At 37.1% G+C, this 144,179-nt stretch overlaps 1 protein-coding gene across 10 annotated transcripts; it reads left to right on the top strand.

The window, feature by feature from the left end:
* Nucleotides 1–36,204: 36,204 nt before the first annotated feature.
* N4BP2 (NEDD4 binding protein 2) lies at nucleotides 36,205–123,027 on the top strand. Of its 10 annotated transcripts, none has more exons than XR_011538796.1 (21): nucleotides 36,223–36,602; nucleotides 43,557–43,616; nucleotides 45,300–45,405; nucleotides 61,140–61,482; nucleotides 65,653–66,799; nucleotides 69,320–69,444; nucleotides 72,865–72,953; nucleotides 77,665–77,741; nucleotides 82,054–82,209; nucleotides 84,008–86,391; nucleotides 87,275–87,360; nucleotides 87,923–87,968; nucleotides 89,221–89,417; nucleotides 91,531–91,667; nucleotides 92,261–92,379; nucleotides 104,579–104,717; nucleotides 110,277–110,465; nucleotides 111,689–111,857; nucleotides 118,196–118,319; nucleotides 119,580–119,655; nucleotides 120,172–122,923. XR_011538796.1 is itself a non-coding variant. In XM_070615105.1 (21 exons), exons 6-20 carry the CDS (start codon nucleotides 65,664–65,666, stop codon nucleotides 119,623–119,625), a joined length of 5,082 nt encoding a protein of 1,693 aa, XP_070471206.1. In that variant the 5' UTR covers nucleotides 36,225–36,602; nucleotides 43,557–43,616; nucleotides 45,300–45,405; nucleotides 61,140–61,482; nucleotides 63,721–63,813; nucleotides 65,653–65,663; the 3' UTR covers nucleotides 119,626–119,655; nucleotides 120,172–123,027. The 10 variants fall into 10 exon arrangements, 7 of the variants coding, with proteins under 7 accessions (XP_070471203.1, XP_070471202.1, XP_070471201.1 ...); XM_070615105.1 differs by lacking the exon at nucleotides 91,531–91,667 and adding an exon at nucleotides 63,721–63,813 and having other exon boundaries at nucleotides 36,225–36,602; nucleotides 120,172–123,027; XM_070615100.1 differs by lacking the exon at nucleotides 91,531–91,667 and having other exon boundaries at nucleotides 36,211–36,602; nucleotides 120,172–123,027.
* The last annotated feature ends 21,152 nt before the right edge of the window (nucleotides 123,028–144,179 follow it).

The following is a 144,179-nucleotide window of genomic DNA, read 5'->3' as shown; positions in this document are numbered from 1 at the left end:
GCGGACATGGCACTGCTCGTCAGACCACGCTGAGGCGGGGTCCCACATGCCACAGCTAGAGGAACCCACAACGAAGAATACACAACTATATGTACCGGGGGGCTTTGGGGAGAAAAAGGAAAAAATAAAAAATCTTTAAAAAAAAAAAAAAAAAGTGGTTGATAAATCACAGAGTTTTATTCAGGAGGAGTTTTATTGGGGAGGGATTGTGGGAGGTATGTTTCTCTTAAGTAAAAGCAGTCTGAGCAGGAGACAAAATACTTCCCAAGGTTTGCCAGTGGGTGGGAGAGGGAAAAAAATGAGGCAGACCCAAGAAAGAATAGAGGGAAAGTCCATGAGGGGAGTGCGGAAAGGGAGACGGGGAGAGGGAGAGTTGGAGGAAGGTAGGAAGAAGGAAGGGAGGGAGAGGGAGAGAGACACTAGAGACTAAGGGAGCATTTATTCTGGTTTGTGACAGCTTTCTCTTCCTGGTTCCCTGGCTGTGTTTCTAACCCATAGGTTAGAGAGATTCCCCTGTATCTATATGATGTGGATTATTTTAGGTTAGTTACTTTTAAAACTGCAGATAAGAAGGTGGCTGGTTACTTTTAATAAAAGCAACTCTGAGGAGCTTGCCCTCAGTGCTTGCTTGCCCTTTGCTGGGAAACATTTACGTTTGTAAGGGAAATCTCCATCTGTAAAGATGCCACCCTCTCTGCACCAGGAGGAAGGCGGGATGGCCTTATCTCTGGAAACTCTTAATGGGGAAGGCAAGGACTTAAGTTGGTTACTGTCTGGCAACCTCATGTAACTAACCCCCCCCCCCACACAACATCCTCCTTTGTCTTTAGCTGAAGATAGTGTTTAGGGTGGTGGCTTCTGGCATTTACTTAATCCTATTTGATTCTTATCTAAAAGTTATAGGACCACCCAATAGCCAGACTCCACCTGCACTGATGTCATTTTAACAACTTTTTTACATGTTCTTTCCTTTGTCTTGTAAAGAGATAACTCACATACCTATGCCTTAAATTTAGTCTTACTCTCCACCCATGTTTTGCAGCAGCAGCAGCAGCAGCTCCCCATGCCAGCAGCAGCTCTGACTGCCCATGGGTCCTGTCCCCATGATATTCCACACTATTCTCTAAATAAAAGAGCACTACTGCCAGACCTTGAGAGTCCAAGAAATCTTTCTTTCGACTCCTCGGCTCACCGACCCCACATCATATAGTGAATTTTCTTTTTTGGCTGAAGAAAGTTGGAGCAGTTTCTGGTTCAAAATAGTCTTAACTAAAACAAGAAATGTGAGGCCGGCCCAGTGGTGCAGCGGTTAAGGTCACACGTTCTCTTTGGTGGCCCAGGGTTTGCCAGTTTGGATCCCGGGTGTGGACGTGGCACTGTGTGGCAAGCCATGCTGTGGTAGACGTCCCACATATAAAGTAGAAGAAGATGGGCACGGATGTTAGCTCAGGGACAGTCTTTCTCAGCAAAAAAGAGGAAGATTGGCAGCAGTTAGCTCAGGGCTAATCTTCCTCAAAAAAAAAAATAAATAAATAAAACAAGAAATGTAATGTAGATTTTTGTACTTCTTGTATTGTGTTTTTATTTGTCTTGTTTTGGGGGTTGGGGATGTTACAGAGCCACAGTTGATCAGTTTTTCAAGCATTTCAGGTATTTCTGTTGAAACCATCTAACAGCCCTATTGCATAAGGCGCAGAGATCTGGCAGATGACTTTGGAGCCTCTGGGGCTTGGAGTCACCAGCAGGTTTTCGAAGGATCCCTGCCTCCTTGCTTCACTGGCTCTGTTCAGAAGTAGCCAGGACTTTGTGGCTGGAGATGTTGGGGTAGAAGGTGTTGACGCAAATAACCCATAACCAACCTATAAATCAAAATTGGGGTGAGTTTATTATGAGCCAAAGTGAAGATTACAACTCAGGAAGGCCTTCCAGAGAAGCATGAGTTTCAATACAGTCTTATATCTTTTTAGAACAAAGAAGATACATTAAACACACCCAGGGTACATTTTCAAAGAGGCATTCAGTTGCAGATTAGCAGGTCAACAGGACCAGGATGCCAGGAAAGGGACTAATCCGGGTGTTACCAATAGGGTGTTGTTACCAATAGGGCATAGGAGGGCAAGCATGCATTCTTTATCTCAAGAGAGATTCCTTACTTTAATGGATAAGCAGATGTATAATGTATGTTTGACAGGTTTTCTAGTTCAAGCCAAATCAGTTTTGAACTGGAATAGTTACCCCATTTGCCTCAATATGTGAAAATGTCTTGCCATTTTCCCCTTTTGATTAATAATCTTTCAACAGAAAGCACTGATTATCAAAATATTGTCCCTCAGTGCCAAGGTGGTTGCTGCCTGCCCTGGGTCCATCATGTCCCTCAGTGCTAGGCTTTTATTTCATTGATTTGTCCAGTTATCCACATTGGGGGGAAATAGTCAGATACAGTGGACAAGCACAGAGGTATCTATTAACAGGGGAGGTGTTTCATAGGCTTTGTAACTTGTCAATTATTTTTAGATTATCGCACAAACACTGCACATGTGCTTTTACATGACTTATAGTTACATTGTTTATAACAATCATAGAACAGGTAATCTAATACTTGAAATGATTAGCTTAAATGTGAATTCCTAGGCATAGCCTTAATAAAAGGGGATTCATTCAGGATTGTAGGATCCATTAACCATCTCAAGTTGCTGAACAATCATTACTCTAGCTTGCATGCCAGTCATACAACACTGAGAAAACAGTAATTAGTTTGAATATTATGACCAATACAAGACTTCCAAGGAGTAATAGAAATAGGAATTGCAATCCAGGTCACAAATGGAAGCCAATACAGGAAGGGAGCCAACTAAACAAATCAAGACCAGGTATAAGATTGCTTAAGGCATTCACCTGCTTTTGTGTGTGTTTGTATGTGCTTTAGCAGAGATGACACATTGGATGATTCCTCAGGCATAAAAACACAGCATTCAGTTTGAATGATTTATATGTACCACCTTGGGATGCTGTAAGAATAGCTAAGGCCATTCTAATTTGAAGGACAGCCTTTCTCACTAAAGACATTTCAGTATCTAATAAGGCTATTCCTGCTTGACTGCTGTTAATGACTTCTGTATGTGATATGACATCCTCTAGCCCCAAAGGAGGAACGACTAAACCTACCTTCTCAGTGGTCATACCAGTGGAACACTGAATGGACTCATCTGGCCTTAAAGAAAGGGAGATTTGCACCAGATGCTAGCTCAGTCTGAATCCTTCCCTGCATCCAAGAGAAACTCAGGGTGCAGTGTTTTGCCATCTAGGCAGAAGCCAAGGACAGAAATTTGTTCCACATAACAATTGAGTTCCATTACGAGCCACCCGATAAATGCCTGGCCTTCAGGACTGGTCTGTTCCAAATCAGTTACTTTCTTTAAGTATGATAGCATTTTAAAACCTTAAATCGAACAATTATAAAATAGGTATACAGTTTAGGCATAACAAAGGTTTATGTGGAGTCACAAGGTTGGAAATACAGGCCTGGTCCGGAATCTTGGGAGAGCTGTCTACAACAAATGCCATCTTCTTCTCATCCTGCTATGGTCCTTTCCAACAGGCTGCAGTCTTTCATTTGATGCCTCTTTTGAGAAATAAATTCTCCAGGTTATAGGACATGATCCTTCAGGTCTGGGAGCTCTGTGAAAAGAATCAGCTACCAACCTTTCATTTAAGCATCTCAATGGGACCCTGATAACAATGTAATATCTTCCTTAAGCAAAGTTGGTTCCTGTATTTCCTCATCTAATTGCACAGGCCGTCCAGTTATCATCTCGAAAGGAGACAGTCAATGCTTACCAAAGGGTGTAGATCTAAGATTGAAGGGCTTTTGGCCATGAGAGATTAAATGCTTCTGAAAGCTTTGCCAATGAAGTTTTGATTATGCTGTTAGTCCTTTCCACCAATCCTGAGGATCAGGGATAGTAAGTGCAGTGGAAATACTGCATTATTGACCAAATGTTACAAATAGATTTAATTATTTGTCTGATCAAATGAGGTCCTGGTCACCATGTAACTCAGTAGGAATTCCTCAAGCAAGAATTATCCTTTTCAATAATAATTTACCTAAAGCCATTGCTCTTCTGAAGGAAAGGGCTCAACCCGACATGAGGACACACAGATCATTACAAGATATTTATTCTTGAGATGGTGGTGTTGGGGGTGGAGGGGGAGTGGATCATGGGAGATTACCATAGTAGTACAGTAAACAAATGCAGATTTAAGTCCTTGCCTTTGGCATTAAGAGTTTCTAGAGATAAGGTCATCCTCCCTTCTTCCTGGTACAGAGAGGGAGACATCTTTACAGATGGAGATTTCCTTTACAATGTAAATGTCTCCTAACAAAGGGCAAGCAAGTTCTATTCCTCAGAGCCTCCTTTTATTAAGAGTAACCAGCCCCAAACAATCCTCATGCCAAAGAGACATATCTTGGGGTGGCCAATTCCAGGCCCCCACGGTGGCATTTGGACAAAGTCCAATTGTCATACCTCAAAGGTCCCTTAGGAAGGGAAAGCGGCCTTGTGTCTCATGAAATAGTTTCCCTAGATTATATTTTGGGCATGTAGCACAATGAGTATAGGCTTTATGAGCTGCTGTGGGAGAAAGTTTCCAAAAGTATTGTTTTCTCCCCTTTGTTGCCACCTTTATTTCTTTCATGGTGATTTATTTATTTATTTATTTATTTCATGGTGATTTCTTGAGCCTGTAGAAGGAAACCTTTTAGTGGGTTAGTAAAGGTAATAGAAAATAGCAGGCATTCTTGAGGCTGGGTAGCATATCCAGCTTGATAACATCCTTGCTTATAGTTTAAGTAAGACCTATCTGTAAACCAATTAAATAATAGAATGCAGTCATGGTCTCCCAGTGTGATGTTGGAAGCAAGGTATCAAGGTTAAAAATAGCGAATGATCTTTACCTACACAATATAACCCAAGGAGGTTTATCATTGTTTACTTGACAATGCTTCCCATGCACTTTAGCATACCAAACAAGCCTAATTAGTATCCCCCCTTTATAGGAAAGGAGAAGAAATTTCTCTGAGAGGTCTCGGGGGCCCTCTGAAAATCCTTAGAGAAATTCTCTTCCTTCTTCCAGGTCAAAAGAAAGCCTTTATTCAGGATTTGAGTATTTTGGTCAGGGGGAGCTTGTCAAAAATATCAAAAGGTTTTAAAACATTAGGTCAAATAGGAAACAACACACACTATTCAATCAAAGTGACAATAAAACAGTCAAGGGCAAACAGTTAAAACAGTCAAAAAATCTTAATAGAGAGACTTCAGTCTTTCTGAATATAGGAAATTATTTTAAAAAGCAGATTTTCTGTCTTTTACGTAGACTTAAAGCTAAAGAAAAATCTTTTATAGCCTATCAAGAGCAGACCAAAAGTTCAAGAAAATTATCCTTTTGAGAGAGAAAAGTAAATTTTAATTTTTTGCACCAGCTCATTTTTTAACATTAAAACTCATTTACTTAATTGGATTTACTTTAATCTTAGCCAACTTGACCAGGCATAAAACTCCCTTCAGAATTTCTCCTTCACAATCTTCCATAACTTTTTTACATTCAGAATTTGTCCCATGCTTTCTTTCTTCCCTTCTAGTACTTTAGGACAAATTTATCTTTCTTAACCCAACAAACAAAAATACTTCCATTCTTTATATCTTCTTTACTGAAAACAGACATTTAAATTTCCTTATATACAGAGCTGTTTTCCTTATTAATTTCTAGTAGCTTTAATTACATATATTAATTAGAATTTTTAACCCTTACAGTCTCTAGTAAAAACTGAAAACTAAGTAATTATGAGCTGTCTTTTACATTAGCATACTATGGCTTGGCAAATTTATAAATACTTTTTGTAATTTCTAGAAACATGCTACTTCATGGTACAATCTTAATAAAATACAAGGCACGTTTACTAATAGACCCCAAATCCTTTTAGTTTCTTTGTAATAAGGAGCCAAAAGTAGACAAATCTAGATATGTCTAATGATAATGTTTCAGTATTTCATCTTATTTGAAAAATGACCCAGATGTTCAGTGAGGTTTTTCATTACTCAATTTTACCTAGCAACACTTCAAAGTTTCAAGTTACCAGAAAGGTTTTGGCAGTTATTTTAAATATACATGTCATAAGACAATTATTTTACAAAGTTTACCCAACACTTTTATCTCTTTCACATTTATTTAGTTTACTCATTACCAATAATTATTTAGATTACCTATAAAACTTCATGACACATTAGACAAAATTAGCCATCATTTTAAGTTATGATTTTTGCTAACCAGTTTTGTAATAGAGATAACATCAGCTTATTTGACCAATAAACCCAGACATGTTTGCATCATATCCAAATACTGACAATTTTAAGGACATGCTTACTTCAATCAAAACAACGATCTTAAATAAGCTTTCAATTACCAAAGATTAATTTTATATCACGTTAACTTAAAGACATTTGTGTTAACTTCTTTTCCATTTAGAAATAATTTAGGTGGGGCTGGCCTGGTGGCGCAGCGGTTGAGTGTGCACGTTCTGCTTTGGTGGCCCAGGGTTCGCTGGTTGGGATCCCGGGTATGGACGTGGCACTGCTTGGCAAAAGCCATGCTGTGGTAGGTGTCCCACATATAAAATAGAGGAAGATGGGCACGGATGTTAGCTCAGGGCCAATCTTCCTCAGAAAAAAAAAAAAGAATTTAGGTAAGGGCTTACTTTAAGCCAAGTAAACAGAACTCTTAATTTTTGGCCATACCATTCGGAGGTAAAAATATCACACATATATAACATACATACAGACATACAGAGACTGCACAGCTATTGTTTTAAAATTACTGCCATGAATCAGGTACAAGCCTCCCTAATTATGAGTCCAAAATTTGTTTTAAGGCTTTTTACTAATATTTGTAGAGAAGACACTAAAGATGCTAGATTTTGGGCAAGGCTGCTCTTATGGCTGTTTTTCTGGCCTTTTTCCTTTTTTTTCTTCAGTTTTAGGAATTGGTGATAAGCTAGATAACAGTTCCCAGAGGCGAGGCCATAATCCTTTCTAAGATAAAGGATCTGGGTGGAATCTGAACTGCCTCTAGAACTGCCTTTCGAGTCTTACAGGGATTTGTAAGTTGAGGACACCTGTCCAACCCCATCACCCTAATTTGCTTTTTTTTTTCCCCTCTGGGTGCTTAGTTTTAATTTAATTCAGGGAAGAAGGCCTGGAAAGAAAATTCCTTTCAGACTCTGAATATCAGCTTCTAGTTTGGCCAAGCTTCTGAGCCTAAGTTGCTCAAATCCTTTCAAATACCTTGTTGGTTTCAGCCGGGACAAACTGTAACTACCTGGTGGTATTGACAGTTCCAGTAAACGTTAGTGTAGCAGTTTCCCAGAAAATCTCTCACAGTCTTATTAACTTGTAGATTGTGGGGGTGTCTATAAAGTCATGGCCTAATATATTCCTTTAATTACTATTTATAACTTAATTTTCTATTAGCTTTTTGCAACGAAACTTTCAATAAGATTATTTCAGAATGTTGAAGTTTGTGCTTTTTAAGTGCACTTTTTAAATGATCTTATCTAATCAGAAAGTTCCTTCTAATGGCCAATGTGATTCCCCTGAGGCTGGCAGCAGCCCGGTAGGACCCTTAGCCATGAATGGAGTGCAACCTACATTTCTCTCTGACTATCTCTGACTGCAAAATGGGGTGCAGCGCATTTTGTCTGACCATATTTCGGGACCTCTAACCTGATGATTATTAAGCCAAGCCCTCAGGTCATGAAACAAGCTTGGGAAAATATTTTTTTGCTGTTCTTTGTAAATATTTACAGCTCCCAGAACCTTTAGTTTTTGAGCAATTGTGCTGGAAGTTGGCGAGCTCGTCTTTGCAGCCTGAAACCACTGTGGGGGCTCAGAGTTCGGGTGAACAACCCTCAAGAGCTTCCCTGGACAAGACTTTAATTAACTAACGTGAATGATAGCAGAGTTCCCTATGGGACCACTGCATGTCGTGAGGATTTGACCCTCCAACACTCCTGCTAAGGTCCTCAGTCACCTGAGAATGCCTTTCAGCCAGGAGGAGCAAGGTCCCTTTTCTTCAGAGCTGAACACATCAGTTTCTCATTTCTCTATCAAGCAGTTTGTTCAGACTTCATGTAAAGGCAATTCTTTACAATTTAAAGCCAAATTAAAAAAAAAGGTCAGCCCTCCCCACTCACTCTAAAGTTCCCTCTAGGCTCCCCTGGCCTAGGAAATTCCCCCTAGGTTCCTCAGTCCTAGGAATTGCCCCTAGTTTCCTCTTACCTACCGTATGTACTGGTACCCCCTAAAACACCTAGGCTTTTTTTTTCTTTTTAAAGATTGGCACCTAGGCTAACAACTGTTGCCAATCTTCCTTTTTTTTTTTAAGGATTGGCACCTGGGCTAACAACTGTTGCCAATCTTTTTTCATTTTTTTTTTCTGCTTTATTTCCCAAACACCTCCCCCCACCCCCCCTCCCCAGTACATAGTTACATATCTCAGTTGTAGGTCCTTCGAGCTGTGGGATGTGGGATGCCGCCTCAACGTGGCCTGACGAGCGGTGTCATGTCTGCGCCCAGGATCCGAAACCTGGGCCGCCGCAGCGGAGTGCGCGAACTTAACCACTCGGCCACGGAGTAGGCCCCCGACACCTAGTTTTAAGGTTTGAAACAGCTCATATAAACTCTGGACTGTCGACTTAAAAATAGAGGTCCGGGGGCTGGCCCCGTGGCCGAGTGGTTAAGTTCGCGCGCTCCGCTGCAGGCGGCCCAGTGTTTCGTCAGTTCGAATCCTGGGCGCGGACATGGCACTGCTCATCAGACCACGCTGAGGCAGCGTCCCACATGCCACAACTAGAAGGACCCACAACGAAGAATACACAACTATGTACCGGGGGGCTTTGGGGAGAAAAAGGAAATAATAAAATCTTTAAAAAAAAAAAAAAAAAAAAAATAGAGGTCCGGATTTCGGAAGAACTCACCAAGGTCACCTGAAGAATGCAGTGACCCAGGGAGGCTCAGTGGGCCCCTATTGGTACTGAATGCTGGTTCAGTGTAGATTCCAGGTAGTCTCTAGTGGGTTTCTCTGAAATCCTGCCGCAACTACACCAAGAAATGCCCATGCAAATTATCCACCACCAACCTATAAATCAAAATTGGGGTGAGTTTATTATCAGCCGAAGTGAGGATTACAACCCAGGAAGGCCTTAGAAGGCCTTCCAGAGAAGCAGTTGCAGTACAGTCTTATATCTTTTTAGAACAAAGAAGACACATTAAACACACCCAGGGTTCATTTTCAAAGAGGTAGTCAGTTGCAAATTAGCAGGTCAACATGACCAAGATGCCAGGAAAGGGACTAATCCGGGTGTTACCAATAGGGTGTTGTTACCAATAGGGCATAGGAGGGCAAGCATGCATTCTTTATCTCAAGAGAGATTCCTTACTTTAATGGATAAGCAGATGTACAATGTACGTTTGACAGGTTTTCTAGTTCAAGCCGAATCAGTTTTGAACTCGAATAGTTACCCCAAATACCTCAATATGCGAAAATCTCTTTTCAAAGTGTAGCTTCTGTGGCTGAGGATCTTATCCTAGGAAGAGGGGAATGTGAGCTCTCTGTTCTTGGCTATCTCCAAGATCTTTCCCCACTTGTCTCCTACTGCACAGTGAATCAGCTCACTCTTTAGGTAGGTCAGCATTACCCCAATATTCCATCTCTTTCCAGTCTGTACCACTTTGAGGTCATGGTACTACTGATCCGTGTGTCTTTTTTCCAAAGCCATCAGATGCAGGTTTACCAAAACATTTACCTTCTGTTTCCTACTTCATACTGACGATACTAAATACTAACAACACGGGGCTCTGAGGTGCCTGTTTTTGGATTTACTTGATTGACTGATATTTCTCCAAGGCATTTAGTTATAGTTTCCCACAATAGTAACACACAAGCAACTTTCATCCTCCTCTTCTCAATCCCTCCTTTCAATTTAACAAGCTGCTCTCAAGGCAGGTTCTGTAATGAGTCCTTGGTGTGCAGAAAAGAATGTCATGTTATTAAATTGAATTCCATCAAGTGATACATCATAATTTATTTAACAATTCTCCCTCTTGTTGGACTTTTAGATTGTTTTCAATACTTGATTTTATAATTAATTATTTTAATATCTTTAAGCATAAAAGTTTTCCTATATTTAGCAAAATTTGGGACTCCTCCTCAAATTTCCAGTTTTCAACACCACTAGCATGTAAACTGTTTACTGCTGGGCCTAAACGTGTAGAATAATGATATTAACCCTCCTCCCCCACCCTTTTTTATTTCCTCTGCTTAGTTTTCTTCGAACCTCTGACCAGGTTCAAAGAACCTCCTCCCACATCCTCCTCCTGTAAAATGCCTGTGAATTCCATTTTTCACACTATCATTGCCATTTCCTCCCCATGGAGACTTCCCTCCTGGAGGTGTCTGTCCTCCTACTCGGATCTCTACAGATTTCTTTCAGGACCTACTGAACAGCTGTTATTCTTGGACTACTCAGTTTCCTGGATCTAATGACAACTCTTTCTTGGTTTACTCTTTTATTTTGCTGGAGTGCATCCTCCAATAGCATCCTGACAAAGGGTGTGAAGAAGATAAACATTTTGATACTTTGTGTGTCTAAATATATCTAAGTTAAAATCATTTTTTAAATTCTGAATTTTAAGGGCAATAATCCATTGTCTTCTAGCATCCAGTGTTACTGAGAAATTCAGTACTATTCTAACTCCCAGTCTCCTGTATTTTTTTTTCTTTGAAAGCTTCTAGAATCATCTCTTTTCTGGCATTCTGAAATTTCAAGTTGATATGTCTTGATGTTGCTCTTTTTTAAATGTATTATATTGGGCACTCAATATGTTCTTTCTTTCTTTTAGTTTTTTTGTTCTTCTCCCCAAAGCCCCCCAGTACGTATGTATATTCTAGTTATAGATCCTTCTGGTTCTACTAGAATTAGAGGTGGGATGCCACCTCAGCATGGCTTCATGAGTGGTGCTAGGTCCGTGCCCAGGATCTGAACTGGTGAAACCCTGGGCCATGGAAGTGGAGTACGTGAACTTAACCACTCGGCCACAAGAACGGCCCCAATTTTTCACTTTTTGAGGAAGATTAGCCCTGAGCTAACATCTGTGCCCATCTTCTTCTATTTTGTATGTGGGATACCTGCCACAGCATGGCTTGATAAGCAGTGCATAGGTCCTTGCCTGGGATCCCACCCGATGAATCCAAGGGCTCCCAAGCAGTGCCTGAACTTAACCACTATGCCACTGGGCTAGTCCCTATTTTTTGTTGTTGTTGAGGTATAACTGACATTTAACGTTATGTTAGTTTCGGGGCTGGGGCCCAGTGGTGCAGAGGTTAAGTTCGCACGTTCTGCTTTGGCGGCCCAGGGTTCACCGGTTTGGATCCCCAGTGTGGACATGGCACCGCTTGGCAAGTCATGCTGTGGCAGGTGTCCCACATATAAAGTAGAGGAAGATGGGTACGGATGTTAGCTCAGGGCCAGTCTTCCTCAGCAAAAACGAGGAGGATTGGTGGCAGATGTTAGCTCAGGGCTAATCTTCCTCAAAAAAAAAAAAAAAACCCACAAAAACATTATATTAGTTTCATGTGTACAACATAATGATTTTATATTTCTATATTCAATATGCTCTTTTAAACTGGAGATTGGCCTTTATTTCTGAGAAATATTCTTCTGTTATTTCCTTGCTAATTTTGTTTCCACTGTTCTCTCTTCGGGGAACTCTTTCAGTTAGATGTTGAACCTCCTGGATGGATCCTTTAATTTTCCTATCTTTTTTCACTTCATTCTCATTTTTAATTTCCAAAAGCAACTTTTGTCCTCTAATTTTTCTCCCTTATCCCTTTCATTTCTCTCTCTCTCTTTCCTTCTTCCTGAGAGAATTTCAGTCTTATTTTATGCATGTAAAATCTTATCTCCCTGAGAATATTAATTTACTTTTCGAAATTTTTCTCTACCATCTGGATTATCTGTTTCCTCTGAGTTTGTTTTGGTCTCTTTCTTTACTGTTGGAAGCTTTCCTCAAAGATTTGGTGATCCTTGGCTGTTTGTTGAGATTTTTAAATGAATCGCTGCAAGGCTGACTGGAAGCTCTGTGTGAGCATGCAGGTCTTGTCAGCTTGTGGGCTTATGTATAGTTTGAGGAGGGAGTCAGCCAGCTTGTGGGTGTGGGTGTGGGTGTGGTCCCCCAAATGTCAGTAGGGTAGGTATTTTCTCTGTAGCAATTTAGTTTATCTAGAGAAAGAGCCTCTGATCTACTGCCTGTGAAGGATAAGCCTGGCTGTTGGCGCTGCAGCCCAGGGTGAGGTAAGAGACTGATGAATCTCCCAGTTCAGCATGCAGACTTTCATTAAATCCTCACTCCTGCCCTCTTCCTTCCGGGTGCTCCCCAGAAGCCTCTCAGGTTGTTTCTCCCCAGATTAAGTACTTGTGGGAGTGGGGGAGGGGTGGTTGCCTGACTGATGAGGGTGGGGGAGGGGCTCATAGGACTAACTGCTTCCTTTTCAGACACCCCTCATTGCTTTCAGTGCTCATTCCTACCACTGCCTTCCAGGGTACAGGCTTCAATACCTAACTCTTCCTGGGTGAGTTGTCTTGCTTCTTGAGGGTTTTCTCCAACAAAGTTTGGCCTTCCTCTGCTCTGCTAATTTAGTTACCATTCCTCCGCCTGCTTTTTGTCTTCATGTGTTGTGGGTTTGGGAATACAGATATTTCCTAGTTTTGTTGAAGATAGGGTGTGTTGCTTCTGTTTCTCATTCTGATTGTGTTTGGAGGAGATTTCAAAAGAAGAGGTTAGAAAGGTCAATGCTCAGCCATCTTAATTCTGGAAGTTGTGGAGGTAACATCCTAGCATTTGCTTTGATCATCACTATCCAAACTTACTTGAAAAAAAATACAAGAGTATTCTGAAAGCAGTTCTCTTCGCCTGTAATCTTCGCCCAGTGGCAGTGCCAAGCAGTGCTGTGCCTAGCAATATTGGAGCCTGAGACAAAAGAGAAAATTGGTAATACTGATCCTATCTTTATTTAAAGTTTTGATATTTTGCTCATTATGGGGGTTTTTGCATCAATTTTGGTTTTTTAAAATGTTGCATCAAAATATTATTTATCTTGATTACTGAGTTTTTTGGCACCCCTTCATTTTACACCCTAGTTGAGTGACTGACTTGCTTCACCCTAATCCCGGCCCTGGGGAGTATCTCATTCTTCATCAGCTACCCGCCCCCATAAACCACTACATATAAACATACAATCTTAGTAAAGGCAGCCTGCTTACTATGCAAACTTTCAGCTTCAAGACAAATCCCACAGTCACGCTTCCAATCACTTTGCCTTCCTCAGAGCTTCTGAGTCTTCTCTGTTGACAGCAAGAGCTGGTCTCTTCTAGGAAATATAACACTGGGTCAAAGTGAGTTCCTCCCAGTATAATTGAGATGCCAGAGCTTTATTGATACACGTTGCAAAAGGTAAAAGGACAGGTGTGGCACTGCCATAATAATCAGGTCCACGGCTTTTCTTGCTAAGATGATGTGACATTAACAGAATCAGAATCATTTCCTCTAAATTATTCTGGTGTTGGTTTTTCTGCTAAAAACCTGAAAAGAAGTAAAAAGTAAAAATTCTTTGAGTATTTCTGCACTCTCTATTATACATGGGCAGTGTCAGAAAAAGATCCTTTCTTGATAACTACAAAATTTTTGTTGGCTAAGTGGGAAATGAGAGAGGAAGGTAGGTTTTTGCTGCCACAGGGCACTATGATGCAATGAAAGTGATTTTTTAAATTCTTTTGAGTTCTTATTTTAACTAAGTGTACACTGTGCACTGCCACAGTGAAGAGCAGTCACGTTGAAGGCATTCTCAGTTCTTGTATGTTTACAGGAAATCTTAACTATTTTGAGATGCTCTGTCTGTCAGCCATACTCATGGCTGAATAAAGACACAGTGGTTACCTCATCTTTCTTGCCATATCACACCCTTGAGAAAGATGTAGAAGGTGGCTACTGAGAGTCTCAGAGTGAGCACTGCGGACTGGAGTTAGTTCTTGAACTAGTATTACCTGTCTGTGTCCAGATAATCATGAAAATTGAGAACAAGCATTTAGAAACTTTTATAGCAATTTGACAGAATAGCTAATGTCTGTTAAATTTAATAATAAAAATGTCAGCTTGTATTTTGATTTGGTTTTTAAATTCACTTTCTTTTTTTTTTTAAGATTTTATTTATTTATTTATTTTAAAATTTTTCCTTCTTCTCCCCAAAGCCCCCTAGTACATAGTTGTGTATTTTAGTTGTGGGTCCTTCTAGTTGTGGCATGTGGGATGCCGCCTCAGCTCGGCTTGATGAGTGGTGCTAGGTCTGCACCCAGGAGCTGAACTGGCAAAACCCTGGGCTGCTGAAACAGAGCACGTGAACTCAACCACTTGTCCACGGGACCGACCCCTAATTCATTTTCTAGTGATTAATTTTTATTGCATTTTGCAAAATATTAGTTGGCAATGGATTGGAAAGAAAAAAGCTGGGCTTTCATTATAGATAATTTGGAAAATCTGGATCTGGAGAGCATTCTTGGGATTTGAAAAAGAGTCAAAGGCTTCAAGACATTGGACTTGGCAGTGGTCTCTTGGATATGACATCATAAAGCACTGGCAACAAAGGCAAAGATAGACAATTGGGACTACTTCAAACTAAAATTTTGTGTATCAAAGGACACAGTCAACAGAGTGAAAAGGCAGCCTACCAAATGGGAGATATATTTGAAAATCATATGTCTGATATATCTGATGAGTTAACATCCAGAATATATAAAGAACTCCTACAACTCAACAATAAAAAAAATCAAATAACCTGATTAAAAAATGGGCAAAAGATTTGAATAGACATTTCTCCAAAGGTGATATACAAATGGCCAACACACATATGAAAACATTCTCAACACCACTAATCACTAGGGAAATAGAAATAAAAACCACAATGAGATAACACCTCACACTCGTTAGAATGGCCACTATCAAAACCCCCAGAAAATAATAAGTGTTGACAAAAATGTGGAGAAATTGGAACCCTTGTGTACTGTTGGTGGGAATGTAAAATGGTGTAACCACTGTGGAAAACAGTATGGCAGTTTCTCACAAAATTAAAAATAGAACTACCATATAATACAGCAATCCTCCTTCTCAGTATATATCCCAAAGAATTGAAAATGGGATGTCAAAGAGATATTTGCATGCCCATGTTCATTGCAGCATTATTCACAATAGCCAGGAGGTGGAAGCAACCTAAACGTACATCAACAGATGAATGGATAAACTAAATGTTTATCCAATATCAAACAATGAAATATTCAGTCTTTAAAAGGAAGCAAATCTTGTCATATGTTACAACATAGATGAAACTTGACGACATTATGCTAAATGAAATAAGCTAGTCACAAAAAGACTAATATTATATGATTCCATTTATATGAGGCATCTAAAGTAGTCAAATTTATAGAAACAGAAGGTAGAATGATGGTTACTAGGGGCTGAGGGAAGGGGAAAAAGGGAGTTGTTGTTTAATGGGTATAGAGTTTCAGATTTGCAAGATGAAAAAGTTCTGGAGATCTGTTTCACAGCAATGTAAATAAACAACACTACTGAACAGCAATCTTCAAAATGGGTAAGATGGTGAGTTTTATGTTATGTGTTTTTTTTTACCACAGTAAAAAAAGAGAGAATCTAAGGGAAGCTGGCTTGTCCCATCTCTTCTGTATTAGTTATTTTTGCTGTGTAAAAAATTATCACAAACTTAGAGTTTAAAACAACACACATTTATTATCTCGGTTTCTGTGAGTCAGAGGTCTAGCCTGGGTTACCTGGGTCCTCTGCTCACGGTCTCACTAAGCTGAAATCAGGCTGTTCTAGGGGAGAAATAAAAGGAAGTAGGTTGGTTTGACCCACTTAAAAATTAAGTAAATGTCATATTACTTATTTGGTATCATTTCAAGAGTTACATATATTTTTCAGTGTTTTCTATGAGCAGGGAAACACCACTTTTAAACACTTTTTACAAGTCTTTTTCCTTGGGTTAGGTTGAGATTTCAGATATAAATGAATTAATCCTTCTTCATATTTATTTAATGATATTTCTGAAACATAACACATATTGATAAAAGCGATACACTTTTTGGTATTTAAATCATCTTTGTCTAAAATCAAATGAAATTATATTGTAACACTTTGAGAGCAAGAAAACAATTTTTTTGTAGCAATGGGCATCTTGCACACAAACATTATCTTATGTTTTTTCTCTACTCAAAACAATATCATATATTTATATTCTTTTCAGATCATATTTCTTTTGTTTCTGGAAATCAAAAATTTATATATTTTAAGTTTGGTTTATAGTACCAACTGTATGACAAAAATCTGTCTCCATTGTTCCTTATATTATAGTTGCAGTGTGCCCTGAGAAATGTCACTATTTCAGCATAATGGAAATAATACTAAAATAAGGATGTAACTAGATCGGGAACTTTTAAAACTATTTTCTGTTTCAGAAATTTTATGTTAAAATGAGTAAAGAAGTAGAAATTTAATATTACAAAAGGGAGTATTGTAAATCAAAATGTATAACCCTTTTATGGCATGTATGTTATGTCACATGTATTTAAGAGAAACCTATAAAATAATAATAATAATAATAATAATAACAGTAATAACCATGCAACACGGTAGTCTATTTGAAAGAGTATTGACTTTTTAAGAAAAAACAAACATATTTTTGAGATGTCATTCACATACCAAAAAATTCACCCATTTCAGGTGTACAGTGGTTTTAGTATATTCACAGAGTTGTGCAACCATCACCATAATGTATGTTTGGAACATTTTCATGTTCTAAAAAAGAAGCTCCTTGGGGCCAGCCCTTGGCCTAGTAGTTAAGTTCAGCTTGCTCCGCTTTGGCAGCCTGGGTTCAGTTCCTGGGTGCAGACCTACACCACTTGTCAGCGGCCATGCTGTGGTGGCAACCCGCATACAAAATAGAGGAGGACTGTCACAGATGTCAGCGCAGGGCAAATCTTCCTCAAGCAAAAAGAGGAAGTTTGGCAACAGATGTTAGCTCAGGGTGAATCTTCCTCAGCAAAAAAACAAAAAAACCACGAAAAAGAAACTCCTTGCCCATTAACAGTCACTCCCTATTCTACCCTGCCCTAGTCCTAGGCAACCACTAATGTACATTCTATTTCTACAGATTTGCCTATTCTAGACTTTACATATAAATGGAATTAAACAATATGTGGCCTTTTGTGTCTGGGTTCTTTCACTTAGCAGAATGTTTTCTTTCTTTTTTTACACCTAACACTTTTTTTTTTTTTTAAGATTGGCACCTGACCTAACAACTGTTGCCGATCTTTTTTTTTTTTCTGCTTTTTCTCCCCAAATCCTCCCAGTACATAGATGTATATTTTAGTTGTAGGTCCTTCTAGTTGTGGCATGTGGGACACCACCTCAGCATGGCCTGATGAGTGGTGCCATGTTTGCGCCTAGGATCCGAACCAGCAAAACCCTGGGCTGCCGAAGTGGAGTGAGTGAACTTAACCACTCAGTCATGGGGCCGGCTCCCAGCAGACTGTTTTCAAGGTTCATTTATGTTGTAGCATGAATCAATATTTCATTCATTTTTATGGCCAAATTTTGTGGTTCCATTCTATGGCTATACCACATTTTACCTATCTATTCATCAATTGATGGACATTGGGTTGTTTCCACTTTTTGTCTGTTATGAATAAGGCTGCTATGAATGTTCATGCACATGTTTTTGCGAAGACAAATTGTGTTTTCATTTCTCTTGGATGTATACCTGGGAGTGGAATTACTGGATCATATGGTAACTCTATGTTTAACTTTTTGAGGAACTACCAGACTATTTTCCAAAGCAGCTGCATTATTTTACATTCCCAACAGCAATGTATGAGGGTTCCAATTTTTCTACATCCTTGCTAACACTCGTTATTGTCCATCTTTTTAATTATAGCCATCTTAGTGGGTGTGACAATTACTGGCTTTTAAGTCAATCAGAATAATATGTCCAAAATGCAAATATGACCAACTTACTCCCCCTTTCAATGGTACCAATTTTGTTTCAGAATAAATTCCAAAGGTGTAATATAACATAGGATGCCTTTCATGTTACTATCCCTACCTCTCTCTCTAGTCTCATGTTCTGCCACTTTTCTTTCTTATACTTTATGATCTGGTGATACTGAAGTGCATGAAGTTTTCTGCATGCACTTTTGCTAGCTCTAACCTCTAAACTTGTTTTTGATTTTCTCTCTGCCTAGATTTTTTCCCCACCTTTCCTTGCCTAATTTTTACTCATGCTTTGAGACTCTACCCAGGCATTCATTTCTCATGGAGCTCTTCTCTAAATCCTCAGATGTTATTTTTTTCTACTAGGTATTAGCTAGTTAATTCAACAACCCTATGGGTTAGGAACTATTATTCTAATTTTATGCATAAGGAAGCTGTCCCTTAGAGAAAGTGAGAGACAGAGATATTAAGTAACTTGCCAAAAGTCACACAGTAAGGGAGTGACACAGATGGAATCAAATACTATTCCTCTGTGTTCTCATGGCAGCCTCTGCACTCATGGGTTCTTCATCTCATTACATTTAGATTCTCTCCTTATAACTCCCAAGTTCAATCATTCATTCATTTAACTCTTCATTCCCCAAATATTTATTTATAGGTTAACATATGTCAGGCACTGTGGCAGGTGCTAAGGACACAGTGTTGGCAAGAGAGATCCTATATGGGACCTCAGTGAACTTAGAGTCTATTGGGATATACAAATAATTCAATTACATGGGTATGTGCTATGTGCTATGGTAGCAAGCTGCAAGGGGATCTAATCAGTAGTTAAGGAAGCCTGGAAAAAATGATTTTGAAACTGATAAGGATAAGGATAACTGGAGGTTAGTGAGGTAAACATCTTATGATCTTTAGCTTAGAGATGATGGGTCACATGTCATATTGTGTCAGTTATCTCTTTTTTTTTTTTTTAAGATTGGCACCTGAGGTAACATCTGTTGCCAATCTATTTTATTTTTTCATTCTTCTCTCCAAAGCTCCCCAGTACATAGTTGTATATTCTAGTTGTGAGTGCCTCTGGTTGTGCTATGTGGGATGCCGCCTCAGCATGGCTTGATGAGCGGTGCCATGTCTGTGCCTAGGATCCAAACTTGTGAAACCCTGGGCTAACGAACTGGAGCACACGAACTTAACCACTCGGCCACAGGGCTGGCCCCAGTTATCTCTTTTTTAAGTCCCAAAATTTAGTGGCTTAAGAAACAAGTTTTTATTATCTCACAGTTTCTGTGGTCAGGAATTTGGAAATGACTTAATGGGGAGCTTGTGGCTCAGGGTCTCTGATGAGGTTGCCATCAAGATATCAGTCATCTGGACACTTGACAAAGCTTAACTGAAGGATCTGCTCCCAAGATGGCTCCCTCACATGGCTGTTGGCAGGAGGCCTCAGTTCCTTATCACATGAGTGCCTCCATAGGACTGCTTGAGTATCTTTGAAATATGGCAGCTTCCCCAAGAGCACGTGAACCAAGAGAGAACAAGGAGGCCACAATGCCTTTTATAACCTAGTCTTAGAAGTCAAGCAACATCACTTCTACCACATTCTATTCATTAGAAATAAGTCATTAAATCTACTCCGTACTTAAGAGCAGGAAACTTAAGCTTCAAATTTTTGGAAGTAGGTGTAAAAAGATTTTGTAAACATTTTAAAACCACCACATTTGTTCAAGGAAATGACAAGGAGAATTCACCGTGGCTAGAATTAGAGTGAAAGGAGGAGGGTGATGACTGATGAAGAGAAGACTGGTGAGGGGGCCGGCCCAGTGGCACAGCGGTTAAATGCACACGTTCCACTTCGGCAGCTGGGGGTTCGCTGGTTCGGATCCCGGGTGTGGACATGGCACTGCTTGGCATGCCATGCTGTGGTAGGCGTCCCACGTATAAAGTAGAGGAAGATGGGCATGGATGTTAGCTCAGGGCCAGTCTTCCTCAGCAAAAAAGAGGAGGATTGGCAGCAGTTAGCTCAGGGCTGATCTTCCTCGAAAAAAAAAAACCAAAACAAAGAGAAGACTGGTGAGTGATGATGCTGGAAAAATTAGCTGGAGCCAGATTTCTTGTTGCCCTATTAATCTTAGATTTAGTTTTATTTTAAGGGCAGTGGGAATCCATTGAAGAGTTGTGTTTTTTTTAAGCAGCCTTATTGAGATACAATTCATAAACCATACAATTCACCTATTTAAAGTATTGAGTTCAATGGCTTTTAGTATATATTCACAGAATTGTGCATTTACCACCACAATCAGTTTTAGAACATTTTCATTATCCTAAAAAGGAACTTGTACCCTGAGTTGTTACCCATCTTGTCCCTGGGCAACCACTAATCTACTTTTTGTGTTTATAGACTTCCCTTTTTCTTTCACATACATGGACTCATAATATGTGGTCCTTTGTGACTGGCTTCTTTCACTTACCATGTTTTCAAGTTTCATTCATATTATAGCATGTATCAGTACTTCATTCCTTTTGATGGCTGAATAATATTCCATGGCATGGACATACCAAATTTTATCTGTATATCAGTTGATAGACATTTGGGTTGCTTCCACTTTTTGGCTATTATGAATAATGTTGCGTAAACACTCATGTTCAAGTTTTTTTGTGGACATGTTTTCATTTCTCTTGGGCGTATATATCGAGGAGTGGAATTGCTGGGTCATATGAACCATATGTTTTACTTTTTGAGGAACTGCGGACTGTTTTCCAGTCAGCTGCACCATTTTACATTCCTGCTTGCAATGTATGAGGGTTCCAATTTCTTCACAGCCCTAGCAACACTTGTTATTGTTGGTCTTTTTGATAAAGCTGTCCTAGTGGGTGTGATGTGGCAGCTCATATGTTTTTAATTTGTATTTCTGTTTTAAATGTAGATCTTGTTATTATTCAGGTATGACAAGCTGAAAAGATCAGATTGCCCTTGAAAAGAGAGCCATAGATCCCAAGAGGAGGGGGTATGCCATGTCATGGCAGAGGGAGCCACAAGGGGGAAGAACCAAGTTCAGTCAAGAGGGGTGGGGAGCGTGGGCAAGAGCTTTTACTGTATGGGCTGGCCCAGTGGCGCAACAGTTAAGTTTGCACATTCTTCTTCTCAGCGGCCTGGGGCTCGCTGGTTCAGATCCCAGGTGCGGACATGGCACTGCTTGGCAAAAGCCATGCTGTGGCAGGTGTCCCACATATAAAGTAGAGGAAGATGGGCATGGATGTTAGCTCAGGGCCAGTCGTCCTCAGCAAAAAGAGGCGGCTTGGCAGTAGTTAGCTCAGGGCTAATCTTCCTCAAAAAAAAAAAAAAGAGCTTTTACTGTGGTTTCTGTGGGAAGGAACAGGCAAGGCGGGGTAAGCAGGTTTAGGATTGGCTAGGTGGGATAATTTCCACAGGCTCTGGGGCATAGGGACTGCTCCTAGTTGTCTGGTACCTGGCCTTGGAGCAATTAGGGTAGGGAAATAGCAGGCTGGAACATAACAGCCTGATAAAGGAGGTGATTGAGGGTCCGGGCTCTAGATTGGTTGGTTTGCATATGAAAGGTATGCTTGCAGGCATGTCCTTTACTATCCTTAAGAATTGGCTAGCCCTGGGAGTGGCAGGTGCTTCAAGGTCAGCAAGGCCCCAAAATGTCAAGGCATCAGAAACATGTGGTTAATACAATTCTCCTGATGGATAATGATGTTGAGTATCTTTTCATGTGCTTATTGGCCATTTATATACCTTCTTTGGAGAAGTGAATGCTCACTTCCTTTGCCTATTTTAAAATTGGGTTATTTATCTTTTTACTATTGAGTTACAATAGTTATTCATATATTCTAACTACAAGTCTCTTATCAGATATATGATTTGCAAAAAATTTCTCCTATTCTGTGGATTGTTGTTTCACTTTCTCAGTTGTGTCTTTTGAAGCACAAAAGGGAGAGTTTTTTTGTATGTGAGGAAGATAGGCATATCTGTGCCAGTCTTCCTCTATTTTATATGTGGGACACCACCACAGCATGGCTTGATGGCATGCAGGTCTACACCCTCGAATCCAGGGCCACCAAAGCAGAGCACGTGAACTTAACTACTGCACCACTGGGCTGGCCCCAAAAGGGAGAGTTTTAATAGGAAAGTGACCTAACCAGATTTGCACTTTAGAAAGGATACTCTGCAGTATAGTTAATAGCATGTGGGTGAGTGAGACTGGAGAAGTGAAACCAGTTTGGAGTCATTTGCAGTGACCTAAGGAAGAGAAAGGTAGCCTGGAATTGAGCAGTAGTACAAGAACACAGAGAAATTGGGTTTGGTAGGAGTTGGAATGTCTGGGACTTGGAAATTGATTGCCTGTTAATGAGGTGTACAAAGGCTGTAATAAAGAGAGAAAAATCCTGAGTGAAGCCCAGGTATCTTTGGCTTTGGAAACTTCAGGACACATTAATTACAGTGAAGTGTAATTAAAGGAACATCAGAATGGATTTTCCTCCTTTGCTGGTACTTTAAACGTATAAACTTCATTATTTTATTTTTATTTTTTTATTTTTTTATTTTTTATATTTTGAGGAAGATTAGCCCTGAGCTAACTGCTGCCAAACCTTCTCTTTTTGATGAGGAAGGCTGGCCCTGAGCTAACATCCGTGCCCATCTTCCTCTATACGTGGGACGCCTACCACAGCATGGCTTTTGCCAAGCAGTGCCGTGTCGGCACCCGGGATCCAAACTGGCGAACCCCGGGCCGCCGAGAAGCAGAATGTGCGAACTTAACTGCTGCGCCACTGTGCAGGCCCCAGTATAATGTTAATTTCTATTTGATTTTAGACAAATATGATTCGAATACTAGAAGGAGAGTTGTTTTTAGCAATATGTGTCACATTTCAGAATTATCACTGGAGTATGAAACAAAGCATGAAAAATGATTAATTCATTTATATTTGAAGTCTTAGACTAAGTGAAGGGAAAAAGATTTTTATTTTTGAGGAAGATCAGCCCTGAGCTAACATCTGCCAATCCTGCTCTTTTTGCTGAGGAAGACTGGCCCTGAGCTAATATCCGTGCCCATCTTCCTCTACTTTATATGTGGGACGCCTACCACAGCATGGCTTGATGAGCGGTGCCATGTCCGCACCCAGAATCTGAACCGGCCGGCCCCAGGCCACCAAAGTGGAACGTGTGCACTTAACTGCCGAGCCACCGGGCTGGCCCTGAAAAAGTCTGAAAAAGTGTTTGAGGGTCGGTCTGGTGGTGCAGTGGTTAAGTTTGCACATTCCACTTCTCAGCGGCCTGGGGTTCGCTGGTTCAGATTCTGGGTGCGGACATGGCACTGCTTGGTAAAAGTCATGCTGTGGTAGGCGTCCCACATATAAAATAGAGGAAAATGGGCATGGATGTTAGCTCAGGGCCAGTCTTCCTCAGCAAAAAGAGGAAGATTGGCAGCAGTTAGCTCAGGGCTGATCTTCCTCAAAAAAAAAAAAAATCAGTTAATTAAAAGAAAAACATAAAAAGTGTTTGAAAATAGGCTTATTGAGGAGAACCAGGTCTGATGACAGGTTGATAATGGAACATGTTGAGTCTGAACTTCCTTTGAGAATCCAAATGAAGATTGACTAAAAGGCATTTGGATATATGATTCTGGAGCCCATTGGAAATATCTAAATTGTAGTTCTAGATTTTGGAGTCATTTTCATGCAGTTGGTAATTAAAAATCATTAGACAAATTGAGATTATTCAGGGAGCTAGACAGTAAGCATGGAAAATGGTGCTGAAAGAATGAGGGAGGCGTCAATGTTTAAGAGATAAGAAGAGGAACTTGGAAGGAACAAAAAGGATCAGCCAGAGAGGCAGCCGGAAAACTGGGAGGGTCCAAACCATAAATGTCAAGGGAAGAGAGAGCTCAACAGTGTGAACTACATTTTTGAGAGGTCAAGCAAAAACATATTTGCTGATTACAGGAACGTAGAGATTAGAAGTGATCTTAGTAAGAGGAGTTTCTGGGGAGTAGTGAAAATGGAAGTCAGAATGAAATGAATTCAATAGTCAATATAAGAGGAGGAATTGGGGGTAGTGAATATAGAAATATTCAAGTGCTTTCAGAACTAGGGTTGTAGTGGAAGGAGAATGTGGGATGAGAGGACAGTGTTTTTCATATGGGAGAGGACTGAGGTCTTTCAGTGCTGATAAGAAAAGACACTAGGGCTGGGCGCTTGGCCGAGTGGTTAAGTTCACGCGCTCTGCTTCGGTGGCCCGGGGTTTTGCTGGTTTGAATCCTGGGTGCAGATCTGGCACTGCTCATCAGGCCACTTGAGGAGGCGTCCCACATGCCACAACTAGAAGGACCCACAACTAAAAATACACAACTATGTCCTGGGGGGTTTTGGGAGAAAAAGGAAAAATAAAATCTTTAAAAAAAAGAAAAGGCAATAAAAATATATAAAAAATATAAGTGAACAGTATATGGACTAGATACTGTAAGACTAAAGACAAAAAGAATACTGTACTCTATTTAGGAAATCTGTTTCTCACATTGGTATAGCTTAGCATTCTCAAATTACCTTATGTGTATACTAGTATTGAACAAATGAGTGAATATATTGTAGATAATGAGAGCCAGGTTTTTCACTGTTGGAGAAAGAAATTACAAATAAGGGAAGGGAAAATGCTAGAATAAACCTTGTGGTGTTGGATTGGGAAGAGTGGTGTCAGAATAAGCTCCTGGCTTTTGATATATATACAGACAGACAGAAATAAATATAAACGTGTGTGCATGCATGCATTAACATACACATGTAATTCCTTAGCTCTGTTCACTAAGAGGGCCTAGGAGCAATGAGCGCGTCTAGCATCCAGATTGGTTCCTAAATGCCATTCTTCAATAAAAGGAACCAGGGCCTCCTTGGAGAAGTGGCTGATTCCAGGGCTGGGGCAGAATGAGCCTGGAACATCTCGTGGTACCAGAGAATAAGGAAGTGCTTAAAAACAGAAGTGGACACGTCAAAAGGACACAGAAACTAGCCTGGAGGAGCTCCCAATGATCAAAGTTGAACCATTTGAGAAACAAAATAAATAACAATAATATTGAATTATAACCCACCGAATAAAATAAATATCCATGAGTCCACACTGACATAAATATAATTAAACAAGTAAATTAGAGAGAAGGAACATCTATTCCTTACAGAAAAATTCCAATTAATAGGTGTAGAATAAACGAGGGAAATAGACAATCTCTATTAGGCAAATACAAGAGTAATGATTGTTCCACGTAAGATCTACTGATGGGTGGTAAAATCAGTAGGTGAAAGTTTGAGGAGAAACAGGATTTTTGCTTAGTCTCAAAGTAACTGTGTCAAGATATTTATCAATACAAAGGAAAAAAAATAGTAACTTTACTACCTGGTAGATATCAGCTTAACTAAGTGATCAAGATTAATACCACCAGCACAACCAGAGGCACTCAGAACTAGAATATACAGCTATGTACTGGGATGCTTTCGGGGGAAGAAGAAAAAGAAGAAGAAAAAGGTGATTGGCAACAGTTGTTAGCTCAGGTGCCAATCTTTAGGGAAGAAAGAAAGATTAATACCACCAGTACTAAGATGTAATGACATCATGTACCCTCTAATACAATGCATTGAGAACACAGTATCACTTCTGTGGCATTTTTGCCAAAAATGCATAACTTCAATCTAATTCATAGAAAATATCAGAGAAACCAAATTGAGAGACATTCTACAAAATGACTACCAATATTCATAAAAAGTGTCATGATCTTGAAAGACAAAGAAAGACTGAGGAACTGTCGTAGTTTGGAGGAGACTAAGGAAACACAACAACTAAATGTGGTATAGGATCCTGGGACAGAAAAAGGACATTAGGGAAAAAAATCAGTAAAATCTGAATAAGGTCTAGAGCTTGGTTAACAGTATTGTAGCAATGTTACCTTCTTGGTTTTGATCACTGTGCTATGGTTATACAAATTGTTAATATTAGAGGAAGCTGGGGTGAAGGATATACATGAATTCTGTACTATTTTTGTAACTTTTCTGTAAGTCTGAAACCATTTCAAAACAAAAAGTTGAAAAATAAAAGTGAGGGGTGAGATCTAGAGCACAGGGGAAAAAGCAGCCTTGTTAGGGAAAGCTTTGCCTCTCCCGTGGAACCAAGGGAGGGGTAGGAAGCATGAGTGGTCATGCAAGTAGGTTGCTGGCTTGTTGGCAGGAAGATGATGGAGTTCTTCAAGGGAAGACTGTGGCTGCACCTTTTTGTTTTTTGAGGAAGATTAGCCCTGAGCTAACATCTGCTGCCAATTCTCCTCTTTTTGCTGAGGAAGACTGGCCCTGAGCTAATATCCGTGCCCATCTTTCTCTACTTTATATGTGGGATGCCTACTACAGCATAGCTTGCCGAGCGGCGCCATGTCCGCACCCCAGATCTGAACCTGCGAACCCCGGGCTGCCGAAGCAGAACGTGCGAACTTAACCGCTGTGCCACTGGGCTGGTTCCTGTGGCTGCACCTTTAATGCCCACCTCAGGGCCTGCCATAGAGTAGGGACTCGATAGACGTTTATTAAACCAAACAGGCTTGGGTTTGAGTCGTGACTACATCATGATTATGTCATGATTTCTAGATATGACAGGCAAGTTACTTACTCCTTCCTCTGTTTCCTCTGAAACTGGGATAATAATCCCAGTTGTTGAGTCAGAAATTAATATATATTCACCAAAATCTGTTTCCTTTTCTTCCTGGACATACAGTTAGATAATACTTCCCAGTCTCCAATTATGTTAGGCACATACTGACCGGCACATCATTGGCTCTCAATATATGTTTAAAGAAAGAATATAACTGTGGACATGTTCCACTAACTTTGTTGTCTCACCAGTTCTTTATCATTTTTTTTCTGCTTTTTCTCCCCAAATCCCCCCAGCACATAGTTGTATATTTTAGTTGTGGGTCCTTCTAGTTGTGGCATGTGGGATGCCACTTCAGTGTGGCCTGATGAGCACTGCCTTGTCCGTGCCCAGGATCCCAACCCGTGAAACCCTGGGCCACTGAAGCAGAGCGCACGAATTTACCCACTGGCCCCGGGCCGGCCCCAAGTTCTTTCCTATCTTGATCCAAGATGACATCTTGTCTGGCCATGGAAGTACTTAAGACCAAGTGAAAATTTCCAATAGATAATTTGTTGTAAAGGATATGATTTGTTTTACACAGAACTAACTGATAATGATTAATTCTTCCCTAATTATGAGCCATGGAAAAAAGTCATGTATTCTTAATCCCCTGACGTTGGATACAACTGGAAGAAAATAATAGTTGTGAAAAGATTTTGCCAGAGTGTTTCTTCCTGCCCCCCACCATCTAATTTAAGGACACACTATTATTAGAAGCAGTGTGAGAGTCTGTGGTTGATGCGGTCTAGGATTAGTTTTGGGGGCGGGCCAGGTGGCACAGTGGTTAAGTTCGCACGTTCCGCTTCAGTGGCCCAGGGTTCGCCGGCTCGGATCCTGGGTGTGGACATGGTACCGCTTGGCAAAAGCCATGCTGTGGTAGGCGTCCCACATCTAATGTAGAGGAAGATGGGAATGGATGTTAGCTCAGGGCCAGTCTTCCTCAGGAAAAGAAGAGGACTGGCAGTAGTTAGCTCAGGGCTAATCTTCCTCAAAAAAAAAAAAAAAAAAAAGAAGCTGTGTGAGGGCAGAGGGGTATATTGTGGTTAGAGAATGGGAAAATTGAACTGCAGCTAGTAAAAACCTCCTGACCACTGAAGTGGAGTCCTCTGGGGTTGTAGTCCCTTAGATTAAGCCATCAATGGTTGAGATTTTGAACCTCAGCTTTTCTGGTTCACTAACATGGTCAAGTCAGTTAAATGAGTTGAACGAATCCATGGATTCTCATACCAACCGATTTCTGGTAAGAATAATATGTAAACTAGAATACTAATTTATTAATTTACAATGATAAAGTAACCAGAGAGCAGATTGTATGTCTTATTGGCTGCTCGATGCACTCTCTCTTGGTGGGAAAATCTCTATGGGAAGCCATATAGTTATAATCCGAACATTTTCTGGTAAACAGGAATCTGGCGCAAGAAGCGTTAGATAGGTAATCTTAAAGGCCAGGATTATCAAATTATTATAACGGAACGCAACCATGTCAGTAGTAAGAACAGTCTTGCTGAGAGAGGGTTGTTTATCTCAACGGACATTTTCTTTTATGTGGATTAAGCTAGAAGGATGTAACTCCTAGTTTCTCACTATCCCTTTACCCATCCCAGAGAAGAGTCACATCTGATTGGTAAATTCAAGAAGAATGACGTAGGCATCTTGCCTCATTTCTTTTCTTTTCTCTTTCTTGAGTAAGGCTGCTCTCAGAGAGTATACACATCTTCCAGGATCTAGGACTGACTTGGTCCATTGTGTTGCCCAGAGCCAACTTCACCATTAGGCACAGCGGGCAGAGTGCCTAGGGCCCAGGATACTTTCAGGGCCCTGAAAATGTTTTGTTTTAATTTAGAATCAGAAAAAAAAATGAACTTATAGGTCAAAGAAAATGTTTTAATATACAATATTAATATGTTGTAATTTATATCAGTGCAGTCATAAAATATAATTTTAAATATATATTTTTTTTATGGAGGAAGGGAAGGCAGAAGTGCCTATGGCCCCAAGCAAAACACACTGGGGTCCTGTGCTGCCTGTGGGACAGGGACGGGAACTCTATCTAATTCTGGGGTTCAGGTGACAGGCCAGTTGGTTCTCATGAGTTACATCCTCCACTTAGCCCTTATCAGTTCAAGGTGATATTGGATCTGTCATTTACCTTACCCTTGCCCTTTATTCTCAATTTGGGCAGAGAAGAGCAATGCTATTTACTGGGCTCCCTCAAGACCCCAACACAAATCACAGGAATATATATTTACTGAATTGAACTGAAGGAGATTGGGGAATTTGTGTGCTGAGCAGTGCTACCCTGATCAATGCTGGTCAATCTCTGCAAAAATACTTTTAACTTCTCTTCTCTTTTTTTTAAAGACTTTATTTTTTTATTTTTTTCCTTTTTCTCCCCAAAGCCCCCCGGTACATAGTTGTATATTCTTTGTTGTGGGTCCCTCTAGTTGTGGCATGTGGGACGCTGCCTCAGCGTGGTTTGATGAGCTGTGCCATGTCCGTGCCCAGGATTCGAACCAACGAAACACTCTGCCGCTTGCATTGGAGTGCGTGAACTTAACCATTCAGCCACGGGGCTGGCCCCTAACTTCTCTTTTCCATTCTCCATGCAGATCAAATCCTTCTATATTTTGGAATTAGACAAAAGAAAAATGAGGAAACTCATTGACATCATCCTACAAATCATGATTAACTTCTGATTTGGAACAGGTTTTTTGCAGCAATCCATTAAAGCAAACAATGAGAAATTCTGATGTCCCATCATGTATACATGAAAAAATACATCTGTCTGTCTATCCAGATATTCTGCTTTCCCCATTCTTTTTATACTAATGGCAGTATACCAGACACACATTTTCACTGAGCAATTTATCCTGGAGATTGTACAGTATCAGTGCTTAGAGAGTGCTATCTTTCTTTTATATTATAGAATTCCACGTTTTGATGTAACATGCTATATTTAACCAGTTCCCTATCGATAAACATTTAGATTTTTTCAATTTTTTTCCATTACAAATACGGCTGCTGCAATTTAAAAAATAGGGAAAAAGATATATATATATATATATAAAGTTTTTGAGTAATTTATATTTCTTTTTCTGTGAGCAGTCTTTTTTATACTTTGTCAATTTGTTTCTACTGAGTTGTTGGTCTTTTTCTTATTGATTTCTAGGAGTTTGTATATTAGAGAAATCAGGCCTTTGTCTCTGATATGAATTGCACTTTTTTCTTGTTTATCACTTGTCTTTTGATTTTACCAATTGGGCTTTTTGTCTTTGTCCCAATTCTAAAATTTTCCATGAAGGGGCTAATTATATAAAGACCTTGGTTAATTAACTGTGGCCAAGGAAATGGAGTCATTTTTTAATACCCTGGAGTCCACACTATAGAATGAGGGTGAGTAAAACTAAAGGGGAGTGGCCAGGCCAGTGGTGTAGTGATTATGTTCATGCACTCTGCTTCAGCGGCCTGGGGTTCACGGGTTTGGATGCCAGGTGTGGACCTACACACTGCTCATCAAGCCATGCTGTGGCGGTGTCTCACATACAAAGTAGAGGAAGATTGCCACAGCTATTAGTTCAGGGACGATCTTTTTCAAGCAAAAAGAAGAAGATTGGCAACAGATGTTAGCTCAGGGCCAATCTTCCTCACCAAAAGAAACAAACAAACAAAAAACTAAAGGGGAAATTGTGAGCTAGGAGGTACCCTAAAAGAGGTTTACTACATTTCAATGTATAGAGAATGTTTTCTAGTCACTGGGGATATATCTCTTTGTCTGGGGGAAAAGAGCTCACAGTTTTAGTGAAGATACACACCAACAAATAGTCACCATTGCAACTGAGTAAGAAAGGTATATAAAATTGCTGTGGGCATAGAGGAAGAAGCAGTTCATTATGTTTGAAGCATCTGGGAAAACTTTACAGGAAAAAGGGCATTTGAGTTGGGTTTGTAAAGACACAGGTAAGTGAAAATGAATGACTAGGTTGGCCAGTGGCTCATCATCATTGGAAGCAGGATGTATTGGAAAGTGTGTGATTGTCACAAATGTAAGAGTAATGTGACTGATGTATGGTTACAGGATGTAACATTTCCTTATTGGCAAATGATATGAAATCTTATAGTTACATAAAGCTGAAGCTACCACAATATGCTTCTGGACTGAAGTATGGCTTCCTGTAAAAATTCCTCACAAAGACACAGACCTGTGGTTGCTATCGTATTCACAGAAGGATTATCCCAAGTCCAAGGAAGCTATCCTTGTCATTCTGCAGTTCTAGTTCTTTTAGGGAATTTTTTTTAATACTCTTTTTTTTTTAAAGATGGGCACCTGAGCTAACATCTGTTGCCAATCTTTTTTTCCCCCTTCTTCTCCCCAAAGCCCCCCAGTACCTAGTTGTATATTCTAGTTGCAGGTCCTTCTGGTTGTGCTATGTGGGACACCGTCTCAGCATGGCCTGACGATTGGCGCCATGCCTGTGCCCAGGATCCCACCTGGTGAAACCCTGGGCTGCCGAAGCGGAGCGTGTGAACTCAACCACTTGGCCATGGGGCCAGCCCATTTAATATTCTTTTTGCTGATCCTATTTCCACTGTTCCCTGTCAAGTTTGGAGACTGCCTCATGCCTGCTCTTTCATTTATGGAGAAACCGGGTAAAACAAAGCTAGATTTCTCAGGAGTGTGCCTCAGTGGACCTAGGCTTGAGTTCTATAGGAAGTTCATTTCTGTAGGAAGAGTGGCAGGATTTGCAAGCATGGGTTGAGGGGTTTGGATTTTATCTTTAAACATATAGAACAGTGTTTCCTCCCAAAGTGTGAGATAAAATCATATATCCTGAGATATTCTCATGAATAAAGGATTTTTGGTCAAGTAAGTTTGGAAATATTTAATACTACATCCCTCTGTTAGAGATTATAATGCACATTGTCATCTGAAAAGCCTTGAGAATTTATTCAAAAGCAGAGTGCAATGAGAAGCCCTCTAATTTAAATGTATAACTTCTTCACCCCTCATTTATGTATTTTCTCATATAATTCTTATTACAATTTTGAGAAAAGCTAATATAAATAGTGGGGAGCTGTAAAGTTTCTGAGAGAGGCACAGTCAGGTTTGTTTTTTTGTGAAGTTTTCACTCAGTCTGGAACGCCATTGTTCTCCTTAATTTTTTTCTTGTTGTTTTAGTTTGCTTTTTTTCATCTGCTTGTTTATTTTTTGTTATTTTTGTTTGGTTTTACAATAGTAGATTGACTTTTTTTCCTTAATTTTTCTCTCTAGCTTTATTGAGGTATAATTGACAAAACTGTATATAATTAAAACTTACAATGTGATGATTTGATATACTTTGTGAAATGATTAACACAGCTAAGTTAATTAACACATCCATCACCTCACTAGCTACCGTGTGTGTGTGTGTGTGTGTGTGTGTGTGTGTGTGTTGAGAACACTTAAGATCTATTCTCTTAGCAAATTTCAATTCTTTTTTTTTTCTTAAAGATCGGTACCTGAGCTAACAACTGTGGCCATTTTTTTTTTTTTTCTGCTTTATCTCCCCAAATCGCCACGGTACACAGTTGTATATCTTAGTTGCAGGTCCTTCTAGTTGTGGCATATGGGACGCTGCCTCAACGTGGCCTGACGAGTCCGCGCCCGGGATCCGAACCCTAGACCGCCGCAGCGGAGCGCAGGAACTTCACCACTCGGCCATAGGGCCGGCCTCGCAAATTTCCATTCTTAAAAGTTTTCTCCTCTTGGTAGATGTTCTGAGTGTCCTATTCCTTCCCTCGGGATATTTGTTTGCTCATTTTTTTTTTAATTAACCGGTTTTTTTGTAGGGTAAGATTCATTCTAAGTAACATCTGTTGCCAATCTTCCTCCTTTTTCTACCCCCGACCCCCACGCCGAGCCCCAGTACACGGTAGTATATAGTTGTAAGTCCTTCTAGTTCTTCTACGTGAGCCACCAACATAGCACGGCCACTGACAGACGAGTGGTGTGGTTCGGCCCCCAGAATTGAACCCAGACCCCAAAGCGGAGCACACTGAACTTTAACCAATAGGTCATCAGGGGTGGCTGCCTCATTTTTTTTTTTTTTGAAACAGCATTTTAAGCCTGCCTTTTTATAAATAAATAGCTGCATAAAGAAAATTACTTTTTCTTCATGATTGAGTCCACTAATATCTGCAAGTAACAATAACTACCTTCTATTGAGCCTCTACTTTTACATGCTTTCATTATTTTAATTAATCAGAAAGTACTAGATATAATGAATGCATTTGAGAGATGAGAAAACTGAGTTTCAGAAGGCTTAAAGTAATTTTCCCAAGGCCACAGAGCTTGCAGCTCCTGTTGAGTGTGGTAAAGCAATCTTTAAAAGGATAAGCCCATTGATACTTATTTACTTTAGATAAAAGCAATATTACCCACTATCCAGTTTCCACCACATTTAAAATAGAAAAACACAGGAGTTCCAGCATATATTGGTCCTATTTTCTTTCAGTAAAGTTTTTGCAACAGTACTATTCTAAGTTTAATTGGGAATGAAAAGAAGTATTTATCAGCTATTATGTAGAGGAGGAAAAAATCCTGAGAGATTTTCTTTTGATTTCTCATCTACTGTGTCATCGAGTGATGCTCGCTCATTCTTTCACTCAGCAAATATTCATGGAGTGCTTATTTTGTACAAGGCTCTGAGTTTGGCAGTCAGGAATACAAGGCTGAACAGGAAACAATATGCCTTCAAGGAATTGATGATCTACTAAGGGAAATTATAAATATGAAAATAATTAAGCACAATGCTCCAAGTCAAAATCAAAGTATAGGAATGAAAAGGTGGCACAGATTATTTTTGATTTGGAGGAAATCATCCTTTGTTCTAAACATGAACATAAACATTAACAAGCATGTTTAGAATTTGGCCTTTAAATAGACCAAAGTTGGGTTTAGACAACTATGAAAGATTTATTTATGATGCATTGGCCATTTTATTTATAAAAATCCAAGACATTTCCCAAAACATAAACTTTATTATTTCCTTAAAGGCCAATCTTTCATCTAAAGAAATGTCAGGGTTCATCTTATTTAAAGTGTTAAGTAATAGGCATTTTGCCATTCTTCAGATTCATCTGGCATTTTAGAGAATTAAATATTGTAACATAATCAAGTGTAATGTAACCAATTAAAGATTACAGAGAGCGGAGTGTGATCAGGAATAGCACTTTGGCATTTAAGGTATATCCAGATACTTAATAATTCAGATTCTTAAATTTCTTCTTTGAAATTAAGACACGTGATCTTGAATGAGAATGGGCATGATAATCCATTTTTCCAACATTTTAACCTAATGCTGATGTCTCACCCTTTAAAAGATGTGTTGTACTTTTCCTATTGGCTTAGAACTTAAACCAATAAGGAAGGAGGAAATCTTTATAAATATTCAGAAAGGAAGGCTGGCATTGTGAATGTTGAGTAAAGATTGCTTTGTTCATTTGAGTCTGACTTTCAGAACTTTATAGTATTGATGTTTTTCTTTTATCGGTTTAGTAAGCACTCTTTTTAAAAAACACTCAGCCTGGGTGATGTCTTGGTGGCTTGAAATATATTTTCCAGTGTTAAGAACACTTTATTTTTTATTGTTCAGACGTAAGATGTGATGAATCCTTAACAATGGTCAAAGGAAACTCAAGAATTTAAATGCCAGTTTTTATTATCATGGTGAACCTATTTCCTATGAACAAAATTAATATTAACTTGCTAGATTTGTTTGAAGTTTATAATTACTAGGGTTCTTTCATTTCTAAAGTGGCATATATCACTGTTATTAGTCTCTTAATGGCTGTTCAGAGGCAGAGTTAATGTTAGGTTCTCAGCAATAGATATTTATATCTTGAGATTCTGGGTACATCATTAAAATTTTTGTATTTTGAAATTGAATAAAAGCATTAATCCAGGTGTTTTTATTGTAATTTCTTAACATTGGGACTCAATGGATCTCTAAAAATACAAAAAATCATACAAAAGGTTTTTTCCTTTTGTATTTTTCTATGTGGTTGGTTTCATTAGAAAATTTACCATCCCGAGCTCTCTGCTTAAATATTTCTGGTTTCTGAAAGAAAAAACCCCAAAACACTAGGATGTTTTCAATTAGACTAGTGAAGATAAAAATCCACTTGCACTTTTCCCAAGTTTCTACTCAGTTTAAAACAATTATTATAACATCATTGACAGTCTGTCTCTTTGATGCAAAGGAATATTGTCAGGATGCTGTTTCATTTCTCATGAAAAACAATGGAAGTGGAATAAAAGTCATTGCAAAGGGAGGGGAACAGAGGGAGGGAAAAACCGATAAGCCAAACCACCACCACCAGCAGAAAGCAAGCGTAAAAAAGTCGTGTACCTGACAGCACTGAATATTTCACGTCAAAGCACAGAAGAAGGAAACCAAGGAAAGCAGAGTTTAGAAGGGAGAAAAAATGGAGCAGGCTTGGGGGACAGGCTAATCATAACAGTGATCGCAAAAGGGTAGAAAACCTCGTTGCTTTCTCTTGGCACCTGAAAACTGCAGCTCCAAGGGGAGCAAAGGTCGGTGCCGCCGGCGCTACATGCGAACTTGCACACGTTTTTGTGCTTCCGCAAGCGTGTTCACTCTGCACGTTGGCAGCGCGGGTTGCATCAGGCAGTCTCCGTCCGGGCCGCGGCCGCCGCGGGTCCCTTTGTCTCCCCGGCTCCGAAGCGGCCGCGCCGCGTCCCCGGCCCGAGCGCGCGGAGGGGCCGCGGGCCGCGCGCCTGGAAACCTCCGCGGGCAGCGCGGCGCGCACGGAGGCGGGGTTGGCGCGCCCGCCCGCTCGCCCCGGCCCTGCCCGCCCGGGCTCCGCAGCCCAGTGAGGCCCCGCCGAGGCCGTCTGGCGCGGCCCGCGCTCCTTCCCAACTTGCAGCCGGGACCCGCGCGCTGGCCGGCCGGCCCCCGCTCGCGGTTCCTCCCCCGCCTCGACCACGAGGACGGCCTTGTGTTTCTGTTTTGCTTCTTGGGCTTGGGAGAGCGCGAAGGGGGTTAGGAACCGCGCCGTTTATTTGAAGAGAAATTTCGGGCCCCTTATCGCTACGTTCACCGGCACCAACTGGCTCCCGCCATCCCCCCGAACCCGACACACTGGAAGGGCTTGCCTGCTCCTCCATGCGACCCCCGCCCCCGCCCCCGCCCCGACAAGGGAAGGGGTAAACACGTCAGGCTTGTGGGCGAGCTATTTTGGGGGGGAGGTGGTGGCGAGAGAAACGGATCCAAAGCCGCCGAACCGGCCAGGCCAGGACTTGCTCTCCAGGGGCAGGGAGGGGCGGGGGCGCCCGCGGGCCCGGGTCGCCAGGTCGGCCCTGCGGGGCGAGCCGACGCGCCACGGCGGAGTTCGGGGACGAAGCAGAGGTCGCGGCGGGGAGCCGGCGGGGGTGGGGGAGGCGGAGGGCGGCGACCCACCTAGGCGACGTGGCAGCCATTCCCACCTCCCTGAGACCCCTCCCCATTCGGCCGCCCACCCGCCCTCTCGCGGCTGGCTGCTGCGCGGTTGCTCTTCCGTGGCCGGACGGAGAGCGGCAGTGTCTCCCCGCCGGGCGCTCACCGCGCGCCCCCCCCCACAGCCCGGGCCGCTGGTCGCCAGCCCAGCGCCGCGCCAGAGAGCGCAGCGGCGGCGGCGGGAAAGGCTGCGGACCCGCGGCGCGCACTCGACGACGCGGCGCCGGCCTCGACGCCCTCGGCGCGTTCCGGGAGCAGGTAAAGGCGGCGGGTGGGAGCTGGGGCCGCGGGGCGGGTGAGGGTCCTGGGGAAAGGGGGCCCGGGGCCCCGAGCCCAGGCGGAGGGCCTGAGGCAGCGGCGGGCGGCGCTGCGACCAAAACCCAAACCCCGCAGGTGGGGGGCCCGCGCTGTCCGGCCCGGAGGCCGGGCCGCCCCGACGGAAGGGAAGTGAGGCGTCGGCGAGGGGCGGGCCCTGGCGCGCCGGCCGAAGGCGGGGGCCGCGGCCGCTTCCTCGGCCTCCAGGCCCCAGGCACACCCCTCTCGCCCCCCGGGGCGCCCTCCCTGTCGGTTCCCGCCGGGATTGACCTGGCGCCCCTGTGAGCGCCTTTGGCGTTTCCCAGGCGGAGCCTTCTTGGAACTTCGGGCCACCCTCCCGAGCACGTAGTCCTAGCAGAGCCATTTATTTACTCACTTGTTCAAACCCAAGCAGCCTCTCACTCCCCATATGCCGATTTTGGATACTGCGGGGACGTGCCCTGTCTTTGATCTCTGTCCCTCTTTGACCCGCGTCCGCACTCCCCGCCCCCACCGCAACTTCGAGCCTCGCTGGGACCCTCCCCAAACCCTGCTGCCATCCAGACCCTCTCCGAGGTGTGCGTTTGGAAATCGGTGTTTGATAGTGAGTCATCTGACCAGTGGCACAGTTTATTCCTTAGGCTCTTTTGGTTAAAACAGCTTTTTCCCTCAGAAAGAGAGCTAGAGTAATTTAAAAAAAAGTGTAGGTGCCAGATTACGCTCAGTGTTGGCTTTAAAGGATCTTCCTCTCGGCAGCAGTCTTGGGATCTGATATTTGGCACCGACACGTTTGTACACATTCTCGCCATGCAGTGGTTGTAATGTCTCCATAGCGCAGTTCTGACTTGAAGGCAGGATTGGCTGGTTTTTCTACTCGACATCTTTAAGCCAATCAAGAAGCGCTGCTTGCCTGGAGACTGCTTAACTCAGAAAAGGTGGGGATTGGTTGAGCTCAGAGAAGAAAATCCTCAAGATCAACCTGGCCTCTCTGAAAACAACGACTGATTTGCAGCTGCCTCTCTTCTCCCACTTAAAAAAAATGTTATCTTTTCATCCCAACATCAGCTTTTTCGGTCCGATTTTATTATTTTCATTGCTTTTTTCCTCTCAAACACCCGGCTCTCTTTTCTAACTCGTTTTAACTCGCCTCCTTCACTTTTCAATGAAAGAATCCTTACCCGTGTTAAGAAATGTTAACATCGTGTGTTTTGATAATCAGCATGGTTCCATTTTCTTACGTTGTCCGTTTTTAAAGGTCAGAAATTAAATCAACAATTTTTAGTTCCTGTGTCAGAGCCTTTATTAAAGTGGCTGTCTTGGGATGGGGGTCTGCAGTGGTGGAGGTGGTGGGAAGAATAGGAAAGCAGTGGCTCCTTTTCTGCAAGGAGGCTACAATTTCGTTCATGAAAAAGGACTGACGTATGAAAGAATTTAAAAAACCCAGTGCAAATCAGCATACAGTACTTAGGAATATAAATTTGTGTACCTGTTGACTTCAGTTCCTTTGAAGTGGAGAGTAAAGAGGACCTGAGTACTGGATTTCAAAGAAAAAGTGGGCTTAAGTTATGGTAGAGGAATTTTTTTTCTTTATTAAAGTAGGCATAGTATCTTGTACACGATAGAGGCTAAAATAAATATTATCCGTGTAGGTGCATGTTATTTTATTTTATTTTTTTTAAAGATTTTCTTTTTTCCTTTTTCTCCCCAAAGCCCCCCGGTACATAGTTGTATATTCTTTATTGTGGGTCCTTCTAGTTGTGGCATGTGGGACGCCGCCCCAGCGTGGTTTGATGAGCAGTGTCATGTCCGCGCCCAGGATTCGAACCAACGAAACACTGGGCCGCCTGCAGCGGAGCGCGCCAACGTAACCGCTCGGCCACGGGGCCAGCCCCTAGGTGCATGTTATTTTAACACCGAGGATTTTCCTTTTTTAAAAATCTTCTTTTCCTTTATGATTATCCATGGTTATGCATATCTTGTGATATGCAAAGCAGGAACCATTTATTAGCCAATGTGAATTTTTGCCTCCCTTCTCCTTGGCTTTTTATTGCAAACTCACGTTGTAAGTCTTGGGGAGAATCTCAGTATGTCAAGTCAAACATCTAATCTTAGATAACTTTTTTAAAAAATTGAGGTATAATTGATATGCAGTATTATATTAGTTTCAGATGTACAGGATAGTGATATGACATTTGTATACATTGCGAAATGGTCACCACAGTAAGTCTAGTAATTGTTGCCTTACAAAGTTAATACAACATTATTGACTGTAGTATTCAACGTGCTGTACATTACATCCCCATGATCAGATCACTATTAAATGCCTTTAGAAGTAGTTTTATTAGGAATTAAAGAAAAGATTGAACTTTTTTGATATTTACCATGCCAGGCAATGAGTAAAACAAATGTCGTTATCATCTTCATCACCCTCATCCTCATAGTAATATAAATGCCAGGCACTGTTTTAAGCACTGTTGTATTTTTAAAAATTTTTTCCTTTTTCTCCCCAAAGCCCCGCCGTACACAGTTGTACATTCTTAGTTGTGGGTCCCTCCAGTTGTGGCATGTGGGACGCCGCCTCAGCATGGCCTGATGAGCGGTGCCTTGTCCGCGCCCAGGATTCGAACTGGCGAAAAACCTGGACCGCCGTAGCGCAGTGCGTGAACTTAACTACTCAGCCACGGGGCCGGCCCCAGCACTAGTGTATTTAATTCTCAGAATTCTATGAGATTTGTACTATTATCGGTTGTAGTATTGTACAGGTGAGGAAACAGAAAATCTGAGAAATGTGAAGAAAGTTGCCCAAAGTCACCCAACTAGTATTTGGCAGAAAAGGATTCAGTCAAGCCTGGATCTTTGTGACCCAAAAGTTGACTCTTAGCACATTCTTTCCATGGCCCTCTGAAACAAAACCTTTGATATCAAGTAAATGATTACATTTCCAAATAACTACCGTTCATCCCATCAGTTGTGAGATGAACTATTATTTTATGTACCTCTACAAAATTAAAAAAAACCCCAAAAACGCTCCAAGTAAACTGTGACGTGTCATTGAGTTTAGGAGGTATCCTTACTGCAGAAATGTAAACACGCCTTAAAATTGATGAAATAAGATATATTGGTTTGTCATCTGAACATTTTTCCCTCTATGTTACAATAAATAATTCAATTTGTTTATATTAAATCTTGTACAGATTTTAACATTACTTGGAATTTTGGTTTATTGAGTTTGCTTTTAAGTACTTTCCTACCCACTGGACGAAAGTCTTAAAATATGCCTCGAAGGGCAGGCTGTTGGAAAAATCTCAACATTGTCCTCCAGAAATTATTTTATTGGTACATCTAGATTGAGTTTAATCAATTTGTGCTGTCCAAACTCATATACAAAAATTAAAAGAGCATTTTATTAATTTCCGTGGAGGAATAAACTGGCTAAGCCAGCTAGATTTTTATGACTATTAGTCAGTAGAATTACAGGATCGAAGAATCCATGTGTTACACTTGCCTGAGCACTGCCTCTGAGTGTCCCAATTTCACCAAACCTCACCAGACTCATGGTAGACACTGTATTTTTCTGAATGTGGATTGTGTGTTCATATCCTTTGATCATCTGTTGGGTCTGTTTTTCTTAAAACTTTGAGAAAGACCCAAACATATTAGTGTCTTTTTTCCTGGAAAATATTTTTCTCTAGGTTTCTTTTCACTTTTGGTTACTTTTAATTGTCAGAAGTTTAAAATGTTCATATATGAAATCAGTCATTCTTTTCCTTTGTCATTGCTTCATACTTCCAAATTAAGAAATTTCGTTGTTTTATAGATGTGATAATAAGTTTTTCCCCAATATTTCTAAAATAAACTCTATAATCAGAATTTATTTTAGTATAAAATGTGACACCACCTTAATTGTTTAAATTACTATTAAATCATTTTAATACTATTAAAAAATTCTGTCTTTCTTGTTTTAGAAAGCCTATGTTATTACATATAAATTTAGAGGTATAGTTAGGATTATTTCTGGTCTCTTGACTTCTCATAATAGTTCTTCAATTTTTTTTAAATGGTTTTTATTATTATTATTATTTCTGTGTGTGAGGGAAGATTGTAGCTGAGCTAACATCTGTGCCAGTCTTCCTCTATTTTATGTGGGATGCTGCCACAGTCTGGCTTGACGAGCGGGGCTAGGTCTGCTTCAGGGATCTGAACCTGCGAACCCTGGGCCACTGAAGCAAAGTGTGTGAACTTAACCACTGCGCCACTGGGCCGGCCCCAGTTCTTCAATCTTTCACTGGATTTTTGTAGCTGTACTATTTAATTTTATTATGTTGCTTTCATAATAGGCTCTGATATTTAAGTAAAGTGAATTTCCCCCTTGTCTTTTTTAAGAAAAATTTTTTTATACATCCTCTCTATTCATTAAATTTAAGAATTAATTTGGGAGACTGGCATGAATAATATTTAATTTCTCTGTTCTGAAGCAGGGCATCTTTTTTTTAAAAATTCTTTTGTGTCTTTGAATTTATTGCTGCTTCTGTCTGGAGTGTCTTTACTGTTCCTCCTGCTCTCCTCCCTAAACTGTCTGCTAACCTACTTCAAGATTTAGGTGGTATTTGTTGTGAAGTGTTCCTTCCACCCCGCAGCAGAGATAATCGCTCACTCTTTGTGTCACCTCTGAGCCTTTGGTGTATTTCCATTATACACTGATTGCTATGTTGAGCTGCCTCCTCCCTCTAGTAACTGAAGCTTACTCACTTTTAAAATCGCCTAACACTGGTCCCAACACTGGGTATGTAGGTATTAAATAAATATTGGCATGAATAAAGGAGATATTTTACTTTTAAAAATATTTTTCCCAGTTGCCATTTGTTTGCTGGTAGTTCTCTAATTTCCAACTCAAAGCTCTTTCCTGGTAACTGAACTCGTGTGTCATCTACATGCGTGACATGTCCATTTGTGTGCTCCCATCGTACCTCAAACCGAGCAGATCCCAAACTGTAGTCGTTATCACCCGTTCCGTCCCTCTCCCAACCTCAAACCAAAAATCTGAAACAAACTGCTGCTTTTCTGTCTTCTTTCTAGAGGAAGATTAAATGAGATAACGTATGTGTGGTAAGAATTCAGTAAATAGTAGACCCTGCTAAAAACTTGACAGAAACATGACCTATTCCTCGTCCTCTTCTTTTTTTCCCCACATTCTGGTTGATCACTGAGCCCTGTTGGAATTTTCCTCCTTAATATCTCTTGAGTCTGGGCCTTTTCTCTATCCCCAGGGGTACCAGCCTACTCCGTGGTTAGCATCATCTCTCACCTGGCTTGCTTCAGTAGCCTCCTAAGTGGTTATCCTGCTTCCAGTCTTGCCTTCCAATCTGTTTTTCCCACTGTAGCCAGAGTAATCTGTCTAGCACATTTGAATGTGTAACTCCCCTGCTAAAAACCTTTTTTGTGGCTTTTCATTGCCTTCAGCATAAAGTCTGAACTTCTTAATTTGGCTTTCGGGGTCTTCGTGATCTGACTTCTGTTTACTACTTCATCTTCATCCTCCGTGTTGCTTTCTCCCTTTGCCCTCAATATGCTAGTCATTCAGTCACTTGCATTTCTTCTTTAAGATGCCAAGTTTGTTAAATCTAAACCTGAGTAGAGAAGCTTCCCTCTGTCTGGAATGCCTTCTCTACTTCCTTGCTTCCCTCCCCTTTGGTTTCATTAACTCAGAGTTGTCTTTCAGGTCTCAGTTGGGGTGACACCTCTATGGGGAAGTCTTCCTTGATACCTCAAGGCTGGCTTACATACACCTTCTGTTTGTTTCCTTAGCATTCTATATCATCTTATCACATTGGAATTGCTTTACTTGTTTGTCATCTTACCATGTACTGGTTAGGATGTAATAAAGGGAAAAGGTAAATTGGCTGTCTTAAAAAATGATATGACGGGCCAGCCCAGTGGCCTAGTGGTTAAGTTTGGTGTGCTCTGCTTCAACAGTCCAGGTTCAGTTCCTGGGCATGGACCTACACCACTTGTTGGTGGCCATGCTGTGGCGGTGACCCACATACAAAACAGAGGAAGATTGGCACAGATGTTAGCTCAAGGCGAATCTTCCTCAAGCAAAAAAGAGGAAGACTGGCAATGGATGTTAACTCAGGGTGAATCTTCCTCGGTGCAAAAAAAAAAAAAGGTGTGATTTGCACAGAGTATACTAAAAGGAGAATTAAATAGTAATTTTGGGGTTTACCAGTAAAAAGGGGAAAGAGACATTACATCTGATAGGTGAAAGTTTTCTAAGTCAGCAAAGGCATACTTGGTAGGCCCTTTTATATCTTCAGTGAAATATATCTTTTGATGTATAATTTCCATCTGTTCAGTTTTTCTGTGTATTAGTTAGAACTTTTTGGATTGCAGGTAACAGACATACAGTTTGAAATAGCCTGTGGAGAGAAAAGGTACTGGTTATACCAGTAGTGGTATGTACCAGTTACTGCTTATACCAATAACCATATAACAGAAATTGCAGGCATAGAGATGCATATCCATAAGGAGCTAAGGATTAACTTGCCCATAGTTGGGCCTTTCCTATACTTCAGTCTATGCATACTGGCATCATTTCTCCTACTGTGGATGTGCTTCCTTACATGTTGGGACCTGGTTCCTGGAAGCACAGGCTTGTCTACTTAGAGCTTCATGTCAGAGGCTCTAGATAGATTTGGTCACATGCCCATCCCTTGATCACTTTCTGCAGCCGAGGGGATGAGGTACCATGCTTAGTTCAGCCTAGGTCATGTGATGTGCTCACTTATATGGCCAGGGGTCCATTAGTAGAAAACAGAGCCCTGGTAGGGTAGGGGAGGAGAAGAGGGAGTTCTCGGCAGACACAGAGAATATTCATTATGATTCTTAACCACCTTTCTGATTACAAATTTATTTTCCTAGGTACTTTGTGAGAAAGAGAGACCTTGTATTATGGACCTGAGTATCACTGCCAGACAGACGGTAAGTATTATTTAAGTCATAGAGTATGAATATTTTTCACATAGGTTTTTAAGCTTTTATTTACATATTTGAGTGTTTAAAAAGTCTCTCATGAGAAGGAAAATGTTATCACAGATTTTCTTACTAGAATTTCTCCAAGAGCTTGTGGTTGCATAAATATGTTGATCCAGGAAGTCTAAAGAACTATATCGTGGTCCTAGTTTTCCCATTTAATGTGTGTTTTAATTTCTCTGCTGCTAAAATGCTACTTCTTGCTAACATATAGTTAGCCATCCACAAATATTATTTGTGCACCTATTTTGTGTATAGGACTATGGCTAAGTGCCAAATTGGAGTATGTGTCATAATCTGTGTTCCCGAGGAACATAGCTAATTGGGGAAATAAACATATGTGGATGAAATTATGTCAGTAAAACCAACAATGTGAGGCTCTAACATAACTAAGCAAGTCTAGTACTGGCAGTAAGTAATGAAAGATTGTAGAAAATGTTCAAGAATTATAGAGGAAATACATCTTTCTGCCCTTCTCTGGCCAAAAGCTATATATTGTTCAGCAACTGGCTTTTCCCCTTAAGAATATGTCTCAGAGTTCTTTCTGGTTTCTACATTCCACCTTAAACTTTTTAATAGCGCATAGTATTCCAAAGTAGGATTTTCTCTTTTTTTGCAATAATTTATTAACCATACTCTTGTCCATCCAATATTTAGGATGTCTTCAATTATCAATTATAATAATTCTTATGACAGAGAGTTACATTTAAGATTATTTGTTAATTGGGTTACATTTTCTATAAATCCTGTCTTTTTAATTACAAACCCTTTGGTACCTTGATGAGATTTAGTATCTACCTTACCCTTATCACAGCGGTACACTTAAAATCATCTTGTAGGCAACTTAAACCCCAGTGAAGATTGATTGTACTATTCTTGGTAGTGTTTGTTTCAGAGGGAGATATTTTCTGATCTTGTCTGGAATCATGCCAGTTTGGGTCCTGTAACTTCCCTGTATGTTCCTTATTTTTTTTGTTTGTTTGTTTTTGTTCCTTTTTTTGATGGTTTTAAAGAAGTAAATTATTATCAGTGTGTTTTATTGTTAGTATCAGTTTTCTTAGGCCTATTCTTCCTAGATGGTTAATATTGAGTATTAAATAGAATATCTTTCTTGATTGTTATAGAAATTTATTATTTTTTGGATATTTTTCCATAAAGGTAAGTAATTTAAAATTATTTTATATAAAACTCCTTATAATATGTACATATAACAGATTTATTCATAAAATGATATGGGGAATTTTTTTAGTGTTGGGTTAATGATTTAGTTTTCAGTAGGATGGTTTTTTTGAAGTGGTGTTTATTGATTTATCCACTTGAATGGTAGTGCTGACCATTGCCATATGACTGTTTGAGTTTGTGTTCACTCTACTGGTATTTGTAGATTTCATGTTCAACCTGAATTTTTTTTAATGGTTAAAAGAAAATATGTCCTTTTATGTTTAAAAAAACTGGAGTTGGTAAGACCTCTGTTTACTATGCTGGAATATTTTGATGATGAGCAAGTATGTATAAGGTTCTCTAGCAGGTTAAAATTGAATAAAAGAGGTAGAAGAGCTTGGAAAATATGTGTATGAAATTTATGTATTCATGGTATCACTATTAATAAAAATTTATATTATTTGTTTTTAGGTTCTTCATTTGAGCCAGTCCTTTCACATTTCTCCATAATACATCAGACCTTACTTACCCATCCTTATTGCCCATATGTTTTTAGAATACACTCTATTTAGGTCAGGTATGTATGTGAAGAAGTTATACAAGCTTGTTTAAACTAGTATGTTAATAAGACTGTCTTTATGGAAAAAGGAAGCTACGTAAAATCAGGTGTTAAGAGTTAAACGTGAACATAAGTGAATAAATGGGATTGAAATAAACTGGATATACAAAGTAAAACTGATAATTGGAAGGTAGTGTCAACTATGTATATTTTTATACGTAAGAGTTTCTTCACTGTACTAATTATTGGTCGGACACTCAAACTGCCTGTATGTTTAGATGTTTTTCCATAAAAGTAGACACAATACATAAAGAGAGTAGAAGGAATATATAGTTTATAAGCTGGAAGAAGTATAGAGGGAAGTCCAAGATTCAGCTTTAATTGATAATAGTGATTGTTGTTTTTTCCCTGATTATGAAAAAAATGTGTACATTATACATTATTTGGAAAATACAAAAGTAATATATATAAAAAATTGTATGTTAAAAATGAAGTTACTTTTGGAGCAGGCCTGGTGGCGCAGTGGTTAAGTGCACACGTTCCGTTTCAGTGGCCCTGGGTTCACAGGTTCGGATCCCAGGTGTGGACATGGCACTGCTTGGCAAGCCATGCTGTGGTAGGCATCCCACATATAAAGTAGAGGAAGATGGGTACGGATGTTAGCTCAGGGCCAGTCTTCCTCAGCAAAAAAGAGGAGGATTGGCAGCAGATGTTAGCTCAGGGCTAATCTTCCTCAAAAAAAAAAAAAAAAAGTTACTTTTAATCTCATTACCCAGAGGTTTCCTTTCCAGTCTAATATCCTAGTCTAATCTAGTCCAGTCCCGTTTGAGTATCTATGTAAATTATGTTTAGTTTTATGTCTTGCTTTCTTTTCTAACATTGTTTTAAAAAACTCCAATGAAATGTTACCCAGAATATAGTCTTTAATGGCTGTATAAAATTCCATTTTATGAATCTGTAGGGATATGGTACTTAGTGGAGTCTAACAAATCTGGGTTCAGATCTCAGTTTTGCTACTTAAGAGCCTTAAGCCTGATAATTACTTTTTCTAGTCCTTAGTTTTCTTTTTTTTTTTTTTTGAGGAAGATTAGCCCTCAGCTAACATCTGCTGCCAATTCTCCTCTTTTTGCTGAGGAAGACTGGCCCTGTGCTAACATCTGTGCCTATCTTCCTCTACTTTTTACATCTTGGACACCTACTACAGCATGGCTTGCCAAGTGGTGCCATGTCCGCACCCGGGATCCAAACTGGCGAACCCCTGGCCACCAAAGTAGAACGTGCACGCCTAGCCTCTGCGTCACGGGGGTGGCCCCCTTAGTTTTCTTATTTATAGTATAGGCATAATATTACTTAGTGTTTTAAGAATTACGTAAAGTCATAATCTTAGCATTCTAGCTGGTATGCATTAAGTATTTAATAAATTATACTTGTCACCAGAAATTATTTTATCATTCCTTTCTCACCAAATATTTTTCAGTTTTTCTTTGTAGAAAAATCACTGTATTTTGAATGTCTCTATATAAATATTTCTGTAAGTTTGTGATTATTTTTTATGATGAATTCCTGGAATTCATTTTAATATACTTAGAATATATGTAATCTAAAATTTCTTGATACGTAGTGGTGCTTTGCTTTCCAGAAAGGTTATACCATTTTATACTCTTTACAGTGTATGAGAATTCCTGTTTTGCTATAACCTTGCCAACACTGGCTATTATTACTTTAAAAATTATTATTTTTTATTTAATAGGCAACATAATATTCTCTTTCAATTCTCTTTATTAATGAATTAAACTTTTTAATGTTTATTGAGTATTTCTATTTCTTCTTAGAATTCTGACCTATTGCTTTCCTGTTCTTCTTGGTTCTTATTCCCTACCTTAATCCTTCATTCATCCAGCAGAAATTCATTGAGTGCTAATTATGTGCTAGGCCTTGTTTTAGTATTGGTATTTAGTTTTGGTACTTATTATTTAGTTTAGTGATGGTATTACATGAGTGAGCAGAATTGACAAAAACATTTGCCTTCAAAGAGCTTACTTTCTAGTGTCAGGGTATATAGACATTAAACAAAATAAACATCTAAATTATGGAGTGATAACTGTTTTGGAGGAAAAAAAAAATGAAGGGGAGATGGAGAGAATGTGTGTCTGTGCAATTTTACATAGAGCCGTTAGGGAAAGCCTCACTACAAGCGCACCATGAGTAAAGTTTTATAAGTCAGGAGTGAGTCAGGTAGATATCTGGGGAAAGTGCATTTCAGGCTAAGAATCAAGTATAAGGGCAGTGAAGCAGAATACTGGGTGAGTTTAAGAAAGAGCAAGAGAAAGAGTATCAAAAAATGATTTGAGAGAGTTATTATGGAACCAGACTGTTTAGGATCTTAACGAGGCCATTTTAAGAACTTGGGCTTTTACTCTGCATGAGATGCAGAGCTATTGGAGGTTTTAAAGCAAAGGAGTGGACTGATTTGACTTATGATCTACTGGTTTAATGCAGTCCGTGTCAACATTCCATCTGGCTTCTTTGCAGAAATTGATAAGCCGATTCTAAATTTCACATGGAAATGCAGGGGGCCCAGAATAGTCAAAACAGTCTTAGAAAAGAACAAAATTAGAAGACTCACATTTCCTAATTTTAAAACTTACTAAAGCTACAGTAATCAAGACACTGTGATACTGGCATAAGAATAAACATGTAGGTCAATGAAACAGAATTGAGAGTCCAGCAATAAACTCTTAGATTTACTGGTCTGTTGATTTTTGACAGGGGTGCCAAGACCATTCAATGGGGGAAAAATAGTCTTTTCAACAAATGGTGCTGGGACAATTGGACATGCACATGAAAAAGAATTAACTTGGACCCTAATCTCACACCATATACAAAAATTAACTCAAAATGGATTAAAGACCTAAATGTAAGAGCTAAAACTATAAAACTCTTAGAAGAAAACAGGTGTAAATCTTTGTGACCTTGATTTAGGCAACGGTTACTTAGATAGGACATAAAAGTGTAAGTGACAAAAGAAAAATAAATTCATCAAGATAAAAAATATTTGTGCTTCAAAGGACACTATGAAGAAAGTGAAAAGACAACCCACAGAATGGGAGGAAATATTTGATAAAGGTCTTGTATTCAGAATGTATAAAGAACTCTTACAGCTCAATAACACAGACAAGTAACCCTTAAATTTAAAAATGAGCAAAGGATCTGAATAGACATTTCTTCAAAGAAGATATACAAATATCAATAAGTACATGTAATGCTGGTCAACAACGTTAGTCATTAGGGAAATGCAAGTGAAAACCACAACGTGATATCATTAGGATGGTCATAATTAGAAAGACAGACAATAACAGGTAAGAATGTAGAGAAATGGGTGAAATTGCTGGTGGAAATTAAAACGGTACAGCCAGTTTGGGAAACATTCTGGCAGTTCCTTACAGGTAACAGAATTATTATATGACCTGAATATATTTTTAATTTAAAACTGGCAAGATTTGCTGAATGATAGACATGAGTGTGAGGGAAAGAGGAGGCAAAAATGGCCCTTAGTTTTTTGGCCTCAGCAACTGGAAGTTGCCAGTAGCTGAGACTGAGAGGACTGTAGTTAGGGCAGGTCTGCACAGGAGGATCAGGAGATCACTTTTAGACCCACCTGGTGTGAGATGTGTACTAGATACACAAAGTGGAGATGTTCAGTGGGTAGTTTGATGTGGGTCTGGAATCAGGGAAGAGGTGCAGGTTGGAGAGATAAATTTGTTGGCATTTTGTTAGTGTTTAAAGCCATGAGACTGAGTGAGATCACCAAAGGAGCTGGTAAATCAGGGAAAGGAAGAGATCCCGGGGCCAAGCTCTCGAGCACTCCACTGTTTCCAGGTTGAAATCCTAAAGAAAATCCTAAAAGTGGTACTTTCCTTAGGAGAAGATACTGAATGTCCTAAGGGTGTTCTCCTGAGGAGGGATTATCCCCTGTGTAGATGCTGCTGATAGGTCTAGACCATTAGGTTTTATTTTATTTTCTAATTTTTGCTGGTTTAGAGAAAAACAATCCAGCAACCTTGCCAAATTATCTTGGTAATCCAACAGATAGTCTTTAGATTCTTTTCGATTTTATATGCACTCAATTGTATTGTCTGAGTAATGATAGTTTTATTTCTTCTTTTCCAATCTTAGAACTTTTATTTTCTTTTCAAGTCTTAATGTACTGGCTGTGACCTCTGGTACAATGGAGCAATGTAGGATAGAAGTGGTGATAGCGGTCATCCTGGTCTCATTTCTGATTGCAGAGGGAAAGCCTTCAGCATTTCACGATTAAGTACCAGGTGATGCTGGTGGTGGCTTGTTGTTTTTTTTTTTTTTGTAAATGCCTTTATCAGTTCCCTTCTATTTCTAGTTGGAACAGAGTTTTTATCATGAGTGGATATTGACTTTTTCACATGGTTTTTCTGCATATATTGAGTTATGTGATTTTTCTTCTTTATTTTCTTAGTCAGGAATTACATTGATTAACTTTCAAATATTAAAGCAATCTTATATTCTTCATCAGTTTTTCCTTTTATGGATCATACTTTTGGTGTTTTTACCTAACCCTAGATCCTGAAAATTTTCTCCTTTTTTTTTTTTTGTAAAGTTTTATAGTTTTATGGATTTAAGTCCATGATTGATTTTGAGTTAATTTTTCTGTGAAGTGTGAGACTGAGGTCAAGGTTTATTTTTTATCTATGGCTGTCCACTTGCTCCAGTACCATTTGTTGAAAAGGCTATTCTTCCTCCATTGAGTTGCTTTACGCTTGTGTCAAAAGTTAGTTGGACATATTTATGTTGATCTATTTCTGGGTTCTCTCTTCTGTTTCCAAATCTATAATCTGTTATCTGATCATGTGTTTGTCCTTCCATTGATACCACACAGCCTTGATTAATGTGGCTATATAACAAGTCTTAAAATTGAGTTGACTGATTTCTCCCACTCTACTCTTTTTCAAAATTGTTATAGCTATTCTAGTTTCTTCATCTTTCCATTTAATTTTAGAATAATCTTGTCCATATCCACAGAAAATTTTGCTAGGATTTTGATAGGAATTATGTTAAATCTGTCCATCAATTTGGGGAGAATTGACATCTTCACTATGCTGAGTGTTTCAGTTCATGAACATACTGTCTTTCTATTTGTTTAGATCTTTGATTTCTTTCATCAGTGTTTTGTAGTTTTCAGCATACAAGTCCTGTATATGTTTTGTTAGATTTATACCTAAGTATTTCATTTTTTTGTGTGTTTGTGAATGATACTGTATTTTTAATTACAGTGTCCATGTGTTCATTGGTAGAATATATAAATACAGTGGCTATAGAAATACAGAATATAAAAATACAGTGGCTATTTAAATTTATATACTTAAATATAAATACAGTTCATTGGTAGAATATATAAATGCAGTGGCTAGAATATATAAATATAGTGTCCATGTGTTCATTGGTAGAATATATAAATATATTGGTAAAATATATAAAAACAGTGGCTTTATCATAAATAAATAATATGGTACATTCCAATGTAACATATTTGCTTGTCTTTAAACAACTCAAGATTTTAAAAGGTTAAAAAGAAAAATGTTATACAGACATAAAGGTAGAAGAAACTGAAAACTAGAGAATCAGACATACAATTTATTTTTCTCTTTATTTTTTTATTTAGTTCATAATAGTTTACGTCTTTGTGAAATTTCAGTTGTACATTATTTCTTGTCCATCACCAAATACGTGCTCCCCTTCACCTCCTGTGCCCACCCTCTGCCTCCCTTCCCCTGGTAACCACTGAACTGTTTTCTTTGTCCATGTGTTTGTTTATATTCCACATATGAGTGAAATCATCTGGTGTGATTCTTTCTCAGTCTGGCTTATTTCACTTAGCATAATACCCTCTAGATCCATCCATGTTGTTGCAAATGGGATGAATTTGTCTTCTTTTCCTGGCTGAATAGTATTCTGTTGCATGTATATACCACATCTTTATCCAGTTATCGGTTGATGGGCACTTGGATTGCTTCCATGTCTTGGCTATTGTGAATAGTGCTGCCGTGAACATAGGGGTACATATGTTACTTGGGATTGTTGATTTCAAGTTGTTTGGGTAGATACCCAGTAGTGGGATAGCTGGGTCATATGGTAGTTCTATTTTTAGCTTTTTTGAGGAATCTACATACGGTTTTCCATAGCGGCTGCACCAGTTTGCATTCCCACCATCAGTGTATGAGGGTTCCCTTCTCTCCACACCCTCTCCAACATTTTTTAGTTTTAGTCTTAGTGATTTTAGTCATTTTTAACAGGTGTTAGGTGGTAGCGTAGTGTAGTTTTGATTTGCATTGCCCTGATAACTAGTGATGTTGAACATCTTTTCATGTTTATTGGCCATCTGTATATCTTCTTTGGAAAAATGTCTACTCATCTCCTCTACCTCTGTTTTGATTGGGCTGTTTGTTTTTTTATTGTTCAGTTGTGTGAGTTCCTTATATTATGGACATTAACCCCTGGTTGGATATATAATTTGCAAATATTTTCTCCCAGTTGGTCAGTTGTCTTTTTGTTTTGATCCTAGTTGCTTTTGCCTTGCAGAAGATCTTTAGTCTGATGAATTCCCACTTGTTTTTTTTTTTTTTCTTTTGTTTCTCTTGTGTGAGAAGACATGATATCATGGTATTTGAAAAGATCCTTTTGAGTTAGAGGTTAAAGAGTGTACCACCTGTATTATCTTCTAGGAGTTTTGTGGTTTCAGGACTTATCTTCAAGTCTTTGATCCATTTTGAGTTTGTTTTCGTGTATGGCGTGAGATAATGGTCTACTTTCACTCTTTTGAAAGTGGTTTTCTAGAGTTCCCAACACTATTTATTGAAGAGACTATCTTTTCTCCATTGTATGTTCCTGGCACCTTTGTCAAAGATTAGCTCTCTATAGATGTGTGGTTTTATTTCTGGGCTTTCAGTTCTGTTCCATTGATCTGTGTGCCTATTTTTGTATCAGTACCATGCTATTTTGATTACAGTGGCTTTGTAGTACGTTTTGAAGTCAGGGATTGTGATGCCTCCAACTTTGTTCTTTTTTCTCAGGATTGCTTTAGCAATTCGGGGTTTTTTGTTGCTCCATATGAATTTTAGGATTCTTAGCTCTATTTCCATGAAGAATGTCATTGGGATTGCATTAAATGTATAGATTGCTTTGGGTAGTATGGACATTTTAACATTTATTTTCTGATCCATGTGCATGGAATCTCTTTATGTTTCTTTATGTCATCATCTGTTTCTTTCAATAATGTCTTATAGTTTTCATTGTATAACTCTTTCACCTCCTTGGTTAAATTTATTCCTAGATATTTTATTCTTTTTGTTGTGATTGTAAGTGGAATTGTATTCTTGAGTTCTCTTTCTGTAAATTGGTTATCAGAGTATAGAAATGCAACTGATTTTTTTTTTATTAATGTTATGATAGAAAATGCAACTGATTTTTGTAAGTTGATTTTGTACCCTGCAACTCTGCTGTAATTGTTAATTATTTCTAATAGTTTTCCCATGAATTCTTTAGGGTTTTCTATTTATGATCATGTTGCCTGCAAACAGTGAGAGTTTCACTTCTTCACTCCCTATTTGGATTCCTTTTATTCCTTTCTCTTGCCTAATTGCTCTGGCCAAACCTCCAGTACTATGTTGAATAAGAGTGGTGATAGTGGGCATCCTTCTCTTGTTCCTGTTAGAGGGATGGCGTTCAGTTTTTCCCCATTGAGTGTGATGTTGGCTGTGGGTTTGTCATATATGGCCTTTATTATGTTGAGGTAATTTCCTTCTCTCCCCATTTTGTTAAGAGTTTTTATCATAAATGGCTGTTGGATCTTGTCAAATGCTTTCTCTGTGTCTATTGAGATGATCATTTGGTTTTTATTCCTCATTTTGTTAATGTGGTGTATCACATTGATTGATTTGCGAATGTTGAACCATCCTTGTGTCCCTGGTATAAATCCCATTTGATCATGGTGTATGATCTTTTTGGTGTACTGTTGTATTTGGGTTGTGAATATTTTGTTGAGGATTTTTGCATCTATGTTCATCAGCGATATTGGACTGTAGTTTTCCTTTTTTGTGTTGTCCTCGTCGCGCTTTGATATCAGAGTGATGTTGGCCTTGTAGAATGTATTAGGAAGCATTCTGTCTTCCCTAATTTTTTGGAATAACTTGAGAAGGATAGGCAGTATATCCTCTCTGAAAGTTTCATAGAATTCTCCCAGGAAGCTGTCTGGTCCTGGGCTTTTATTTTTGGGGATGCTTTTGATTACTGTTTCGACATCTTTACTTGTGATTGGTCTATTCAGATTCTCTATTTCTTCTTGATTCAGCTTTGAGAGGTTTTTAAGAGTCTAAGAATTTATTCATTTCTTCTAGATTGTCCATTTTGTTGGCATATAGCTTTTCATATTATTCTCTTATAATCCTTTGTATTTCTGTGGTATCTGTTGTTATTTCTTCTCTGTCATTTCTAATTTTATTTATTTGGGCTTTCTCTCTTTTTTTCTTTGTAAGTCTGGCTAGGAGTTTGTCAATTTTGTTTATCTTCTTAAAGAAGCAGCTCTTTATTTCATTAATCCTTTCTTCTACTGCCTTTTTGTTTCAATTGTATTTATTTCTGCTCTGATTTTTATTATCTCTCGCCTTCTGCTGACTTTGGGCTTTGTTTGTTTTTCTTTTTCTAATTCAATTAGGTGTAGTTTGAGATTGCTTATTTGGGATTTTTCTTGTTTGTTAAGGTGAACCTGTATTGCAATGAATTTCTCTCTTAGTACCACTTTTGCTGCATCCCATGTGAGTTGGTATGGTATGTTTTCATTTTCACATGTCTCCAGATATTTTTTGATTTCTCCTTTAATTTCCTCAGTGATCCATTGGTTGCTCAATAGCATGTTGTTTGGTCTCCACATCTTTGTCCCTTTCTCAGCTTTTTTCTTGTAATTAATTTCTAGCTTCATAGCATTGTGATTGGAAAAGATGCTTGTTATTATTTCAATCTTCTTAAATTTATTGAGGCTTGCCTTGTTTCCCAACACATGGTCTATCCTTGAGAATGTTCTGTACACACTTGAGAAGAATGTGTATTCTGCTGTTTTTGGATGGAGTGTTCTATATATATGTCTATTAAGTCCAACTGGTCTAGCTTTTCATTTAATTCCACTTTTTCTTTGTTGACTTTCTGTCTGGATGATCTATCCATTGATGTGAGTGGCGTGTTGAGGTTCCCTACTATTGTTGTGTTATTATTAATATCTCCTTTTAGGTTTGTTAATAGTTGCTTTATGTACTTTGGTGCTCCTGTGTTGGGTGCATAGATATTTATAAGTGTTATGTGTTCTTGGTGGAGTATTCCTTTGATTATTATATACTGCCCCTCTTTGTCTTTCTTTACCTGTCTTATCTTGAAGTCTCCCTTGTCTGATAGAAGTATTGTCACACTTGCTTTCTTTTGTTTGCCATTACCTTGGAGTATTGTCTTCCATCCCTTCACTCTGAGCCTGTGTTTGTTGTTGAAGCTGAGATGTGTTTCCTGGAGCCACCATATTGTTGAGTCTTGTTCTTTAATTCATCTCACCCATTTATGTCTTTTTACTGGAGAATTCAATCCATTTATATTTAGGGTGATTATCAATATATGAGGGCTTAATGCTGCCATTTTATCACTTGTTTTCCAGTTCTCCTGCATTTCCTTTGTTTCTTGTCCCATGTGTTTCGGTCTACCAATTGAGTTATGTAGTTTTTTATGTTGTGTTTCTTTGTTCTCTCCTTATTTATTTATTTATTTAATTAATTTATTTTTTGAGGAAGATTAGCCCTGAGCTAACTGCTGCCAATCCTCCTCTTTTTGATGAGGAAGGCTGGCCCTGAGCTAACATTCATGCCCATCTTCCTCTACTTTATATGTGGGATGCCTACCACAGCATGGCTTGCTAAGTGGTGCCATATCCGCACTGGGGATCCGAACCGGTGAACCCTGGGCTGCCGAAGTGGAACGTGCGCACTTAACTGCTGTGCCACCGGGCTGGCCCTCCTTATTTATTTTTTGTGTCTCTGTTCTGCATTTTTGTTTAGTGGTTACTATGAGGTTTGTATTCAAAATCTTGTAGATAAGATAGTCCATTTTCTGATGGGCTCTTATTTCTCAGACTAAACTGATTCATTCCTTTCCCTCTTCCCCTCCTAAGTTGTTTTTCTCACATCTTAGTTCCATCTTGTCTTGTGAGTTTGTGGTTAAAAGGACAAGATTGTCTTTGTTTTTGATGTTTTCCTTCCCTTTATATTTAATGTTATTCTTGAGTATTTGCTAACCTGCTCTGATGCATAGCTACAATTTTCTGATTTTGTCTACCTGTTTATCTCCTTACTCCATGCTTTGTAACCCTTTTCTCCTCCCCCTTTTTTCTTAGGTATGCAGACCTTATTGAGCCTTTCTTGTAGCGGGGGTTCATAGCTACTAACTCCCTTAGCTTTTGTTTATCTGGGAAAGCTTTTATTTCTCCATCATATCTGAAGGATATTTTCACTGGATGGAGTATTCTTGGCTGAAAGTTCTTGTCCTTCAAAGATTTGAATATGTCATTCCAGTCTCTCCTAGCTTGTAACGTTTCTCCAGAGAAAGCCACTGAAAGCCTGATAAGGGTTCCTTTGCAGATTATTTTCTTCTGCCTTGCTGCCCTTAGTATTTTTACTTTTGCCAGTTTGACTACTATATGCCTTGCAGTAGGTCTTTTTACATTGACATATTTGGGAGATCTGATAGCTTCTTCCACATGGTTTTCCACTTCCTTTCCCAGTTTTGGGAACTTCTCTGCTATTATTTCTTTGAGCAGACTTTCTGCTCCTTTTTCCTTCTCTTCTCCCTCTGGAATACCTATAATTCTCATGTTGCATTTCCTAATTGAGTTGGATATTTCTCAGAGACTTTGTTCATTTCTTTCTAGTCTTAGTTGTCTCTTCTCTATCTGGAGCATTTCAACATGTTTATCCTCGATTATGCTGATTTCCTCCTCTATGATGTCTGCTGGAGCATTCAGGGAATCCATATTTTGTTTTATTTCATTGATTGTGCCTTTCATCTCCAATATTTCTTATTGAACTTTCTTTATAGTTTCTGTCCCTTTTGTGAAGTAGCTCCTGAACTTGAATTGTTTCTCTACATTCTCTTTTAACTTGTTGAGTTTTTCGATGATAGCTATTTTGAATTCTCTGTCATTTAGATTACATGTTTCTGTGTTTTCAGGACTGATTTCTGGTTACTTGTCATTTTCACTGTGGTCTGGAGATCTAATATAATTTTTGATACTGCTAGAGGGCGTGGCTTTGTTCTTTCACATCCTGGTATTATTTGGTTGCAGTTACCATGTATTGCCACTGGGTTGGGGTCAAGAACTGCGTATTCTGAGCCCTCTGCCTTCTGCCGAGATCCCAGGCACTGGAGCCAGTGCTGGGCAGGTTGGGGGGGGGGGGCATTTTCTTCTGTGTGCTCTTGTGGGCTTACTCGCTCTCCTCTTGCTATCTACTCTCCTGGGGTGTTGGCTTGATGAGGTCACCCCCTATGATAGCTTTCACCCTGGTCGGGGGCTTCCTCTAGGCTGCAAGGGACCTCGGGGATCTTTGATGTTCTCAAGAATGGGTGTCCCCTGCCCCCTTCCTTCCATCTCGGAAGCTGCCTGCAGTCCCAGATAGCAGTCTTTTGGGGAGGCAGTGAGGTTTTTCTCTTACCTGCTTCCACCTCCTCTGAGGGGGGCTTCAGCCTCTCCACCCTCTGACGTGTGGCTGTGTGGGTCTCTCAGATGTCTTTTGTGTTGTGTGGATGTCCTCTGTTGGAGCGTGAATGTCTTTTTCATTGTATCATGGAGGGGAGAGATTGTCAGGAGAACTCACTCTGCTGTGATGCTGACATCACTCCTATTTATTTTTTACAATTGTGATAAGAACTCCTCTGAGATTTTACCTCTTGCTGCTTTTACTACCTCTATGCACATTCTTACATTGATATCGACCTACCAGAAATGCAGTTCCAATCAATGCCAATCTCATGAAAGAGAAAATGTGAATACAGTTATTTTGTATCCTGCGCTTTGCTGAATTCACTTATTTGTTGGACATTTTGTAGATTCCTTGAGATTTTCAATGTAGAGAACTATGTCATCTGCAAATAGGGACAGTTTTATTTCTTCCTTTCTGATCTGTATGCCTTTTATTTCCTTTTCTTGCCTTACTTCACAGGCTAGAACTTCCAGCATTAAGGGAATAAGAGAGCTAAGAGTGGACGTCCTTGCCTTGTTCCCAGTCTTTGGAGGAAGGCATTTAGTTTTTTAATATCAAATATAATGTTAGCTATAGAGGTTTTGTAGTTGCTGTTAATCGAGTTGAGGAAGTTCTCCTCTATTTCTGTTTTTCTGGAGATTTATGTCATGAATAGGTGTTGAATTTTCTCAGTATTTTTTCTTCATTCATTGATATGATTGTGATTTTTCTTCTTTAGCCTGTTAATATGGTGGGTTACACTGATTTTTGAATATTGAATCAGCCTTGCATCCCTCATATTTTTTATAATTTGCTGAATTCTATTTGATAATATTTTGTCAAGGATTTTTGTGTCTGTATTCGTGAAGAATATTGGTTTATAGTTTTTTTATACTGGCGTTGTCTGATTTTGGTATTGGGATAATACTAACCTCATAAAATGAGTGGGGAAGTGTTCTCTCTTCTATTTTTGGAAGAGATTGTATAAAGTTAGTGTTAATTCTTCTTAAAAATCTTTCTTAGAATTCTCCGTGGAAGCCATTTGGGCCTGGAATTTCTTTTTTGGGAGTTTTAAAATTGTGAATTAAATTTCATAGAGCTTTTATCTGTTTCCTGTTGAGTGAGTTGTGGTTATTTGTGGTTGTTGAGAAAACTGGTCCGTTTCATATAAGTTGTCAAACTTGTGTGTGTACAGTTGTTCACAGTATTCGCTTGTTAGTCTTTTGATGTCTGCAGGGTCTGTTGTGATACCCCTTGTTTCTTCCTGATATTGGTAATTTGTGTCTGCTCTCTTTTTTTCTTTGTCATTTGTGGCAGAAGCTTGTCAATTTTATGGATCTTTTCAAGGAGCCATCAATTTGTTTCACATATTTTTCTCTGTTTTTCTGTTTTCAATTTCATTCATTTCTGCTCTTAGCTTTTTTATTACCTTCCTTTTACTGGCTTTGGGTTTATTTTGCCCTTTTTCTGGACTGTTGTGGTGGGGGCTTAGATTATTGATTTGAGACTTTCCTCTTTTCTAATGTATGCATGTAGTGCTATAATTTTCTGACATTGCTGCTTTAGCTGTGTCCTACAAATTTTGATATGGTATATGTTCAGTTTCATTTACTTCAATGTATTTTTTAGTTTTCCTTGAGACTTCCTTTTTGATCCACTGGTTATTTAGTGTATTGCTCAGGTTCCAAGTGTTTGTGGAGATTTTCCTGTTATCTTTTTGTTACTCATTTCTAGTTTGATTCCGTTGTGGTGAGAGAACATACTTTGTATGATTTCAGTTATTTTAAATTTGTTGAGGTTTGTTTTATAGCCTAGCATATGGTCGCTCATGGTATATGTTCTGTGGGCACTTGAAAGGAATGTATATTCTGCTGTTGTTTGCTGGAATGTTATGTAAATGTTCGTTAGATCCTTAATTGATGGTGTTATTGAGTGCTTCTGTATCCTTTCTGATCTTCTGTCTAGTTATTCTATCAGTTGTTGAGAGAGGGGTATTGAAGTCTCTAACTATAATTGTGGATTTGTCTGTTTCTCCTTTCAGTCTATCGGTTTTTGCATCGCTTATTTGGTGGCTCTGTTTTTTGGTGTATACACATTTAGGGCTGCTCTGTCTTCTTGGTGGACTGATCCTTTATGATTGTATAATGTTCCTCTCTGTCTCTGATAATTTTCTTTCTCTAAATTCTACTTTATCTCATATTAATATATAAAAAATATAATTTTAATTAACTTAAATAGGCACATGTGGCCAGCGGCTGCCATATTGATAGTGCAGTTCTGGAAGATAGAGCTATGACACAGTAAATTTTTTTAAAAGGCAAATTTTATAGTATGTTAGAATGTGTTAAGGGCAATGAGTGGTTAACAGGAGAGGGAAATTGGGGCAGAGGGAGTGGAGGATATGATTTTAAATTGGGTAATCAAGGAAGAAATCACTGAATGTGCCACTTGAACAAAGATTTGAAAGAATGAAAGAGTTAGCAGTGCAGATATCTTGGGGAGAGTATGTTACAGGCCAGCAGAGAGGTGGTCCATTGTAAGGACTTTAGGTTTTGCTCTGAGTGACATGGAGAACCAACCACTTGAGGATTTAGAGGAGACCCTAATTCATTCTGATTTGTGCTGTATGTAGATCGTTCTGACTCATGTGTTGAAAATAGACTATTAGTGGGCAAGGGTTGGAAGCAGGGAGACAGGAATAAGGTGAAAGATGATGGTAGCCAACCCAAATGGTTAGGACAGATTTTGGGCAAAATATCAGACACTTAGTTTTAGATATGTTAAGTTTGAAATATTTAATAGACAAGCATAGACTGTCTGGAGTTCTCCATATATACGAGTCCCTGCCCTTGTGGAGCTTACATTTTACTGGAATATCAGTAGTAAATATAATAAATAAATAAGTAAGTAAAACAAATAAATAAAACATATACTATGTTAGAAAATAAGTCTTATGGAGAAAATTCAAGTAAGGGAAGAAGGATAAGTGGTGTTGGGGGACTGACTTCCTGAGAAGGTAACATTTGAGTAATGGTAGGAAAGTGGTGAGGAAATAAAACTTATGGATACCTGGGAGAATAGTAGTTCAGGTAGAGGGAACCAGGATGTAAAGGTTCCCAGGTGGGAGCATGGTTGGTGTGTTTGAGGAAGAGCAAGGAGGCGAAGTGTGGTTGGAGTGACGTGAGCAAGGGAAAGAGGATTAGGGATGACAGGACTGAGGTAACAGAAATGTCTGGGTTATAGGCCGTGTTAAGGGCTCTTCTTTTTACCCTGAGTGAGATGGGAAGCTGGTGGTTAGATTAGCAGAAGGAGGCGTGATCTGACCTACAGTTTAGCTGAATCACTCTAATTGCTGTGCTAAATAGACCGAAGGGGCAAGGGTGGAAGCAGGGAGATTCTTTACAAGACTGTTACAGTAATCCAGGCAAAAGGCTGTGGCAGCAATGGAGATGGTGAGGACCGATCCTATTTGGATACATTTTAAGGGTTATACTGACAAAATTGGCTTACTGATTGGATGTGGGATGAGAGGAGTGAAGAATGACTCCAAGATTTTTGACCTGAGCCGTTGGAGGGACAGAGCTGCCTTAGCTGAGATGGGTAAGACTGTGAAGGGATGAGCAGCAGCTCGGTTTTGGACATGTTAAGTTTGTGATGCCTATTAGACATCCACATGAAGGTGTTCAGTAGGCATTCTAATTATGAAAAATGATATTAAAACAGTGTACTCACTGTTCTGAAAATATGTTGCATTTGTTAATATCTTAATTTTTAACATGTTCAATCCTGACAAAACTTGAATATTTTGGAGAAAGAGAAATTGTCTGACTGCTTCTTGGCTTTGCCGCCAGAGTTGATAGTACTTTCTTAGAGTTAAATAAAGATGTCATTCCAATTTTAGAAATGGAAATAGAACTATATAGTCTGAGTGTTTCTACTTGCTTTCTGTTTTAGGTCCTATTACTGCTGGATTGTGCAAGATACTTAACCCTGTTTTCTTTGAGGTATGACTTAAATATCAAACATCTTAAGTAAGAAAAGGGAAACATTTTAGTTTTGGAAGTCAGAATGCCAAGGAGAAGGAAAAATCTTGGGGGAAATCCTTTTCGGAAGACTGCAAACTCTAAGGAAGTTGTCGTATCCAGTGTTGCTAGTCATGAGGAGCCAACCACTACTCTTCCTTCCATGTGTGAGACAAAAGTTGATCAGGAAGAACTCTTCACCGTTATCTCAGAGATGTTTTCTGATCTGGATCCTGATGTAGTGTATTTGATGCTTTCTGAATGTGATTTTAAAGGTGAGAAAAAGTTTAGTTTGAACCCTTTGCATCTTATAAGAAGACTTCATGTACTATGCCCTGACCAGTAGTAATATAGAAAAATGACTGCCTGGTTTCTATTTTGTTCATCACTTATGGAGCATCTGCATGGGCAAGCTACTAAGTTTGGTATTGTGAGGGATCTGAAGAAGAATAAAGCATAGTTTCTGCTTTCAAGAAATATATAATTCTAGATATAAGATGTATGTATAGATATCATATTCTATGTTTTATTATTTTTTTTTACCTTCCCTCTAGAACAGGTTGGCACTCTTGACATTTTGGACTGCATAGTTCTTTGTTGTGAGTGGCTCTCCTGTGTGTTGTAGGATGTTCAGCAGCATCCCTGGCCTGTACCCACTAGGTGCCAGTAGCACTCCTCCCACCAAATTGTGACAATTAAAAATGCCTCCATATATTGTCGTATGTCCCCTAGGGTGCAAAATCATCTCTGCTTGAGAACCACTGTCCTAGATGTAAGCTCCATAAAGATGAATTTTAAAAACAGTTTTGTTTTACTGCTGTATCTCCAGTCCCTAAAATAGCAAATGACTCATAGCAGGACCTCAGTAAATATTTATTGATTGAAGAGGTAATTATAATTGTGGGAATGAGAGCTGATTGAGAGTTGAGGCTAGTAGAGTAGTATGGTTTTAAAACATTGACTTTGGAGTCAAGAAACCTAGGTTGGATTTCTAGCTCTGCCACTTAAGCTCTCTAGGTCTCAATTTTTTAATCTATTAATGAGAAAAATAATAGTACGTACCTCATGGGACTTTTTTCATAAGGTTTGAGGTGGTTTTTTTTTTTTTTTGGTAAAGTCTTCAGTATAGTATGTTATTTATAACTTGTAATAAATTGTTTAGAAATATGTTTGTAGACAGAAGGGAAACTATCAAAGTTGACTGGATGAGTAAATTAAATGTTGATGCTTAGTATTGCTATTGGCCATGTTAGTGTAGGATAAAATTATTCTAGATTTGGGAAGTTTTGATAATGCATGATAACCTTCCATTTTTATTCATTATGTGGTCTGTGATGTGAGCATACCTTTATCTATTCTGTTATGATATGTATGCAGTAAACCAGTTTTCAGTAGTCCACTTGATGCTCAGAAATGATAGTGTGTAGAATTTTGTAAGTGTGAGTTCAACATTTTTTTCCTAATTTTGATGTCTTTAAAATTTATTTGTTTCACATTCACTAACACAGCCATGAGGAATTACAAGAAAAATATATTACCTTCACATACTAACAAAAAATATATTTCTCTTTTCCAGGATCTTCTCTACACCTTGTTCATAAATACTGATATTTTGATTAGTTTGAATAATAGCATTGATGAGATTGTATATTCTACTTTTTAAACTTAAGTTAACATAAGCATTTTTTCAGTGTTGCTGCAATCTTCATATTTATTTTTAATAGCTTTCTAATATTCCGCTAAGTTGTTGTGCTTTAATTATGTCTGAGTTCTTCATGAATAATTAATATTGCAGAAAACATCTTGGTATAAATAACTTTTTCCTTCTTTTGACTTTTTTCTTAGTCCCAAAGTTTTATTTTCTTGTGTCACAGGGTGAGAACAGTTTTCAGCTCTTGGAAACAATACTGCTAAATTGCCTACCAAAGAGGTGTGCCAATTTGTAATACCACCAGCACAGTATTAGTCTAGTGGTTTCACCACAGCCTTTTCAGCATTGTGTAGTATTATTTTTAAGGTTTTAATAGGAATTAAATGACACCTTTTCTTAATTTGTGTTTTCTTAAAATAGAGAGGAATGTTGAATTTTTTTAAAATAAAGAGGAATACATTTTTGTGTATGATTGTTCATTAATTCTTGTATTCTCATGTGACTTGTTCATTCATGTGTTTTTTGTTGTTTTATACCATTGTTTTAATTTTTTCCAAAACTCTGTAAGGACTCTTCTTTTGTGTAATATATGTCTTGATCTTTTACTTACTTTTACTTAATACTGTTTTTCATTATATACATGTTAATTTTTTTGGTTGATCTTTTCTTTTGTGGTTTTTCTGTTGTGTAGAGTTTTTTTCATAGGAATACCTCTTGTATTTGCTTTGTTTCTTTGTTTCTTTCTTTTTTTTTCCCCCTTTTTCCACATTTAGGGCATCTGGTTTTGTAGTATTGCTATAATCACCTAACTGGTCTCTGCTAGGTTTGCCCCCTCCAATCCCTCTTTGTTTTTCTTCTTAAGGGAACATTAATTGGGTGCTTACTAGGTGCCAGTCCTTGTGCACAGCATTTTTTCATGGATTATCTCATTTAATCCTCAGAACAACCCTATGAGGTAGGTATTTTTATTATCCCCATATTGCAAATGAGAAAATCAAGGCTTAGGAAAGTTAAGTAACTTGTTCAAAGTGTCATAGCCAGCAAGTAGGGATTTAAATGCTGGTTTCTGACTCTATACCAGAGCTGTTACCAACTGTGCTGTGCTGTTTCCATATTTATCTTCCATAAAACAAAACAAGATAAAACAAAAAAGCCCCCAATTTGAAATGCTTAACAATTCTAATGGTTCCTTATTTGTCTTATAATGGAAAGAGCTCAGCTTTGGAGTCAGACATACCAGTCCTGGGTCTGTCACTTATTATCTGTGTGACTTGGGCCAAGTTATATACTTTTTTATTTTTTATTTTTTTCATTGAGGTCATATTGGCTTATAACATTGTGTAAATTTCAGGTGTACATTTTTATATGTCAGTTTCTGTATAGATTGCACCGTGTTCACCACCAGTAGTCTAGTTTTTATCTGTCACCATACATGTGTGCCCCTTTACCCTTTTCACCCTCCCCCAAAGTTATGTACTTTTTTTTTTTAAGATTTTATTTTTTTCCTTTTTCTCCCCAAAGCCCCCCAGTACATAGTTGTATATTCTTCATTGTGGGTCCTTCTAGTTGTGGCATGTGGGATGCTGTCTCAGCGTAGTTTGATGAGCAGTGCCATGTCCACGCCCAGGATTCGAACCAACGAAACACTGGGCCGCCTGCAGCGGAGCACGCAAACTTAACCACTCGGCCACGGGGCCAGCCCCCAAAGTTATGTACTTTTTGAGCTTCATTTTCATCATCTGTTTGCTGGGAATACTTTGTGTACCTCACAGTATTATTTGAGGATTCAGTGAGGTGATATCTGTAAAGTCTCTACCCTAAATGCTATGACAGGTAATTTCCCTTCAAATTCCCTTAGAAAATGAAATTGATATTTCTTACCATGACGTGTAGGACCCTTCCAGATTTCACGTCATCCCCCTTTCCAGTTTCGTCATCTTTTCTTATCTGCCGTACTACTGTGTTCCCATGCTCCAACCAGCTTCTCTTAATCCCGTAAACATGCTTTGTGTTTTCAAGACTGGCTTTGCCTTTCCCCTCTGTCTTACAAGTTTCTTTTTAATCTTCAAGTCCCAGTTCATGTATCACCTTATGTGAAATCTTTCCTTGCTCTCCTATAAGGCTGCTTATAGCATTTATAGATTATTAAAAGTGTACATTGTTTAATCTATATTATATTATAATGTATTGTCTTCTAATGTAAAGATCTTTAATAGCCTCCATTAGACTGCAGAAATTCTTTGAGTATAGTATAACAATATTTTATTCATCTATGTACAAAGGATATGTGATATATAGTACATGCTCATACATATTTTTTGTATTAAGTGAAATTAATAGCATGGACCATATAAACAAATTAGGTTTACTAAGAGAGTGCTTAAAATACTTAATCCTTAAAGAACATGCAGTAGGTAAGTATTTGTTGAATAAATCAACCAGTTAGGATCTTTATTAATAGCCCTAATACATGCAATTACAGATATTTTTCCACTTAATAAATTTATCAGAGAATATCTACTTGATGGCAGTTCATTAGTCTAGTTTATTACTGTTTGTCTGAAAGTAACAACATTGGATGTCTCCATCATTCATTCAGAACTTTTACTGATACAGACTGGTATGTTAGTAAAATATTGCTTTTAAAAAAATGACTTGAATATTTATAAGTTTCTCTACAATGCAGAATCTAGTATGATTATAGTAGATTTTAATCAAATCATATTTTACTATTTTCAGTACATATATATATATTTTTTTTGTTGGTGTTACTGTTGTTCTTGTTATTGTACAGTTGAAAATGCCATGGATTGTCTATTAGAATTATCTGACACTGATGCCAAGATAGAAGAATCATCTTCAAAAAGCTTCATCGCTTCTGAGAACCAAGTAAGTGCAGCGGGACATGAAATAATGGAAAAGTGTCCTCCTGAAGGAGAGAGTGAAGATTCAAAAATGGATTCATTTTTGGACATGCAGCTAACTGAAGACTTGGATTCCTTAATACAGAATGCTTTTGAGAAATTGAACTCTTCTCCCAGTGACCAAGTATACTCATTTTTGCCTTTGCAAGATGTTAGTAGTTTTAGTGACCCGAGTGAATTTATAAATTCAGATTCAAGTAGTATGACTCCCATTCTTTCTACACAAAATATGGATTTGAACAGTGAAAATTTAGAGAATTCCGCCTCTACATTAAATTCAAACTCCTTAACTTCGTATTCAGTTTCGAATGAGTCCAAAAGTGTTATAAGGAATAACACATTGGCACTGGAAGATTCTCTGCTCAGTAGTTCTTTACATGTAGCAGGTGACACCAGGGGGGGTTGTAGCAATCTCAATCAAAGACAGAAAGAGCTTTTAGAATCGGAGTGTCTTCAGGCTCAGTTCTCTCAAGCTCCTGTAGATTTGGATGTCAGTGAATCTCAGGCTCCTTTAAACCTCACTGTGGAAAATCCAGGGCTTGGTTTGCTAGGTAGAGGTGAGAATCAGAAATCTACTTCTGTACCTGATATGTTTGTACCTTCTGAAGAATTCAGTTTCAAGTCACACAAACATACTGAACTGCCGCCAAAGGGGAAGGATGTGAATTACTGCCCAGTACTCACCCCTCTTCCTCTACTCCTGCCGCCGCCTCCACCTCCACCAATGTGGAATCCAATGGTTCCTACTTTTGACCTCTTTCAAGGAAACCATGGCTTTGTAGCTCCTGTTGTAACCACAGCTGCACACTGGAGACCTGTCAACTATACGTTTCCACCCCCAGGTATTTCTCACACTTCCCCAACAAAGGTATGGAGAAATAAAGAGGGAACAAGTGCTTATCAAGTACAAGAAACTCCAGTTTCTCAGGTTGTAAGAAAGAAGACATCATCTTATGTTGGACTAGTTCTTGTTCTTCTCAGAGGGCTTCCGGGATCAGGAAAATCTTTTTTGGCAAGGTATGAGGTTTAATTCAGTTTTAAAAAAAGAGTATAATTCATGAACCTGTACATTTGTAGTAGTATGAATATGTGAAATGCTTTTGCTTAATAGAGATGTTAATAACCCCTAAAATGTTTTCTTTTTACTAATTTTTTCTAACTTTGTAGCTAATAGCACTTTTTTCTCCAGTTTTTATTGAATTCTTTCATCTTAGATTATTATTTTGAGAGACAAGTAGAGAAAGAAATTAAAGATAATTTCAAGATTGTGAGCTTGTGAAATCAACAGAAATAGCTTTATGTAGAGGAAAACTAATTTGGGAGAAAGATGAGTTCATCTTTGATTATAGAGTTAAAGGGCCATAATCGATTTTGAATTCAAGGAAGTCTTAAATACAAGAATTCTACTGCTAGTTGGAAATTTGTAATTGTAGCATGTTGTTAAATAATGCTGTTAAAAATGTGTGATTTGAAGGAAGACAGCATAGGATGAGTCACTGGTAGTCAGAGAACTTTAAGTTTTCACTGATTTATTTGCTACAAAATATCAAACTCTCAATTATTTTGTCTCATATGTCCATCTGTGTCCCTTTTGTAGTTACGGTATGTTGTGGGTGGCTTTGTCTGGGAGACTAGAGTCAGGCTTGGGAGCAGCTTTGTTGTGTTTTCAGTAGCACATGTTAAAGAGTATTGTTTTCAGAGTCTCTCCTACCCCACTTATTCTTTAAATTCCAGAAGGTCTACATCTAATATATTTTATTTACCAGTTCTTTTTTTTCCTTTTCCTTCCAAATTTTAACTTTTTGCTTTCTTCTCTTCTTAGCTGGGTCTTTTTTATTTGATCATGGGTATGTTTAGTCTTAGTGAATATGCATATTAGTGAATATGCATATATACTTGGGAATGTCTTTGATGAGCTCATTCTCAGTTTTCTGATATGCTTTCTTTGGGTTTATTTTCCAGTAAATTTCCACATTTTCTGCTCATTCAGTTATAAGCATATTCTTCTATAGACTTTCTCATTGATTTAATAACAACAATAATGAACCATTTTAATTTAATGTTATGGATATTACAATCCTTCATGATATTGTATTTTGTGAAAGAGATTGGAATGAAAGGTGGTACCTTAAAACGTAATAGAGCTGTGACACAGGTTTGAAGAACTAGGTTTCAGGGGCCATGGAGCCAGAGGCAGCTGCAGTTAGAGAATGGGAAGAGAAAGAAGTGCTTGTCATTAGGTAGGAAACTTAGTAATATTTTTTGAATGAGAGAAATAACTGGGAAGTGCAGAGACATAGAAGCTGAGTTTTCTTAGAATGGTCCATAGTATTAAACTAGTGTGCAAGCCTAAGGAAAATAAGGCATGAAAAAAGGCTTTTGGATTTATTGGAAAGAAAGTCATGAGTGGATATCTTAAAAACAACTTTGTTGCACGGCGAAGGTAGAAGACAAAGGGTTAATGAAGCATTGATAAAGCGGCTAAGGGAAGGAGAGAAGCTGGGTAAGAGTTGAAAGGGGTCCTTACAGCATGGTGAAAATTTTTAAAGATAGATGAGATGCATCCATGTTTAAAGAGAAAAGAGGAAGTGTCAGAGAAGGGGAAATCTAAGAGATAAAGGAGACGAGGATAAATAGAGGATAGAAGGTGGCATCAAGTGAGCATTCACTAGAAGGTAAGCTCCATGAGTGCAAGAATTTTTGTCTTTTTTATTCACTGCTGTGTGCTCAGTGCTTAAAACAGTGCCTGGCACTTAGTAGATGCTAATAAAAATTACATTCAAGAGATGTATTTTATCTTTAGATACACTTATACCTATTTTAGGAGGAGACAATAAATGGTGATATTTTACAAATGGTCAAGAATGGTAGCATTATGTCTCTGTGGATTCTATTTGCTTAGTCGTTACATGTATCTCAATTATGTAGAAAATAAATTCCAGAATCAGGAAAGAGAGGTGTCAACCCCCCCCCAAAACTATCTTAACTGTGTATAGTTTAACAGATTAATAGTCTATTAACATTATATTGTTGGATGTTTTTGGCGTACTCACTAAATTTATAGCAGTAGAGCTTTATCTGCTTTTGGAGATCTGTTGAATATCAAGCTACTTGCCTACCTTGAAGTGACCTTCCACTTAGAGTGGGTGAAGTAGGTCACTATGTATCAAATGACCAGGTGAGGGGGAACCTGTGACTGATAGGAGTTCTGAAGCATTTTCAGTTACCAGGTTTTCTTGATAACTAAATTTGTTAATCTTCAAACCTTTGTAGTTAAGGATAAAGGACTTTATAACATTAAACAAGTGTCTGAAATAATAATTTACATAAAGCAAAATAGACTTGTCTTAAGTCAGTTTTCTTGGGCGTCAAACTTTTGCTTAGAGGATTTGCAATATGATTCATTTGAATATTACAATATTCTCGCTCTTTTAAATAATAATACTTGAATTTTCTATTTGAATTATGACCTTGTAAAAATTAGGAGAGAAAATTTGAAGAAAAGTTTATGAAAATAATTCCATTTATCTTTCACAGGACTTTGCAAGAGGATAATCCGAATGGAGTCATTCTTAGTACTGATGATTATTTTTACATAAATGGACAGTACCAGTTTGATGTAAAGTACTTAGGAGAAGCACATGAGTGGAACCAGAATCGTGGTAAGAATAGACATCGGATTCTGGAATAATATTAAGAGTAGTGTAAAGAGGGGGCCAGCCATGTGGCTGAGTGGTAAACTTTGTGCACTCCGCCTCAGCGGCCTGGGGTTCACTGGTTTAGATCCTAGGCGTGGACCTATGCAGCGCTCATCAGGCCATGCTGTGGCAGCATCCCATGTAGAAGAACTAGAATGACCTACAACTAGGATATACAACTATGTACTGGGGCTCTGGGGAGAAAAAAAAAAAGAGTAATGTAAAGAAAAAATCTGCTTAATATTTGTATTTTGAGACATATAACTTTTAAAAAAGTTATAATTAACTTTAACTCTATATTATAACTATAATATATATGTAAAATTATAACTATGACAATCTTTATGTTATATAGTAAGAGGTAACCTTATCTCATAGAGTTGTTGTGAGGATTAAATGAGTTAATTTTTGTAAAATGCTTAGATCATTGCATGGCATGTTTAAGTTTCATTTAATCAATGTCGTCAGAAGCAAATAAGATTTTCTACTTGGGTCACAGCGTAGCTCAAGATGGTTACAGTTGTCTGGTATTCTCTGGTTCCTGTTTCCTAAAATGGAATTTGCATCATTAACCACTAGTCTTCCCTAGGTTGGTTTAATTTTAATTTTTATGGAGGATAATGGGAGAGTAAAAATGACTCTCGTTGGGGGCTGGCCCCGTGGCCAAGTGGTTAAGTTCGTGCTCTCTGCTTCAGTGGCCCAAGGTTTCTCCGGTTTGGATCCTGGGTGCGGACATGGCACCGCTCATCGAGCCATGCTGAGGCAGCATCCCACATAGCACAACTAGAAGGACCCACAACTGAAAATATACAACTATGTACTGGGGGGCTTTGGGGAGAAAAAAGGAAAAATAAAATCTTTAAAAAAAAAAAGGCTCTCAAACTGAATCTGTGGGAAGATCATAGGTAAAAATCTTAATTTCTTTATTAGTGCAACTGTTTGTTTACTTAAGATGGTTTTATCATGAAATGTTTAGTTATATGAATAGTTTGAATTTTATATGGAGAATTCTTATGAAGACTATAGACAATATTTTACTTAGCCTTTCTTTTATGATAAATGCACTGTCAGGATGATTCTTGAGTTTGCTATCTTCAGACATTGTTAAATTTTTAAATATTCTTTCTTGAACTAAATGTTAAAGTGAGAACTCAGGAATATGAAAATACCAACACAGCTAAAAATAAAAGAAACAGTATGATGTGGTGAAGAGCAATCTTGGGTTTGTCAGTTACTAGCTGTGTGATTTTGTGCAAGTTTCAGTTATGCACCACATAACAACATTTCAGACCACATAAATGCCGGTGGTCTTGTGAGATTGGTACCATATAGCCTAGATGTCTAGTAGGCTACACCATCTAGGTTTGTTTAAGTGTACTCTATGATGTTCGCACAGTGATGAAATCACCCGACAATGCCTTTCTCAGAGTGTATCCCCATCGTTAAACAACGGATGACTGTATTTATACTCTCCAAGGCCCAGTGTCTTCATCTGTAAAAGGACATAATAATGCTTAACCCCCAGGATTGTTGTAAAGGTTAAAAATGAGAATGAGAAGTGCTTAGGAATGGTTCAACATGCCCTTACTACAGCAACAACCACAGCAATAATAATATTAAATAATAGTATTAAATCTTTTTTAAACAGATTAATTGAGAGATATTTCACATGGTTTTTAGCATACTCAGAGTTGTACAACAATTTAGAACATTTTTATCACTCCAAAAATTTCCTGTACCCATTATCATTCACTCATTTCTCCCCAACCACTCCTAGCCTTAGGCAACTACTAACCTACTTTCTATCTATAGGTTTGCCTATTTGGACATTTCATATAAATGGAATCATATAATATGTGGTCTTTTGTGAATTTTTTTTCACTCAGCATAATGTTTTCAAAGCTCATCCATGTTGTAGCATGCATCAATACTTCATTCCTTTCTCATGGCCGAATAATATTCCATAGCATAGATATGTTGCATTTTATTTATCCTTTCATTAGTTGATGGACATTTGGCTTGTTTCCACTTTTTGGCTGTTATGAATAATGTTGCTATGAATATACACACCTAAGTCTAACCTTTTTAGGAACTGCCAAGCTGTTTTCCAAGGCAACTGCACCACTTTACATTCCCACTAGTACTTTATGACCTTTCCAACATCTCTGCATTGTCACCAACACTTTGTTATTATCTGTCTTTTGACTATAGTTATCCTGGTGTGCGTGGCTTTGATTTGCATTTCCCTAATGGCTAATGGTGTTGAACATGTTTTTGGCTTTTTGGCTATTTGTTTATCTTTGGAGAGCTGTCTATTCAAGTCTTTTGCCATTTTTCAATTGGATCATTTGCCTTTTTATTATTGAGTTGTAAGAGAGTAGACAGAACTTTTAAAACTTCCAAATAATTTCCTTGTAAAGCTTATTTATTGTGGTTTATCATTAATTTCCTGAATGGTCTAATTCCTTGGGGGAAAAAGGTAGTTTTATAAGAAAATCTCCTGCACAACAGTATATAATATTTTCTTTATTTCAAATCATTATATATATATTTTTTGGTGTTTGTCCATATTTTTTGTTTGTTTTTAAGCTTTATTTTGGAATAATTTTAGATTTATGGGAAGGGTGCAAAGGCAATGTAGAGTTTCTGTATATCCGTTGCCCAATTTCCCCTAATCTTAACATGTTATATAACCACGGTACATTTGTCAAGACTAAGAAATTACCACTGGTACCTTACGATTACCTAACTCCAGACTTTATTTGGATTTTAGTTGTTTTACTAAAGTCCTTTTCTGTTCCAGAGTCTTATCCAGGATACCATGTTGCTTTTAGCATGATATTGTTTTTCTTGTCTTTCTTTCTTTTTTTTTGAGGAAGATTGGCCCTGAGCTAACATCCATGCCCATCTTCCTCTACTTTATACGTGGGACAGCTGCCACAGCATGACTTGATAGGCGGTACATAGGTCCACACCCAGGATCCGAACTGGCGAACCTGGGGCCGCTGCAGTGGAACATATGAACTTAACTGCTATGCTACTTGGGCTGGTCCCAGCATGATATTGTTTTTAGTGATAGCTTTTTAAAAATTTATGCTGTTTATGCTTGTAACACACATGCAAAACTTAGATCAGATAGTTTTAGTTAATACTTTTCTCTGATTATAACCTTAGTATTTGTTTATTTAGTATTTATTATTCAACATTTACCTGTACTTTAATTTTTCATGTACTCAAAAGTGATATTTAGAAGTAGGGCTGTGAAAAAATTAGCACATTTATGATTTTCAAATTATGAAAACAAGATCAGATTTTTAAAATATCAAGATAATGCTTAATATTGTTATTAGAAATGATTTGTCATTTTCTGTGTGTGTTTTTCAGCAAAAGAAGCCTTTGAGAAGAAGATATCTCCTATAATAATAGATAATACAAACCTACAGGCATGGGAAATGAAGCCATATGTTGCTTTGGTTTGTACCATAAGTTGTCGTAAGTCTATAATAGAGGGCGTAAAATTATTGGAAGGTGTTATTTACACAAGTGAATCTCAAGCAAACAGTCCCTGGACTGTCTGTAACTGAATTTTCTCTGGTCTTTAGCAAAATGAGAAAAATAAAAATAGTTTTTTCCATAAAGCTAAATTTATTCAGTTTTCAAATTCTGAGATTCAGTTTTTAAATTCTAAGATTATTTTTGTTTTTTGATGTCTTTTATGAAAAAATAGTGGTATTAAATTATAATTCTGTTTGTGTGTATATAATAATTTTATGTTTGTGTGTGTATATATATATATGATTCTTTTTCTTATTGTTCTTATTTGGCAGAATCACAATTTGTTGATTCTTTGTTATTCCTCAAGTTTCTTTTGAAATTTTGCTATTCTGAGAAATTCAGAATTCTGTAAACTCAACTATTTTCAGTTCTCCAGACTTGTCACAGTCCTTTTTTGCACAGCTTTGATGTCACCATTTTTCAGAAAGTTAGCATTCATTAACTTACTAAAAAGCTGAGTTGAGTACTCTTTCTACTTTTATGGCACCCTGGCTTTATTCTGTCATAGCATTAAGCGTACTGTTTTTTTGATTTTTTCCTTTTTTTGAGGAAGATTTGCCCTGAGCAAACATCTGCTGCCAATCCTCCTCTTTTTGCTGAGAAAGACTGGCCCTGAGCTAACATTCGTGCCCATCTTCCTTCACTTTATATGTGAGATACCTACCACAGCATGGCTTGTCAAGCAGTGCCATGTCCACACCTGGGATCCGAACTGGTGAACCCCATGCCGCTGAAGCGGAACACGCGCACTTAACCGCTGCACCACCGGGCCGGCCACAAGCATACTGTTTTTATCAAGTAGGGTTGGCTAACTTTTTTCTGTAAAATGCCAGATAGTAAATATTTGAGGTTTTGTGGGCCACGTACAGTCTCTCTTGCATATTCTTTTTTTTCTCTTTTTTCAAACGATTCTTTCAAGACATAAAAACTATCTTTAGCTGCTAGGCTATCCCAATACTGGCTGAATTTGGCTCTAGGCCATCTGTATATTCTTGAGGGTAAAACTGTTATTTTATTTCTCATCACATCTCCAGGGTATAGCTCTATGCTTGACATGTGTTAAATGTATATTCATTGAGTAAATTGACGAATGAAGCTTTTGTAAGTTTTGGGTATTGTTTGGTTTATTCCCCAAAGATTAGCACATGCCTGGACATGGGACCTCAATTTTTGCCTTAGTGAATGAATGTGGTACTTCCTCTTCTATGTTCTTGACACGTCCAGCCTCTATCTCCTTTGCTGTGCCTAGTGCACTTGTACTGTTTTGATGGTGTGATGCTTCACCTTCTGAAGAAAATTGTGTCTTTTGAAAGCAAATGAGATTTTACTTCTGTGCAGTGTCAGTAGAGGAAACAAAGACACGATTTTACTGTATTTTGGGAGCTGGAATTCGGTTTGCTTTCTGGCTTTAGGAGTTCCTAATTTCTAGGTGAATATGTTTACCATGGGTGGCATGCTTTCCCCCTTAACCTTACTTGACTTCTCTGTAGGTTTTCCTTAGCTTCCTGCTGTCATCTTAGAAAGTTCTTTGACACTTTATTTTCCTGTGTAGAGAATAAAGAAGGCCTCGAATTACTCTTTCTGATTTTCATTTTGCTTCAGGTTTCTATAATGTTTTCCTTTCCATTTTTTCTTATATAATAATTGAAAATATAAAGCTATTTTTCCATTATTGATTCCTTGGCTCTTCTCAACTCAGAAATATAAAGGAGTCATAATTATTGTAGAGTGGCAAACTAGTTTTTTCTTCATAAAGTAGATATAGGAATTACTATATAGAAGGAGAGTCACTTTTTGCTTCTTTTAGTAGCAAGATAATAAGAGCTCTGGAGGAGTTGAATAGATTGGAGATAACTGTCTATTACTGTTTTGACTGTCATTTACAAAAGTAGCTAAGTAGTAAATTGAGAATAAATAAGGGACAGTCAGATATCTTAGTGGCAACTGGCAAAACTTATTACTTTACTTTAAATATGTATCTATATATAAAAATATATATATCTTCCCTTGTGAGCTATCATATAGCGTGACGTAAGTAAATCAGAATCCTCTCAAGTGATATAACATATTATTAAGATTTGCATATTGATAGGGGAGTTGAAAAAGTCTTTAAATTCATAGTCTCTGTTTTTCTCTGTGTGTGTGTGCGTTTAAAATGAATTTGATCCTAAGAGCTACATGACACTCCTTTAGGTAATTAAAGACCTGGGCTGTTATCAGGCCCTGAATAAGTTGGATGAAATTTGGTGCTGTAGTGAGGAGATGGAAGTGACTAGGCTCATTACAGGTTGTTATGTCACTTTCTACCTTGGCGTCTGGGTTGACTTTTGGGCTTTTCTGTCAGTAATGACAGATTATAGCAGTGACCACTTTGGGCATCTTGTCATAAAACTGAGGGGATCGTAGTGAGAGAGGAGGTGAAGTCAGAGATGTAGTGGTGGTTGGAGAGATTGTGTGAGGGCTCACAGATCACTGTAAGGACCTTGAGTTTTACCTTGAGTGGCGTGTAAGATGTATTAGTCTGCTTGGGCCGCCATAACAAAATATTATAGACTGGGTGGCTTAAACAACAGAAAATTGATTTTCTCACAGTTCTGGAGGCTCGAAGTCCTGGATCAAGGTCCAGCAGGGTCAGTTTCTGGTAAGAGTTCTCTTGCTGGCTTGCAGATGGCCATGTTCTTGCTGTATTCTCACATGGTGTAGAGAGTGAGTTCTGTGGTGTCTCTTCTTATAAGGACACTAATCCTATCGAATCAAGGCCCCACCTTATGCCCTCATTTAATCTTAATTACTTCCATAGTTAAGGCCCTATCTTCAAATATAGTCACATGACAGGAATGGGGTTTCAACATATGGGGTTTGAGGAGACACAAACATCAATCCAAAGCAGAGGGTTTTAAGCAGAGTGGTGGCATGATCCAACTATTTATTAATAGGATCACTGTAGTGTAGTGTTGAGAAGAGACTTGGGAGGACAAGCATGGAAACAGGGAGACTTGTTAGAGGGCTATAGCAGTAATTAAAGTAAGAGATCATGTGGCTCACACCAAGGCATGGTAGCAGTGAAGGTGACAATAGTAATTAGATTCTGGATATATTTTGAAAGTAGAGCCGACTGAATTTCTCGTTGGATTGATGTGGAAGTGAAAGGAAAGGAGGAGTCAAGTATGACATCAAGGTTGGTTTTTGGCCTGTCTAACCGGAGACTGTTATCAGCTGAGATGGAGAAGGATTCTGATAGCATAGTTTTGAGGTGGGGGTGGCGTAATGGATTTCTGAAGTCTGGGTTTGGATATGTTAAATTTGTTGAATAGGTAATTGGATCTATGACTTTGGAGTTCAGAAGCGAATTCTGGGCTAAAGATATGTATTTGAGAGTCATTACCATATGCATGATATTTAAAGCCAAGGAAGGGAGTGATATTACCTAAGAAGTGAGTCTACATCAAGAGTAGAGGATCTAGGACTAAGTTTGGGGCATTCCATTGTGAGACATCTGAGTGAAAAGGAAGGACTAGCAAAAAGACTGAGAACACTTACCCAGTGGGGTAGGAGGAAAAACAATAGTGTGTAAGGAAGAAAAGTCTAAGGAGAAGAGAATGATGAACTGTGACAAATGCTGCTAAAGGTCAAGTAAGAGGACTGAGAATTCACCATAGCAGTTTTCAATGTGGTAGTAATTCATGGTCTCAGTGCCCCCAGTTTCAGTAGAGTAGCCAATTGGAGTGGGTTTAAGAGAGGCTAGAAGAGAGAGGAGCTGGAGACAGAGAATACAGTAATTATTTTTAGACATCTTCCTGCAAAGAGGAGCAGGAGAATGGGGAGATAGTTGGCAGGGGAAGTAGGGTTAAGAGTAAGATGGGAGAAGAAACAGAATGTGATGGGATTGATTCAGGAGGAAGGGAGAAATTGCTGAACCCAGTTATCCTGGGGATGGAGAGAGGAGATGGATCTAGTGCGCAAGTGTAGGGCTTGGTTTTCAGGTTATAGTCATATTAGAGTTTTGAAAAGTAGAGTGAGCTGTTATTTGAAGTAGTTTTAAAATTATGGAAGTCATGCCATATATATGATAATGATTCAAACCATAAGAAAGAACACCTGAAGTCCTACTCCCTTGATTAGATGCTTTCAATATTATTTTTGAGAATCTTTCCAGAAGTTTTCTATACATGTATAAATATGTGAATAATCCTTTTTTACCCTAGAGAAAATTCTGTATCTTTCTTAACAATTTATACTAAGGACCTTTTCTAATTGTTAATACATATAGAATTTAAAAAATTACTGTATAATATTTTCATTGTTTGGTTGTACCTTCACTTATTTAGCCAGTTCCATATTAAAAGCCACTGAGTTGTTTGCATTTTTTGGCTGTTACAAATAATGGTGAACTGGATATCCTGGTGTATATATATCTTTGCACTCTTACGTAAGTATTTATCAGTAGCTTGAGTTTCTGGAAGTTAATTGCTGGGTCAAAGACATTGCGTTTTACCAGTTTAACAAACTCATCAAGATTAGATAATCTTTTAGGTTCTTCCAGTTTTAACATGCTTTGAATTTGAATACAGTGAATTTAATTTCATGGAAGTAATTATTTTTAAATGTTTTTGTCTTTTTTGCATGTAGTCGCAAAAATATAAATATAAAGTTCTTTTTCGGGAACCAGACACCTGGTGGAAGTTCAAACCAAAGGAACTTGCAAGGTAACACTTGAAGGCTATCTAACATATTTTTTATTTCACGACAGTGATAGAAAGTCCATCTAGATTTTTTCCCCTTATAAATAATGAAGGAAACAAAATGGATTAGATTGCAGCTTTGTCGCTTAAAAATTGTTAAGAAATTTTGTATTGCCTATAGACTTTTCTTTTTCAGTTTATGAAGAGTTTGTATCTTTTTGTTCCTAAAGTTGAGTTAACAGAAAAATCCCAGTTGTCTTATATAGTCAGAACTTTATTACTTATAATGTCAATATCTGAAAGTAGAACAGACTCTAGGGTTTGGCATACCTGAACCACGTACTCCTGGGAGGAACAAATTCTTGTGGCTGCCTAGTGACTTGGAATACAGGAAGGAGGTGAGGATGTATAGATGGAAAAGGTAGCAAATATCCAGCTGTTGAGATATTTCACTCCCCGCCCCCCCACCTTTTTTCCCCCAAGGTTAAACGTTTTTATTTGTTTGATTGTTTGACTTGAATAAAAATGTTACTCAGATCATGGACATAAAATGTATTTTGCTTCATGCTATGGATTCCCTTAGAGTTAGCCCTAACTTAATTCTGGTCAGGGTATTTTTTTCTTAAGAGGTAATTTTAAGTGATTTCTATACTAACTAAAGGACAACCTAATTTTAGTATGTTCACAATGTGGTGCAACCATCACCTCCAAAAGAAACCCCATATCTGCTATAAGTCACTCCCAGTTCTCCCTTTGGCAGTCACTAATCTGCTTCTCTGTTTCTGCGGACTTGCCTATTCTGGACATTGCATATAAATGGAATCATACAATATGTGGCGTTTTTGTCTGGCATCTTTCACTTAGCATGTTTCAGGGTTCATCCATGTCGTAGCATATTATCAGTAGTTCATTCCTTCTTATTCTCCTTTCGATACATTACTAGATTTGCTTTTCTAATATTTCGTTTAGGATTTCTGCATCAGTATAAATGAGTGAGATCGATCTACAGTTTTCTCTTCCTTGCCCTGCTTTGCCTGGCTTTGGTATCATGGTTTTAGTTTTACAGATTTAGTTGGGAAGTATTTCTTCTTTTTCTGAGTTTATGTAAGTTTGAATGTTTGATAGAATTAACGTATGAAACTGTTTGGATCTGATGTTTTCTTTGTGAGAAGGTTCAGTTGGAATTTGTCCATTACACCAGAGTTTTCAAATTTCTTAAGACTTTATTAAAGTAGTTATTCTCTGTTTACATCTCTGCAGCATCTATACTCAAGTTCCCATTTTCAATCCAAATATGTTTATGTGTATCTTCCTTCTTTTTTTTCTTGCTTAGTCTCACCAGAGATCAGATTTTTTATTAGCCTTTTCAAATAAACATGTCTGCTTGATTGATCTTTGTATTGTAAATTTGTTTTATGTTTAATTCATCTCTTCTACTTTCTTTGCTTTTTAAAAGTCTATTTTGCTTTGTTTTTTTCTGTTTTTTTAGAAGTTTTTACCTGAAAGTTTAGGTCATTTTCTAACATGAGCATTTGAGGCTGTAAATTTCGCTGGGTCCTATGTTAGCTGCTCCCAGAATTTTAATATATAATACTTTCTTTTTATCATTTATTTTCTAATTCGCGTTATGATTGATTTTATTCTTTAACCCTTGAATTATTGAGAGCTATGTTTTAAACTTTCTGAGCAGATGGTTTTTAAATTTATCTTCTTAAAAAAATGGATTTTCAACTTAACTGTGGTAGGTAAGATCACGGTTTATGTGATAACTAAGTCTGATTTTTTTTAAGACAAGTTTTATGACATAGTTCATTATCAGTTTTTTATCAGTGTTTCATGTTTGCTTGATAAGAATGTATACTGGTTATAGTGTATTAATATATCATTAAATTATGCATATTTATTCTGTTGCTCACATCTCCTATAGCTTTACTTTTTAAAAAAATTTGCTTGATGGATTAATGTTTAAGAGAGGTATGAGGAAATCTACCGTGAGACATGTATGTATGTTAAAATCTCCCTGTTATGTTCAATATATCAGTTTCTCCTTATAATCCTACCTATTTTTGTTTTATATATTCTGAGGATATTTTTTGAAGTGCATATAAGCTTAAGATTTTTATATCACTAATTAATTGAACCTTTTATCCTTATCTAGTGATTTTCTTTTATCCTTAATATTAATTTTTGTTGTAAAGTCTAATTTGTCTAACATTAATAAAACTACACCAGCTTCCTTTTAGTTAGTGTTTGAGTGTTATATCTTTTTCCATACTTTTACTTTTGATCTTTCAGTATCTTTATGTTTAGATGTCTCTCTTGTAACTAGTATTGGCTGGGTTTTAAAAAAATCCGCTCTGTCCATCTTTTCCTTTTTACTGATAAGCTCAGTTCTTTTACAGTTATTTTGGTTATTCATATAATTGGTCTTGTTTCTTACCGTTATACTCTATGTGCTTTCTATTTATCTCACCTTTTCTGTCAATAGTTTTTCTCCTATCACAGATATTATGTATTTGAATTTTTTTTCTCTTGTCATGCCTTATTTTGGATTTTTTTTTGATTGAATGCAGGTTTTCTTATTTTCTCCTTTTCTACTAATTTGGAAATTATATACAGTATTTTTCTTTTAATGGTTACATTAAAAATTTTACCATGCAGTTACATTAAATTTAACTTTAAATTTAAAGTTAAACCATTTTCTTAGCCTTCCTCCTCACAAATAGAAGGACTTTCAAATATTTTGACTCTGATACTTACCAACATACATGCTATGATTGTCTAGAAAGTACAGACAGTGTTTGTTTTCACTCATGAAGTTACTGCTTTGTGCTTAATTTTTCTTTCGTCATAAACCTCTCATCTGGGAACTTCCTTCTGCCTGCATTCATCTTTTAGGATTTTTTTTTTTACAGTGTAGGCCTGCTTCATGTCAAACTCTTTTTTATTTTTAGTTGGAAAATCCTTTTATATCCCATTCTCCTAAGATGTATTTGCTAGGTATTGTGTATTTTCTAGATTGACATTTCTGTTATTGAAGACAACATTTAACTCTTTTCTGACTTCCATTATTATTGTTAAGTCAGCTGTAATTCTAATAGTTGGTTTCTTTGTAGATGACTAGTTTTTTTTTTTTTTAAGTTTCTGGTTGCTTTTAATATCATCCCTTTATCTTTGCTGAATGACATTTTTAGTACTATGTTTCTAGTTCTGGATTTCTTATTATTTATCTTATTTGGGATTTGCTGGGCTTCTGAGATCAGGGAATTGATGTCTTTTATCAGTTCTGAAAAATTCTCAGCCATTTTTCTTTAAATTGCTTCTGTCCCATGTACTCTCTTTTCTCTTTCTGGGACTTGGATTAGATGTATAGTAGACCTTTTTGCTCTGTCTTCTGTGTCTATGTCTCTTAACCTCTCTTTCCTATTTTCTATCTCTTTGCTTCTCTGTGATCTGAAACCAGTCAAGATCGAGGTAGGTAAATATGAAAGCCGGATTTGCCCAGGTGGCAAATGCTAATATTAGCCCTGGGATCCAGACACTAAGCCTTGGATCCAACCCAAGATAGAAAAGTTGCAACTGAGATGTTTTCATTGAGACAAGACCCTTGAGGGACTAACACATACCATCTGGCCTTCTGGCAGATGCAAATCCAGATGCTGTAGGAATGAAAGCACTCCCAGTTTAAAGCCTGAGAATTTCCATATATTAGGTTCAACTAAATATGAGCTCCTAAACAAAACCACACAAAGAAATAAGCCGCCATGAGTGAAAGTACAAATATAATTTCATATTTAGTCATCTAGAGACTTCAAATACTGGGAATTTTTTTTCTTTGCTTGAACTTAAAATGTATTAAAATGTATGTTTGATTTAATTCACTTGGGGTCCACTTTTATTGTACCAGGAGGGCCCTTTGGGACATCTAGTCTGCCATAATGGCATAAATGGAAGCATTTGTAGAGGAATGTTTTACTCACTAGTTAATAATTAATTAAAGCCTTGAAATGCTAGTCATATTCTTATGAGATTTTTTTGCAGCCTGAGAATAACTTCTTTTAAAGTTATTAGGATCTGCTAGTTTTTTCCAGGTTGATAAAAGATGTTTGGAAAAGATTGTATGGAATGATTAAGAAAATGGTAATTTAAGAAATCCTGAATAAAATGAAAATTAGAGTCAAGTAGTATATATTGTGTCATAATAAACCAGCTTTGATATTTTTATGTACTAGAAATATATCAGAAACATATCATTGTTTTTCTTGATATTATATGTTTTGATTAAAAAATTAATTACCAATATTACTTCTACCCTTTTCTTCCCTGGAATTTTTAGGCGCAATATTCATGGGATAAGCAAAGAAAAAATAACAAGAATGTTGGAAAACTATCAACGTTTTGTTTCAGTGCCAATAATCATGAATTCTTCAGTTCCCGAGAAAATTGAACGTATTGAGTTGTGTGCATATTCTTCTGAGGACAGAAGTACTAGGTAGGTTAAAATCCCTATGTACAAAAATTCAATTTGAAACATAATTTTAAAAAATATGATTTTTAAAACACTGAAATCACTGCCAAATAACTTTAAATATAAGGTAGATATTTGTTATTTGTAGGGTTTAGATATAGTCTTATCTGAAGAAGAATGTATATGGTTAGTAAGAGGAGTAAAAGTTTATATATGCAATGAAATGGGAGTTTATTCATTGTCCTCAGGGTTTTGTGAGTCCATGTTTATACTACGAATACTTCTGCCTTCTTTATGTAACTTCCTGCTATTCCAGTATTTATCTGTTATATTATTGCCTTTCTGTTATTACTATAGTCACATCACTTCTTAATTTCCTTAGGTATTAGTAAGAATATTCCTTCAAGCTGATATCATAAAAATTAATTATTAATGGTAAACTTTTACTAAGTAATACAAGTTAGAGCCTTTTGAAAGTTTGCAATTCGGGATAGTACTGATTCTGTTAAAAATTTAGGACATATACTGGGGCTGGCCTGGTGGCGCAGCGGTTAAGTTCACATGTTCTGCTTCAGTGGCCTGGGGTTCACCGGTTTGGATCCTGGGTGTGGACATGGCACCACTTGGTAAGCCATGGTGTGGTAGGCATCCCATATAGAAAGCAGAGAAAGATGGGCATGGATGTTAGGTCAGGGCCAGTATTCCTCAGCAAAAAGAGGGGGATTGGTGGCAAATGTTGGCTCAGGGCGAACTTTCCTAAAAATAAACAAAACATTTAGGACATATAAACAATTGAATAAATAAGTGAGTAAAGAAGAACCTTAAATACATATAGAGGTCTGAATTTCCTGTATTTTATGATGCTAAGATATGGAAAGACTCTGTTAAAAAGGAGTTGAGAGTTAGGAAGAGAAATTGATAAATGTTCTTTTATTGAGCATTTACTTCAGCTCTTCATTTCTAAAATGGCAATCATAACACTTTGCTCATAAGGATCTTATAAGAATTATGATTAACACTTGTAAAGGACTTAGAATAGCATCTGGCCCATAGCAAACTTAATGTTAGATGTGATTTCACTTAGGAAGGCTTCAAGGGAGAGTTGGGGCTTTGAGAGGTCCTGGAATAAAGAAAGAAAGAAAGAAAGAAAGGAAGATGAGTTGACAAATTGAATAAAGAAAAGCACTGAAGTTCAAAGTGTAATGATTAGGCAAAAGTGCTCTGAGTCTGAAATTAACATGGAGGATGGTTTTTAAAAATTTGACAAGTGACGTCTTAAATGAGAGCTCTCCTCCCTTTCTTTCATTTTTCTTAATAGTGCAAATCATGTTTGTTGACTCTTTAGGACTTTGTTAATAAATGAAGCTTAAGTGTTTTCCTCTGTAGCAAATGACAGATAGGTGGTATAGAGGCAGACCTAGTTTCATGAATACATTAAGCTTAAATAGGTCAGAAAGAAGCCAGGGGGGTGATGTCTTCTTCTAGGAGCAAATTTAGAACCTAAACTTTAATATTTCATGCATAATAAGCACCTTAGCTGAAAATCTCATGTTTATTATGCAATTTAAAAAAAATTGAGTGCTTCCTATATGTCAAGTATTGTGCTGGGTATTGGGATTGCAACAAAGGGATGTGTTCATTGTGCATTAAAGAAAGATCAAGGTTAGCTTTTGTAATTTTAATGTAGTTTATTTCTAGAATTTTTAGAATAAATAAATGTTAAGTGCCCTGTCTTTCAGTTGAGTCCTTCTTTAATTTAAATCATGATATTAATAGTAACATTAAGAGATTTCCTTATAATACTTTTAAAAAAATCTTACAGCCCGAGAGACAATGAAGATATTACCTCTGAAAAAGAAGAAAATATTTTATCCTCATCTTTGAAGCACCTAGAGTTAATTGAAGAGAAGAAACTTGAAGTAACCAAAGCAACTATGTTACTTGAGAATGTTACTTATCTCCCTAATGCAGATTTAAACAAAGGAAGAAAAGAAACAAGTGGTATGAATCCTAACGTTGAGAGTACTTTCATTCAGGAAGTTCCCGACATGGGTTTTTCTGATTTTGAAAGCAGACTACGAGTAACAGACAAAAGTGAAAAAGAAGAGCAAGAAGAAATGGCTTCTGAACAAGAGTATAGTAAAACCAATGTAGATAGTTTTGTAGAGAGAGTGTCACCGAGTATTTGCTATGGTGAAAATAATCAAGAAGACTGTGATCTTTCACATACTGTGCCACTTCAAAATGAAAAGTCTTCAGCTAATGAAGTATTGGAAGAAAGAGCAATGGTAAAGAAAAAAACCTTTGGAAAACAAAAAAGCAAATCAGCTTTGGAAAAGTTCCAGAGACAGGAGCTATCAAATTTTGTTGGTGACTGGCCAGTTGATAAGACTATTGGTCAGAGAATGAAAAGGAACCGAAAAACTGAAAAAGCTTCATCTGTACAAAGTGACAAAAAGTATAATTGCCCTCCATCACACAAAGTATTAGATAATAGTCTGTCTGGGAATATAGATTGTATCCAGCAACGAGGATCTCCACATGAAAGTGTAGAGGCTAACAAGAAGTCACAGTGTGATGATACTTCAGAATCCTTCAATAGCAGTATGTATGATACTTATAAAAATACTGAAAAAAACTCGTTTAACATTGTGGGCGACTGGCCTTCATCTGATTCTTTAGCTCAGAGAGAGCACAGAACAAGAATGCCAAAGGCTGGTTTGAAAGAACCCAACCTAGAATTTGGAACTAATGACAATATGAATGAAATATCCTTATACACGGCACGTGAGGCCTGTTGGGGCACAAGCCCTGAAGAACTAAAAACATTGGGTAGCGCCTCTCTAGGAGGTTCTGAAATGCTGTCCAGTGAAATGACCTGCGAGGATAAGACTTGTCCAAGTGAAAAGATCCATGGGCCGCACACATTGTCTCTTACTTTTACCGATAGTACGCCAACTATTCCTGGAACGGTAGGACCACAGACTTTAGTTGAATTTCAAGAAGGAAAGCTTAAAGAAGTCCCTGGAGTAGAAGTAGGTGTGTATACTCAGACTGAACCACAGGATTTTGCTCTCTTATGGAAAATAGAAAAAAATAAAATTAGTGTTTCCGATTCTTTGAGAGTATTAACAGGAAGATTAGATGGATTTAAACCAAAAGCTTTGAATATGAACAGAAAATTAGATGTTCAAGAAACAATTCCGTATAGGGTAATGTATGATAAAAGCACGTATGTTGAAGAAAGTGAGCTTACCAGTGCTGATGAATCTGAAAATCTTAACATTCTTTGTAAACTATTTGGATCCTTTTCATTAGAAGCCCTAAAAGACTTATATGAGAGGTGTAACAAAGATATTATTTGGGCCACAAGCCTTTTGTTGGATTCTGAAACTAAATTGTGTGAGGATACTGAATTTGAGAATATCGAAAAATCATATGATGAAGCACAAATTGGGCCATTTTCTCTGGGATTGAATTTGAAGGAAATTATTAGCCAAAGAGGACCTTTAGAGGATTCTGATTTTTCTGTGCCAGAATTTAGCCATGGAAGTGGTATCAGTAGCATTAATATGCAGTCTACCTGTGATTCAGAAAAGGGAAACTCAGAGCAGGCAGAAATAAGAATTACAACTACTGAAAAACCTGGATTAATAACAAGTATATTTCCTACTACTACTGTAGATCTAAAGAATACTAATGAAGTGCTTCCTAATAGTCAGGCAGAACTTTCGGGTTTATATAACAGTAAGCAGTCTTTTCCAGGTACTCTAAAAGTCACTACCACTCCAGATGAGAGTGAAATGGAGAAGAATCTAGAAGTCACAGAGATTGGAGACAGTATACGTTCTTTGAATTTGTCTGATGTTGTAAACTCTGTATCGAACACTTCAAATCTTGAATTAAATGAAGAATTTTATTTTACTGACTCTTTTGAAATAAAGAAAAATGAAAATCTTCCAAAGGATTATTTGAAATTTCCAAACACAGAAGAATTTATGAATGAAGATGAACAGGAAATGGAAAAAATTCTAATGGCAGGGAGTACTTTGTCAGCTGGAGTAGGTGAAGAAGATAAAACTGAGATGTTGAATCCAATGCCAGTGACAGCCAAATCTCTGACCATAGACTGTCTGGAATTGGCATTACCCCCTGAACTGGCTTTTCAGCTCAGTGAATTATTTGGCCCTGTTGGTATTGATTCAGGTAAGGGAAAAGTAAATTACCTATATGTGTGTCTTTGTGTGAATAGAATATAGATAGAAGGTTCTATTTCAATTAAAAAATTATTTCATATGTTAACCAAAATGTAAAAGTAATTTGTATTACTTGCTGTATTTTTGACACAATGTGTTTGTAGAGGATTTTAAAAAATGTAATTTGAGGGGCTGACCCAGTGCCGTAGTGGTTAAGTTCGTGTGCTCTGCTTCAGAGGCCCAGGGTTTGTAGGTTTGGATCCTGGGTGTGGACCTATGCACTGCTTATCAAGCCATGCTGTGGCAGGTGTCTCACATATAATAAAGTAGAGGAAGATGAGCACAGATGTTAGCTCAGGGCCAGTCTTCCTCAGCAAAAAGAGGAGGGTTAGTGGTGGATGTCAACTCAGGGCTAATCTTCCTCAAAAAAAAAAAAAGTAATTTGAAGAAATAGAGAGTATTTATATGGAGTTTGTTCATTCGGTGCATATATATTGAAAGTTTTCTCTAGTATTTACCTCATACTTATTTGCACAGATGAGCCTTTTTGAATCATTTGGTGCTTCTCCAGATACATTTAAGGCAAGATTAATTTCTTAGAACACACTTGTTGAAAACTCTCAACTAATGGAAATGAATAAATTAAATATATTTAGATTAATGGACATGAATAACTTAAATACATGAAGTACTGTATAATGGCAGCAGCCAAAAAGTGTGATAACAATGACATATTACATACACAAAAATGTTCCAAGAGATTAAGAACTAGAAACAGGTTAGTAATTAATAATACAGATTAGTTTTATGATGCATAAGGTGGTTGAGTACGTTTTCTGCAAATGTATAATGAGTAATGATTATATTTTCTTTTCTTTTTTCCCCCTCACAAGGGTCTCTAACAGTTGAGGATTGTGTGGTTCATATAGATCTGAACCTGGCTAAAGTGATTCATGAGAAATGGAAAGAATCTGTAATGGTTGGTAGGCTTCTTTTTATAAAGAGCTCCGTTTGTGTCCATTTTGTCACCTTTGCTCTTCAATAAAATCTTCTATGTTACACAAAAGGCTTCTATTGAATTTTGACTTTGAGAGAGAATGAGCTTTACCACTTAACAGATTACTGATTTTTTTGTCTCTTTCCAGTATTTTAGATTATTTCCAGACTGGCTAAATGATATAATTAATGATGGAGCTCAGTATGATTGTTTTTTTTTTTAAGAGAAAAAAATAATAGTTTTTTACTCCCTAAATTAAAGACTTGCAGTGCTGATTGATTAAATTTCAAGAACAGTTTTTAAGAAAATACAGCATAAGAGCTCTTTAAGTGGAAAAAAATATATAGATGTAGTCATACTTTATAATTTTATTTATCTAAGTTTATTGTTTTACTTAGATTTAGCAAGAACAATTGATAGTTTTACAAGGAGAAATGATTGCTAGAGAAAAATAATATAATCTCATTTTCATTTTTGGTTTATAATAATCTTGTTTTCTAATGCATTCTCCTTTGCCAATCCCATTTTCTGCGTTTATGTTTAGGAGCGACAAAGACAAGAAGAGGTATCCTGTGGCAAGGTTATGCGAGGTAAAGCTCATAGTTTTACTTCTAACGTTCTTGTCTCGATGTTGACACTTGGTGCGCATGTGTGGATTTTAACTCGTTTTAAATATACTTCCACAAAATATGTTATCCCAGAATTTTGATTTGCAAATAAAAGTTCTTTAAAAACACTTAACATTTATTATTGATATAAAATAAAACTTAAAGAAGAAAAAAGCCCCTATAATATTATTTAGCTTTCATGGGTGCTGTGAAACACCTAAGGTTGCTCTAATCCATGTAGTCAAGGTGTTCCCTGTTAAGATTTTGCTCTGAATGAAAGAAAACTATTCTGGTTTGAGAACATCATTGAAATACTACTTGGTTATTCAAAATTTTTATTGATGTTTATATTAGTAGAGTGCAAAAATCAGTTATTTTTTTGATTCATCTGCCAAATTGAAAATATTTGATTCCAGAAGAGTTCTCTTAGATAGCATTGTCCTCAGTGATTAGTGCAGGGTGGCAGACCTGTTAGTAAGGGTCCTCCTTTTGTGCATGAGTTCCTTCATATACCTCTTTTGTCCACTCCACACTGGGACTCCAGTTTGAAGATTCTTAGGATGAACTTTAGTTCAGATCTGTGCTTGTGTTGTAGCTTCAAGAGCTAAAGCTGTTTGAGAGCTGGAGGTGCCCAAATATCAGAGTTGTGCGAAGGCAGTATTTGCTGTTTCTTCACTCTCCAGCAAAGGACTGTATCAGAATGTGTTGATATCCGTTAGAGATGCTGAAAGGTTGCACATTAAAACTTGTTGTTGTGAACTTCTTAGAATGTTCAGTTCCTTCCTTATGTTGAATGTCATTTGCTCAATATTTGTGTGCCTTCAGTGGGTTACAGGTTTGTCAAAATATTGATCCTTCCGTCCTTGGAGTGACTGGGCAGAGCTGACCGGAGCTGCTCTGGCTGGCTGCAGCTTGCTTTGTTTACCAGTGTATACATGTGTTACTGTTTTCTGTGTGTTGTTGTGATACGAAAAAGAGTGGGAAGCAGTGAGTCGATTTACAGTGATACCCAGATCATAGCTCATTTGAAATATTCCTGCATTTATACGTATCATTTCTTGCTTGCAATTAGGTGAAGATGTATTTTGAAACTTCAGAGTTGCATTATATTTATGAGCTAAAGGTAAAAAACCGTGTCTCCTGGGTCTCTCTGAGGTAGATGTCACAGAGTGAATTACGCTTGTTTTGTACATTTGTTGTTGAGGCTCTGACACTGTTTATACTGCTTTTGTAGATCCTTCCATGGTTGGGCACATTGGTCTTGATAACCCTGAACAAAAATCATCTCAGAGAACAGGCAAAAGATTACTGAAGACTTTAGCAGCACCTGAAATGCTACCCCTGTTGGATCATTGGAATACTCAAACTAAAAAAGTATCACTCAGAGAAATAATGTCAGAAGAAATTGCCTTACAGGAAAAACACAATTTGGTATGAGTTAGTATAAATATTAAGCCTTTGTCTCTGACTCTAGGTTGATTATGTGTGTTTACTTTGTGATTTTTGTTTGATTCTGTTTCCTAGTCTGAAATCTGTATTTAATCTGATTGAAGTTAATGTTAAAATTGAAAATTGTTTTACATATAGTTTAAAGCTGGAGGTTTTTGCCTCTGGGAAATTAGTTGATATTCTATAACAATAAGCCAACCTATGTTAAATCTGTTTTAGATTTAATTTTGCAGGTGATTGAGCTGCATGTTTCTTAGCTTTTGACATTTACTTCTGTAATTTTTTAATTCTAGAAACATGACAAAAATCTTTTATTTAAAGATAATTTCATTCATAAATTAGTAATAAAAAATGTCCTGTTAGTAAGAGGTGTCCATTTTTGAAACAAAATTTTTTAGAGAAAATTTTAGAAACTTAAGAATTTGAATTAAAAAATTAAATACTCTTTTTCTTCTAACTTTTCAATTAAACAAGTTCAAACAGAAACTTCACTTTGAGCTCTATTTATTTTTGTTCCTTGTTCAACATATCTAACTATATGAAGCCATTAGAGAATTTGGTTTCCTTTGCATTTCTTCTTCTTAGCCTTTTTCGGAATTCTGAAAATTAGTATTAGAGAATTTCAAAATCAAAAGGGAAAAGATCTTAGAGGTTATTTAGTTCAATTCTCAAGGAAAAAACTGGAATTCTTAGATGGTGATCTTAAAAACATTTTTACTTTTTTCCTGCTCATTTGTCTGCTCGAAGGAGCACTTTTATTTTTGGCAGAAATATGTACCACTGGGGCATAGGAAGAATGATGGGATTCCACCACCTTCGTATTTATTTTCCCCTGTTACCTTGTTAATTAAGTTGCGAATATGCTGCCATTCCCATCTTTGTGTGTTCATATAATCCAAGGACCAGTCTCTTCAGTAGCATCTTGTAATTTACTGTTGTTTCAAATATCCTCTTCAGTTTATGTGTGTAGTAAATTGGGCAAATGGATTTTCTTGAAAAATAAGGAAAGCCTAGAACTTATGCCCAAATAGTGTCACAATTTTTGTTGAAATGTCATTTTCCACTACTTAAACTTATCTTTATGGTTCTAACCTACCTTTTAATTTCTCAGTATAACAGTGAACAAATAAGCATCTTTAACTTCCCAATTTAATGCATTTTTTTCTGTCAGTGATTTTTGCTTGTCTTTCTGTGGTTTGGGTAATAGAAGCTGTACTCTTTTGGTCCCCAGGACTCCCCCTTAGTTAGAACCTCAGTAAGAGAATTTCTTGATGCCTTCTCCTCACTCTTTGTCCCCAAAGGGGAAATACACTTCGCATTTTTTTAAAGCAAAGAATATAAAATATACTTTAGGCATAATGTATGACTAGAGTAATTAACTTAGATGTTTAAGGTCATGAGTTTTCAGTTTATTGATGAGACCTTAGAATTTAGAGTTTAGAAACTCCATGACCTGGTAGATTGCTAGTAAATCCGATCACTGAATTTTTTAGTAGGTTCAGAGTATAATGCATATCTTAATAAAACATGAGATATTTTTAATTCTTGAAGTGAAGTGGCTTGTTTCCATCATTCTTGTGATGTGTTCAGCTTTACCGGTCCGTTGTACTGGTCAGATTGTCACCTATTGTGGTTCCTCTTCTATTATTGTTTGGTGTTATAAATGGCCTAAGTATGGTTAGGCTTCAAAACCAATAACTATTCTAGGATTGTCCTAGATTATTGTAATTTTTATGTTTAAGAATTTTCAGAGTCACCTTTGAAATTTGGTAGGAAGTTATTTTTCAGACGTTAGGATCTTTGTAGCAAATAAAAATATTATTTATTTACATCACAATGTCAACAAATTGTCTTAGGGTTAGAAATCACTTTAAGAATGTATACTATAATCCTAGGTTAGAATTAAAATAAACTTTAGGAGAGTTCCTTTGGTGTGGCAATTTGAACAGATCCAAATATGACTTGTGAACAAAGAACAATTAGTAACAATTCTCATACAGTTATTTTGGAGTAAATATGTTTGTGAAAATTTTTTAAATTGTGACTTTTAAGATTTTCTGTCAACCTGAATTTGCAACTTATTTGTTAATTGTAGTTTCTGCCCATTGAGGAGAATATGTTTTTGAGGACGTTGTTCACAGCATCACACAGTGTCCCTTTTATGAAGACCCATGGGAGAAATTTCTCTCAGGTCTCAGTACCAGAAAAAGCTGTACTTCTCCTGAGCAACTGGTTTGTTTATATTTTATGGACACTGAGAATCTCTGTTTCCCCCTTTGCTTTGGCCACGAAGAAGCTCAGAACTCAATTTGTGGCCCACCTTTAGCAATTGTACAGGATTTCATGGCATGCATTTATATACTAATTTTACTTGCTAGCTATATCCCATATTCTTACCTTTATTTTCTTTACTCTCTGACTTCATTTATTTATATCCTGTTTACTTATATGTATATATATATGTATATCTTCACCCTTTTTTATATAATATGCTTGAATGTGTTGACTGTGTATATATGAGTATGTATGTATGTATGTATTTATATGCACATGCACACACATACATATATGTAGAAGTATAATTGTGTGTGTGTGTATATTTTGAGCAGCTTCAAGTGCTTTGCAAAAAAATGGGATATAAATAAATAGTGCAAGAATACTTATATTACTAATTTCTGCCTTTAATCAGTGAAGAAAATCTGTGATTGCTTTTACATTAATAGTCTTTGCAACGAAATAGCTATGCTTTTGGATCAGCATAATTAGTATTATAGATTCCATTTTTAAGGGTGATTTTTGCCTTTTCTATTTTTTTTTTTTTTTAGAAAAGGGAGTCACTTATGTTTGAAAAAGATTGTGCCACTAAACTAAAGGAGAAGCAACTCTTTAAGATATTTCCTGCCATTAACCAAAATTTTCTGGTGGACATTTTCAAGGACCACAAGTGAGTGCTGGAAGGATTGCCTGTAGTTTCTACTGTGATGTCATTGAAAGCATATACCATACATTTTAATCTCTTATTTTTATTTTTCTGATAAAAGCAATATAGGTATATTATAAACTATTTAAATGTACTATAGAAAGCAGTTTCTGGCAATTGGTTTATATTCTTCCTCAATTTTTTTCTCATATGTATGCTAACGCATGTGTGCCTATTTGTTTTTGTGTGTATATATAAATATATATTTCACCAAAAAAGAGGCTGTGTTTTATGTGCTGTTGTAGTTTTGTTGGTATTTAGTTTTCCTGTCTGTATTTAGTGATCTGCTCTTTTCTTTTTAAAGTCTACAGAATATTCTATAGTTTTCTTACAATGATTTCTTAAAGTACTATAGTTTATTTAAACATGCTTACGGATTTTTTGACTGTAAGAAAAATTGAAAACCCTATTGCACCAAGCATTCTTGAACATACATCTTTGTGTACATGGGTGAATGCTATTATAGGCTTGTTCCTTAAAAGTGAAATTGCTAGGTCAGAGTGCATTTAAAATTTTATACCTAATGCCCAATTTCATTTGATAAAGGCTTTCTCTATTGGTTGTATGCACTGATAGTGTAACTGACTCTGCATATTAACAATCTTTAAAATTTTTGTCAAGCTGATGGGAAAAATGATATTCTGTTGTTTAAATTCTTATTTTTCTGATTACTAGTAAGGTTGAGCTTTTTTCATTTATTTCTTTTTCTGTTAGTTGCTTACTTTTTGCCTGTTTTCTTTTTGGTTGTCTCTATTTCTAGATTGGCGAAAGTTCTTTGTATATTATCTATAGTAATCTTTATTAATATAGATTATAATTATTTTTTCCTGTCGTGATACTTATCTCTTAACCTGGTATCATTTCTTTGGTCATATACATGTTTTAATTCATATACTTTACCAGAAAATCTTTTTTCTTTGTTGTTTCTGAATTTGATGTCTCATTTAGGAAGTCCTACCCCAATATTATAAAAATATTTCTTCAGTATTTTTAATAGTTAAAAAGTGTTTAATTTATCTGGCATTTTTATGTGTATATTATGAGGTAGAGATTTAACTTAATTGTTTTTCCAAATAACTAACTGGATGAATAGATCGTCTTTACCCACTGTTACAAAATATAACCACTAATATTTACCACATTCCCAAATATGCATTTTCTTTTAAAGACTCTTTGATTTTATTGAGCTATTTGTTTGGTCCTGAGTTTCTACCATATTGTTTTAATTACTGTGTTATTGTGTGCTTTGATGTTTGATATGTTAAGAGTGCTTCTAGTTTGAATAACATACATATACTTTTGATCTTATCTTTTTCTTAAATTCTTATTTTAGTAAGAGTTACTTTAAATAGCTGCCTTTTTAGAATCTTTTGAGAATTCGCATATGAATTTTTTTCTTTAGTTTATTAGTATATTTTGTGTCAGTCACAGTAATAGATTTCTGGAATAAAACCTACTTTACCTTTAGATATTTTTTTACAGTAAATATAATTAACTTTTTTGGGTATTTTGATGCCAAAATAATGTTTTTCTTATTTATTTATTTATTTGCTTTTATTTTATTGTGGTAACATTGGTTTATAACATTATATAAATTTCAGGTATTACATCATTGTATTTTGATTTCTGTGTAGATTACATCATGTTCACTACCCAAAGGCTAATTATAATCCATTACCATACACATGTGCCTAAGCATCCCTTGTGCCCTCCTTTCTCCCTGCTTCCCCTCTGCTAACCACTAATCTGATCTCTTTCTCTATGTGTTTGTTTGTTTGTTGTTTTTGTCTTCTATTTATGAGTGAGATCATATGGTATTTGACTTTCTCCCTCTGACTTATTTCACTTAGGATAATACCCTCAAAGTCCATCCTTGTTGTCACAAATGGCAAGATTTCATCCTTTTTTATTGCTGAGTAGTATTCCATTGTGTACATATACCATATCTTCTTTATCCATTCGTCCCTCGATGGGCACCTAGGTTGCTTCCAAGTCTTGGCTATTGTGAATAATGCTGCAATGAACATAAGGGTGCATATATCTTTATGCATTCGTATTTTCATGTTCTTTGGATAAATACCCAGCAGTGAAATAACTGGATTGTGTGATAGTTCTAGTCTTAATTTTTTGAGGCATCTCCATACTCTTTTTCCATAGTGGTTTACCAGTTTACACTCCTATTGGTAGTGTACCAGAGTATCCTTTTCTCCATATCCTCTCCAATGCTTTTATTTCTTGTCTTCTTAATTGTGGCCATTCTGACAGGAGAGAGGTGGTATCTCATTGTAGTTTTGATTTGCATTTCTCTAATAATTAGTGATGTTGAACATCATTTCATGTGCCTCTTGCCATCTGTATATCTTCTTTGGAAAAATGTCTCTTCAGATCTTTTGCCCATTTTTTTAATGGGGTTGTTTGTTTTCTCGTTGTTGAGATGTATGAGTTCTTTATATATTTTGGATATTAACTGCTTATCAGATATATGGTTTGCAAATATCTTCTCCCAATTGTTAGGTTATCTTTTCGTTTTGTTGATGGTTTCCTTTGCTGTGCAACTAAAACTAAGGCTTTTTAGTTTGATCTAGTCCCATTTGTTTATTTTTTCTGTTATTTCCCTTGCCCAGTCAGACTTGGTACTTGACAATATGCTGCTAAGACCACTGTCAAAGAGGATACTACATATGTTTTCTTCCAGAAGTTTCATGGTTTCAGGTCTTACATTCAAGTCTTTAATCCATTTTGAGTTAATTTTTGTGTATGATGCAAGATAATGGTCTACTTTTATTCTTTTGCATGTGGCTGTCCAGTTTTCCCAACACCATTTATTGAAGAGACTTTACTTTCTCTGTTGTATATTCTTGGCTCCTTTGTTGAAAATTAGCTGTCCATACATGTGTGAGTTTATTTCTTGGCTCTCGATTCTGTTCCTTTGATCTGTGTGTCTGTTTTTGTGCGAGTGCCGTGTTGTTTTGATTACTATCAGTATGTAGCGTATTTTGAAGTCAGGGAGTGTAATACCTCCAGCTCTGTTCTTTTTTCTCAGGATTCCCTTGGCTATTTGGGGTCTTTTGTTGTTCCATACAAATTTTAGGATTCTTTTTCTATTTCTGTGAAAAATATCGTTGGAACTTTGATAGGAATTGGATCAAATCTGTAGATTGCTTTAGGAAGTATGGACATTTTAACTATGTTAATTCTTCCAATCTGTGAGCACAGAGTATCTTTCCGTTTCTTTGTGTCTTCTTCAATTTATTTCAACAATGTTTTATAGTTTTCAGTGTACAGGTCTTTCACATCTTTGGTCTAGTTTATTCCTAGGTATTTTATTCTTTTTGTTGAATTGTAAGTGGGATCATATTCTTAATTTCTCATTCTTCTACTTCGTTGTTAGTGTATAGAAATGCAACAGTTTTGTATGTTGATTTTTGTATCCTGCAACTTTACCATATTCATTTATTGTTTCTAAGAGTTTTTTTGAGGATTCTTTAGAGTTTTCTCTATATAAAATCATATTGTCTGCAAGTATTGGCAGTTTCACTTCTTTCTTTGCAATTTGGGTCCGTTTTATGTCTTTTTCTTGCCTGATTGCTCTGGCCAGGACTTCCAATACAGTGTTAAATAAGAGTCATGAAAATGGGCATCCTTGTCTGGTTACTGTTCTTAGAGGAACAGCTTTCGGTTTTTCTCCACTGAGAATGATATTTGTTGTGGGTTTGTCATATATGGCCTTTATTATGTTGAGGTGCTTTCCATCTATACCCATTTTATTCAGAGTTTTTATCATAAATGGATGCTGTATCTTGTCAAGTACTTTATCTGCATCTATTGAGATGATCATGTGATTTTTATTCTTCATTTTGTTAATGTGGTGTATCATGTTGATTGATTTGCAGATGTTGAACCATCCCTGCATCCCTGAAATAAATCCCACTTGATCATGGTGTGTGATCTTTTTAATGTATTGTTGTATTCAGTTTGCTAGTATTTTGTTAAGGATTTTTGCATCAATGATCATTAGTGATATTGGCCTGTAATTTTCTTTTTTTTATGTTGTCCTTGTCTGTTTTTGGTATCAGGGTAATGTTGGCTTTGTAGAATGGGCTAGGAAGCTTCCCCTCTTCTTCAATTTTTTAGAAGAGTTTGAGAAGGATAGGTATTAAGTCTTCTTTGTTTCATAGCATTTACCAGGGAAGTGTCTGGTCTGGACTTTTATTTTTTGGGAGGTTTTTGATTACTGTTTCGATCTTTTTACTGGTGATTGGTCTATTCAGATTCTCTATTTCTTCTTGATTCAGTTTTGGAAGGTTGTATGATTCTAAGAATTAATCCATTTCTTCTAGATTATCCAATTTTTTGGTGTATAGCTTTTTGTGGTATTCTCTTATAGTCTTTTGTATTTCTTAGGTATGCATTGTAATTTCTCCTCTTTCATTTCTGATTTTATTTATTTGAGCCTTCTCTCTTTTTTCTTGGTGAGTCTAGCTAAAGGTTTGCCAATTTTGTTTATCTTTTCAAACAGCTAGCTCTTAGTTTCATTGATTTTTTCTATTTTTTTCTTAGTTTCTGTTTCACTTATTTCTGTTCTAATTTTTATTATTTCCTTCCTTCTGCTGATTTTGGGCTTTGTTTGTTCTTCTTTTTCTAGTTCCTTTAGGTGCACTGTTAGATTGTTTATTTGGGATTTTTCTCGTTTGTTGAGGTAGGCCTGCTTTGCTATAAACTTCCCTCCTAGAACCACTTTCCCTGTATCCTATAAATTTTGACACATTATATTTTCATTATCATATTTCTCCAGGTATTTTTAGATGTCTCCTTTGACTTCTTCATTGACCCAATCATTGTTCAGCAGCATTTTGTTTAATCTCCACATATTTGTGGCTTTTCTGGTTTTCTTCCTGTAGTTGATTTCTAGTTTCGTACTGTGATGGTCAGAAAAGATGCTTAGTATTATTTCAGTCTTCTTATATTTATTGAGACTTGTTTTCCGGCCTAATATATTATCTATCCTGGAGAATGTGCCATGTGCGATTGAAAATAATGTGTATTCTGTGGTTTTTGGATGGAATATTCTGTGTGTATCTACTAAGTCCATCTGGTGTAATGTGTTATTTAAGGCCAATGTTTCCTTGTTGAGCCTCTGTTTGGATGATCTATCCATTGGTGTAAGTGGAGTGTTAAAGTCCCCTACTATCATTGTGTTGCTGTCTATTTCTCCTTTTATGTCTGCTAATGATTACTTCATATATTTAGGTGCTCCTATGTTATTTCCAAGTGTTATATCCTGTTGTTGGGTTGTTCTCTTTATCATTATGTAGTGCCCTTCTTTGTCTCTTGTTACAGCTTTTGTTTTAAAGTCTATTTTGTCTGATGTTAAGTCTTGCTACCCAGCTTACTCTTCACTGCCTTTTGTGTGGAGTATCTTTTTCTTACACTTTCAGTTTGTGAGTGTCTTTAGGTCTGAAGTGGGTCTCTTGTATGCAGCATATATATGGGTCTCATTTGTTATCCACTTGGCCGCCATATGCCTTTCAATTGGAGCATTTAGTCCATTGACATTTAAAGGAGCTATTGATAAGAATTACTTATTGCCATTTTGTTATTTTTTTTCTGAGTGTTTTAGTAGTTTGTTCTCTGTTCCTTTCTTCTTCTCTTGCTCTCTTCCCTTGTGGTTTGATGGTTTTCTTTAGTATTATGTTTGGGCTCCTTTCTCTTAATTTTTTGTGTATTTATGATAGGTTTCTGGTTTGTGATTACCATTAGATCTGTATATAATAACTACATGTATAGCAATCTATATTAAGTTGATGGTCCCTTAAGTTTGACCTCTTGCTGAAAGCTCTACTCTTTTACTCCCCTCCTCCCACATTTTATGTTTTTGATATCATATCTAACCTCTTTTTTGTGCATATGTATCTGTTACCCTCTTACCATGGAAATAGATAATTTTAGTACTTTTGTCTTTTGACTTTCATATTAGCTTCATAGGTGGTTGATCTGCTACCTTTGCTGTATATTTGCCTTTACCAGTGACTTTATTGTGCTTTTTTGTGTGTGTGAGGAAGATTCACCCTGAGCTAACATCCGTTGCCAATGTTCCTCTTTTTTTCGCTTGAGGAAGATTGGTCCTGAGCTAACATCTGTGCCCAGTATTCCTCTGCTTTGTATGTGGGACGCCCCCACAGTGTGGCTGATGAGTGGAGTAGGTCTGTACCTGGGCTCTGAACCTGTGAACCTGAGCCACCGAAGCAGAGCACGCAGAACTTTAACCAGTCGGCCACAGGGCTGGCCCCTGTTTTTGTTTTTTTGCCATAATTTTCTTATTCCTATTTGTCATCTTTTCTTTTACATTTAAACAAGTCCCTTTAGCATTTCTTGTAAAGCTGGTTTCTTGGTGATAAACTCCTTTAGTTTTTGCTAGTCTGGGAAACTCTTTATCTCTCTTTTCATTCTGAATGATAACCTTGCTGGGTACAATATTCTTTTTTTTTTTTGGAGGAAGATTAGCCCTGAGCTAACTACTGCTAATCCTCCTCTTTTTGCTGAGGAAAACTGGCCCTGAGCTAACATCCATGCCCATCTTCCTCTACTTTATATGTGGGACGCCTACCACAGCATGGCTTTTGCCAAACGGTGCCATGTCCGCACCCAGGATCCGAACTGGTGAACCCCCGGCTGCTCAGAATCGGAACGTGTGAACTTGATCACTGCACCACCAGTCCCTGGGTAGAGTATTCTTGGCTGTAGATATTTTCTCTTCAACACTTTAAATATATCATGCCACTCCCTTCTAGCCTGTAAGGTTTCTGCTGTGAAGTCATCTGATAGCCTTATGGGGTTTCCTTTTTATATAACTTGTTGCCTTTCTCTTGCAGCTTTTAAGTTTCTCTCTTTATCTTTAATTCTTGCTTTTTAATTATAATGTGTCTTGGTGTGGGCCTCTTTGGGTTTATCTTGCTTGGTGCTCTCTGTGTATCCTGCTCCTGGATGTCTGTTTCCTTCCTTAGATTAGGAAAGTTTTCAGCTATTTCTTCAAATGATTCTCTGTCCCTTTGTCTCTCTCATCTCCTTCTGGGACACCTATAATATGGATGTTAGTGTGTTTGATGTTGCCCCAGATGTCTCTTAGACTGTCCTCATTCTTTTTTTTTTTTTTTCCTGCTTTATCTCCCCAAACCCCCCCTGTACACAGTTGTATATCTTAGTTGCAGGTCCTTCTAGTTGTGGGATGTGGGACGCCACCTCAACGTGGCCTGACGAGCGGTGCCATGTCTGCGCCCAGGATCCGAACCCTGGGCCACCGCAGCGGAGCACGCAAACTTAACCACTTGGCCATGGAGCTGGCCCCTGTCCTTGTTCTTTTAAATTCTTTTTTATGTTCAACTTGGGTGATTTCCTCCAGTCTTTTGTCTAGCTCGCTGATCCATTCTTCTGTATCACCTACTCTGCTGTTGAGTCCTTCTAGTGAATTTCTCATTTCCAGTATAATATTCTTCATTTCTGATTGGTTCTTTTTTATATTTCCCAGTTCTTGGTTGACATTCTCACTGAGTTCATCCATTTTTCTCCCAAGAGCAGTGAGCATTCTTATGACTATTAGTTTCTACTCTTTGTCAGGTAGATTGTTTATCTCTGTTTTGTTTAGTTCTTTTTTCTGAGGATTTGTCCTGTTCTCTTATTTGGAATGTATTCCTATGTCTCCTCTTTTTGTCTCTTTCTCTGTGCTTATATCTGTGTATCAGGTAGATTAGCTATATTTCCCACTCTTGGAGGAGTGGCCTTATGTAAGAGATGCCTTAGGAGGCCCAGCAGTGTGCTTCCCTCTCATCACCAAATGTTCTAGGAGTGACCGCTGTGTGGCCTACTTGTGTCTTTCTGTTGTGGCAGTGTTGTTCTTGCTGCAGGTGCCTGGGGAGACGAGGCTTTCCCTATGGCAAGCTGGTTGTAATGCTTAGCTGTGTGTGGCTGCTGCAGTCCCTTCAGTCACTTATTGTACATGGGGAGCCCCAGCACAGTTGGCCCCAAGGTCGAATAGCACATTTCTGTTGCAGTTTTTCTCTTAAGTGAGTAGGCCCCCAGCGTGGCTGGTTGTTAGGCTCAGGGGCTTACAATTACTGTGGGCCTCTGCCTTGCAAGGCTTTTGTCAGCTCTCTAAGGAGTGCAGCTGAGTAGGGCCAGCCCTAGGCGTGGGAGCACCATGTGGCTGTTTGAGAAATACAAGTCTTCTGTAGCTGACAAGCCCCACTGCCTGCAGGGCCACACACTGCATCAATACAGTCCTGCTCCGTGCACACACACTGACACACTGAAGCACACTCAGTCACCCCACTGCAGAGGCCCTACACACGCCACTAATGCAAGCCCACTCCTTTATGCATGCCCTGCCCCACAGAGGTGGACTCACTCACCTGGCTGCAGAGGTTCCAGACACCCCACCTCTGTGGGCCCATGAGTTGCCCCAGGACTTGCTTTTTGGTGGGGCCTGTACCTAAGGCAGGCTGCCTGCCCTGGCTGAGCTGGATTAAATCTGTGCTCTGGTGGTGGGTCAGACTCCTGGGCTAAGAGCTCCAGTGGCATCTGCAAACATCTGTGTCAGCATGCCTGTACTAGGTCACAATAATGGCTGCCACCAATATCTGAGTCCCTGGGGAGGGGGTCCCAGCCTGGGGCAGTTTCATCTCTTGCTAAGGTGTACCTAGAACCTATCATGTGAGTCTCTTTTCTCAAAAGGACTGTACACCTTTCCTTCTGGTAATTTTAGGTTGCTTTCTGAAATGGGTGAATTTGTGCGTGGCCCCTTTAAGAGCAGGTTTTTTCCGTTTATGCCTGATAGCTTTTCTGGGGCTAATCCCCATTGTTGTTAATAGCCGGCAAAGCTAGATATTATGACATTTGTCTCGGTTGTGCTGAGTCCAGAAGCTGCTTATTGTGGTAACACTCTGCCGCTCAGATCCCCAACTCCTCCAGGGAAGTCTTTGTACCTCAAGGTTGCTCCTGGCCAGCCATGAAGTGCCGCAGCCAGAACATGGCTTTCCCTCTCCAGAAAGGAATTTCTGTCTCCTCCACCTCGGTCAGCACTGTCCCTGTTTGGGAGGTTCTTTTTGTCTAGTTTTCCGTTCTCTCTCAGGGGTAATTTTTCCAAGAATAGTTGTAAATTTGTCCTGTCCATGGGAAGAGGTGAGTTCAGAGTCCAACTATGCTGCCGTCTTGACATTGGATCCTGCCTTTAGGTTTTTGTGTTTGTTTTTTTCCTTCAGTGCAGTGTAGGAATTGATTTTGGGATTTTTGTAACAGTAATTAAATGTGATTGGTCTGTGATTTTTCTGTTCCTGTTCTATCTTTGTCAGATTTTGGTTTGAGGGTTTTATTTAGTATTAGGCTTCATAAAATAAACTGGCAAGACTGCCGTTCTTCTCTATGCTCTGGAAAGCTTAATGACTTAGTATCTTGAAGGTTCTGTGCTTGTGCCTCTTCAAGGAGGGGATCTTTAGAACCTTTTAAGCTTATTACTTTATTCACGTTTGCTTTTTTCACGAGGCTTTTCTGGTAGTCTTCCAGAAAATCATCAGTTTTACCTTGGTTTTCAAGTTTATTATTGTCAAATTGTATATAATATTCTTTTATAATTAAAAACATTATTTTGTATTTGATCACATCCCTTTTCTTTTTCCTAATTTCTTTTCTGTTTTCTCTCTGTTTTTGCTCTTTATTAGATTGGCCCTTTTAAAGAACAAGCTTTTGGTTTATTGATCAAAGTCTGTTGTTTTAATGTTCCCTAATCACTTAATTTTGTTTTTATTTTTGATGATTCTTTTGTATTTTTGATGGTTCTTTTTGCTTGAAATTTGTTGATATGTTTTCAACTCTTTGCTAGTTTGTTTCCTTTCAGTCTTTAGTAACAAATACTTTTAAGAGTATGAATTTTTCTCTGTATAATGTTTTGATTTTGACATATAGTATATTCGTTTTCATTATTTTCTAAATAATCTCTAATTCAGTTTGATTTTTCATTTACCCAAGAGTTTTAAATTTTCTAAGTGGTTTGATGGCTTTGATGGTGGAGGCGGGGCGGGGAGGGAGGAGGACTTTTGCTTATTTTGTTTTGTTGTATTGGGGTATAAGAATGTGACCTGTAAGAGTTCTTTTTGGAATTTGAGTTTTTCTTTGTGGTTTAATACATGATCAGTTTTTATAAATATTTCGTGAAAGTGCTTTTGAAAAACATAGAACTCTGCATACTCAGCAGTAATAAATAAATATGTCACTTAAATCAGGTTTTTTTTTTTATTGAGTTATTGATAGCTTACAATCTTGTGAAATTTCAATTGTACATTAATGTTTGTCAGTCATGTTGTAGGTGCACCACTTCACCCTTTGTGCCCACCCCCCACCCCACCTTTCCCCTGGTATCCACTAAACTGTTCTTGGTCCATAGTTTTAAATTCGTCATATGAGTGGAGTCATACACAGATTATCTTTCTCTCGCTGGCTTATTTCACTTAACATAATTCTCTCAGGGTCCATCCATGTTATTGCAAATGGAATGATTTTGTTCTGTTTTGCAGCTGAGTAGTATTCCATTGTATATATGTACCACATCTTCTTTATCCATTCATCTGTTGATGGGCACTTAGGTTGCTTCCACGTCTTGGCTATTGTAAACAGTGCTGCAATAAACATTGGGGTGCACAGGACTTTTGGGATTGCTGACTTCAGGCTCTTTGGATAAATACCCAGTAGTGGGATGGCTGGATCGTTTAAATCAGGTTTTTAATGGTATAATTGCAATCCATAATTTCCCTATTTCTTTTTGCTACTAACTTGCTGTTTTCTTAGAAATATGTGTTAAAATCTCCCCAGGGGCTGGGGGTTAGGGGCTGGTACTGGCATATGGCAGCTCTCTTCTATGGGGACCTAGGGCAAGAGGGCCTGATGTGAAATAACCCAGAATTGTGGTTCTCTAGGTAACGTAAGGGGGCTGAGTGAGTTCTTCCTGGGGATGGCTAGAGTGATCGGTCAGGACCCTCAGGGTAGGTGGTTGATTCCCTCCATTTGTCTGCCAACCACTGGATAACTTTCTCAGTTAGCAGTAGCTTCAAGTTCATCCTGGTAAGAAGGGTAGTTGGATTCGGTTACTGCAGTATATGCCTGAGGTATAATTTCCCTCGAACAACACCAGTGGTGGAGACTGGCTTCTAGCCCCATGAGTGAGCAAGCTTGGTGATTTTAAGGGCTAGACAGGATGTAGATAATTGCTGGTAGCTTCCAGCCCCTAGGAACCCCTATGTGTTGAGCATATATGAGGAGTGGGGTGAGAGGGCTAAAGTGGAAATGGTAGTCCCAAATGGTTCCTCTTTAAGGATTCTCTTTAACAAACTGAAGAACAGCAAAATATCACACTACTTTGGATAACTAGTTATTACATTTCAAAAATATTCCTTTGTGGTCACCTCTTCGTTTTCTGACCATTGAGAGAGATCGGGAGGCTTAAATGGTCTGAAATAATGAGCAGTATAAAATCATTTATAATTTGCTTTGGAGTGAGTTTTTTTAGATATTAGAACATGAGTGTATCAGATATTTGTCAATTTTTAGAATTTCCTATTGCAGATAATGTAGTATCACCATGAAAATGTGCCTGAATAATGTAGGGGTGAGAGGTAGATACTGTTCTACTTTGTCCTTTCTGTATCCGCACTTAGAATTTCTTTGACTAGAACCCCCGTGGTATAAGTAAAAAGTAAAATTTGACACAATAAATGTCAGTTTAAAGATCTATTCTCTGTGTTTGATGTTTGAAGGAAACTGAAACCATGTGTGAATCCACCAAGGGACTTAAGAGGTATAGCTGATAAGATGAAAGAAAGCTTTGTTGTGGATATTCTACCTGGAATAAAAGATCAGAAAATGAATTAATTATCAATATGTTACCTTTTGGTATTCCTTCTAAAAATTAGTTTGGTGAGAATCTATACTTGACTTACCCTCTGTTCATTGTTGAGTCTTTCAGATATGCAATTAGCATTTAATTTCAATGTTTAAAACTTAAAAGTGAGCCAGTTTTTCATATTCTTCTAAAATGTTTGAAGGATTGCTTATGTTAATGTTTCCACATAACTTTTACTTTCGTTTACTGACATTATATTTGTACTTAAACTCTCTACAGCTATTCATTAGAACACACAGTGCAATTTCTAAACTGTGTTCTTGAAGGAGACCCTGTAAAAACAGTTGTAGCACAAGAGTTCGTTCACCAAAATGAGAATGTCCCTTCTCATACTGCACAGAAGTCTAAGGAGAAAAAGGTATAGAGTTACTCATTTTTTATTATAATGGAAAATAATTATATTGAAAATATAGTTGGTTCATTGAGATAATTTAATGATTATTTCTTACCATTTTGACTAGATCGGAAATTTAACCAATTTGGTTTAGAATATCTTTACTCAAAATAATGAATTTATAGATGATTGTTTTTTTCTTCAATGTCATTGTGCATGACAAACACTTGAATTTCTGTGAATTTTTCTGTGTAGACTCTAGACAGTAGAGTATGAGGTTTAATTGAATAGCAGTAGGGTGGTAATATGATGTGTTTTATGGTGTAAATATGTGGACGGAATTGCTTAACCATTTGAGAAACTGCCAAACTTTTTTCCAAAATGGCTGCACCACTTTATGTTCTCACCAGCAGTGTATGAGGGTTACAATTTCTTCACATCCTCTCTAATACTTGTTATTATCTGTCTTTTTTATTATAGCCATCCTAGTGGGTGTGAAGTTGTTTTAAGGGTACCTGGGATTTGTTTTAATCAGGCATGGTAAGACACACAGACATGGAGATGTCATAAAGGAAGAAGTTCATTATATGCACAGATCCCTAGAAACAGGCATGGCCCACTACGCAGGGCCACATGAGGAAGCCCCAGGATCAGTCAGGAGGCAGAGAGAGTAGGGGAAAACGTGGGCAAGAGCCTTTATTGTGGTTTCTGTGGGAAGAAATGGATGAGACAGGGTAAGCAGGCATAGAATTGGATGGTTTGAATAATTTCAGCAAGCTCTGGGGCATAGGGACTCTTCTTACTTTTCTTCTACCTGGCCTGGGTGATTAAGGGTATGTGGATGGTGGCCTGGAGTGTGAGAACCCCATAAAGGAAGTAGTTGGGCGTATAGGCTCTAGATTGGTTGGTTTGCTTATCTAAGGTGCTCTAGCAGGCAAGTTGTTTGCTGTCTCTAGGAATTAGCTAACCCTGGGGTGGTGGGGGCTGTCTCTCTAGGGGTTAGCAAGGCCCCAGATGTCAGAGCATCAGAATACAGGAAATAAAAGACATGATTAATACACAAGTGCTGTCTCATGGCTTTGATTTGCATTTCCCCGATGGCTGGTGTTGTTGAGCATCTTTTCATGTGCTTATTGGCCATTTATATCTTCTTTGAAGAAATGTTATTTATATCCTTTGCCCATTAAATTTTTCTTTTTTACTCTTGAGTTGTACAAGTTCTTTCTATATTCTAGATACAAGTCCCTTATCAGATATATAATTTGCAGAATTTTCTCCCATTCTGAGGGTTATCTTTTCACTTTTTTGATGGTGTCCTTTGAAGCACAAAAGTTTTTAACTTAGATGATGTGCAATTTATCTTTTTTCTTTGTTGCTTATGCTTTTGGTGTCATATCTAAGAAACCATTGCCTAATCCAAGGTCATAGATTTACACCTGTTTTCCTTTAAAAGTTTTATAGTTGTAGTGCTTATGTTTAGATCTTTAATCCATTCTGAGTTAATTTTTGTGTATGGTGTGCAATAGGGGTCCAAGTTCATTCTTTTCCATGTGAATATCAGTTGTTACAGCACCACTCGTAAGGACAATTCTTTCCCTGTTGAATTTTCTTAGCAACCTTGTTGAAACTGAATTGACTTGGGTTTATTGCTAGACTCTCAGTTCTATTTCATTGTTTTATATGTCTGTCATTATGCCAGTACTAAACTCTGTTGATTACTGTAGCTTTGTAGTAAGTTTTGAAGTCAAAAAGTGTGAGTTTCCAACTATGTTCTTCTTTTTTCAAGATTGTTTTGGCTATTCCGGGGCCCCTGGTATTTCCATGTGAATTTTAGGATCAGCTTGTTAATTTCTGCAAACAAGCCATCTGGAGTTGTCACAGGGATTGTGTTGAGTCTGTAGATCAATTAGAGGAGTATTGCTGTCTTAACACTATTGTGAAGATGGGGTATCTTTTGATTTATTTAGGACTTCTTAATTTCTTTCAACAGTGTGTTGTAGTTTTGAATATAAGTTTTGCATGTCTTTTGTTAAATTTATTTCTAATTTTTTTTGATACTATTGTAAATGGAATTGTTTTCTTAATTTTATTTTTAGATTGCACATTGCAAATACATAGAAATATAATTGATTTTGTATAGTAATCTTGTATTAGCTTTACACATTATTTTTAAACAGAACTTTATCATCCTGCTATTCTTACTTATTAATAAGATCACTCAGGAATAGCTTGTCTGCTCCCTTTTTTCTTTGAATATTTCACCATCAATTAGTTGATTGATATATAGGACTTAGGTGTTTATGTGATCTGTTAGTGCTATACATGGGGCAGGAACCAAGTGATACCACTGATGCCTGTGTTCAACATGGATAGATAGGTATGGTATTATAAGATATAGAGAGAGTACAAGATGATGATGAGTCCTTTAAGGTCAAACTGGGAATGAAGATTATTCTTTCTCTCTCTTGATAATAGAGGAAGGCATGGTGGGTCATTACGATGATAGAGGAGGTCATGGGGAAAGGGGCTTGCTCAAAGTGGGAGATGATTGGAAGCTGTCATCAGAAAAGGAGATTTTGTGAGTTATGTAAACATTGGCCAAAATGTAAACTTTAAGTTACTCTGGAAATTTTTCTTAGCCTTTCTCACAAAATGTAGGCAGGTGTCACAACACTGATAAACATCTTCTAAGATGTGTGAGCAGAATAGTCTGTCTCTGATATTCCAGGACCCTAAGGGACCACAGATACTAAAGGGGAGTATCATGGTACCAGGAACATTTTGGTTTATCTGTTTTCAAGAAACTGACATTTCAAACTGTTTTATTAATACTTTTCTTCTTTAGGCTTTAATAAAATTTGTAAGATTGTTAACATCGGAAATGGTTTTGGTATTATATAGTACATCATGCTTTCAAGAGAATAAGTGGTACTAATTAGGTGAATTACTAGGAAGCAAATATTTCACTTGGCTCCTGTTAATGAAGTTATAGTAAACCACATTACTGTGAAATGGATATAAAAATAAATCTTAGTTTTATTTTAAAAGAGAGTAGCTCTTTGAAAAAGCATTTCTCATTATATACTGTTTTTTTCTTTTTTAAAAATAAGAAGTGAAGGATCTCTTCCCAGAGAAACATCTATCATCTGTGTTTTTTAGTAGGAACACCAACAGAGACTCTAATGTTAAGAAATTTATGTTTAGGTTTATGAATTTATCTTTATGGTGTTAGGCACTGTGGACTTTTCAGAGGTCATAGAAAGCTTTTTTATTATCCCTTCCCCCGAAAGTCTTTGATTTTGTCAGTGATGCAAACCATACACTCGTAGAATAATATAAACATTAATATGAAACAAGCTTGTGATTAAGTGCTGCCTACAGTGACAGAAGGTTGTAGGTTCTATGAATATTCATATGTGAGAGAGCGCCTTGTGTTCTTTCATAAAATAAGCTGGATATTTGTTGCAAAGATAAATTGACTGTATAGTCTCAGTTTTACAGATAATTGGCTCTGGTAATGAGTTAGGAGTATGGTGATGCCTTTATTTTATTCTTTTCTTCAACTCTTTCAAGCCTCTAAAGTTCTAGGTGCTAAGTAAGTACAATGTAATGAGTGGAGAAATTACACAACCAACTAATACTATATTTTAAATCAGGTTTTCCCAGTGTTTCTTGTCTTCTGAACTCCATTCATGGGCAGGAAATTTGAAAAAAAATTTTTTTATCAGTCAGCAATACATATATAATATGTCGACAAAAATAATCCATATCCAATCTATAAATGAAAATTTGGCTGAGTTTATTCTGAGCTTAAATCTGAGGATTATAACCCGGGAGAGTCTTTCCACAAAGGAACAGAGCACTCCCAAGAGGTGGGGGGGTATACAGGGTCGTTATATACCCTCAAAGAGGATGTTTCACATATGATTGGAATGTCCCTTTTACAATAGTCGTGAGACTGTCGGCACAGTGATTGATGGAAATAGCAGGTAGGTCTGTCTCGGTGAACACAGCAGGGTGGCAGTCTGTTGTCTCCAGCTGGGTGGTCACAGGTGAGCTGGGAGGTGAGTGCAGCAATCAGTTCCTAGCCTAAGGAAAAATGCTAATGTCGGGGGGGAAGTTGCATCTTTATCTCAAGGGCCTTTGTTCTGGCCATAGGAAATGTCTAAGCAGATATGCAATGCGTGCTCAATAGGCAGTCAGGCCCTTTTGGAGGAAAAAAAGGAAGTCAGGCCGAATTAGGTTTATACCAAATGGCTTCCTCATATACTCCAATATATCCTATTGCTTGCCATTTTTATTTGTCAAATATATACATATAATTTTTAGTATATATTAAATTATATTATATAAAAGTTCAAATCAGTATTTTATTAAAGGTATTATAGAGTACATTATAGTTATACTCCTTGGTAATATTTCCAACTTAATGGCAATTTTCAGGTTTTATAAATTTAACAAGCAACCTATACTATTTAATGTACTTTCAATTAATTATATCAAAAAAGCATGATTTGTTAAAAAAATTGAAGTTTATATTTTTGGGGAGTTTTGGGATTGAATGTTTATAAAATGTTCATTAAATTACTTGGTATGGCTCCTAATGCCTGAAATTCTTTTAAACTTTTAAGAAAATCAACTTAAATCATAGTAGCTATTTTTCCCCCCTAAAGACATGCTAAGAAACATACCAGATTGCTGTTTGCAAGCAGTTTTCTGCAAATAACACTTTGGAGAATAGGATAAATGGAAAGCCATATTGGATATAGAAGTCATTATATTTTGCTGTTTTTTAATATAGACTTTATATTCTAGAGACATCTGGATGTACTAAGAATTTTGTTCAGAAAAATGCAATTTTCCTATTTGGTGGAGAGCAGTGAGGCAAATTTACATAATAATTATTTTCATTACCTTATGTTTTGAATTAGAGTCATTTTTGCTTTGAGATTTAAGTATCCATTTTGGGTAACAATTACTTGATAGATGACTTTTCACAAATCTTATTGAAATTATGTAATAGTCAACACTACCATAGTGGATAGTTTGTAGTCAACTGATTGAAAACTGGTCCATAAATGTACTTATGATTTTTATTAACTACAGGCATGATCACTCCACATGCCCTTCTGTTTTAAAGAGAATATTATTCAATTATTTTATTGATTGGTTTTTTAAAAATATAAACTGAAATATGCCATTACTGCTTTCAATGACTGGACCCTTTGAATGGATTTTCAAACTAAAATTTGGAAAATTTTGCATGAGGTAAATGTTTTATTCTTTGAAAATCTTATATTCTCTGTTTTGGCTTGATTTTGTGACCTAATTATACTTTGGCAGCTTTAGAGAACTTTCAACATTTCCTAAGGTTAGAGTGGTTAAAGAAGGGGTACCCGTATGGCATGAAAAGGTTAATGATAGTTGCTGAGTGCATGACTTACTACGTAGACACTAGGAGAATCTGTTTTCTGAGAAGAAAGATGAAAAATAGTACTGCCCCATTTTCATATACATTTTCTGAGGATAAAGCCTGTATTTCCTACTTTCTTCATATTTTACTTATTTTGTAACTTCTTATAGACAAAGAAAATGAAAGAGACTGAAGATGTACCAAGTGAACCATCTTTCCAGGATTTTGAGTACCCAGAGTATGACGACTACAGGGCGGAGGCTTTCCTGCACCAGCAGAAGAGGATGGAGTGCTACAGCAAGGCAAAAGAAGCCTATCGGATGGGGAAGAAAAACGTTGCCACTTTTTATGCCCAGCAGGTAAAGTAGAAAACCGATTATTATTATTTCTTTGTCACTCACATTGTCCGAACAGTCTTAAAGCAGATAAAACTCATATTGTGACAAGATTAAGTTATTCTGGGAAATGTAAGTTATATAAGTGACATAAATAAGGTATCCTAATAGATAAGAAATGTATGGTTCTGAGAATTTCATCTCCTTTGAAATGCCCCATTTCCGTGGTTGCTTTTGCCTTTATGGCATGCATGAACTGCAGTTTACTCTGACAGTCCATGTTTTCTCTTAAGTTAGATTCCATCATTCAGTACTATTTCTAAACAGATACAGGTTTTCTGGAGGAAAAACAGCATGATGTTAATATTGGCCATCTTATGGTGGGATTACAGGGGACTTGTACTTTCCATCAGGTTTTAATTTTTAGTAATGTATCACTTTTATAGTGAGAAACAGAAAATTACGTTAATATCTTTCAGGAAAGTAAAATTTCTACCTGGGCTCATTTGGCATGGTATTACAAGAAACCTGCCTGATTTACTTTTTGTGGTTCCATGTGGCTTACTTTCTCATGAGAGAGCAGAGAAAGGTATCAAACTGTTCTAATGCTGTGAGCCCTAACAGCATACCTTGAGGGATGGCTTCAGGGGTAACTATAAGGTGTTGAAAGGGATGAGACCCAGGATTATCAAAGGATAAACCAGTGGATTTTTTTCTTGAGATGGGTGGTGTTTAAGTTTCCCTCTTCTTGATTTTTGCTTCAGAAAATATATAGGAATGATGATTCACTTGTTTAAGAACTGTATTATTAATCCACCAAAATTCACCTTAATTTCAGCATATTCTTGCATATTAGCCCATTCCATTATTTAAAGTTTTAGATTTATTTATTTTCTTTTTTGAGGAAGATTAGCCCTGAGCTAACATATGGTGCCAATCCTCGTCTTTTTTGCTGAGGAAGACTGGCCCTGAACTAACATCTGTGCCCATCTTCCTTTACTTTATACGTGGGATGCCTGCCACGGCATGGCTGTGCCAAGTGGTGCGTAGGTCCACACCCTGGATCCAGGCCAGCGAATCCTGGGCTGCTGAAGCAGAACATGCGAATTTAACCACTGTGCCTTCAGGCTGGCCCTTACTGTTCCCTCTTTTGTTCTGTCTTTTATTTGGGGCACTGTTTGTTTCCTCATTGCCTACCAAGTAGCAAATATCAAAAGTGTTTACTGGTGATGTGTTCATAATTAAAGGGTAGTCTCCATGAACAGAAGATGAAAGAAGCCAATCACCTTGCTGCTGTGGAGATCTTTGAGAAGGTCAATGCCTCCTTGCTGCCACAGAATGTTTTAGATCTCCATGGGCTGCATGTGGATGAAGCTATAGAACATTTGATGACAGTTTTACAGCAGAAAACTGAAGGTAGGACTGTGATAATGACAAATTTTCAATAGAAAATATGTCTTTGCTTATGTTGATATAACTTGTAAACTCAGGAAATTCTGAATGTGCAGGCTGAGGATATCTGTGCCACATTTATAGATGTTTGTATTAGGCTCATTCTTCAAGGGATCCCTTGGGAAAGAATTCTCATTAGCATGACCATTAGCATTTAAAAAAAATTTTCCTGTTTCAGTCATTTGTATTCCTTTGTTGTATTTACTAAAGGGAGGGCATGGTGTAATCTGAGAATCATCTTACTTATAAATGGGACCTTTCAGAAATTATACATCTTTGTTCAGTAGACATTTATCAAAGCTAACAGATGGGGCCGGCCCTGTGGCTGAGTTATTAAGTTCGCACACTCCACTTCGGGAGCCCAGGGTTTCGCCAGTTCAGATCCTAGGCATGGACATGGCACTGCTCATCAGGCCATGCTGAGGCGGCGTCCCACGTATCACAACTAGAAGGACCCATAACCAGAATACACAACTATGTACTGGGGGCTTTGGGGAGAAGAAGGAAAAATAAAAATAATAATAAAAAAAAGAACATTAAGAAAAACCCTAACAGATATTTATTAGATATCAATTGTTCAATAGATGTTTAATAAAATACAGAAGTAAATAAGGTGATAGGATTTTTACAGACTTATCACAAAAGGCAGGATTTCTGAGTGTTTACAGTATGGTGATGTTCCCGTCTCCCTTTCTGCTTATATTTTCTTTGCAGATCAATAGGAAGGGCCACTGCCTGCTTCTTGTCTAAGTTCTGCCTCTTCCCAGGGCTTTGGATGAGGATCTTTCTCATGCTTCTATTCAGTATCTTGTACTTCACATACATTAAAGTATCTTGTTGGTTTACCATCTTGTTTCCTTTTCATCATCAGATAGTAACACTTAGAAAAATTCATTCTGTTTTAGTTACCCTAGACTCTTAATACTAGAAGTCATCTCCTTTCACCACTACTAGAGTATTTTTGAATTTTCAACTTGGCTTTCTCTTCCATTTTATTGCGGAGATGTAGAGTACATGCCTGAGCTATACCTTGCAGCTCCATAGCTCCACGCTCTCATTGATAGCTATACTGTTCTGATTAATTGATTTATATACATTTTAGAAAGCTTTATACTATACTTTATATAGGTTTATCAATTCAACACATCATCACTTGTAATTAATTATTTGATTAAGTATGATTGATATAAAAGGTTGAAAATTCATGTATCATGAAAAGCATGTTGAAAAGGTTACAGAGGGATATACTAATCACTCATGAATCCAAGTAACAAGTGATAATAGCATTTGTCCATATGTGCCTCATATCTTTTTTTTTTTTACTCTTCTCTTTGTATTCTTCCCAATCCTTTTCTCTTTCTTCCCTCCTTTTCTAGTGGAAATCAACATGCTTCAGTTTGGTCTACAGTCTTCCTGGTCAATTTTTAAAATACCTTTACTATATGTATGTTCGTCCACTATAAGTCTATAGTACTCCTTTTGTGAATTTTAAAAAATGAATGTACATGGTATCACACTATATCATCAGCCAAGTCACTTATTTTATTTTCACCCAATACAGTTTTCAAGATCTACTTATCTTGGTGGATCTGGTCTTTTATTGTAACTGCTGTATAGTATTCTGTGAATGCATCGTAATGTATCCATTCCTCTGTCGACAGATATTTAGTTGTAATATTACACTGAGCTTTATTTTGTATATCAACATGTGTATTCTTATCACTTTTTTCTGACGTTTTATATTGAAAAATCAAAAACCTACAGAGAAACTGAAAGAATTGTATGAATAAATACCCGTATATCCTTTACCTAGATAGTTGTTAACATCTGGCCACATTTGCTTAATCTCTCTGAAATTTGCTGAACCATTTGAAAATAAGTAGTTAGATATTGTGGTGCTTTACCTCTAAATACCTCAGCATATGTATCTCTTAGGAGCAAATTTATTCTCCTACATGATCACAATAACATTATCACTTTTAAGACATGTATTAAACATTGTTACAATAATATTATCTAAAATGCAGGCCATATTCAAATTTCTCCAGTTGTATGGATAATGTCTTGTATAGCTGTGCCTTTTTGTCCCCCTCAGTCCAGGATCAGTCAGACATCACATTTGCAGTTGATTGCCCCATGTCTGTAGTCTCTTGTAATAGAGAATAGTTCTTCTCCCTGTTTTTTGTCTTCTCTGTCGACATTTTTGAAGACTCCAAGCCAGTTGTTTGCTAGTGTGTTGTGCAGTTTTAATTTGTCTGATTGTTTCCTTATGATTAGATTCAGTTTAAAATTTTCTTGGTAAAAATACAACATAGGGAATGTTAAGTTGCCCTTGGTGACTATATCAAGAGACTTACATGGTCAGATTGCCCCAATATTGGTGATGTTAAGTTTGATTTCTTAGCTAAGGTAGGACTTTATCAGATTTCTCTATGTAAATGTACCTTTTTGTAATTAATTAGTAAATTTTGGTGATTGATACTTTGTGACTGTGTGAATAACTGTTCTACAATATTTTGCCTGATGATTTTAGCATCCATTGATGATCCTTAGCTGAATCAATTATTATATTGGTGGTTGCATATTGATGTTTTATAATTTGTATTCATTCTATGTTTATTAGCAGACATTCTTCAATAAAGTAGGGGATTCCCCTCCCCCGGTAGTTTTTTAAATAGAATTTTGGAAATGTAGGAGAAAATCTAGAAAACAATAAGAATAGAGATTAGAAAAGAGAAAATTTAAGAGCAGTTTAAATACATTATTTAATCTGAAGAAAGGAAAAACTCTTATATAGAAGTATTATAAGAGAACGTTCTGTCTATAGAGGATGAGTTAATCATTTATGCAATAAAATTTGATTATCTTCTGTATTCTAGATTCAAGGATAAAGCAGTGAAAAAGACACATAATCTCTGTCTTTATGGAGTTTGCTAATGGAGTGTGCTGTCTAGTAGAGTAGATGAGAGTGAACAAATAGTTAACATAAATAATTTCCGTTGTGGTAAGAAAGTACAGGTTGCCATGGTGCATGTAGCGTAACTTCCAAAATCTCTACATAATCTGTTCCTTGGCCTGCCTCTCCATTCTCATCTTGTGTTGTGCTCCTCTTCCTTATCTGTATGTTTAGCTACACTGTCATTTCTTGACCTCCACACTAAGTTGGGCTACCCATTAATAGCCTCTCATAGTCTCCCTATGTATCACAGTCTTTATAAAAAGCTTATTGTGTAATTGATTATTAATTGGCCAAGAATTGAGTCAGTGATGATTATTAAATCATCTTTGTATATAGTGCCTTTCATTCAACACCCAAAAAAGTTGAATAAATGACTGAATAAAGGGTAGGTATTCCTCTGGTTTTATAGATGAGGAAACTGATGATTTAAAAAGTTTAATAAAATGGAAAATAATAAATGTTGGTAAGGATGTAGAGACTTGGTATTGCTGGTGGGAATGTTAAATGGTGCAACCACTGTGGAAAAAGTTGGCATTCCTTTAAAGTTAAACATAGAGTTACCATATGACCCAGCAGTTCTGCTCCTAGGTATGTACACAAGAGAATTGAAAACATGCTTTCTTCACATGAAAACTTGTACATGAATGTTCATAATAGCTAAAAAGTGGAAACCCAAATGTCCAATCAACTGAAGAATGAACAAACAAAATGTGGTATATCCATACAATGAAATATTATTCAACCATGAAATAGAATGAAGTACTGATGCCACAACATGGGTGAACCTTGTAAACATTATGCTATGTGAAAGAAGCCAGATACAAAGGCGACATGTTGTATGATTTCCGTTTATATGAAATGTCCAGAATTAGCAAATTCATAGAAACAGAAAGCACATTGCTGGTTGCTGGGCCTGGAAAAGGAGGGAATGAAGAATGACTGCTAAGAGGTGCAGAATCTCTTTTTGAGATGATGGAATGTCCTGGAATTAGATAGTGATGATGGTTGCACAACAGTGTAGAATACTAAAAACCACTGAATTATACATTTTAAAATCGTGAATTTTATGTTATGTGAATTTTATCTCAATAAAAAAAATTACAAGAAAAAAAAGAGTTAAATAACTTGTGTAATGTGATCCTTGGTCAGACCCAAGACACAAATTCTTTCTAGAAGCCAAGGCCCATGTTGTGTATGCTGCCATCTGTAGTTACTGGAAGTCACCAGCAGATGGTAGTATTGTTGAATGCAGATGTCTCCAGGGGAAAATCTGTAGCTGTGCCTTGTGTTGCTTTTAGTTATAAGATGAAAGGATTGTCAAAATTGGGGATGAATTAAAAAAATATATCTGAACCTATGTGCCTTGTGATTAAAATATACGCCACCACCACCAATGAAGTCTTTTTGCTCCCAAATAAACCAGAAGCAGATCAATCCTTTAGATCTGACTATTACTTTATAGTAATTTACAGGGAATAGAAGAAAATGTTAAATGGCACCATGGGGATACAATCAGCAAAATACACACTGTGAAAATCTAGGATAAATGATCCAATTTTTTCAACAAATTGTAAAGAAAAACACAAGGGGAGGAAGAACCTTTAGATTAAAAGTATTTAAGAAATGTGTCAGCCAAATGCAACATGTGGGCTTATTTTTAACTCCAATTCAAATAATTTTTTTTGTAAAAAACATTTTTTTGAGACTATTGGGGGCAATTTTTAGTTATTTTAAGATGCTGATGGTATTAAGGGACTATTTTTAATTTTGTAAGAATGATGGTGACATTGTGGTTATATATATTTTTAAAGGAGTCCATATCTTTTTGAAATACTGAAATATTATGGTTGAAATGATAAAAACATCTGGGATATGCTTAAAAATGAGTTAAACAGTTTTTTAAAAGGTGATAAATGGTAGGAACAGCCTGAAATTTGGGAACCTAAACATATACATTCATTCAACAAACATCCTTTGAACACCTACTTTATCTGAGTCGCACAGAGGACATTTCATAGCAATAAATGAACTATGGAAAGGTGAAGTGGTCTAAAGGATTGACCTACCTGACAAGGGGAGCAGTAGAGAAAGAGCAATGAGAATGAATTATGGTTAGTTAAGAGATTTAAGTTTTTTTAAAGTAAACTTGTTTGTAATATCTCATATGTAAAGTACAATGCGTAAATTACAGTTGTTTAGCTTAAAAACTTTTTACAAAGTGAATACCCTTGTGTAGCCAGCACTTAGGGAGAGTTGAATTTTAAATGACGTATTGCTTAAAGGAATGGATATGGTTTAGAGTAGAAATGGAGATCTTAAGCAAAGAAGGAATTAGAAATGCAAGAGCAACATGTCCTCTTAAAATTCCAGGTTAAATATTGCCCTGGAGATGTGAGACTTGAAAAGCCATCTGTTTGTAGATCTGCTGGAGTCTTAGGGCAACTTAATGAGCAGAACATGGAATGTTTATATTATGTGTATATATATTTTATGCTAAAGATCAAAACTTGTGCTATTTATAACTGAGGAACAAGTATTTATTAAATTCATTACATCAGCTCATTATTAACAGTTTTTTTGTTATTCTATTACAGCTATTATTGAGTTTCAGGATTTATTTATGTACTTGATTTTCAGAAAATCATATCCAAAGCAGGTGCTTTTAAGAGGCTCAGATTCGTTTGATGTTTAAGCATCATCTATGTAGAAGAGTTTCTTAAGTTAACAATTGATTATCTTAATAGTAGGACTGCAGTCTGTGCTATAATTAGTAGATTTGCTAATAGCTATTCCTGGGAGGGATATTCTAGAAAGCACTTGCTTTATATCCCATTTTACTGATGAGGAAACAGGCACAGATAGGCTAAGTAACTTGTCCATGGTCATCTCACAGTCATTGAGTGGCAGAACTGCTAATCAGAACCAGCTGGCCAGCTTCAGAGTATTTCATTAATAGGGTTGTTGTGAAGATTCTTAGTTAATAAATACAAGTCACTTAAAGCAATACCTGATTCCATGCGTATAATAATTGCTTGGTATTATTAAATATTATTATATCATTATCATTATTTCAGAGAGAACTTCTGGTAGCACACACAAATATCCCTCTCTACAGGGGAAGAAACCCCTCTTAAGTCCTTAGGTGGGTGAATTGCTATGAGACTTCCATACCTACAGTGTAGATGAAACATACATTTTAAAACATTAATTTTGGGGCTTTTTGAGGAAATAAATCTCTAATCCCCATGAAAATAATTTTGTATGTGTTTGAGTGGTTGAAGTTTGTTTTCTATTGAGAATGTAGATAAATAAATTTTAACTGTTCCAATTCCTGCTGTAACAGAATTTGAGCAGAGCGGTGGTAAGCCCTATCTCTCTGTGATTACGGGCAGAGGGAGTCACAGCCAGGGAGGAGTTGCTCGCATCAAACCAGCTGTCATTAAATACCTCACAAGCCACAGCTTCAGGTGGGTATAGATTTCGGTTATGATAATGGCAATTGCCCTGTATAGAGAGTAAACACTAATGGTATGCTCAGAGCAATTTGTTAGAATAGTTAACTAAATTTAGCTATCTGATTTTAGCCACAAATTTATACTTAAATTGTGATAGAATGTTCCCTGCAGGATTTGCGACATTCAGTAATCCAGAAATGAAGAAAAATGTGTTTGTTGTTGAAGTAATCATCTGATAAAAACTATTTCTATCATAAATTTAAAATTATAAAAGAAAGTAAATATATTTGTGTTTCTTTGATAATGTATTATCTAAGAGAATTAGATTATACATATCATACTGTAAGGTTGCTGTTTAATTATTTCTTTGAAAGAAAATATGTACTTGTAGATTTTGGAAAGAATTGGGAGTTTCTCCTGAAATATGCTTGTAATTTGAATGTGTTTAAACTTTAGTGGAAATGCTCCAGTCAGTATGAATTTATACCTCTTCATAAGTTAAATGCCATTAATGATCTTAGCTGGCAAACATGAAATGTCCTTTTTCATTAAGTGATTATAATTCAATAACAGAAAATGAAAAGTCCAAGCATAAAGATCTGTTGATGGAAAGATTCCCTGAGGATGTATATCATTAAGTACCCTCCTCCGTGACCTTCTAGGTTTAATTAGTATGGCATATTTTTTCATGCCATGTAACGTGTTGTTTGACTACATTATAGAAAATGGTAGCATTAATTCTGAGCATGCAAACAGATGACGTTTCAGAGTAGTTTTACAAAAAGAGTAATAGACCAGAATACTATCATGTTGGGATTAATGATTTATTTTAGAGACTACTGTTTCTTTAAATTTTACACTGAGGGAGTTGACAGCGTTTCATAGCCTGATGAAGGAGACACCTCTTTTATTAGAGATTTCTTCTTGGTGCTGACTTAATGCACAGAAATAATGTAATGCAGACATCATCTTCTCCTTTATACATCAGGCTCTTCTTCGTGAGGGCCAAATTCAGGCTTCAGAGTTTTGAAAAATCTTAAATTATTATAACTACTAAGGAGTAACCCTCACCCTTAGGATTTTATTTATTTAGACAATAGATTAAAAGACACCTAAGTATAGATAATGGTCCTGGATGGTGGCTTAGTAAAGGAGAGTACTTTGATAGTAAATATTATATTTAACATAGGCATTTGGAATTGATTACAAGATACGTTCCTTAACCAGTTTGAAATCTCTCTCTTTAAAATAACTCTTTTCTCATTTCTGCAGGTTCTCTGAAATTAAACCAGGGTGCTTGAAAGTCATGCTAAAGTAAAATAAACGTCCTTGACTTAGAAGTGTGAAGGTTTGTAGGTTGAAATTAGTTTTATTTGCAGTAAATTAGTTTTACTGTAAACGTGTTTTATTAGAAATAATGTCCAGTTATAAAACAGAAAAACATTATGATGATGTTTTTTACAATTCAAGAGAAGTTTAATTTTTTACTGAATCAAATGCCAAATATGTTGTCTGTTAAAAATATTAAAGAGAATTTTTATTGATTACAAATGTCGAAGAAACATATCGGCTGCAGTTTTAAAGTTTGAAGTGCTCTGATTCTTTCTCAGAGAGAAAATGTTACTTTTGTATTAATTGTTGTTTGACGTTGAATAAAGTCCTAAAGGCTTCTCTGAGAGGCATTCAAAGTGCTTTGAGACTTGGTTCCTGCCCTCCAAAGGCTTATGTTAAAAGAGGAAAAAGCAGTGGTATCATTCCTTAGAAATAGTGGTAACAAAAGCAAGGATATCTAGCAAAATGCTTGAATGTGTTTTGATTTCAGAAGTAAAAATATAAAATTATTTCATTTTGCTGTATCCCACAGGAAGGAAGACATGCTGTTGCACTTTCTTCTGCTTTTTATACGATCTTGATCTCTTACTTCTTGTTCCTTTCTTCTGTGTGTGTGCATTTTCCGGGAGGAAAGTTGAGGTCTGAGATTATGTTGCAGTTTTGTACTTCCATAGGCAGAAAAGTTTTCAGAGAAGAAGAAGTTGTTAGTTATCTACCAAGTGTTGCTGTCTCATAGAACTGCTTATAGAATGGTCTGTGTAAGTGGTATTTAAGACAGTACTAAAGAGTTATGTTTTATATTTGAGGTATGTAATCTCTAAACTGCAGTAGGTCAAAATCCTATTAACTGAAAACAAAGATAGAAAACATTTTTGATATAATCATAAAAGAAATCCTTAAAATTTAAAGGTTTTTTACCTTTATTTTTAAAAACAGCCAACTTTCTAAAAGGAAACTCATTAACTTCTGTTTTTTGGTGAGCTAAAAAGTCCTGTTAGTATGTTAATTGTTATTTCCTTTATACAGGTTTAATGTGGTAAAGTGTAATTTTCCAATATGGGACAATGGTTTAAATAAATTTGACTTTGGATGTGGAGAATATTTTCAACGTATATGATTTTAGCAAACAACTTTGTTGCTTTTTGATACAAAAAATCATTTGGATCAGGAATTATAGGATTGAGCTGAAAGAATGCTAAATTATAGCATCATTTCCCCAAAAGAACATTTTAATGAAAATAAAACTCAAAAACATGTTTTTTATACATCATGAAAGCATGCTCTTAAAAAAAGAGCCATATCACTGAATTTTATTTCCACAGAAATAAAAATATGTTTGTTACTTAGAAATGGTTAGTGACTGGCATTGAAGTATTATTCACATTCTTATGTTTGTAGTAGTTTGTTAAAAAAAGAAAAAATGCCAACAGTTTAACATACATTTTTTTTGTAATGTCTAGAAGAGTTGTGTGCATTAAAAATAAAGCAGTTCCTTTCAATAACTTATTATAAACTACAGTTGTTAGTTAATGAAATAAAATATTTCTGTGTATAAATTAATCTGATTCAAGAAATGTGAATAACAATACTAAAACCTGGACTTATTTGAATGTATGCAGCTGCATACTCATTTTTCTGTTTTTTGTATTTCCTCACCCAGTTTAAAAAATCACCGTTTTTGAGCACTTCTGCTAGACTTATTTCAATATTAATGTAATTATGATTAATGGGGGAGCAGTCAAAAAGAACAAGAGGTGAGGTATTTTGTGAGCAGAAGCAAAATGAAAGAAGCTATGTTTTCCAAGCTGTATCAACTTTAATTTTATGCCTTCTTTTTGGTAAATCTCGTAGTATTTCTTCTTAATCGTTATTCATAAATATATAGGCAAATTTTGAGCATCGTATGTGTTTTTTATGAAGTTGTTTAATCCTAACCTGCCTTCTACTCCACTGTCTAGCATAGTTTAAGCAACATATAATTATGAGAGAGAATTTTATAATCTCTTCCTTCTTGTTTTACCCATTTCTAAGTCCTAAATACCAAAGGTAAAGATAGTGTGGAGATTATCAAAGTTTTCATATATTGGTGTATTTGTGCTAATACGTGAGTCATTAGAAAGGCTCTTTGCTAGCATCTGAATATTTTAAAAGTACAACACTTGTGTAGTTTGGAAGGTTTTAGTGACAGTTATATCCTTTCAGTAGTGTCTTACCAGTGGGAAAAAGAGAACTAATGTGGACACTCACAGGGGAAGTGGGGTTGCCCGGAGGGGACTCTTAACAGTACTTTTAATCCATCCACTTCCTTACTTTGAGATGAGAAGTGGAAGCATGCTGTCTTACATTTATTGGCTGTCAATATATCTCTATATTATTTTCAAGTTGAGAGTTTTTCAATGTATTAGTATTTCCATACTGTTTGCAATTCTGTGGCCTTTACCTATAGGATATGTTACTTATTAGAAATCCTGACATCCTTTGAAGTGTCTTGTGTATTACAACACATTTTGAGAAGCTAAACAGTTCTGTTGGATTGTTTCCAGGCCTTTATTTTCATCTTTTTCTTTTTGAACTCAAGTATTTTGTATGCTTAAAAAAAAGGACATGTATAATAACAAGATTCGTTATTTCTGAGCTGGAAATTGGAAACTTCGAAACTCAGGAAATTGCTCTGACAATGTTTAACTGCTCTCAATGTAAGAAAATGACAAATGTGTATAAAAAAGACACGAAAATAACGTGTGCTGTTTTTTCCAAGTGCTTTTTCTAAGTGCTTTTCCATTGTGCAATGAGGTGAAATTTGATAATCTTTCTGTGTAATAGTTAAAATATTGCTTATTCTTATTTACATGATAAAGAAAACAGATTTAAATGTTTGTGTGGCCAAACAAAAAGTGTCATTTAAAAGGTAAAGTTTATGTAGAATGTATGTTAATGGTGCTTATTTTTAAAATGTAATTCAAGTTTACAGTGTTACTTAATGCCTCTTCACAGAATTTAATAGAGAAACAAGGCTAGAATACATCTACATCCTGAAGAGCCTTTTATAACTTCACATTGTATGTTGACAAATTTTGTTACTTTCCTTAAAGTTGAGTAATTGACTTTCATGGTCCAAATGATGAACCTGTTATTAACAAATGGTTGAATTGACCGTGAGACTTCGCATTAAAATACAATATTGCAGCTATCAGTTGGAGAATATATTATAAAATTTTCAGACAGTGTATCAGAAAAGAATTGTTTTTATTTGTACTATAAATAAAATGTAATTTTGCTGTTAACGCTGTACTTTTTTATTGAAAATGTTTTATAGCTTTGCTTTTTAAATTTCTTATGAAACCATTTGCAAATTACATGCTTAATTTAATAAAATACTTTAGCCACAGTCCAATGTGAGGAAATCCTTCATTTGATGTGGTAGGGTTAGTTGTTTAAATATTAAAATATGTTTTTATGTGTTACATGGTAATTTCAAGGGAAAAGGATCATAAAAATTTCATTTCTGTGTCACATCTTTTCTTCTAGTTTAAATTATTTTGCTATAGCAAATAGCTTATAGCTATTATCAAAATTAAGAATTGTCTCTCTAAGGGACTCAAGTAGTATTTTAGTTAATATTAAAGACCTTTGAACTTTATTCAACTCCAAAGCGGAATAATTTCATTCACTTAACAAGGACTTAAAAATATTTATTTAACAAATATTTATTGAGCACTTGCTATTGAGGATGGAGTGTAAGACAGAACTTCTATCCACAGATATAAAAAATTATTCTCATCAACTATTTTGTGTATAGTGATTTATACTATGGAACACTTTCATACCCATTGTATTTTAAGTCATACAAGAATCTTATTAGATAAGTGGTGCTACCCACTTTAACAAGTAAAGACACAAAGGCTTAGAGAATTTGATTGATTTGTTACTTAGTGGCAGAGGTAAGACTTGAACCTGGATTCTCTGACTTCTAGTATAGAGCAACTTCATATGTCATAAGAGTAAGAATAATTACTTAAAAAGAGAGAATATCCTAATATTCCCATCTCAGAGAGATTTGACTTCACAATATATGTCTATGAAAATCTGCCATTTATAAATCTGCCTTCCTCCTTTATCCAAAGGAACCTGATATTATGGATTTTCCCAGTGGCAAAGATAAAAGTTTATTTCTCTCAATATAAAATTCCAGAGACAGAGTCCAGGACTTATGCATGTGTTCTTTTCCATGAAGTTTTTTGGGATTTAAGATCCTTTTTGCTCACTACTCTACCATACCTGAAGTGTGGCCCTCATTTTCCTAGACCAGGGTGGGTGGCTAGAGCTCTAATCCTGTCTACATTTTATTGGAGGAAGGACAAAGAAGAAGGGAGCAATGGGCAAGTGCCAGTGATCTTTTATAGAAGATTTTTGGAAGCTGCCTTAGGACACTTCCACTTACATCTTATTAGCCGGAACTTAATCACATGGTCACATCTAGCTGCAGGAGATTGTCTGTATTTCAGTCTGCCATATTTCAGCTAAAATCTGGGCATCCTCTTGGAGAGAAGAGAATGGATTTTAGGGAGTGAATAGCAGTCTCTGACACATGTTTTTTGATCACTGAATGCCATAATGTGAAAATTAATTTTTGATACATTCCTCCCAGAGATCTTTGTTGATGACTACTATGTGCTAGGAAGAATAAAAAGGAAATCACAGTTGCATATGTTTTAACTTAAATATTCAAATGAGTCATCAACATGGCTGATGGAATGGGCTTTCAGTTGATGACTTAACTGCTAATAAGATTGCTTTTGATCTGATAACTTGGTGGTGGCAACTAGATTAGGTGTGTAAGTTATTTCTAGTGATACTGCTTAGTTACTATATTTGCATATTGACTTTTGTGTTTTCTTAAACATTTATTAATCACATCCATGTCTGAAAGCTCAATACTTGTTGCAAGTGATTTAAAGCTAAGTAAACTTTAGGGAGATATAAATATGTGTATGTCCTAAGAACTAGAAACTGCATTTAAAGAAAGAACTGTGGAAGCACTGGAGAGGAATAATTCTTTTTGGAGGTGGTAACTTTGAGCTTTGCTTTCATGATTGAAATCTTTAAATGACTTTCTGTAGAAAAAAGATTAAACACTTCAAATTCATGGATTTGTACATATATAACCGTACAATTGTACCCTTCATAGGTTCTGAAGCACTCCTCTGGGTAATCTTGATTTATTTAAGTTTAATTTGCTAGAGATTTATTTAATTTTAATAGCTAATTAAACGTTAGCATTTTAATTTTAAAGAAGTTTCAGAATTTAAATTAATTCCTTAACCCAAGGAATGACTATATTTGGAGGTAGAGAAATAATAGAAAATGTGATCAATCAGCAGTTCTATTTGTGGTCTCATATAGGAGCAGCTGCAGGATTTGAGGTCAGGATGTAGAATGAAGTGATGGGAGCTGGCCCCATGGCCGAGTGGTTAAGTTCGAGTGCTCTGCTTCAGTGGCCCAGGGTTTCGCCTGTTCGGATCCTGGGCACGGACCTAGCACCACTCATCAGGCCATGCTGAGGTGGCATCCCACATAGCACAACCAGAAGGACCTACAACTAGAATATATAGCTATGTACTGGTGGGGCTTTGGGGAGAAGGAAAAAAAAGAAGATTGGCAACAGATGTTAGCTCAGGTGCCAATCTTAAAAAAAATAATGAGGTGATGGAGTTATCCCCTTTTTTCAGCTTTATTGAGATCTAATTGACGTTTAACATTGTGTAAGCTTAAGGTGCACAATGTGATGATTTGATATGTGTATATATTGTGAAATGTTTACTGCAAAAAGGTTGGTTAATGTATCCTTCACCTTACATAATTACCCTTTTGTTGTTCTTATGGTGAGAACATTAGAGCTCTACACTCATAACAACTTTAAAGTATACAATGGTATGTTAACTGTAGTCACCATATTGTACCTTAGATCCCCAGAACTTATTCATCTTGTAACTGAAAGTTTGTACCATTTGACCAACATTGTCCCATTTCCCCCACCCTTCAGCCCCTGGCAACCACCATTCTACTGTCTGTTTCTATGAGTTCAATGTTTTTAGATTCCACATATAAGTGAGATTGAGATCATACAGTATTTGCCTTTCTCTGTCTGATTTATTTCACTTAGTACCCTCAAGGTTCATTCATATTGTTGCAAATGGCGGGATTTCCTTCTTTTTTATGCCAGCATAATATCCCACCACATTTTCTTTATCCATTCATCTGTTATGGACACTTAGGTTGTTTTCATGCTTGGCTTTTGTGAATAATGCATCAATGAACATAGGAATACAGATGTCACTTTGAAATACTGATTTTGTTTCCTTTGAAACAAAGTTGGGTTGCTGGGTCGTATGGTAGTTCTATTTTTAATTTTTTAAGGAATCTCCATACTGTTCCATAGTAGTTGTACCAATTTACATTCCTACCAACAGTATATCAGGGTTTCCTTTTCTCCACACCTTTGCCGGCATTTGTTATTTCTTATTTTTTGATAATAGCCATCCTAACAGGTTGGAAGTGATGTCTCATTGTGATTTTGATTTGCATCTCCTTGATGATTAGAGATGTTGAGCACCTTTTCACAGACTTGTTGCCCATTCGTATGTCTTTGGAGAAATGTCTATTCAACTCCTCTGTCCAGTTTTTAATTGGATCTGTCTCCTTTCTTTGCTATTGAGTTGTATGAGTTTCTTGTATTTTGGATGTTAACCCTTTATGATTTGCAGATATTTTCTCCCATTCTGCAGGGTTTCCATTTCATTTTGTTGATGGCTTCCTTTGCTCTGCAGAAGCTTTTAGTTTGATATAGTTCTACTTGTTGATTTTTGCCTTTTTTTGCCTGTGCTTTTGGTGTCATATCTAAAAAATCTTTGCTAAGACATGTCAAGCAGCTTCCCCTCAGTTTTCCTCTAGAAGTTTTACAGTTTCAGGTCTTATGTTTAAATCCTTAGTCCATTTTGAGTCAGTTTTTGTGAGTGGTGTAAGATAGGGGTTCAGTTTCATTCTTTTGCATGTGAATATTCACTTTTCCCAATACCGTTTATTGAAGAGATTATCCTTTCCCCATTAAGTATTCTGGGCTCCCTTGTCTAATATTAGTGGGTTTATTTCTGGGCTCTAGATTCTGTTCCGTTAGTCCCTGTTTTTATGCCAATACCATACTGTTTTGATCACTGTAGCTTTGTAATATAGTTTGAAATCAGGAGGTGTGATGCCCCTAGCTTTGTTCTTTGTCAAGGTTGCTTTGGCTATTTGGGGTCTTTTGTGGTTCTCTGTGAATTTTAGGATTGTTTTTCCTATTTCTGTGAAATAATGCCATTGGAAATTTTTTTTTTTTTGAGGAAGATTAGCCATGAGCCAACATCTGCTGCCAATCTTCTTTTTGCTGAGGAAGACTGGCCCTGAGCTAACATCCATGCCCATCTTCCTCTACTTTATATGTGAGACACCTGCCACAGCGTGGCTTGCCAAGCAGTGCCATGTCCGCACCCGGGATCCGAACTGGTGAACCCTGGGGCCGCCGAAGTGGAATGTGTGAACTTAACCACTATGCCACTGGGCCGGCCCCTGCCATTGGAATTTTGATAAGAATTGCTTGAAATCTGTAGATGGCTTTGGGTAGTGTGGAAGTTTTAACAATATTAACTCTTCCAATCCATGAACATGGGATATCTTTCATTTATTTGTGTCTTCAGTTTTTTTAATCACTGTCTTGTAGGTTTTCAGTGTACATACTTTTCAAGTCATTGGTTAAATTTATTCCTAAGTATTTTATTGTTTTTGATGCTTTTGAAAATGGAATTGTTTTCTTAATTTCTTTTTCTGATAGTTCATCGCTAGTGTATAGAAATGCAACTGATTTTTGTATATTGATTTTGTATCCTGCAACTTCAGTGAATTTATTTATTCTAACGGTTTTTTGGTGGAGTCTTTAGGATTTTCTATATATAAAATCATATCATCTGTAAACAGAGACAGTTTAACTTCTTCCTTTCTGATTTGGATTTCTTTTATTCCTTTTTCTTGCCTAATTGCTCTGACTAGGACTTTCAGTACTGTGTTGAATAGGAGTGTACCCTTGTCTTGTTCTGAGTCTTAGAGGAAAAACTTTCAGCCTTTCACTGTGGAGTATTTTGCTAGCCATGGGTTTGTCATATATGGCCTTTTTTGAGCTATGTTCCTTCTATACCCATTTTGTTGAGAGTTTTTATTATGAAAGACATTGAATTTTGTCAAATGCTTTTCTGCATCTATTGAGATGGTCATATGACTTTTGTCTTTCAGTCTATTGATTTGGTTTATCACATTTATTGATTTGTGTATGTTGAAGCATCCTTACATCCCAGGGATAAATTCCACTTGATTATGGCATATGATCTTTTTACTGTCTGTTGAATTTGGTTTGCTAGTATTTTGTTGCAAATTTTTCGTCTATATTCATCAAGGATATTGGCCTTTGGTTTTCTTTTCTTGTAGTATCTTTATCTGGTTTTGGTATCAGGGTAATTCTGGCCTCATAAAATGAGTTTGGGAGTTCTCTCCTCTTCTTTTTTTTGGTCAGAGTTTGAGAATAATTGACGTTCATTCTTTAAATGTCTGGTGGAATTCACCCACAAAGCCATCTGGCCCTGGGTTTTCTTTTTGGGAGGTTTTTGATTACTGATTCAATCTCCATACTTGTTATTGGTCTGTTTAGATTTTCTGTTTCTTCATGATTCAGACTTGGTAGGTTGTGTGTTTCTAAGAATTTACCAGTTTCTTCTAGATTGTTCAATTTGTTGGTGTATAATTGTTCATAGTAGTCACTTATGATCCTTTGTATTTCTGCGGTACCAATTGTAAAGTCTTTTCTCTCATTTAGATTTTTATTTATTTGAGTCCTCTCTCTTTCTTTCTTGGTAAGTCTAGCTGAAGATTTTTCAGTTTTATTTATCTTTTCAAAAAACCAGCTCTTAGTTTAATTGACCTTTTCTATTGTTTTTCTATATTTCACTTATTTCTGCTTTGATCTTTGTTATCTGCTTCTTTCTGCTGACTTTGGGCTTAGTTTGTTCTTTTTCTAATTCCTTGAGGTGTAAAGTTGAGATCTTTCTTTTCTTTTCTTTTTTTTCTAAATGTAGGCATGCACTGTTATGCACTTCCCTCTTAGCACTGCTTTTGCTGCATCCCGTAAGTATGGTATCTTGTGTGTCCATTTTTCTTTCTTTCAAGATATTTTTTGGTTTCATCTTTGACCTATTGGTTGTTCAGGAATAATGTTTAATTTCTACATATTTGTGCATTTTCTCATTTTCCTCTTGTTGATTTCCAGTTTCGTGCCATTGTAGTTGGAAAAGATATTTGGTATAATTTCAATCTTTTTAAACTTTTTGAGACTTGTTTGAGATGTAACATATCTATTCCAGAGGTTCTTCCATGTGCACTTGAGAAGAATGTATATTCTGCTGCTCTTGTACAGTATGTTCTATATATGTCTGTTACATCTGGTTGGTCTAAACTATAGTACAAGTCCAATATTTCCTTAATTATTACTGTCTGGATGATTTATCCATTGTTGAAAGTGGAGAATTGGAGTCCCTTACTATTGTATTGTCTGTTATTCTCCTCACATCTGTTAGTATTTGCTTAATATATTTATAAGCTTTGATGTTGGATGTGTATGTATTTCAATTGTTATATTTTCTTGATGGCCACTTTATCATTATATAATGACCTTCTTTGTCTCTTGTTACAGTTTTTGACTTAAAGTTTGTTTTTTCTGATATAAGTGTAGCTACCCCTGCATTCTTTTCATTTCTATTTTCGTGGAATATCTTTTTCCATCTCTTCATTTTAAGCCTATATGTGTCCTTTATGCTGAAGTGAGTCTCATGTAGGCATCATATAGTTGGATCTTTTGTAATCTTTTCAGCCACTCTCCACCTTTTGATTAGAGAATTTAATCCACTTACACTTTAATTATTGCTTTGTAAGGACTTACTGCCATCTTGTTAATTGTTTTCTGGCTGTTTTGTGGTTCCTTTATAACTTTCTTCTTCTCTTGCTGTCTTCCTTTGTGAACTGATGATTTTCCATAAGAGTATACTTTGATTCCCTTCTCTTTATCTTGTGTATGTCTCTTACAGGTTTTTGTTTTGTGGTTACCCTGAGGCTTACTTAAAATATCTTATAGATATAAGTCTATTTTAAGCTGATAATTTAATTTTGATCACATACAAAAACTCTATTCTTTTACTCATCCCCTCGCATTTTATGTTTTTGATGTTACAATTTATGTCTTTTTATATTGTGTACCAACAAATTATTGTAGCTATAGCTATTTTTAATATTTTTGTCCTTTAACATTTGTAGTAGAGTTAAGTACTTAACACACCACCATATTAGAGTATTAGAGTATTCTGAATCTAACTATATACTTGCCTTTACCAGTGTGTTTTATATTTTCATATGTTTTCATGTTACTAATTAGCGCCTTTTGTTTCAGCTTGAATGACCCCTTTCAGCATTTCTTGTAAGGCAGGTGTAATGGGGGTTAACTCCCTCAGCTTTTGCTTTTTGGGGAAAGTCTTTATCTCAAATTCATTTCTGAAGGACTGCTTTGCTGGGTAAAGTATTCTTAGGTAGCAGTTTTTTCTTTTAGCACTTCAAATATTTCATCCTATGCTTTCCTGTTCAGCAAGGTTTCTGCTGAGAAATCTACTGATAGCCTTATGGGGATTCCCTTATATGAGAGAATTTTTTTTGTTCTTGTTGCTTTAAAAGTTTTCTCTGTCTTTGATTTTGGGCCATTTTATTATATGGTTTAGAGAAGATTGTTTTGGATTGACATTATGGGGTGACTTGTTAGCCTCATGAAGTTGGATGTCCAAATCTTTCCCCAGGTTTGGGAAGTTCTCAGTCATTATTTCTTTAAATAAACTTCCTGCCCCTTTCCCTCTCTTCTCCTTCTGGGACTTCAGTGATGCATAGATTTTCTGTTAATGGTGTCCCTTAAGTCCCATAAGCTTGCTTCATTTCTTTTCATTCTTTTTTCTTTTTTGCTTCTCTGACTAAATAACTTCAAATGCTCTGTCTTTGAGCTCACTGATTCTTTCTTCTGTTTGGTTCAGTCTTCTGTTGAAGCTCTCTATTGAATTCTTCAGTTCAGTCATTGTATTCTTTCAGCTTCAAAATTTGTTTGGTTCTTTTTTTATGTTTTCTGTCTCTTTACAGTTTTGTTCTTGTATTATTTTCCTGATTTTGTTATGTGTTCTCTTATAGCTCCCTGAGCATCTTTAGAAGAATTATTTTGAATTTTTGTTGGGCAATTCATGTATCTCCATTTCTTTGGGTCAGTTACTGGAAATTTACTGTGTTCCTTTAGTGCTGTCGTGTTTCTCTGATTCTTTGTGATCCCTGTAGCCTTGCATAGGTGTTTGCACATTTGAAGAAGCAGTTTCTCTTCCAGACTTTATGGGCTGACTTTGGTAAGGAAAGACCTTCACCTGTGGGTGGGGGCACACTGGAGCATGCTATATCACTTATTTACAAGACAGCACAAAACAGTATACTGAATATGGTTTCCTTCTCTGGATTGAAAGCCATCAGATGAAAATATCCTTTTAAACGGGAGCTATGAAAACACACATAGATAACCTTTATTTGATTGCAACATTAACTTTTCAGTACGTAGATTGTGTTTTAGTATACCAGTGGTATAATAAATGAGGTTCTATTAAAAATGAGGTTCCAGAATATTGTCCTATGAAATTTTGAGAAATCTGGAGTGCCCTCTAAGGAAAACAAAAACCATTAATAGCATCACTATAACCACTGGATTTGGGACAAATCATACTTGCAGCATGCTGAACAGGAGAGGAAGATGGGAAATTTATTTGGGAAGGATCAGTCTGCACTGTTCAAGACTTAGGAAAGAAAGTCAGTATCATAGACTAGCTCAATCAGTGGTCATGGGAGGAAGTACTCAGTCAAAGCGTGTTTCTGGTGTTGCTACATCAGCCTGACCTATTTAATATAAGATATAGCTATCTCATATTTGTGTATATGTTTCTTAATTAGATATTCACAGTGACCCTTCCACCAGGAGCATGGGGGAGACTAAAAATTCCAGATGAAAATATTTAAAACATTCTAATAGCATTGCATATTTCATAAGATAGTAAGGGCTTCAGCCAAAAATCTGAGTGAAAGGACTTAGAGGCACCTTTGTAAAAGGTGCCTCTGGTCCTGACTCACCTTGGTTTCAGTTTTCAGTCTTGTTGGGGAGCAGCAACAGAAGACAGAGGCCAGCATACCTGGAGACTAATAAGAGATACTCCATAAAGATGAAGGGCTTTATCCTCAGTGGGGATGATCAGAAGTAATTTTGCCCTCCTTCCCACTCCCAGAAGACTTCAAGGAATGTTGCTTTGGCACTGAGCGGAGCAAGAGACCAAAAAAAAAAAAAAAGTAAAATTTATAATCACTAGTGGCCCTCACAGATTAGCAGCCAAAATTATATTACCTACACAGTCTAAAAAACATCAGGCTATGAATTGAATTTAAAGAAGTCACAGCCTGCTAATGCCACCATTAGCTGCCTGGCAGAAGCAAATACAAATCTTAGGGACAATACACCCTCATCTTGGAGGATTTAAAAAAGAAGTCCCACATACTGTTTTCCAAGGAAAACAAGTAGTTTAAAATAAAAAATAACCAAACATACGAAGATCTAATTCACCAAGAATGGTAACCACCAGAGACAAAAGAGCAGAAACAGACCTAAAAAAACTGTATTAGGAGTTGTCAAACATAGATTAAAACGTAACCATAAAAAGATATATCCTATCTTCTTAATGACCATAGATGCAAAAATCCAAGCGAAATATTGGAAAAACAAATCCAGTGGTATATAAAAAGCATAAGGTATCACAACCAAGTAGGTTTATTCCAGGAATACAAGGATATAATTTACCACTTTAACTGAAGGGGAGAAAAAAGTCATATGATTAACTTCATAGATAAAGAAACAGTATTTGATAAAATTTAATACCTAAAATGATAATGCCTAGAATGATAAAATATCTCAGATGCCTAGAAATAGAAAGGAGTTTCTTTAGTCTGATAAACGGTATTTTTTTAAAGCACAAATATCATACTTAAAGGTAAATTTATTGAAATCTTGCCTCCTGAGGTTGGGAAACTGGATATATAGGAAGAAAAGTCGATCTGGGTACTTACCTAACAGTATACATAGGTGGACTCCAGAAGGATTAAAGACAGTTGTGACAGGTGAAGCTATGAAATTAATAGTACGTGTATGTCATCAACTTTAAAACTCACAATGTATTATTTCTGAAATTGAGATGGTCCTTACTGTAGGTTATTTCTTACAGTTGTCATTGGCTGTATTTTTCACAATTAAACACCTGAAATCATTATGCATCTTTATACATGGCATCTGGGATTTCATTAAATATTATAAGTAATTTTGGAAAACATCTTTTTGACCTGGGGGTGGGGAGCAACTTAAAACCCCAGAAACAAAAGCGTAAGGCAAAAATGTGAATTTCATAAAGTTTTTTGCCCAATGAAGAACATCATGAACGAAAATAGGAGAAAATATTTGCAATGTCTGAATGCCAAGAGGCTAATTCTAAATATAAGAGAAACTCCTGTAAAATTAAATCCCAATAGGAAAATGGTCAAAGAATATGATGAAGCAATTTACAGAAAGGGAGACTCCAAAAGGCAACAAGCTAATAAAGAGAATTTATTCCTAATGAGAAAAATAAATTAAAATAAAAATGAGATGTTCTGTCACACTTAGTCTGGCAAAATGGAAACCTGGATAATGCCAAACATTACTCTAATGCACCAGCAATGGGAGTGCAGACTCGTGAGAGAGCAACTTGTGAGAAACCTGGAGAGCAATCTGGTAGTACTCAGTTAAATACAGTGGGCCCTCCCAGTCGGGGGTTCCGCATTCCCGGATTCAGACAACGGCGGATGAAAGGCCTAGGACAGTTGCATCTGTATGGAACATGTACAGACTTTTGTAGTCATTATTCCCTAAATAGTACAGTATAGCAACTATTTACGTAGCATTTACATTGTATTAAGTATTATAAGTACTCTAGAGATGATTTAAAGTATGTGGGAAGATGTATGTAGGTTCTGTGCAAATACTATGCCATTTTATATAAGAGATATGAGCATCTGCGGATTTTGGTATCCTTGGGGGTCCTGGAACCAGTCCCTCCCACCCGCATACTGAGGGACAACAGTATTTATATATCCTATGACTCAGCAATCTTATTGCTGGGTATATGCCAAAGAAATTTTTATGTAGGTCCACAGGGATGATGCAGGACGTTGGAGGTAACGTAGGTCTTCATCACTGGAGGAGTGTGAAATGGCTGATACGCACTATTGAGTACTATGCAGGAGTTAGCAGCAACGCGCATGGTGTATACACAGCGACATGGATAAGTCTTAAAAGCAGTGCTGTGTGGAAAAAACAATGAGATCTATAGCACAGTACTCTTTGTCAATTGTGCAGACAAAACGACAATGTATGTTTTACAACAATACATACAAACAGTGACACACATGGAAAATATTTTAAAGCTTGCCTGGGGCAGGGAAAGGATATGAAAATGAGGAATGCAGCAAAAAGGGAATAAATCAATAAAATGAGAGGGACCTTGCACAGACCTATGATGACAGTGTGCCATGAACTAGGGAGGATGATTAATTCAACCCTTTCCTATGAAATCCACTAAATAAATAACTTGGTGGGCTAGGGATGGAGGGAAGCCAAAATCTGCTTATTTCTAGGAACTGATGCCTAGTTTGCTTTGGATTGACTTTGCCCAGCTTCAGGAGAGCCAATCAACTGGCATCTGCTAATGCTGAAACTGCATGGTACAGCCAATGGTTACAGTAGTTGAGATCTCTTTCTGGGAAAAATACCTAGAATTGTTGTTCCCTGAACTGAACCCTGGCTAATACAACGAGGTCACAAATTTCTTACTCAGGTTAGTAAAGTGAAATAAAATAGAGAAGAGGTTATCCAGGATCTTAAGATATTTAAATCTTACTGGAAACTTCTTGCTGCCCAGAAAACAAAGAAGACGGGTAAGTATATCTCTTGGGAGACCTGTGTTTGGCCATGGCAGTCAGCAATGAAAACAGAGTTTTGGGTGTAGTTACACATGTTATAATTTTGACTAGTAAAGTTGTGGAAGCTGTTATCCAGGTGGCCTTTGGGAGGTTTCCTATTATCGGCTTTATATAAGCTAAAATCAACAGTCTAAGAAGACTAAAGCTCAGACTTAGAATTTATCAAGGAGAGACCCAAGGTACATTTTACCTGGCCTGCCATAGTAAGCTAATGACCTGGCTTGTCTTTAAGTGGGTCCTGGAATACTGCCTCTCTAGAGTACAGTGGATTACAAAGCTCAAATTGGATGGTACTGTTAGGGAAGATTTCCTGCCCTTGATGTCTAAATGATGAGCCAGTTTGTTTATCCCCGTTAACTCTTTACATGTGGACTCATCTGATTGAATGCTGAATATTAGGCTTTTGTTTTTGTTGTTTTGTTTTCTGATAGCTTCTACTATCCCAGAAAGGTACCTAATATATAGAATTAGGTACTCAAAAATCAGTGAAAATCAGCTTATATTGCCAAAAACAAAAGCAAATTGAATCTAAATCTGATTGAGCCTGTAGATCCAATAACCAATTGATCGGAATTAGAGGACACAGGAATATGGGGTGCAATCACCACAATATGGACTGCAGGAAACTAACAACACAGTTTCTTCAAATAAATTATGAAGGGGGGAAAAAAAAACCAAAAACGGAAGGGGAGCCTATACATTAAGACTTAAGAAATATATTAGCCCATTGCAATCTATGGATCTGATTTCCTGGTTCAACAAAAAAAAGAGAAAACTTTTATGACAAGAGACTTTTTTTTTTTAGGGATGGTGATATTGTGGTTGTATTAGGAAAAACTAGTTTTTCTCCTATGTCTTTCTCTCCTGTAAAGGGAAAAGCCCATTTCTTCCTCCTATGTGTTTCTTTCCTCTGTGTCTCCTTTACCGCTTATACAGAATCCTACACTTCTGGTCACCAAATGTGTGGAGGTTTTCCCATCACACTGAGCAATTCTCTACAATACCAGCTGGGTGTCCTACAATTCAACTCAATTCTGACACTGTCTACTCAGAGATAGCATCAGATTCCACAGGTTAATGACTCAGTCCCACAGGATTGTGCCTCCCCTTCAGATGCCAATCGTAAGTAGTAGATCCCCACTTACCACTTCTGTCTAACTTGGCCACAAATCAGGTTCCATGACCCTGTCCTCAGATTTGATTAATTTGCTAGAGCGAGTCACAGAACTCAGGGAAACACTTACTTATGTTTACCAGTTTCTTAAAGGATATGATAAAGGATACAAATAAACACCCAGCTGAAGAGATACCTAGAGCGAGGTCTCGGAGGAACCTGGGCATAGGAGCTTCTGTCCTGTGAAGGGTTGGGAGTGCATCACCCCCCAGTGTGGATGTGTCCACCCGCCTGGAAGCTCTCTCAACCCCATACTATTGGGATTTTATGGAGATTTCCTCATGTGGACATGATCAATTATTACTGTTTCCAGTCCCTCTCCTTTCTCTTAAGGATGAGGGGTAGGGCTGAAAATTCCAATCTTCTAATCATGGCTTGGTCTTTCTGGTGATCAGCCCCCATTTGGAGCCCATCAAGAGTCACCTGAGTAGAATGAAAGACGTTCCGAGTGCTCTTACCACTGAGGAGTTTACAGGGGACTTGGGAGCCCTGTGTCAGGGACGCAGTCAAAGTCAAATTTTAGAACGAGAGATGCTCCTAGTGTTCTTGTCACTTAGGGAATTACAAGAGTTTCAGGAGCCCAGCGCCAGGAACCAGGGCCTGAGACCAGTATATATTTTCTATTATCTCACGGTGGTTATATTTTTAGAAGAGTCTTTACTTTTTGAAAATGATACATGCTGAAATATTTACATAGAATGATATGATGTCTGGGGTTTACTTGAAAATAAGATGAAGTGAGTCAGGCTACTTAGGAAATCAGATTGGTCTGAGTTGGTAAATATTGAAGCTGCAGGTTCATTATTCTATAATGTCTACTTCTGAATATATTTAAAACTCTATAATGGAAAGCATTTTTAAAAAGTTGGGTAGAAAGCTTGGAGAGGTGGACTCTAGACTTGGCTCTGGGTATGACTTCCAGAACACTGCAGAATAAACCTGCCGTAGTAGCTGCCGCCTCTGCCATAATTAAAAGGTGAGGAATCAGGAGGCCACCATGGCACCATTGCCACAACTCACTCTCTACACACCCAGAGCTGGTGACTAGGCACCTGGAAAGTGTTGAAGAAAACCTAACCTCTCCATAACTTGACTTTTTAGCAAAATGAGACATTGCAACAGATAGATGGCCTCTAACTTGCTTCTGCCTCTTGAATCTCGTAAGAGTGTATCTAATTGGTGGAAACTATTTTATATCCAGATTTTTACATGCCAGAGAGGTCTAAGAAATGTAATTTTAAACTTTCCAGCCTCTACCATACAAAAAGTTTCATTAGAAAAAAGTGGAGCTGGAGGATGAGTTATCAAATGTCCATATTTACGACACATGGTACTTGTCAAACCAAGCACCAGAAATAAAATGGGTTGATGTATTTATCACAAAAGCCTTGCATGTCAACTGAGGTATGTAGAGGTATGCCAGGGAGTACCACAAGTCCAGGGTCAACTTAGCATGTTTCAGGGGCATTAATTGTACTCAATGGCAAATAACGCATATTATTATTTTATATACTTTATTTCATATTAAAACAAAAATGAATAAATTGTGGAGAAGAATGGAAAACTTTGCCTTAATTTTTAAGATAAAATAGTAAAGTTCAGGGCCGGCCCCGTGGTGCAGTGGTTAAGTTCACATGTTCTGCTTCGGCGGCCTGGGGTTCGCCGGTTTGGATCCCGGGTATGGACATGGCACTGCTTGGCAAGCCATGCTGTGGTAGGTGTCCCACATATAAAGTAGAGGAAGATGGGCACAGATGTTAGCTCAGGGCCAGTCTTCCTGACCAAAAAGAGGAGGATTGGCAGCAGATGTTAGCTCAGGGCTGATCTTCCTCAAAAATAAATAAAAAATAAAGTAGAGTTCAAAGAGATTAATCTTCAGGCCATTTACCTGGACTGCCTTTCCCCAGAGCAGTGGTTCTCAAACTTTAGTGTACACAAGAATCATCCACCAAATGCTCAGCTAAGATACAAATTTCTGCCTTCCTTCAGACTTCCTGATTCAATCTCAGAAGGTTCAGCCCTGAATTTTAAATAAATACCCCAGATGATTCTAATGCAGGTGGGCCACCCCTTAAGAAATGCTACCCTATTGAGATAGCCTGCCACAAAGGCTTTATCCTTTTCTTAGCTATTCAAGGTAGCGTTCCTTGGCTTCTACCCCAATCCTGGTTTGCAGGTCCCCAGCTGTAATCCACTCTGCCACGGGAGATAGAAAGAAGTATTTACTCCTTTAAGTTTACACTCAGTAACTTATTTAATCCTCATAACAATCCAAGGAGGGAAATTGAGGCACAAAGAGGTTAAGCAACTTGACTAAGATTACGTAGATAAGAGGTGATGGAACTAGGATTCCAATCAAGGCAATCAAGCTCTATAGTCTGTGATTTAACCGTGATGTGTATTACCTCTCAGCAATGGTCCAAGAAGCTCAGACTTACAATTTGTCCAGGAGAAAACCATGAAACATTTTACCTGGACTGTCATAGTAAGCTAAAGAACCTTACTGCCCTCACTGGCAGTCTCCTCAAAGCCCATCAGGCTTCCTTAACAGTCTCTTCAAGGCCCTTTAAGTTTTCACTAATTTCCTCTTCATGGTCCTTCCAGTTTCTGCCCATTGCCAAGTCCCAAAGCTACTCCCACATTTTTAGGTTATTTTTATAGCAGAACCCCCTTTTGGTATCAAAATCTGTATTAGTTATCTATTGCTGTGTAAGAAATTACTCCAAAACTTAGTGGCTTAAAACAACAATAAATGTTTATTATCCTCAGAGTTTCCCAGGATTCTAGGAGTGGCTTAGCTGAGGGATTCTGGGATGGAGTCTTTCATGAGGTTGCTGACAAGATGTCAGCTGGGACATCAGTCATTTGAAGGCTTGACTGGGGCTGGGGAATTCACTTCCAGGGTGGTGGCTCACATGGCTTGTAAGTTGGTGCGGGTTGTTAGTGGGAATCCTTGATTTCTCCCTATATGGGCCTCTCCACAGGCTGCTTGAGTGTCCTTACAACATGGCAGCCTTCCCCAGAGTGGGCAATCCATGAGAGCAAAACAGAAGCTGCAATGCCTTTTATGACCTAGTGTTGAAAGTCTCATACCATTATTTCTGCCAAATTCTATTTGTTAGAAGCAAGTCACTAAGTACAGCCCACATTCAAAGGTAGGGGAATTAGCACTACCTTTTGAAGGGAAAGAATGTCAAAGAATTTGTGAACATCTTTAAAAGCCATTGTGTCTACCATATGCCAGGCACCGCTTGGTACTTTGCAAATGTATCCAATATAATCTTTATAACCACCCTTTGGGGTAGGTATTATTGCCCACATGGCAGAGGTTGTTGGCTTACCCGACAGGTAGTCTTCCATCTTATTATAACAACTCTGTTTGTTCTCGTATCTCGTGGCAATGTGCTCAGGAAAGACTGACCTCTCTCTAGCCCCAGAGGGTGAATTATGATTGGTTGAAAAGGCAATCATGACAATCCCATTTCTCTTTGCCAGTGATTGGTTAAAAGGTGGATATATGACCAAACCAAAGGAACTTGAGGAGAATTCTACTAGGAGGGTTCTAGGAAAGGTTTTCTTTACTAATATAAAGAGGCATGTGAGAGGAAGTGTACCCTTCTTCAGCAAGACTTTATGTCTGTATGTGATGCCTGGAATTTTAGTCACCAATGTTGTAACAATGAAAAGATAAACCTAAGGCCCAAGCCAATGTGCTAAGGATGGTGGCGCATAAAGAGGAAAGAACTTTTGTTCTTGATGACATCATTGAGCCGCTGAATTAACCCTGGAACAGACGTTTAGCTGTCTTATTATGAGAGACAATAGACTGCTTTTGGTTGGATTTTCTGTTACTGACAGTTGAAAGCATCCTAGTGCATATACCCCATTTTACAGATTAGGAAACAGATGCTCAGAGAGATTATGTCACTTGCCCAAACTATCCCAGCTAATGAATAGGAGAACCAGGTTCCAGATTGTGATCTGTATATTCTACCTTGTTTATTGTACCTGTTTACCGTATCAATTTGTTTATAGTTATTATTGTTATTGTGTCGCTTGTTTATTGTATCATTTAAGTGATTTTCCCCTAGCAATTCTCAGAAGTCAGGGATGAGAAACAGAGACATCAGTTGGGTTAAACTGGGTTAGTGATTGGCAAACGTATGGAAGAAAATCAGTGTGGGAAAGAAGGGAGAAGGAATTTATGGTGCTGTATGCATGAAGTTGAAATGGTTGACTCAGAGATACAGACTGGATAAGGGGTCAAGTGGAATCTAGAGGGGGCTGATAGACTGGGGAAATGGAGGTGAATAGTGAAGGTACGGTGTGGGTAAAGAACAGATTCAGAAAGTGTGAGGGAGAGGGAAAGTGGAAGGAGGTTGTAGGAAGGGAGAGAATTTCAGAGTTCAAGATATTAGGGTTGTGGATATTTGTTCCCAACAGACTTTGATTTGTGGCTGAGCATGGAGATGATGGTGATCAGAGTGGAGAAGGTCACAGAACTGATATAAAATTTCTGGATCAGACATTTTATGTACATATAGCCCAGGAAGGTGATAGGTAATGGAGTGGAGAGGAAGATTGAAAGTCAGTCTGCTGAAAATATGGATGAATTAAAAAATGTTTTCTTTATTTGCATGGTCCCACATCCTTCACACTGATAGGATCTGACTCAACACAGCCCCACTTTGAGGAAAGATTTATAAGGATTATTCTGCCTTAATCTACTGTTTTGCTCCTAGAGGGATGAGATGGATGCAGTCATTGGGAGGAGCTGAGAGGATTGTGGGAAATGGACAGTTTCTCAGGCCTTTCTGAAACAATTCTTTGCAGTGGGATTTCACTGTTATGGTTCAAGTCACTTCCTATTCATTTACCCCTCTGAATATATGAAAACCAATGAAATATACATTAGAAATTACCCATTATTTTGGATTATCTCAGTTTCTCTGTTTATATAAACAACTGAGAATTGATGGCGCTCTCCTGAATCTCTTTGTTAAGATTCTGAAGTGGATGGAGCTGTACAGTAAGAAGCGCTCACTGTCATTTTAAGCTCTAGGCTAAGTTTTTCTTTTCATTGTTCTGTCTTTTCTTAGGTAAAATTAATTTCTTCCCTTCAAAATTAATGTCTGGCATTTGGTTATTTAGGAATCTATTTTTAAAATACCTTATTAATTTTTTATTACACTTGTGAAATGAAATTATTAACTAGAATTTCTGAATATAGTTTCTCCCTTCGCCATTATATTTCTTGATTCCTATCCTTGGAGTCACGTTAACAATTTTAGGTCATGTGCCTGAGATTTCACTGTAAACTAACTCAAATGTTTTTAGGAAGCAGGCAGGATATAAATCAATCTATATGTTTAAGGGAAAAAAAGCAGGGTGAAAAAGGGTACTTACACTATGATCCCATTCATGTTTTTTATAAGGGGTATATGTAGATAGATCCACTTATATATTGTCTCTCTCTTTCTCTGCACACACATGTACACACACCCACACACATACATACATGAATGCAAACCCACACATGAAGTGGACAGAATAGATCCCAGGTTCCTAATGACTCAGCTCCAGAGGGTATCATGTTCAGAAGACAGTAAAAGTAATTCTACTCTTTATTTGTATTCTTCAAAGAACTTATATGAAACACTTGTATTTTATGTAACACAAGTTATATAAAACATAACTTGTATGAACGCCTCTTTACGTCTGCATTCCCACATAGTCTTTCTGTCTCCCACTCTCTCATATTCTGTAGATACCCCAAAACCTCTGGCACCATATTTCTTACTTACCCCCTTTCACCAAAACCCTCCCTGATACCTCTGCCAGTGACAGGCTTCATCTGTCACCTCTCCCTCTTTCTTTCCATTTCTGTTTTTCTTCCCCTATAATGAATAGGCCTGGGCTTTTTGGATATAAATCTCCTACCTCAGCTTCTTTGTTTCTTCCCTTAAAAGCCCCCCCACTCCGCCATTTGTCCTATCTGCATAATGAGGCAGTGGGAGGTAGGAAGGTAGGAGGTGGGAAGGGGTCAAGGGTACAAATGTCAGAATTTTTTTATTAGTAGATAGGAGGATGGAAAGAAGCTATGAATACTCCCACAGTAATCATTTTTGTCCCTGTTACACATGAAGAATTTCTGAAAGGTTCTATAAAAAACTCTGAAGAGCAGTTGACCCTAGGGGTCGGCCTGGGGAGTCAGAAGTAGGAGAGGGAGATTTTACTTTCATTGTCTGGACAGATTTTTAAAAAACTGTGTGCATTGCTTTCCAAATATTATTTTTTTTAACAGACATAATTAAATTATAGATGCATATTTTAAAATGTAGTGAAAAATGTCATACTTGATAGCGTGAATTATCTAGTGTGCAAATTATGTATATATTATTATATTTCACTTTAGGCCACTTTCTAGTATCAAATGTTACAGTCAGATAGTTTAGCTGATGTCTGTGATGATCCAGCACTATCAGGAAATGCATTAATATACCTTTTCAAACTCTTAAATGTTTTAACTGATTAAACAGTTAATGGCAACTCTGGTGTATGTGTATATTTATGATTATATGACCAGGGAGAAGGCTATGTAAAGATAAACAGCAGGTAGTTAACTGAGATTGAGGGGCTAGATGGAGGCCAGAGATAAACAAGAAGATAAAAGTACACACATACCTACCTACATACATACAAATACAAGAATGTGCTAGTAGATAAAAATATGGAGAGTGGGTGTGGCAATGTTGCATGTGTATCTGAGTTCTAAAGAACAAAATTTAGAACAATAGAAAAGGCTGTGATATGGACCAGATGCAGTGAGCTTTACAAGCTGCATTATCTCTATGGAGCTCTTGTAATTCATTAAGATTGGGGAATTACCAATTGCATTGCCTACGTTAACAGAAATAGACAACTCAAAATGATAATCCTGTCATCATCAGGGAAGATAATTTTGTTTTTCTTGAAACACACATTTCTCCCTGAATTTTATCTTTGCTCTGCTATTATTCTAAAAATAATATTGTGCTAGCAATCTTTCTCCTTAGTGGTGTAATCTCTGACTTATGGGGCCAACGTCCGAATTGGTTACATCCACTTTATGGTTTAAAAATTTTAAGTGTACCTAGTTATAAATGATAATGGAAGGATTACTTTCTGATATCTAAACACTACATTCCTTTTGATGTATCAGTATTGCTTTTTGTTTTTGGAAATACTTTATTATGTGTGATTAAGTGATATATCTACATTTGTTAGCTCATGTATGGGTACCAATTATCCACACCTTTCTTTCCTCTCCTTGCTTGCTTTGAGTTTTCTCCTAATCACTAGTGCTCTGAAGAGGTTGGGGAGAGGAAGAGAAGAGTCTGAATGCAAACCCAAGTACTGTTGCTTTGCTTTGTCTGGAGTTCTTGAATAAGTCTTGCTTGCATGAGGCTTGAAATCAGCATTTAAGTGGACATCAGCCAAGGAGTTCACTAATGTCCCAAACCACCCAGGGTCAAAGAGACCAATTCCTTCTGAAATTGTGGGTGACTGTCTTCCTTTTAGTCCTTTATAGATGGATTCTCTCCCCAGTGTCAGCAGCAATTTAGAGTGGAGTATGATATATTCGAGGACCTTATTGCAACTTTACCACTAGAGGTCAGAAATTAGCCCGTGAATCTGGCACAACTTCATCAAGAGTCCTGGTAGCTAATGCTTTATGTATTTTTCATTTGGTTCATGCACTTATACAAACTTACCACCCCAATGTAAGAGTTCATTGTGGTAATACATTTAAAGATTACAGATAAAACAGAAAATGAACTAGATAGACTTCTAGTAAGGATACGTGCATGAGGTCAGCAGACCTCATCCATTTTTGTGCTCTAATTGGAAATTGTTGACTATATATATATTTCAGCTGTATCTTTTTGGCCAGATGCTACCAAATGAGATCATTTCCTGTTCAATAGCTGTATCAAGTTATGCATTAACTTAAATGATTGAGTTAATGTGTCACGGTCCATTTAAGACAGTGCAACCGTATTTCAAATATCCTCATTTTGATCAATGATGTCTTTCTACTTTAGTTCCTCTTTGGTGCATCGGAAAGGGATTGGAACTAGATAATAAGTGATATGAAATGTATTTTTTACATGTTTACAACTGAA

This window comes from Equus przewalskii, chromosome 3 (genome assembly GCF_037783145.1).
Source record: "Equus przewalskii isolate Varuska chromosome 3, EquPr2, whole genome shotgun sequence".
Classification (NCBI taxonomy): Eukaryota; Metazoa; Chordata; class Mammalia; order Perissodactyla; family Equidae; genus Equus; species Equus przewalskii.
Note: the sequence above shows the minus strand (reverse complement) of the source record. Positions and strands in the feature narration are given on the sequence as shown.

Coding starts and splice junctions, on each gene's coding strand:
- N4BP2 (XM_070615100.1), top strand. CDS start 61,254: ATGCCAAGGAGAAGGAAAAATCTTGGGGGAAATCCTTTTCGGAAGACT. Junction 66,800..69,319: donor GGAAAATCTTTTTTGGCAAG/GTATGAGGTTTA, acceptor TATCTTTCACAG/GACTTTGCAAGAGGATAATC. Junction 69,445..72,864: donor TGAGTGGAACCAGAATCGTG/GTAAGAATAGAC, acceptor TGTGTTTTTCAG/CAAAAGAAGCCTTTGAGAAG.